Source organism: Staurois parvus, unplaced genomic scaffold (assembly GCF_062004578.1).
Source record: "Staurois parvus isolate SC_StPar_1 unplaced genomic scaffold, SC_StPar_1.0 ptg000455l, whole genome shotgun sequence".
Taxonomy (NCBI): domain Eukaryota; kingdom Metazoa; phylum Chordata; class Amphibia; order Anura; family Ranidae; genus Staurois; species Staurois parvus.
Window position 1 is genome coordinate 361,498 of NW_028318251.1, and position 144,179 is coordinate 505,676.

The window sequence follows — 144,179 nt, forward strand, 5'->3', positions numbered from 1 at the left end:
TGTCCCCCTGTGGATTAGGACAGGGGCCTCTTCCCCACAACCCTGGGGGGTCTGTGGGCTTATCAGAATCTGGAATCCCCTATGTGAATGAGTATTGGGTACATAGTACCAGGGGCGGACTGACCATTTGGAAACTTGGGCACTGCCCAAGGGCCCGGGGTCAGTAGGGGGCCCCATGAGATGCCCCTGGTACCTTTTTCATAGGCTTTTTTGAGTTTGGGCAAGGACACAGGGGCCCCATGATCCCTATTGCCCGGGGCCCCATGAGTTGTAAGGAAGACCACAACCCTTTGGGGGACTCCAAATCCACATGAATAACACACACATAACGGTCTGGTATGGATTAGGTTCTGGAATGGATTTTGGGGGAGACCCCATGCTATTGTTTTTAAACATTTTGTGGTTTCTGTTAAAATCCATACCAGACCTACAGGTCCACCTTTTTCATCGTCGCTGGTTCATATCCCAACCCCGGCACCACCTGCCTGGAGTTTGCATGTTCTCCCTGTGACTGCGTGGGGTTCCTCCGGGTACTCCGGTTTCCTCCCACACTCCAAAGACATGCTGGTATGTTAATTGGCTCCTGTCTAAATTGGCCCTAGTGTATGAATGTGAGTTAGGGACCTTAGATTGTACGCCCCTTGAGGGTTAGGGACTGATGTGAATGTACAATATATATGTAAAGCGCTGTGTAAATTGACAGCTCTATATAAATACCTGAAATAAATAATACATTTCTGTTAAACAACATTTTATACAATGCATACCAATGATTTTGCTGTTCACATAACTGTCCATAACCTGAAAAAAGGAAACAGGTGGAAATATCAGGAATGTGAATGGCAGGACCTGCAAACGTAGACCTTGTTCACATGGGCGTATGCCTGTGCAAGGATCATTTTTGCCCACACAGGATGCACAGGCTGCCAGGACCTGGCTCTGAGAACCTCTGACCTCTGTGGTGTCTGTCTTTGGCTCTTCTCGCTGTGCCACCAGGGATGCTGCTTCCTGCCTTGTCTCTTGTTTCTCTTGAACCTTGAATCCTTTGCTCCTCCCATGAACGTCCTATTGAACCCATGCCTTTGCACATCCTGTTCGTCAGATTATTGTGCTCTCTCCAGCCAATATCGTGCTCCTTGTGTACCTGTTGCTGTCCTTACCTTCCCTACCACTTGTTATTGACCCTTGGTTTGTTCATTGGCTACACTTTCATCTGATCCCATCCAGCTACTAATTCTTGGCTTGTATACTGACAACGCTGCTGCTTGATCCCTATCTGCTATATCTGCTGCTGGACTCCCATGCTGGAAAGGCCCCAGGCGAAGTGCAGTTGGTATCAGTCCACCGGGGACAGGAGCCAGCTCTACAGAGGAAGCATCAGCTTCTGTGGCTCCTTTTGTGGCTGCCTGCTTCCTCTGCTGCCGGCGCGATGCACTCTGATTCTCTAGGATGGTGGGTCAGCAAGTCCAGATCATGGTCAACGGGTTGCCAACCCCCCCTGGAGTGCACTTCCCTGGTTGGATCTCAAGGGCCATGAGCCACAGGTTGAGCACCCTTGAACTAGGGGGATCTGCTTGTGCATTTCTAGCTGACTACATGTGAACCTCTCTACTGCTACAGCCACTGGTCTCTGAGTCTGACCCCAGACCGTGGCACAGTTGGTCCATGCATCCAGTCTCCTTCATGTCTATTTGGATGCAGCGGCTGCATAGACACAGCAGCTGTTCCCAATTTGACATCCATGTGGGTGCTGGTGCGTGTCCCCAACTACACACCGTCTGCATTTGGGGACACTCATCCGCAGTCGCTCGGATGTTAACCCCTTCACACCTAAGAGTAAAACAGACCTTAATGCCTAAGCACAATTTTGCAACGTTGACATATGTTAGTAAAACCGTCCATATCATCACAACTACTTTGTACATCCAGGTGGATTATACCACGTTTTTTTTTCAGGACAAATTGGGCTTTCATTTGGTGGTAAAAGGTAATGGATATCTCCTGATTATTTTTATTATCAAAGGAAAACTGGCCCAAAACAGTAAAAAAAAAATATAATTTTTTTATTTAGCTGTGTGTTTCTTGTTACTACCATCACCTACCACCAAAGAACAGCCCAAAATACATTTTCCAGCTCTTGACGATCGCAGCGATACCATATATGTGTATGTTTTTGTTTGTACCCTCAGTACAGCCCAGAAACAATAGTGCGCATTTTTGTTTTTGGGGTTGTTTTTTTTTTACCTAAAACACACTCACAATGATACCAATTTAAAGAAAAAAATGACCTTTGACCCTGACCTTGAACCAAACAGTTGTCCTGGCACTAAGCTAGATCAAACTTCATCTAGGTATTTTTTCTTTATTTTTTCTTTTATTTTTTAATATTTCTATATCTTTTTTATTGCCCAGATTATGGACATTCAAATATTCACATATTCTTAGCCAACACTAAACTAACTTTAAAATGAGTGCAAAGAAGAAATCATTAACCCCCAACCTGACAGCATTCCTGCACTTGTTCCGCCAGAGAAGATTGTTCACATTTTTATGCTAAGTTGCTTGAAGCTTGAAAAAGTACAAGAAGTTTTTGGTCCCGCGGCCAAACACTAACCCTGGCACTGAACTTGGTCAAACCTTGATCTAGGCATTTTTTTCTTTATTTTTTCTTTTATTTTTTAATATTTATTTATCTTTTTTTTTTAACAAACATTTTTTTTCCTCTATGCATCTCTCTCCTCCATTCACAGAGAGAGGGAAACAAACAAGGGGGCCGGTCTGTACAGTGATTGATCATTGTGATAGCCAATCAGAGGCTATCACAGCAAACGTGACCAGGAATCGGGAGGCTCTCAGTGACACCCTGGTCTTTGTGCTGGGGGCGCGCTGTGCGGCACGCTCCCAGCACAACGACAGGTACGCAAATATGCGGCCCCATGGAAAAAAAGCCCCGTTCTGTGAGGTCGCATATTTGCGTGAAGGGGATACATTAGAAGATCGCATTGCATCCCAATAAACATGAATGGGACTGCTTGCCCATGGGATGCACAGAACACCCATTCATCCTGTGCAGCCAAAACGGCCCGTGCATGGGTGTACGCTTGAATCAGGTGTAAGGGCTGAAGGATTTTTTACCTTCTTGTATTTTTTGCATGAAGGTAAAACACCTTATGTGTGCAGCATCCCCCCCACCCTAGCCCCCCTAATACTCACCCAAGACCTGCCTCGATCCAGCAATGTGCACTGGAGTCTCGGCTATCCTGCGACTCCCTTTCCCTATTGGCTGAGACAGCAGTGGGAGCAATTGGCTCCTGTCGCTGTCAATCACAGCCAGTGAGCCAACGAGGAGAGAGAGTGGGCGAGGCCAATCCGTGGCTCTGTGTGTGAATGGACAAATGGAGCAGCGGGTGCCCCCATAGCTAGTAGCTTGCTATGGGGGCACCCGCTGGCTGTGATTGACAGCGACAGGAGCCAATTGCTCCCACTGCTGTCTCAGCCAATAGGGAAAGGGAGTCGCAGGATAGCCGAGACTCCAGTGCACATTGCTGGATCGAGGCAGGTCTTAGGTGAGTATTAGGGGGGCTGGGGTGGGGGGGATGCTGCACACATAAGGTGTTTTACCTTCATGCAAAAAATACAAGAAGGTAAAAAAACCTTCAACCGTTACACCTTCAAGCGTACACCCATGCACGGGCCGTTTTGGCTGCAACAGAAAGGTGGAGCTAGGAGAGTCTGCGGGGGACCCGAAAAGAGGAGGATCTGGGCTGCTCTGTGCAAAACCACCACACACAACAGGTAAGTATAGACATGTTTGTTATTTTACAAAAAAAAAGAACTTTTAGTATTGCTTTGTGTGTGAATGAGGCCTCCAAGTGCACCCATTCCCAGACTATGGACATTCAAATCTTTACATATTCTGAGCCAACACTAAACACTAAACTAACGTTAAAATGTGTACAAAGAAATCTATAACCCCCAACCTGACAGCATTCCTGCACTTGGTCTGGCAGAGCAGGTTGTTCACATTTTTATGTTCAGTTGCCGGAAGCTTGGACAAGAATGGTTTCTGTGTGGAGCTGCGTCATGCATTTCTATGGGGAGAGGCAAACTTCCGAGCCACACCACACTGCCTAGGGCTCATCTAATCATGTCAACAATCCCCCCCCCCCCCCCCAAATTCTCTCTCTACTTGGGCCACTCAGACATCACTTGCTGAGTTGTAGGGAGTGTAACGTGTTCAAAAAAGGGGGGCCGTGAAAAGAGATTCACAAAAGGTGGTTACATTATGGACAGAATGCGATACTCAAAATAGTTGCAAAAATGATGCTTTATTACACATTATGAATGTAGACAAATGGGGTAAATACCCTGGTTACCATCACCTCAGTATGAGATAATACAAAAAGACCTAAAATCACATAAAAGCAACATCAAGGCCGGTCTTCATTATTAGGTGCTGCATATGTAGTGACAGAGTAACTGTCTAATGCATTTGCAGCACTGACACATTGGTTACAACACCAGTAGGGGGTGTGTAAAAAAGTTGTACCATCAGCTATGAAATATACTATACAATGTTGAGCAATATAGACTAATCTTAAGCACCAAATAACATAATTACCCATAACCCCATGAGGCAATGTGGGTGCAAAATTGTAGATAAGTATAGGGATATGGATGCCCCTATGGTGACCAGATAGTGACAAAACCACATCATAGTGGAAGGCAGGGGCAGACTGACAACTCATGGGGCCCCCGGGCAATAGGGGATCATGGGGCCCCTGTGTCCTTGCCCAAACTCAAAAAAGCCTATGAAAAAGGTACCAGGGGCATCTCATGGGGCCCCCTACTCACCCCAGGCCCTTGGGCACTGCCCGAGTTTCCAAATGGTCAGTCCACCCCTGGTGGAAGGCGTGAGTAGATGGTGAACATATAATAATTCACAGTAAATATGTCCATTAGAATGGATGTAGAGTCAGTTATAGATAAATCACCGTTCATATCCTGAACGTAATAAAGATGGCAGGGCCTTGCTTCAGGGGGTTTCTTCACCGCACCATGCGGGCAGGGGCATATTTGCTGCGAGGCAAACAAGGCGTTTGCCTAGGGCGGCACTTTTTAGGGGGGCGGCACAGCGAAACGGACATTTAGTACAGGGGCGTCAGGGGGCTGCTGTGTCTTACCTGGCTCCGGTCCCAGTCCCACGACGATCCAGTCCAGGAAGTGCTGCTGGAGGAGGGGTAGAGAGGTCCACAGGTCCGGTGCCTGGGTGCGATGTGTGGGAGGGATGACCCCCTCTGCAAGCTCCGCCTCCTCACTGGTGATTGGGCACCAGAACTGTAGCTCAGGAAAGTAACACAGGCGGCCAATCACCGGCGAGGAAGCGGAGAGAGAGGCAGCACGAACATCGAGTGAGGGAGTGGCCGGCCCGGATTGAATGAAGGAGAGGAGGACAGCTGATCGCCAGGTAAGTGTGTCATGCAGATGGTGCTGCTGCAACTAGGTATGCTGGCTGCAGCAGCACCTAGGCTGGAGCAGGGGTCAGCAAGTTCACTGTCATTGGTGTCAGTGGGAGGAATAGTGCCCCATCATTAGTTTCACTCATACTAATGATGGGGCATTATTCCTCCCACTGACACCAATGATGGGGCACTATTTCCCCCCCACTGACACCAATGATGGGGCACTATTCCTCCCCCCACTGACACCAATGATGGGGCTCTATTCCTTCCCCCACTGACACCAACGATGGGGTACTATTCCTCCCACTGACACCAATGTTGGGACACTATTCCTCCCGCTGACACCAATGACGGGGCACTATTCCTCCCCCCACTGACACCAACGATGGGGCACTATTCCTCCCCCCACTGACACCAATGATGGGGCACTATTCCTCCCCCACTGACAACAATGATGGGGCACTCTTCCCCCCCACTGACACCAACGATGGAACACTATTCCTTCCCCTGACACCAATGATGGGGCACGATTCCTCCCACTGAAACCAATGATGGGGCACGTTTCCTCCCACTGACACCAATGATGGGGCACTATTCCTCCCACTGATACCAATGATGGGGCACTATTCCTCCCACTGACACCAATGATGGGGCACTATTCCTCCCACTGATACCAATGATGGGGCACTATTCCTCCCACTGATACCAATGATGGGGCACTATTCCTCCCACTGACACCAATGATGGGGCACTATTCCGCCCACTGACACCAATGATGGGGCACTATTCCTCCCACTGATAACAATGATGGGGCACTATTCCTCCCACTGATACCAATGATGGGGCACGATTACGCCCACTGACACCAATGATGGGGCACTATTCCTCCCACTGATACCAATGATGGGGCACGATTACGCCCACTGACACCAATGATGGGGCACTATTCCTCCCACTGACACCAATGATGGGGCACTATTCCTCCCACTGATACCAATGATGGGGCACTATTCCTCCCAATGACACTAATGATGGGACACCATCATTGGTGTCAGTGGGAGGAATAGTGCCCCATCATTAGTGTCAGTGGGAGGAATAGAACCCCATTGTTGTCAGTGGGCGGAGCTCTAATAGGAAGAGGTGGAGCCTAAAGAGGAAGGAGTGGAGTTTGCAGATAAAAGGGTGGGACAAATTTAGATGCAGGGCGTGCCCGATTTTAGTCTTGCCTAGGGCAGCACAAAACCAAAATACACCGCACCATGCGGGCTATTTAACCACCTTAAAATGGATGAAAATGTAAAGCCCACTGGGTCCTCCGTTTCTTGTAATATGTAAAGGGTGCCTCGCACCTGGACAGTAAATCATCCTGTAATGAATTGATGACAAATGGACAGTCAATCAATGTGTTCTGGCATCTAATTATGTGAAATGGCGAACAAACGTCTTGTTCCGTTTTGCTTTATAGCAGTCCACTCACCACCCAAGCCATAGGTGATACTCTCTCAGAGTTTCCTTCGTCTGGATTACCAGGCATAGTCCTGGAGGCAGCCGCCACCATCGGGACCGTATCCGGCGGGTTCCGTACTCCACCCTGGTGCTTGTGCAGCCTTGCACAACTCGTGGCCAGCAATGGCCGCTTCCCTTCTGGTCGGCGTGTGTGGCGCCAATGTGTATGACCGGAGATGACGTGACTGACGTATGACGTCAACGCGTTTCGCCGATGGGCGTATCTCACTCAGGCTTCGTCAGGACCAATGAGACATCTGCCTTTCACATTTCTACTTATACTAGGCTCAACACCTCCCCAATATGCAAATCAGTTATTGGCAATCGTTCTCAATGGGAAAAGAGCTAATTGCTTAGCAAAAACAACTGGTCATATAATACAATTAAACGAATAGACACCTGGGCACACCGAGAGGAGAATCATCTACTTTCTTAAATCTCTTAAAAGGATTCATGGTAGTCATCAACATTTCCACAAGGTGGCACTAATAATTTGTAGTTCTACACAGTGACCTATTTTTCCAAAAATACTTGAAGATCACATTCAATATTTAACCTTTTTGGAAATAGAGTATCAAGCTTATAAACCCAATATTTTTCACATTTTAAAAGTTCTCTATCAAAATCACTTCTCCTCTGTGGGAAATTTAATGCATAGATACCCTTAACCTTAGTGCCCTCTAATTTACCTCCATGATGTTCAGCATAATGCTGAGCTAAACTACTTTCAGGGTCATTGGACCTAATATCTCTAAAGTCTTCACCTATTCCTACCTTAAGCTGCCTTTTAGTCTTGCCAAGATATATTTTTTTACATGGACAAGTCAACATATAAAGTACTCTGGCTGTAGAACAATTAATAAGGCTTTGGATTTTAAAATGAGCTCTATTATTGGAACAGAAAAAACCATCTGTGCGGTCCACAAACTTACAGATCTGACATTTTCCACTTCTATACATCCCTTTTGTACGCGACTTCAGCCATGTTGATTGTTTTAATGGCTGATAGAGTGAATAAGTAAGTCACCTAAATTTGGTGCTCTCCTCGCTACCATTAAAGGATGTTCACCTACAATTATACCCAGATTAGGGCACTGTGTAAGGATCTTCCAATGTTTTTCCATGATATGTTTTACTTCCCCCCATTGTGCTCCAAACTGAGTAATCATCCTGACTGGTTGTACCACTTGTTTCTCTTTCTCCTCTTTTTTTGGGGACAGTAACGTCTTACGATCAGTTTGATATGCCCGTTTTCTAGCTTTTCTAATCTGAGAGTGGGAATATCCACGCTCCCTAAACCATTTATAAAGTTCTTGTGCCTCTATTTTAAAGTCATTAATGTTGGAACAGTTTCTACGACATCTCAGAAACTGTCCAACTGGAACCCCAGTAAGTAATGAACGTGGATGATAACTCCTAGCCTCTAACAAAGTATTAGCTGCAGTTGGTTTTCTAAACGTTTTGCTGAGGAGCCTGTTACCTTCAAGTCTAAAATCAAGGTCATATTGCTCAACATTGTATAGTATATTTCATACCTGATGGTACAATTTTTTGACACACCCCCCACTGGTGTTGTAACCAATGTGTTGGTGCTGAAAATGCATTAGACAGTTATTCTGTCACTACATATGCAGCACCTAATAATGAAGACCGGTCTTGATGTTGCTTTTATGTCATTTTAGGTCTTTTTGTATTATCTCATACTGAGGTGATGGTAACCAGGGTATTTACCCCATTTGTCTATATTCATAATGTGTAATAAAGCCTCATTTTTGGAACTATTTTGAGTATCGCATTCTGTCCATAATTTAACCACTTTTTTGTAAATCTCTTTTCACGACCCCCCTTTTTTGTATGCAGATTTTTGGTTACTGGGCAGAAACCATATGTTGGGTGATACAATATATTATGAAGCCTCTACTGCTTCTTCTTTCATTAGTACTTATATTCGGGTTCTTATGGACCTATTCTTATAGAGGCTCGACAATAAGATTGTTTATCCATCGCCACAGTTTTGAGTTTATTATTTATGATACCTGGTGCACACCGAGAGGGAGGATTTTTTCCATGGCGTTTATTCCTGGAGAGGATATTGAACTAAAAATGCATAGAGCCTTTGTATCTGAGAATTCTAAAATAACAACTGAAGATGAAGAGATTAAGGCAAGGCTTAAGGAACATAAAAAGCTAGTTATTAAACATCTCAATTGAAAATGGGACGTTTGCTTCTAGGAGGCTTATATTAAACAGAATATTATTCCACGCGGGTTGAGAAGTAAGGTGGTTCCGGCTGAACATCTACATAAGGAAAGATTCTTAGAGAAATGGAAGGCCCTATGCATTGAGCAAGGAATTAGTGGTATGAAACTTATTGTTGAGGAAGAGAGATTGCAATTGGAGGAATTGGATCTAGCTATCAAAAAAAGTGTGGAAGGATTAGATCCCTATAAAATCAGGATTGTTTTGAAAAACAAAATGAACAACTTAAGAAGACAGTTGAGAGAGTTCAAAAAAAATCTTAGAACTACAAAACAAATTAAATTTAGACGGGATCTTAGAGATTGGGAAACAGGAGAGATATTTGATCTCACCACAAAAAGAGGTAGAAGTCGATCTAAACAAAGATTTTTTCGCTCACATTCTAGATCAATGGGAGAAACTATGTCTAGTGAGAGTGACTCAGAGAGTCTAGGAAAATCAGTATCTTTTTTAGATCAACAAGATGGAGAACATTTCAGGATCGATCAATCCCAAATAGGAAGAGGAACCAAAAAGAAAACAGAGGAATCCTTAAAAAGCAAACAACAGGAGGACAAGGGCAGGACAAGGAGTCAAAAGAGGTAGTAGATAATAATCCCCAAGATGATAAAAAAGTAATTAATTTGGCAGATTTTCCACTGAGATGAACATATAACTCTGCTGGTAAAAAAGACATACCTTTATTCAGCAACCCCCATGGATGAATTTGAAGTCTTCAAGGATGTTAATATATTCTTGAGAAAAGTATTCCTGAGATTGTTACACATAATCCTGAAACTTTAAGGGATTTGGGTTCGGATCCATCCATGGAGGATAACAAAGTGTGGGAGATGCTGATGTCCCTCATGGAGGAAAGTGATGACCACAATGAGGATGATCTAGAGGTGAATTATCATTATGATGTGGTGAGAAGAGTCGATTTGAATATCAGATCGACAAAAATGCCTAAAATACGCTCCAACATGAGGATTTTGGCATTTCTTGACTTAGTTGCGACTGACCTTAAAAATCTCGAATAGAATATGCCAATAGGTGATAATCTTACTAGAAAAGAGAGAAGAGCTCTAAGAGAATTAAAAGAGGAAAAAAATATCATAATTAAAAGAAGTGATAAGGGTGGAAATGTGGTAATTTTAAATGGACAGAATTATGTAAAAGAGGTGAAGCTCCAATTAAGTGATTCATCTACATACCGTAAAATTAACTACTAATCCTTTCCCTATTGTAGTTAAAAAGTTAAACTCTATTTTGGTGTTGGGCAAAGAGGCTGGTCTTCTCACTAAAAAGGAGCTTGACTACCTTAGGATAGAAGAATTTAATTATCCTACCGTTTATATAATTCCAAAAATCCACAAACATTTGACAAATCCTCCAGGAAGGCCTATTGTCTCAACGTCCCCTTGAGAAAACGGGAAAATATGTTGACCTGTTCCTCAAGGATTTGGTTCCAAATGTATCTTCCTATGTTAGAGACACTAAGGATGCATTAGCTAAAATTGAGAATTTGAAAATAGTTGAGAATTCCATGTTAGTTGGAATAGATGTAGAGTCATTATATACATCTATTCCACATGAATCCCAAAATGGGAGGACAAAATGAGCTTATAAGTGAGCTACTGGAATTTGCCTTGCAATATAATTTTTTTCAATTTAATAATATTTTTTATCAACAGATTAGAGGCACGAGCATGGGGGCACCATGGCCCCCGGCCTATGCCTGTCTGCATTTTGGCTTTTGGGAGGAGTAGGTTGTCTATAGATCACCAATATTTCTCACGCATGTTCAGATTTGGTTGAGATACACTGATGATGTTTTCCTCTTTTGGAGGAACTAAAACTTTTCCTGGAAGAATTAAATCAAAAACTCCTTCAATATTAGATTTACATATGCCTTTGATAAATGGCGTATTTCCTTCCCTGACCTTGATTTTAGACTTGAAGGTGACAGGCTCCTCACCAAAACATTTAGAAAACCAATTGCAGCTAATACTTTGTTAGAGGCTAGGAGTTATCATCCACGTTCATTAATTACTGGGGTTCCAGTTGGACAGTTTCTGAGATGTTGTAGAAACTGTTCCAACATTAATGACTTTAAATAGAGGCACAAGAACTTTATAAACGGTTTAGGGAGCGTGGATATTCCCACTCTCAGATTAGAAAAGCTAGAAAACGGGCATATCAAACTGATCGTAAGACGTTACTGTCCCCAAAAAAAGAGGAGAAAGAGAAACAAGTGGTACAACCAGTCAGGATGATTACTCAGTTTGGAGCACAATGGGGGGAAGTAAAACATATCATGGAAAAACATTGGAAGATCCTTACACAGTGCCCTAATCTGGGTAAAATTGTAGGTGAACGTCCTTTAATGGTAGCGAGGAGAGTACCAAATTTAGGTGACTTACTTATTCACTCTATCAGCCATTAAAACAATCAACATGGCTGAAGTCACGTACAAAAGGGATGTATAGAAGTGGAAAATGTCAGATCTGTAAGTTTGTGGACCGCACAGATGGTTTTTTCTGTTCCAATAATAGAGCTCAATTTAAAATCCAAAGCCTTATTAATTGTTCTACAGCCAGAGTACTTTATATGTTGCTTGTCCATGTAAAAAAATATATATTGGCAAGACTAAAAGGCAGCTTAAGGTAGGAATAGGTGAAGACTTTAGAGATATTAGGTCCAATGACCCTGAAAGTAGTTTAGCTCAGCATTATGCTGAACATCATGGAGGTAAATTAGAGGGCACTAAGGTTAAGGGTATCTATGCATTAAATTTCCCACAGAGGAGAAGTGATTTTGATAGAAAACTTTTAAAACGTGAAAAATATTGGGTTTATAAGCTTGATACTCTATTTCCAAAAAGGTTAAATATTGAATGTGATCTTCAAGTATTTTTGGAAAAATAGGTCACTGTGTAGAACTACAAATTATTAGTGCCACCTTGTGGAAATGTTCATGACTACCATGAATCCTTTTAAAAGATTTAAGAAAGTAGATGATTCTCCTCTCGGTGTGCCCAGGTGTCTATTCGTTTAATTGTATTACATGACCAGTTGTTTTTGCTAAGCAATTAGCTCTTTTCCCATTGAGAACGATTGCCAATAACTGATTTGCATATTGGGGCGGTGTTGAGCCCACTATAAGTAGGAATGTGAAGGCAGATGTCTCATTGGTCCTGACGAAGCCGAGTGAGATACGCCCATCGGCAAAACGCGTTGACGTCATACGTCAGTCACGTCATCTCCGGGTTCATACACATTGACGCCACACACGCCGACTAGAAGGGAAGCGGCCATTGCTGGCCATGAGTTGTGCAAGGCTGCACAAGCACCAGGGGGGAGTGCGGAACCCGCCGGATACGGTCCCGATGGTGGCGGCTGCCTCCAGGACTATGCCTGGTAATCCAGATGAAGGAAACTCTGAGAGAGTCACCTATGGCTTGGGTGGTGAGTGGACTGCTATAAAGCAAAATGGAACAAGGCGTTTGTTCGCCATTTCACATAATTAGATGCCAGAACACATTGATTGCCTGTCCATTTGGCATCAATTCATTACAGGATGGGGACATAATGATTTACTGTCCAGGTGCGAGGCACCCTTTACATATTACAAGAAACGGAGGAGCCAGTGGGCTTTACATTTTCATCCATTTTAAGGTGGTTAAATAGCCCGCATGGTGCGGTGAAGAAACCCCCTGAAGCAAGGCCCTGCCATCTTTATTACGTTCAGGATATGAACGGTGATTTATCTATAACTGACTCTACATCCATTCTAATGGACATATTTACTGTGAATTATTATATGTTCACCACCTACTCACACCTTCCACTATGATGTGGTTTTGTCACTATCTGGTCACCATAGGGGCATCCATATCCCTATACTTATCTACAATTTTTCACCCACATTGCCTCATGGGGTTATGGGTAATTATGTTATTTGGTGCTTAACCCCTTCACGCTGGCTGCACGCAAATGTGCGGCCTCCCGGCGTCTGGGCCTAGACGCCAAGCGGCCGCACATTTGCATTCATGTAGCAAAAAACATATGTGCTGAGAGCGCGCGCCCTGCGCACTCCCAGCACATATGTGAGGTACTCACGGAAAGGTCCCGGTCCACTCTTTTGATCGGGACCTTTCCCGATCATGTGTCCGGCCGTGACGTGACGTCACGGCGGCCACATGACACTAAGCCCCGCCCCGTCCCGCCCACCTCCCGGCGCAGGAACTCTGCTTCACGTCGGGACAATCCGGCGTGAAGGAGTTAAGATTAGCCTATATTGCTCAACATTGTAAAGTATATTTCATACCTGATGGTACAATTTTTTGACACACACCCCCTACTGGTGTTGTAACCAATGTGTTGGTGCTGCAAATGCATTAGACAGTTATTCTGTCACTACATATGCAGCACCTAATAATGAAGACCGGTCTTGATGTTGCTTTTATGTGATTTTAGGTCTTCATTATTTGTATTATCTCATACTGAGGTGATGGTAACCAGGGTATTTACCCTATTTGTCTATATTCATAATGTGTAATAAAGCATAATGTTTGGAACTATTTTGAGTATCGCATTCTGTCCATAATGTAACCACTTTTTTGTGAATCTCTTTTCACGGCCCCCCTTTTTTGTATGCAGATTTTTGATTACTGGGAGAAACCATATATTGGGTGATACAATATATTATTAAGCCTCTACTGCTTCTTCTTTCATTAGTGTAACGTGTTCCCCTATAGCCAGCAGTACTGGCTAATGCTCAGATCTGTGGCATTTGGGGACTGCAGAGAAATTAAGTACAGGCACCTTAAGGTGGGCCTTGTACAGAGAAGCCTTTCTTTGTCTGGTGTATAGGCCCTTTTCAACCTGTTTTTGTCCTAACAAGCCCATGTGTGGATTGCACTAGACAAGAGGTGGACACCAAATGAGTCTGAGTCCACACTCAACTTCTGACATCACATTAACTCAAGTTGTGAGTTTTATCAGAAACAATGTGTTTAATGTCCAAAATCTAGGACCCAGAAAAAGGACACATGGGGGTAGATTTACTAAAACTGGAGCACTTAGAATCTGCTGTGCAACTGTGCATGGCAGCCAATCAGCTTCTAACTTCAGCTTGTTCAATTAAGCTTTAGAAATAAAACCTGGAAGCTGATTGGTTTCTATGCAGAGTTGCACCAGATTTTGCACTCTCCAGTTTTAGTAAATCAACCCCGTGGGGTCCTGACAAGGAAAAATTGAGTGCATCCCTTTTAACCCACATAAGGCAAAAGCAGCCTGTGAGCATGTTATGTAATTATCCACTGAAGTACGCTCCACCAACCTATAGCAAGAAGAAAATATAAAACTGGAACTGTAATGTCCGCCTTCATTTTGTACAGCGCTACACAAACTGTTGGCGCCATATAAATCCTGTATAATAATAATAATGCATTTATCGTCCCGTGGCCTTCAGTGGAAGCCCCTGTACACATGTGCATACAAGTACAAAAACACCTACAGTACAATGCCCTTCAAAACACATAAAACCGCAGGCACAAAAATACCTGTATATGTGCTTCTATAAGTAGAATGGAGGCTCATCGCTCAGCCTCAGAAGATTGCCACATTATTCTCCCTTTAGATCTATATATCTATATATTCAGTAGTATCCGACCCTTGGCGATTGCACGGACCGTCACTCGTAAGCGACTTTTTCCATGAATTCTCTTAGTAATTATTTTTACAGGGTAGGTTGCCAAGTCTTTCCCCCAACCCCCACCATGCAGGAGATCCCGTCCCCTTTAGATAGCAAGTAACAAAAAACGACTTCTAACAATACTTACTCCAAGGAATTTCCCGTCTTCACTCACCTGAGGTAGGTCTGTCAAGGTTTGGCACACACCCTCCTACTGTCAGTGTAACCAGTTCCATTCCAGGCCAATTCTGACATTTATCTCCTACAAGTAGAAAATCACCTTTCACCGCGTTTTTCTTTGGCACATTGTTTTACTTTGTACAATTTATACAACTTATATGTTTTGAATTTTTCTCAATAAACTTTGTGGAACAAAAAAAAAAAAAGAAAATCACCATTTTTTTATTTTTAGAAAATGACTTAGAACCCTTAAACATTATGGATTGTTTTTTAAGCAGTTACCTTGGAGAATAAAATAGTTGTTGCAATTTTTTTGTGGCACGATATTTTTTCAGCAGTTTATCAACTACACATTTTCAGGCCAAAATACACTTGAATGCCTTTTAGTGAACACAGTATAATACCCTTTTTTTTTGTAAAACATACAAAGATGGTGTTACGCCGAGTAACTAGATACCGAACATGGCACACTTTAAAATTGCGTTCGCCCGTGGAACAGCACCACACTACAATACCTAAAAATCTCCAAAGGCAACGCTTTAAAAGCCTTTATAGGTTAGCAGTTTAGAGTTACACATGAGGCCTGGTGCTATAATTACTGCTCTCGCTCTGGTGACACTTCACATGTGTGCTGCAATCACCATTTACAGTCAGGTCCATAAATATTGGGACATGGACACAATTCTAACATTTTTGGCTCTATACACCACCACAATGGATTTGAAATGAAACGAACAAGATGTGCTTTAACTGCAGACTGTCAGCTTTAATTTGAGGGTATTTACATCCAAATCAGGTGAACGGTGTAGGAATTACAACAGTTTGCATATGTGCCTCCCACTTGTTAAGGGACCAAAAGTAATGGGACAGAATAATAATCATAAATCAAACCTTCACTTTTTAATACTTGGTTGCAAATCCTTTGCAGTCAATGACAGCCTGAAGTGTGGAACGCATAGACATCACCAGACGCTGGGTTTCATCCCTGGAGATGCTCTGCCAGGCCTCTACTGCAACTGTCTTCAGTTCCTGCTTGTTCTTGGGGCTTTTTCCCTTCAGTTTTGTCTTCAGCAAGTGAAATGCTCAATCGGATTCAGGTCAGGTGATGGACTTGGCCATTGCAGAACATTCCACTTCTTTGGTTGCTTTTGCAGTCTGCTTTGGGTCATTGTCCATCTGCACTGTAAAGCGTCCAATGAGTTGTGAAGCATTTGGCTGAATATGAGCAGATAATATTCCCGAAACACTTCAGGATTCATCCGGCTGCTTCTGTCAGCCGTCACATCATCAATAAATACAAGAGAAGCAGTTCCATTGGCAGCCATACATGCCCACGCCATGACACTACCACCACCATGATCACTGATGAGGTGGTATGCTGAGGACCATGAGCAGTTCCTTCTCCATACTCTTCTCTTCCCATCACTCTGGTACAAGTTGATGTCGGTCTCATCTGTCCATAGGATGTTGTTCCAGAACTGTGAAGGCTTTTTTACATGTCGTTTGGCAAACTCTAATCTGGCCTTCCAAACAGTTGTTTTGGCCACGCCTAATGTTTTTGCTATCTCTCTGATGGGTTTGTTTTGTTTTTTCAGCCTAATGATGGCTTCACTGATAGTGACAGCTCTTTGGATCTCATCTTGAGAGTTGACAGCAACAGATTCCAAATGCAAATAGCACTCTTGAAATTAACTGTGGACCTTTTATCTGCTCATTGTAATTGGGATAATGAGAGAATAACACACACCTGGCCATGGAACAGCTGAGAAGCCAATTGTCCCATTACTTTTAGTCCCTTAACAAGTGGGAGGCACATATGCAAACTGTTGTAATTCCTACACCGTTCACCTGATTTGGATGTAAATACCCTCGTGAGGGATCTACATGTGCATTTGCATACATAGAAAATACACCAAATCATCCGCGATACCAACATGGATGAAAAATATATTTTAAATATATTTTAAAAATATTCTTCCCAAATATATTGACATATATTTGAAAAACTACAATTTTGACCATATTCTATATATATATATATATATATATATACTGTATGTTGAAATGCGTTTTTTTATATATTACAAAATATATGAAAGATAATTTAAAAAATACATTCTCAAATATACTGTATGTCTTTAAAAATGCATTCAATCTACATTTTTGGAATGCATTTACAAATACAGGCTTACCTCAATTTACGAATTTAATGCGTTCTCCGGGATGTTTCGTATTGTGAAAAATTCGTAAACCGAAATGCGGTTTCCCATTGCAATGCATTGAAAACCAATCAATCTGCTCCAGAGGTTATAAAAAAAGTTTTTAAAAAGTCGCTGTCTCTATAGGTCAGTGCCAGTTTTTAAATGTAATTACCGGCTTTTTTTTTTTTTCCATTACAGCTCAGAGAATCAGCTGTCACTTTCCCCCAGCTAAAAGAAAGTTTCCTTTTTAGTTTCTTTCCCGGAGTTAAAAGAAATAATGTTTCCTTTTAGTTTCTTTCCTGAGATAAAAGAAAAAAAGTTTCCTTTAGCTCCAGGAAAAGTAACAGCTAATTCTGGGAGCTACAGTGAAGAAAAAAAAAAGCCAGCAATTGCATTTAAAAATTGGCACCGACAGACACTTCGTATTGCGAAAACAATTCGTAAAAAAGTTGTAAACCGAGCCCTTATTTTCAATGAATTTTCATTCATAAATCAAAAATCACGTCAACAGAGGCGTTCTTAAATCGAGGTACACCTGTTGTCAGGGATCTCCTCGATCCCCGCCGCGATGGTCCCGGCGCAGGCGCAGTGTGCCGCCCTGTGCAGGGACTCGGGCACTAGGTCCGGGCCAGCCGCGGCGTTCGAGTTCGCGCATGCGCAGTAGAAGCCACGGCCGCCCGCTGGGCACCAATGGCAGCGCAGGGTGGGATATTTAAATGGCCCTGAGCTGTCATTCAGTGCCTTCTGGTCTTCCCTGTATCCTGTACCTGCGAACCTGTGAATTGTAAGTTGCTGACCCGGATTGTGCTCTGACCTTGTTGTATTCTCCTGCCCAGACCCTTGCTTTGCCTGACCTCTCTTTTGAATGCCCCCTATTGGATCTGACCTGCTGTTACTGACCTGGCGTGTGACCCGACTATTCTCTGCCCGCTGCCTTGTACCATACCGTCCTCCCTGTTACCGACCCGGCTTGTCTGACTTCGCACCTGCTCAGCCATCCATCCATCTCTCCCAGTGGGGTCTTCTGACCTCCTCATATCAGGCTCTTCCCCGTGGGAGCCCTCGGCGTATACCACTACCACTGACGGGTTTACCCAGTAGCCACGACCTGGTCTCGGGGAGCTCCAAGTCCATCCCCACCATCAGGGGCCCTGGTGAACAAGCACCCTGGGACTTAGACTCCGTGCTCTGGGAACGCCTATTTAGTGGAGTGCTAGTGGTACCGCCAGGTGGTCTCTTACACCTGTATGTATGTAAAAACTATATGTTAAAATGACTTTTTTATATGTTAAAAAAAATCTGAAGAATATATAAAAAAAAAAAATATTTTTAAAAATAGCTTTCAGAAATTTTGTAATATATATAAATACATATATTGAAATACATTTTGAAATTTATTGAATATGGCCAAAATTGAAGTATGTCAAATATATGTCAATATATTTTTAAAATGTATTTTTCTTCCATGTGGGTATTATGTGTAAAAACAAATATGTGAAAAGTTATATGTAGATCAAATTCTACTAAACAATGCTGCTGTGCAAAAACATCATCACATATAATTATGAATAAACACAGCGCAGAAAATATATAATTATAATAAAGTCCACAAAATAGTTTGTGCTTGAGTACTCCAGCAAAGAAATACATGTGAAAAAGAAAAGAAAGTCCAAAAAAATGTATATCCCGTTTGTAGCGGAACCGACCCAGACTGCGCTTGAGTACTTCCGTTATAATACCGCTTCCCCGAACACCGACCACGGACACCACCGCTGACCGTACAAGACTAGACAACACCAGTCCTGAAGTAAACCAGGAGGTAGACTACTTTATTTGAACACAGATACTAGATATATTTATATATTAAATATATTTAATTTATAAATATATATATTTATAATATATATATTATATTATTATGCAATCCCCCCCCCCTCCCTGCATAATGACACAGGGCGGGGCAATCTACAAGAGACACACAGGTATTCAAACTTCACACCAGCAGACAGTCCCATAGGGAGGGAGGGCTGCTGGAGACACCCCCCCCCCCCCCCACTAAGCTAATACACATAAACACATCCCATAATAGTTTGCTCCCAAGCCAAACAATAGAACAATTGGATGTAGCCACATAACATCAAACAATCAACAAACCCCCACCCCAATATTAGGACAGATCACCCTGTACCCTAACAGGCACAGGGTGACTTACACATAATAGGGATATGGGGAGCTGAGATACGGGGTCTCCCCACCTCTGCTAAGTGAGCTGTGTTCCATGGGGCCCCCCCACCCAAAGTAACTCCCGTCGCAACGTTCCTTTAGACCAAAAGATGATAACACCACGTAGTGTTCAGTGGACCCTTCCTTGTGTCTTCCACACTCACCAGATATGATGGACTCCTAGCTTTTTGGGCTTAAGAGTGAAAAACGCTCATTCCTGGTGGAATGTGCTCACAGAGATATCCAAGGTTCAATAGAGTGCCAGACATATGATAATGGAGTGCAGGTGCAATTCATCAATATGTTCCATCATTCACCATGCGGGCAATAGAGGGAAGCAGAAAGGACATTTATTATTGTTGGGCTATTTATTCCATTACACTCACATGGAATCAGCAATACATGAGCCGTTAGATAATTATTCTTGTTTGGCCTCCAAAGGTAATACAGTTCTAATAAAGATGGCTCCGGAGTGCGCACTCCACTCACTGGACGTGACGTCACACCAGACCACCAAAACCGGAAATTACATCAACGCGTTTCGCCCCTCCTCCAGGGCGTCCTCACAGACAGTCATCTCCAGTCCCTGCATGCTTAACCCCTTCCAGTCCGGACACTTTCACCCCCTTCCAGTCCGGACACTTCCCCCCCTTCCAGTCCGGACACTTTCCCCCCCTTCCAGTCCGGACACTTTCCCCCCCTTCCAGTCCGGACACTTTCACCCCCTTCCAGTCCGGACACTTTCACCCCCCTTCCAGTCCGGACACTTTCCCCCCCTTCCAGTCCGGACACTTTCCCCCACTTCCAGTCCGGACACTTTCACCCCCTTCCAGTCCGGACACTTTCACCCCCTTCCAGTCCGGACACTTTCACCCCCTTCCAGTCCGGACACTTTCACCCCCCTTCCAGTCCGGACACTTTCCCCCCCTTCCAGTCCGGACACTTTCCCCCCTTCCAGTCCAGACACTTTCACCCCCTTCCAGTCCGGACACTTTCCCCCCCTTCCAGTCCGGACACTTTCACTCCCTTCCAGTCCGGACACTTTCACCCCCTTCCAGTCCGGACACTTTCCCCCCTTCCAGTCCAGACACTTTCACCCCCTTCCAGTCCGGACACTTTCACCCCCTTCCAGTCCGGACACTTTCCCCCCCTTCCAGTCCGGACACTTTCCCCCCCTTCCAGTCCGGACACTTTCCCCCCTTCCAGTCCGGACACTTTCACCCCCTTCCAGTCCGGACACTTTCCCCCCCTTCCAGTCCGGACACTTTCACTCCCTTCCAGTCCGGACACTTTCACCCCCTTCCAGTCCGGACACTTTCCCCCCCTTCCTGTCCGGACACTTTCACCCCCTTCCAGTCCGGACACTTTCCCCCCTTTCCCCCCCAGGCCAATTTTCAGCTTTCAGCGCTATCACACTTTGAATGACAATTGCGCGGTCATGCAACACTGTATCCATATGAATTTTTTAGCATTTTTTTTGAGACAGATAAAACTTTATTTTGGTGGTATTTATTCACCGCTGGGATTTTTAGTTTTTTTGCTATACAAATGAAAAAGTCCAAAAATTTGGAAAAAAGTGTTTTTCTTATACAATTTTGCAAATAAATAATATTTCATCATAAATCTTGGCCAATATTTATTCAGTCATCTTTTTAGTAAAAAAAAAAACCCAAATCAGTTTATAACCAAAAATTATAATTTAACCATTAGCCGCCCGGCCTATAGCCGTTTGGCGGCCTCAAAAATGCTGTAGCTTTCCGGGGTATATGCCATTTGGCGTCCTCCCGCACATGCGCAGTTTGCACGGTTGCAGAGCCGTGCAGCAGCGCGATCTGTCACTGGCCGTGTACCTCGGACAGGGCCGATGACAGATCTGAGTACCGGCCCCCGTTGCCGGTACCATGTGACTGTTGTATACAATGGATGGCTTCATTCATGCCATCCATTGTATACTAGTGTCTAGCTGTGAATGGTCACAGCTAATCACATGCACATGTCATGTGATTAGCTGTGGCCAAATCACAGCTAAGCACAAAAAAAAACAAAAAACAAAAAAAACATGAATGAATCGATGTCATTCAGGTAAATGCTTGCTTATAGCAAAGTAATTCTTTGCTATAAGCAAATTGTGTAAAAAAGAAAAAAAAATACTGATCACTTCCCAAAAGTAGTACAATGTTAGTATGGTAACATTGTACTACTTTGGTCATAGTAAAATATGAAAAAAAAATTTTTAAAAATGCAATAAAAAATAATAAAAAAAATATATATATATTTTTTTTTTCATACTGTCACCAGTCAGTGTTCCTGTTCACCGCTATGCCAGTTATATGATGACGCTGTACTGCACTGGTGACAGTATGTAAAAAAAAAATAGTGAAAATAATTTTTTTAATTTTTTAATTTTCCGAAAAATTATGACAAAAAAAATACAACTTCAAAAAACTCGTCATTCCTCTTATGAAGTACGTTGGACTGTCTACTCTGCAAAAAGGGGTCATTTGAGGATATCTGTCCTGTTCTGACATTTGGGGGATATCTGTACTGTCCTGACATTTGGGGGATATCTGTACTGTCCTGACATTTGGGGGATATCTGTACCGTCCTGACATTTGGGGGATATCTGTCCTGTCCTGACATTTGGGGGATATCTGTACTGTCCTGACATTTGGGAGATATCTGTACCGTCCTGACATTTGGGGGATATCTGTCCTGTCCTGACATTTGGGGGATATCTGTCCTGTCCTGACATTTGGGGGGATATCTGTACCGTCCTGACATTTGGGGGATATCTGTCCTGTCCTGACATTTGGGGGGATATCTGTACTGTCCTGACATTTGGGGGATATCTGTCCTGTCCTGACATTTCGGGGATATCTGTACTGTCCTGACATTTGGGGGATATCTGTCCTGTCCTGACATTTCGGGGATATCTGTACTGTCCTGACATTTGAGGGGATATCTGTACTGTCCTGACATTTGAGGGGATATCTGTACCGTCCTGACATTTGGGGGATATCTGTACCGTCCTGACATTTGGGGGATATCTGTACCGTTCTGACATTTGGGGGATATCTGTACCGTCCTGACATTTGGGGGATATCTGTACCGTCCTGACATTTGGGGGATATCTGTACCGTCCTGACATTTGGGGGATATCTGTACTGTCCTGACATTTGGGGGATATCTGTACCGTCCTGACATTTGGGGGATATCTGTACCGTCCTGACATTTGGGGGATATCTGTACCGTCCTGACATTTGGGGGATATCTGTACCGTCCTGACATTTGGGGGATATCTGTACCGTCCTGACATTTGGGGGATATCTGTACCGTTCTGACATTTGGGGGATATCTGTACCGTTCTGACATTTGGGGGATATCTGTACCGTTCTGACATTTGGGGGATATCTGTACCGTTCTGACATTTGGGGGATATTTGTACCGTCCTGACATTTGGGGGATATCTGTACTGTCCTGACATTTGGGGGGATATCTGTACTGTCCTGACATTTGGGGGATATCTGTACTGTCCTGACATTTGGGGGATATCTGTACTATTCTGACTTTCTTGGACCTCAAGAAATTAGATTGGCTGTCAGTACTTCAGGATTGATCAATTTTCAGATCTATACCATAGTTTGTGAACTCTATAACTTTCCTATAAACTAAATAATAAACTCTAATTTGGGTTATTTTCACCAAAACATGTAGCAGAATACATCTCGGCCTAAATTTATGAAGAACAATTATTTATTTGTAAACTTTTATAACAGAAACAAAGAAAAATGTGTTTTTTCATTTTTTCAAAATTTTTGGTCTTTTTTTGTTCATTTAGCAAAAAATAAAAACCCCAGCGGTGATTAAATACCACCAAAAGAAAGCTCTAGTTGTGTGAAGAAAATTATAAAATTTTAGTTTGGGTACAATGTTGTATGACCGCGCAATTGTCATTCAAAGTGTGAGAGCGCTGAAACCTGAAAACTGGCCTGGGCAAGAAGGTGTAAAATTGCCCGGTATTGAAATGGTTAAAAAAAACATGTTTACATTTTTATTTAATTTTTTATATTATTATTTATGTCTTTTTTTGTTTTGTTTTTTTACATACTGTCACCCTAGCAGTGCGGTGTCACCATGGTGACACTGTACTACTTGTGGGGGGTGATGAAGATTTTTTTTTTTTTACACTGATTTCTTTACACCCATAAAGGCTGTAAAAGCAATAATTTCTCCTTCTCTCTGGCTGCATTCTTGCAGCCATTGAGAAATACTGTGTGAGCTGTGATTGGTCACAGCTTGTCTTATGGTACAAGGCTGTTGTGAATAGCCCTGTACCATGTGACCTCTGTGATCATTCACAGATTTCACACGTAGTAAGCAATGATGTCAGAAGTAACATCTTGCTTACTACTCTTCATGTGATCACTGATTGGCCAATCAGTGATCACATGATTGGGACTTCGCACAGATGTCCTGTACGATGATCAATGTTCCACTGTGTCCGGAGGACACATCGGGCACCGGATTGTGGTGCTGCACGCTCCCAGGGAGCGTGCACAGTCCAAAAAGGCGGATGCCTGGACTGCCATCATCTGGCCGTTTATATACAGCGGCCGGACGGGAAGTGGTTAATAAAATAATGAAATGCCTCTGCAATGCTCCGGTTGCACAGTAAGGCTGTCTATTATCCAGTCCTAAGACACCACCTGAGCAGCTGCTAAGGTCACCACCTCATCCCTTTAAAACCGAACACCAGGGGTGAACTGACAACTCATGGGGCCCTCAGGCAGTGCCCGAGTTTCCAAACGGTCAGTCCACCCCTGCCAATCACATATCATTTACACGGCTTTTGCAGCTAATTTAATGCCGATAAGTTACTAAGTGAGTCCAGTGACCACCTTCACCATCCACAGAGCCGGTGTCACTCATATGTGTTCGGTGGTAAAGGGATGAGATGCAGTCCTAGCCGGTGCACAGAGCACCATATTGTGGTAAGCAATGCACTTCAGAAAATTCCTTATGATACACAATTTTTAAAAAAGTGAAATAAAATCAGTGATAGCGCTGCCTGCCGTAATATGATGCCATTTGTGCCGGCTCAGTTGGCACATTTACACTGAATAAGAGCCGACCTTGCTGACCAGCTGCAACCAACACACAGCCATGCACAGTAAGGTGCTCAGATCCAGTCTTGGATTTCATTCATACCTCCTAAATGACCGGTGCTGCAAGTGTGCTGCAAATACCCCGAGGCGTCCCTAGGGTTGGTGTCACCCGGTGCGATAACAGTGACACCCCCTCCAACGATCCCCGCAGAATGGATGGGATCTGCGGATTGAGCAGAATGGATCAGACTCCGATCTATTATCCTCCCCAATCCACAGATCCGATCCATCCTGCGGGGATCGTCGGCTTTGTTTCCAACTTACCTTTTTGTGGAGCGGGTCCGGTGTCACCCCGTATAGGTTGCATGCCGACGATCCCTGCAGGATGAATTGGATCTGTGGATTGGGGAGGATAATAGATCGGAGTCTGATCCATTATGCTCAATCTGCAGATTCCATCCATCTTGCGGGGATCGTCGGCTTGCTTTACAACTTATTTTTTCGTGGAGTGGGAACGGTGTCACTCCATGATGCGGTCGGTGTCAGCAATGCGGCACGAACCCCCCGCACCTGCCTCGGGACGCCACTACAAATACCTCCATCTGGGTTCCCAGGTGCTCCATTCATTGGCAGCTGCTCAGCCTGTACACCTAGGTGATGGACTGAACAGAGCCAAGTCTGTGTGTTGCTGTAAACACGTATCCGCCTGTATCTGCACATCCATTGGTTACCTGCAGGTAGGGATGCATGTCTGCCATTGGACAAAATCTCACATATCACTGCACATATCAGTGCCTACCAGTGCATATCAATGCCACATATCAGTGCCTACCAGTGCATATCAATGCCACATATCAGTGCCTACCAGTGCATATCAATGCCACATATCAGTGCCTACCAGTGCATATCAATGCCACATATCAGTGCCTACCAGTGCATATCACTGCCACATATCAGTGCCTACCAGTGCATATCACTGCCACATATCAGTGCCCATCTGAGCTGCCTTTCCGTTCCAGTCAGTGCTGCCTTTCAGTGCCCATCAGTGATACCTGTCAATGCCCATCAGTGCTGCCTATCAGTGCCTCCTCATCAGTGCCCATCACTGCAGCCTCATTAGCGCACATCAGTGAAGGAAAAAAATTGCTTGTTTACAAAATTTTATAACAGAAACTTTTTTTTTTTAAATTTTCAGCTGTTTTCAGTTTGTTTATCACCCCCCCCCCCCCCAGAGGTGATTGAATACCACCAAAGAAAGCTCACTGTGTCCCACACAAAGGGGGTGAAAGTTCCGGGAAGGCAAGGGGTGATAAACCTCAGGATTTCAGCTACATAAACAGTCAGGGCCGGTTGTCACTCGTGTCGCCCTCTGAAGAGGATCTGTATTCAGGTTGCTGTTCAGAGAACAATTGGCAGGCAGCGAGGAGGGGATGTGTTGCTTCTTCATCACCGGCTTCAACCACATTAACCTCTTCATGCCGGCCGAACGCAAATGTGCGACGTCCCCCCCCTCCCGGAGTCTGGGCCGAGACGCTGAGCAGCCGCACATTTGCATTCTTTTAAAAAAGAACATACGTGCCGAGAGCGCGCACCCTGCCCCCTCCCAACACACGTGTCCGGTACTCACGGGAAGGTCCCGATCTCATATTTCCTGATCATGTGACCGGCGTGATGGCGTGCCACGGCAGTCACATGACCCTAAACCCCGCCCCGTATCCCAGCTTCTGAAACCCGTAAAGGGCCGGGAGGGGCCAAGGGGTTAAACCCTGAACCAGGGGCGGACTGACAACTCATGGGGCCCCCCGGCAATAGGGGATCATGGGGCCCCTGTGTCCTCACCCAAACTCAAAAAAGCCTATGAAAAATGTACCAGGGGCATCTCATGGGGCCCCCTACTGACCCCGGGCTCTCGGGCAGTTTTCAAATGGTTAGTTCGCCCCTGCCCTTAACTAGCGGGCCACAATCACTCCTGTAGGGGCCCCTATTCAGCTGAATGGTTTGCGCTCAGCAGGTGGTACGGCGCACTGAACTCTACAGGGGGATCATTTGTGCCGTGCTGCAGTGCAAAACTGAATGGCACCACTTTGCTGCCACACGGTTTTACCCCCCCCAACACAAGTGTAAACAATGCCTTAGAGTTGGAGAAGAGATGAACCCCCCCAGAAAAACAATAATCTGTGGCCCTGGAATCTCATGAAAGGAATCCTCTATGGATTAGAGCGGGGTGGGCAACTGTGGCCCTCCAGCCGTTGGTGAACTACAAGTCCCATCATGCCTCTGCCTTTGGGAGTCATGCTTGTAACTGTCAGTTTTGCAATGCCTCATGGGACTTGTAGTTCTACAACAGCTGGAGGGCCGCAGTTGCCCACCCCTGGATTAGAGCATTGTCAGCCCAACACATTGAGATGGATGGAACAGGCAGACATGTTCAGGAAGACACACGCACACGTATGTAGAGCTGTATCAGAGAAGACTTTACCTCACGTTTTCAGCACAAGGACTGAGGAAGGTGCTGAGCCGGTATTATTACTGCACCACAGGCTGACACTACAATGGAAGGAAGGGGGAGGCTGTTTTCAGGCCCCCCGCACTCATGGGTTGTGACATCTGAGGTAGGGGCAGTTTCAAGGCCCCCCTTCCCCTGCTTTCTCCTCAGGAGGTCAGATCACACCTGGTCCAGCTGTAGAAAATCTGCCCGGCAACATCCCCTGTCAGGTGACACAGGTGTGATCCGCCCGGAGACAAGAGAAGTCAGCTGACCCCTGGGAACATTCTGGAAGGTCACATGACCTTTATCCTGGGGTCAGCTGACCTTTTGGAACCTTCCAGAAGGGTGTTAACCCGTATAAAGAGGGGCTCTGTGATTGGCTCTGAGCTGGTCTGCAGACCCCTGGCTATAATAGAGGAGCTGTCAGCAGGGATCGGGGACATGAGGAGCCGGATGTGCCGCCTGACAGAGAGAGCCGGGGATGAAGATGGAGAAGAATGGATGCAGAGGTGCCGCTCCTCTCTCCACTCCCTCCACACAAGGATGGTGAGTCTACTCCAATACAATGACGGGAGCGGTGCAGGGGCGGGGGGGGGGCCATTTATAAACATCTTCCCCACTTCCCTGCCTGTGAGCGCCCCCTAGGTAGGAGGACACAGCAGAACACCAATCGCTGTACGGGACCTCTCTGTGAGGTCCTGATCATGTGAACACTGATTGGCCAATCAGTGATCACATACAGAGTAGTAAACAAGATGTCACTTCTGACATCATTGCTTACTACGTGTGAAATCTGTGACTGATCACCGAGATCACATGGTACAGGGCCATTCACAACAGCCTTGTACCATGTGACAAGCTGTGACCAATCACAGCTCACAAAGTATTTCTCAATGGGTGCAGGAATGCAGCCCAAGAGAAGGAGAAATGATTCCTCTTATAGCCTTTATGGGTGCAAAAGCAATCAGTGCAAAAAAAGAATTAAAAAAAAAATCTTCATCACCCCCCACAAGTAGTACAGTGTCACCATGGTGACACTCTACTGCTAGGGTGACGGTATGGAAAAAAAAACCCATAAATAATAATATAAAAAAATAAAATAAAAATGTAAAAAAAATGTTTAAAAATTATAATTTTAGGTTATAAACTAATTTGGTTTTTTTTTACTAAAAAGATAACTGAATACATTTTGGCCAAGATTTATGAAGAAAGATTATTTATTTGCAAAATTGTATAAGAAAAACACTTTTTTAAAAAAAATTGGACTTTTTAATTTATATAGCAAAAAAAAATAAAAATCCCAGCGGTGAATAAATACCACCAAAATTAAGCTTTATCTCAAAAAAATGCTAAAAAATTAATATGGGTACAGTGTTGCATGACTGCGCAATTGTCATTCAAAGTGTGATAGCACTAAAAGCTGAAAATTGGCCTGGACAGGAAGGGGGTAAAAGTGTCCGGACTGGAAGGGGGGGAAAGTGTCCGGACAGGAAGGGGGTGAAAGTGTCCGGACTGGAAGGGGGGAAAGTGTCCGGACAGGAAGGGGGTGAAAGTGTCCGGACTGGAAGGGGGGAAAGTGTCCAGACAGGAAGGGGGGGAAAGTGTCCGGACAGGAAGGGGGTGAAAGTGTCCGGACTGGAAGGGGGGGAAAGTGTCCGGACAGGAAGGGGGGGAAAGTGTCCGGACTGGAAGGGGGGAAAGTGTCCGGACTGGAAGGGGGGGAAAGTGTCCGGACTGGAAGGGGGGGAAAGTGTCCGGACTGGAAGGGGGGGAAAGTGTCCGGACTGGAAGGGGGGGAAAGTGTCCGGACTGGAAGGGGGGAAAGTGTCCGGACTGGAAGGGGGGGAAAGTGTCCGGACAGGAAGGGGGGGAAAGTGTCCGGACAGGAAGGGGGGGAAAGTGTCCGGACAGGAAGGGGGGGAAAGTGTCCGGACTGGAAGGGGGAAAGTGTCCGGACTGGAAGGGGGCGAAAGTGTCTGGACTGGAAGGGGGGAAAGTGTCCGGACTGGAAGGGGGTGAAAGTGTCCGGACTGGAAGGGGGTGAAAGTGTCCGGACTGGAAGGGGGTGAAAGTGTCCGGACAGGAAGGGGGGGAAAGTGTCCGGACTGGAAGGGAGTGAAAGTGTCCGGACTGGAAGGGGGGGGGGAAAGTGTCCGGACAGGAAGGGGGAAAGTGTCCGGACTGGAAGAGGGGGAAAGTGTCCGGACAGGAAGGGGGTGAAAGTGTCCGGACTGGAAGGGGGGGAAAGTGTCCGGACTGGAAGGGGGGGAAAGTGTCCGGACTGGAAGGGGGGGAAAGTGTCCGGACAGGAAGGGGGGGAAAGTGTCCGGACTGGAAGGGGGAAAGTGTCCGGACTGGAAGGGGGTGAAAGTGTCTGGACTGGAAGGGGGTGAAAGTGTCTGGACTGGAAGGGGGGAAAGTGTCCGGACTGGAAGGGGGTGAAAGTGTCCGGACTGGAAGGGGGTGAAAGTGTCCGGACTGGAAAGGGGGTGAAAGTGTCCGGACAGGAAGGGGGGGAAATTGTCCGGACTGGAAGGGGGGGAAAGTGTCCGGACTGGAAGGGGGGGAAAGTGTCCGGACAGGAAGGGGGGGAAAGTGTCCGGACAGGAAGGGGGGGAAAGTGTCCGGACTGGAAGGGGGAAAGTGTCCGGACTGGAAGGGGGTGAAAGTGTCCGGACTGGAAGGGGGGAAAGTGTCCGGACTGGAAGGGGGGGAAAGTGTCCGGACAGGAAGGGGGGGAAAGTGTCCGGACAGGAAGGGGGGGAAAGTGTCCGGACAGGAAGGGGGGGAAAGTGTCCGGACTGGAAGGGGGAAAGTGTCCGGACTGGAAGGGTTGGAAAGTGTCCGGACTGGAAGGGGGGAAAGTGTCCGGACTGGAAGGGGGTGAAAGTGTCCGGACTGGAAAGGGGGTGAAAGTGTCCGGACTGGAAAGGGGGTGAAAGTGTCCGGACAGGAAGGGGGGGAAAGTGTCCGGACTGGAAGGGAGTGAAAGTGTCCGGACTGGAAGGGGGGGGGGAAAGTGTCCGGACAGGAAGGGGGAAAGTGTCCGGACTGGAAGGGGGGGAAAGTGTCCGGACTGGAAGGGGGGGAAAGTGTCCGGACTGGAAGGGGGGGAAAGTGTCCGGACTGGAAGGGGGGGAAAGTGTCCGGACTGGTAGGGGGGAAAGTGTCCGGACTGGAAGGGGGGGAAAGTGTCCGGACTGGAAGGGGGGGAAAGTGTCCGGACTGGAAGGGGGGGAAAGTGTCCGGACTGGAAGGGGGAAAGTGTCCGGACAGGAAGGGGGTGAAAGTGTCCGGACAGGAAGGGGGGGGGAAGTGTCCGGACTGGAAGGGGGAAAGTGTCCGGACTGGAAGGGGGAAAGTGTCCGGACTGGAAGGGGGTGAAAGTGTCCGGACAGGAAGGGGGGGAAAGTGTCCGGACTGGAAGGGGGGGAAAGTGTCCGGACTGGAAGGGGGAAAGTGTCCGGACTGGAAGGGGGAAAGTGTCCGGAATGGAAGGGGGTGAAAGTGTCCGGAATGGAAGGGGGGGAAAGTGTCTGGACTGGAAGGGGGGGAAAGTGTCCGGACTGGAAGGGGGGGAAAGTGTCCGGACAGGAAGGGGGGGAAAGTGTCCGGACAGGAAGGGGGGGAAAGTGTCCGGACAGGAAGGGGGGGAAAGTGTCCGGACAGGAAGGGGGGGAAAGTGTCCGGACAGGAAGGGGGGGAATGTGTCCGGACAGGAAGGGGGGGAAAGTGTCCGGACTGGAAGGGGAAAGTGTCCGGACTGGAAGGGGGTGAAAGTGTCCGGACTGGAAGGGGGGAAAGTGTCCGGACTGGAAGGGGGTGAAAGTGTCCGGACTGGAAAGGGGGTGAAAGTGTCCGGACAGGAAGGGGGGGAAAGTGTCCGGACTGGAAGGGAGTGAAAGTGTCCGGACTGGAAGGGGGGGGGGGAAAGTGTCCGGACAGGAAGGGGGAAAGTGTCCGGACTGGAAGGGGGGGAAAGTGTCCGGACTGGAAGGGGGGAAAGTGTCCGGACTGGAAGGGGGAAAGTGTCCGGACTGGAAGGGGGTGAAAGTGTCCGGACAGGAAGGGGGTGAAAGTGTCCGGACAGGAAGGGGGTGAAAGTGTCCGGACAGGAAGGGGGGGAAAGTGTCCGGACTGGAAGGGGGAAAGTGTCCGGACTGGAAGGGGGTGAAAGTGTCCGGACAGGAAGGGGGTGAAAGTGTCCGGACAGGAAGGGGGTGAAAGTGTCCGGACAGGAAGGGGGGGAAAGTGTCCGGACTGGAAGGGGGAAAGTGTCCGGACTGGAAGGGGGTGAAAGTGTCCGGACAGGAAGGGGGGGAAAGTGTCCGGACTGGAAGGGGGGGAAAGTGTCCGGACTGGAAGGGGGGGAAAGTGTCCGGACTGGAAGGGGGAAAGTGTCCGGACTGGAAGGGGGGGAAAGTGTCCGGACTGGAAGGGAGTGAAAGTGTCCGGACTGGAAGGGGGGGGGAAAGTGTCCGGACAGGAAGGGGGAAAGTGTCCGGACTGGAAGGGGGGGAAAGTGTCCGGACTGGAAGGGGGGGAAAGTGTCCGGACAGGAAGGGGGAAAGTGTCCGGACTGGAAGGGGGTGAAAGTGTCCGGACAGGAAGGGGGTGAAAGTGTCCGGACAGGAAGGGGGGGAAAGTGTCCGGACTGGAAGGGGGAAAGTGTCCGGACTGGAAGGGGGTGAAAGTGTCCGGACTGGAAGGGGGTGAAAGTGTCCGGACTGGAAGGGGGGGAAAGTGTCCGGACTGGAAGGGGGGGAAAGTGTCCGGACTGGAAGGGGGGGAAAGTGTCCGGACTGGAAGGGGGGGAAAGTGTCCGGACTGGAAGGGGGAAAGTGTCCGGACTGGAAGGGGGGGAAAGTGTCCGGACTGGAAGGGGGGAAAGTGTCCGGACTGGAAGGGGGTGAAAGTGTCCGGACTGGAAGGGGGAAAGTGTCCAGACTGGAAGGGGGTGAAAGTGTCCGGAATGGAAGGGGGTGAAAGTGTCCGGAATGGAAGGGGGGGAAAGTGTCCGGACTGGAAGGGGGGGAAAGTGTCCGGACAGGAAGGGGGGGAAAGTGTCCGGAAAGTGTCCGGACAGGAAGGGGGGAAAGTGTCCGGACAGGAAGGGGGGGAAAGTGTCCGGACTGGAAGGGGGGAAAAGTGTCCGGACTGGAAGGGGGGAAAAGTGTCCGGACTGGAAGGGGGGAAAAGTGTCCGGACTGGAAGGGGGGAAAAGTGTCCGGACTGGAAGGGGGGAAAAGTGTCCGGACCGGAAGGGGGGTGAAAGTGTCCGGACCGGAAGGGGGGTGAAAGTGTCCGGACCGGAAGGGGGGTGAAAGTGTCCGGACCGGAAGGGGGGTGAAAGTGTCCGGACCGGAAGGGGGTGAAATTGTCCGGACAGGAAGGGGGGTGAAAGTGTCCGGACCAGAAGGGGGTGAAAGTGTCCGGACCGGAAGGGGGGTAAAAGTGTCCAGACTGGAAGGGGGGAAGTGTCCGGACTGGATGGGGGGGGAGTGTCCGGACCTGAAGTGGTTAAAGAAGCAATGCCTGGTGTCCTGTCATCATTGGGTTTCCATGTCAGTAATTAAGGAAAACATTTGCTAGTCACATTGTACTACTCTGGGGGAGGGATCAGGATATTTTTCCCCACACATTAGGATTGCTGATACCGATGTATTTCATTGATATTAGCAACCATTGTTACTGAATGAAACTGATTCATTCAGTCTTTTGTTGTGATTAGCTGTGGTTGGGCAAAGCTGATCACATGATACAAATGAGCTGTAATTGGCCTTGTCTGTACCATGTGACCGCGGTGACCAATCACAGCTAACAACACAATTGTATACAAGGATGGCATGATAGGAAGCCATCCATTGTATACAATTATCATGTGATCTGTTGTGATTGGTCACATGACACTGGCAGTGGGTTAGTTTAGTGATCTGTCATCGGCTTTGTCCCGTGGAAACAGCCGGTGACAAATCGCGCCACTTTCCTGCCCCCCCGGCCGTGTGAGCGGCACCTTCTAACAGGACACCATATGACACCCACTCAGAAGAAGGAGTGTCTCGCCCGCCCATCAATCTGCTCTAGACCGGGCCTGAAGGTGTTAAGTAATGAAGTAATGAGGAATATCTTTGTGTGTGGACTGATTGCTGATTCTCGTCTCACGGGATCTTCTCTTGAAGCAGTTGTATTGGGGTGACAATAGGATCTGTTGCTAGTGAGGCCGTAGTGGGTTGGATGGAGCACGGGGTTCAGGTCAGGTACGGCTGGATTACTCTGAGGGTCTCCCAAGGGGGTGAAATCTGAACAAAGCTTTAACTGGGATCCCTGGGGGCCCCATGCAAGAGAGGTTTTGTGGTTGGCTGCTCCAGCCCTGCAAGAACACTGTCCCCCCAGCTGAGGCCGAACCCTCCGCCATGTTGTGCCCTGCCATAGGCCTCCACACGACATTCCAGGCCATAGACCTTTATATCCAAAGGAAGGAATGTCCACACAAGAAATAGGTTTGCTGCACTTTATTAATGGCATTCAGGAAGCCGCATTACAGTCACATTACAGGACATACATTCCGGAATCACTTGACATTACACAGTCAGTCACATTTAGCAGACGGTCCGCAGTAGTCACAAATGAAAGCATGTGCAGCACTTCAGCAGTTATCTACCTAAAGTCTCTCCTCTGCCCAGGGTCATAGTACTCATAGTCAGGGCATTGGATAAGTGGGTACCACCAGTCCTTCTGTACGGGGCCCAGACCAGCAGGGGGGCCCAGGCAGGTAGCTGGGTGAATCAGTTGTGGGTAGGGAGGGTGATCTGCATGGAGGGGGAGGCAATAATTACTGGAACTGATCCCCTGTATGGCTCTTTCTGCAGCAGCTGAAAGCCAGCTCTTCTCCTCTCCCTCCTGCTGGCCCCATCTCCTCTGATTGGCTCCCTCATGAACCAGAGAACTTTGATTAATGGATATTTGGCCCCCGGGTGACATTTCCATATATGAGTGATGATCGCCCCATTTTTTTTCTAATCGAGGAGGGGATTTTTTAATAATTTTGAGGTCATTCTTGAAAAGAAACTTGGAATAATGTACCACCGCCTTGTACCGCTCTGCCTCATTCACTATATCCGCTCTCCCCGGACCCGGCATTCACTATATCCGCTCTCCCCAGACCCCGCATTCACTATATCCGCTGTCCCCGGACCCCGCATTCACTATATCTGCTCTCCCCGGACCCCGCATTCACTATATCCGCTCTCCCCGGACCCTGCATTCACTATATCCGCTCTCCCCGGACCCCGCATTCACTATATCCGCTCTCCCCGGACCCCGCATTCACTATATCCGCTCTCCCCGGACCCCGCATTCACTATATCCGCTCTCCCCGGACCCCGCATTCACTATATCCGCTCTCCCCGGACCCCGCATTCACTATATCCGCTCTCCCCGGACCCCGCATTCACTATATCCGCTCTCCCCGGACCCCGCATTCACTATATCCGCTCTCCCCGGACCCCGCATTCACTATATCCGCTCTCCCCGGACCCCGCATTCACTATATCCGCTCTCCCCGGACCCCACATTCACTATATCTGGTCTCCCCGGACCCCGCATTCACTATATCCGCTCTCCCCGGACCCCGCATTCACTATATCCGCTCTCCCCAGACGCCGCATTCACTATATCCGCTCTCCCCAGACCCCGCATTCACTATATCCGCTCTCCCCAGACCCCGCATTTGCTATATCCGCTCTCCCCGGACCCCGCATTCGCTATATCCGCTCACCCCGGACCCCGCATTCACTATATCCGCTCTCCCTGGACCCTGCATTCACTATATCCGGTCTCCCACAGTACACAGAACATGGAAAAATAATTATTTTAGTAATTATAAACTGCTAAATCCCTTTTCTCATCAGCAGTAAATAGAAGTCTTGTGACTTCTATCTGTGTCCAGCAGAGCACTGGTTAAAGCTTGTAGGAAGAGTTTTCATTCTCCTCTGACTGTCCTATGAGGCTGCATCACCCTTGACTCTCTGTTTGAACAGCACTGGTTGGCCCTCTGCTGATCACATGCACTCTCCCAAAGTAAAAAAAACTCCCTAGCCATGCACACTAAACTGAGCATGTGCAGAGTGTCTCCTAGGGCTCTGTACCGTCAGCAGATGGATTGGAGACAGTAGATGAAGGGGAGGATCAGAGAAGACAGAATCAAACAACCTTTTAACACAATGCAGAGGATTAACCCCTTAGGTTCCACAGTGAGTATAACAAGCACGCTTTGCTGCATCTACAGACTGATTGTACTGTTGGGGGTTTAGCGACACTTTAAGTGTACTTTGATGGGTGGTCCACTGCATTTCTTTCCCTTGTGCCTTCAATGCACCCCCTCAAACTATGAATGCATATCTTGGTGCCTCCTAACTACAATCTGTTCAGTCTGTTCAGTCTATACACCTTAAATGGCTGCCTCCTGTTCCAAAAGTTTGTGGCCAATTGTTCTAAGATGTGCTAAGTATGGGGGGTGGGTTGTGGGCGTGGTCCCCAACTGAAGATTTCCCCTCTACTCCTGTTCTAGTGGTCAAAATGGGGACATTAATTCTCCGGGACAAATAGAGATGGCGAATCATCCCAATGGGGGTACAGACAGACATAAAAACCCGACAGAGGGCCCAACCTTTTCCCACTCTATCCAAAACTAGGCCCATGGTAAATCCCATTAAACCATGCAGAAATATTTATTCCCCTGATTGATAAAGTGTATCTGTGGTGAAAATAAGATCGGAAGACCTTTATTGTAAAGTAAAATCTACAATTCTACAACGCTATCTCTCAGAAGATAAAACCTAACAAACCAAACACTCCCCGCCCACTTTATTGGGTCCTCCTGTTCAATGGATTGGTAACACAAATTGCTAATCGGCTAATCACATGGCGGCAACTCAATGCATTTAGGCATCTAGACGTGGTGAAGACAACTTGATGAAGTTCACACCGAGCATCAAAATGGGGAGGAAAGGGGATTTAAGTGACTTTGAATGTGGCATGGTTGTTGGTGCCAGACGGGCTGCTCTGAATATTTTAAAAAACTGCTGATCTACTGGGATTTTCACGCACAACCATCTCTAGGGTTTACAGAGAATGGTCCGAAAAAGAGAAAATATCCAGTGAGCGGCAGTTGTGTGGAGGAAAATGCTTTGTTGATGTCAGAGGAGAATGGGCAGACTGATTCCAGATGAAAGAAAAGCAACAGCAACTCCAATAACAACTCGTTACAACCAAGGTATGCAGAATACCATCTCTGAACACACAACACGTCCAACCTTGAAGCAGATGGGCTACAGCAGCAGAAGACCACACCAGGTGCCACTCCTGTCAGCTAAGAATAGGAAACGGAGACTACAATTCGCACAGGCTCACCAAAACTGGACAATAGAAGATTGGAGAAACGTTGCCTGGTCTGATGAGTCTGGATTTCAGCTGCGACATTCAGATGGTAGGGTTATAATTTTGTGTAAAAAACATGAAAGCATGGATCCATCCTGCCGTGTATCAACGGTTCAGGCTGGTGGTGGTGGTGTCATGGTGTGGTGGATCCATCCTGCCTTGTATCAATGGTTCAGGCTGGTGGTGGTGGTGTCATGGTGTGGTGGATCCATCCTGCCTTGTATCAATGGTTCAGGCTGGTGGTGGCCGTGTCATGGTGTGGGGGATCCATCCTGCCTTGTATCAGCGGTTCAGGCTGGTGGTGGTGGTGTCATGGTGTGGGGGAGATTTTCATGGCATTAGCAAGGTGGACCTAATAAGGTGGCCAGTGAGTGTAGAAGGGGAAGTAACACTTAAATCTGTAGAAAACAAACAAAGTAACAAATGACTGTTGTATAACTTATCTTTCAACTTGTTTTTTTGTTTTTTAATCTTTGCTTTGCTTGTACAATATGAACACAATTTGGAGTAGGCTGGACTTCTTATGTCTCTGTGCTCTTATAGTATCAAAAAGAATAATCAGATGGGACTTTTGAGGCACAACATATTTTATAGAACACATTTTTACTTCATCCATAGAGAAGGTATTTAACCAACATACTTCATCCATTAATGTAATTAATGTTAAATACCTTCTCTCTTTATATATGGATGAAATAAAAATGTGTTTTATAAAATATGTTGTGCCTCAAAAGTCCCATCTGATTATTCTTTTTGATACTACAATAGATTTAGGGATGTGACATATTGTTTTTAGATTGTAGATTTTGGTTGTCTCTGCTCTTATTTGTGGTGTGGTTTGGAGACGGAAATTAATCTGGAAACCCGTGATTGGAATTTTCGATTCCTAAAAAGTGAAAGTGGAACAAGGTTTAGAACATCTTGGTCATTTCCCAGAACTCGGACGTCTTTCACAGTTCTCTTGGACTGGATCCGATATGGATGGAACAATGAGGAGCGGACTGAAAATTGCACATGTGATCTGCTTTCTTCTCCTCCTGGGATCAGGTCAGTGTCACTCTTCTGTGTATAATGTCATTGTACCTGAGGATACATTACAGAGCCGGACAATGGAAGTTCTCTGGCCTGTGTCCTCCTAGGAGGGATTCTCACGGCCCTTCTCTCTATGACCAGCAATCCATACATTAAAAGTTAAAGCGGAACTCCAGGAAAAGTAAAAATCCTCTCTGCACCTGCTACCAGCTAGTTTTTGTATAGGGGGATGGGGGGAGGGGGAACAGTTTTGATCGTCCGCTCCCCCCCAGATTCCTCTGCACTGCTATACTGGTCTCTGCAGCCTCTGCTCCCCCAGCCCTGGTGGTCTGAGTCCCTCTGTAGTCATCAAGACCAATGCAGAGACCCCAACCCTAGCTGGATGTTAGGAAACCGAGAGCCAGTCCACAGTTGGAGCCAAGGGGAGTGCTGTTTGCTGGAGAATCGGGAAATGCTTTATACGTCCTCTAGACTAAAAGGAACAGTTAACTCTTGCAGTGCGGGTGCCGTCCCACTGCAAGGGAGAACCTCATCACTTTAAACCCAAACACATATTAATGACACAGATTCTGAGTCTAATTTAATACAGATAAGGCACTGAGTGAGTTTAATTACCACCTTAATCAGTCCCAGAACCTGTGTAATTAATATGTGTTCGGGTTTCAAGGGATGAGGTGGCCACCCTACCGGAGTTGGAGGCCGGAGGCTTTAACCACTTGAAGACCAGAATGCTAAACTGTCACACTTTGAATGACAATTACTCAGTCATACAACATTGTTCACACATTAATTTCATATCTGTTTTTAGAGAAAGATAGAGCTTTCTTTTGGTGGTATTTATTCCCCATTGAGTGTGGAGAAATTAAAGAGCAAACGCACTGCATTTGAGAACCACAAACCAATATAGTGTGTGTGTGTATATATATATTTAAAATTACAAAACGCTGTGTATATATATATATATATATATACACATTCCAAAGACATGCTGGTAGGTGAATTGGCTCCTATCTATATTGTCCCTAGTATGTGTATGTATGGATGTGAGTTAGGGACCGTAGATTATACGCCCCTTGAGGGTTAGGGACTGATGTGAATGTACAATATATACAGTCAGGTCCATAAATATTGGGACATGGACACAATTCTAACATTTTTGGCTCTATACACCACCACAATGGATTTGAAATGAAACAAACAAGATGTGCTTTAACTGCAGACTGTCAGCTTTAATTTGAGGGTATTTACATCCAAATCAGGTGAATGGTATATGAATTACAACAGTTTGCATATGTGCCTCCCACTTGTTAAGGGGCCAAAAGTAATGGGACAATTGGCTTCTCAGCTGTTCCATGGCCAGGTCTATGTTATTCCCTCATTATCCCAATTACAATGAGCAGATAAAAGGTCCAGAGTTCATTTCAAGTGTGCTATTTGCATTTGGAATCTGTTGCTGTCAACTCTCAAGATGAGATCCAAAGAGCTGTCACTATCAGTGAAGCCATCATTAGGCTGAAAAAACAAAACAAACCCATCAGAGAGATAGCAAAAACATTAGGCGTGGCCAAAACAACCGTTTGGAACATTCTTAAAAAGAAGGAACGCACCGGTGAGCTCAGCAACACCAAAAGACCCGGAAGACCACGGAAAACAACTGTGGTGGATGACCGAAGAATTCTTTCCCTGGTGAAGAAAACACCCTTCACAACAGTTGGCCAGATCAAGAACACTCTCCAGGAGGTAGGTGTATGTGTGTCAAAGTCACCAATCAAGAGAAGACTTCACCAGAGTGAATACAGAGGGTTCACCACAAGATGGAAACCATTGGTGATCCTCAAAAACAGGAAGGCCAGATTAGAGTTTGCCAAACGACATGTAAAAAAGCCTTCACAGTTCTGGAACAACATCCTATGGACAGATGAGACCGACATCAACTTGTACCCGAGTGATGGGAAGAGAAGAGGATGGAGAAGGAACTGCTCATGATCCTAAGCATACCACCCCATCAGTGAAGCATGGTGGTGGTAGTGTCATGGCGTGGGCATGTATGGCTGCCAATGGAACTGCTTATCTTGTATTTATGGATGATGTGACTGCTGACAGAAGCAGCCGGATGAATTCTGAAGTGTTTCGGGCAATATTATCTGCTCATATTAAGCCAAATGCTTCAGAACTCATTGGACGCTTCACAGTGCAGATGGACAATGACCCAAAGCAGACTGCAAAAGACACCAAAGAAGTGGAATGTTCTGCAATGGCCAAGTCAATCAGCTGACCTGAATCCGATTGAGCATTTCACTTGCTGAAGACAAAACTGAAGGGAAAATGCCCCAAGAACAAGCAGGAACTGAAGACAGTTGCAGTAGAGGCCTGGCAGAGCATCACCAGGGATGAAACCCAGCGTCTGAGGATGTCTATGCGTTCCACACTTCAGGCTGTCATTGACTGCAAAGGATTTGCAACCAAGTATTAAAAAGTGAAAGTTTGATTTATGATTATTATTCTGTCCCATTACTTTTGGTCCCTTAACAAGTAGGAGGCACATATGCAAACTGTTGTAATTCCTACACCGTTCACCTGATTTGGATGTAAATACCCTCAAATTAAAGCGGACAGTCTGCAGTTAAAGCACATCTTGTTTGTTTCATTTCAAATCCATTGTGGTGGTGTATAGAGCCAAAAATGTTAGAATTGTGTCCATGTCCCAATATTTATGGACCTGACTGTATGTAAAGCGCTGTGTAAATTGATGGCGCTATATAGGTACCTGAAATAAATAATAATATATAGATTTTTCATCAGGCTGTGACCATATAGATAGAAGTTCAGGTTACCTTGTAATAGCTGTGGTCTGTGCTGCATGTGAAGGTGCTGGAAGGCATTGCCCCGCCTGAGTTTTGTTTAAATAAACAATTGGCTGCACGACAGCGACAAAGAGAACTTCCAGTGATTTCCTTTCCAGATGATATCTCATGCCTAAAGTAGCTCTTTTTAGAAATGTGTATCCTGCTGATTTATTACAGAGGATGTAGGGGAGGAAAAAGCTACAATTTCTGGGGAAATTGTGTGAAGTGTTCTTGCCTCCACCAGTAGTCTACAACTGGAGTGGGCGGAGTAACTGGGTGGAGTGGCTTGTCACTCTGCTGCCTGCTCACACACCTGGGTTCCTATGGCAACTCACTCTACAGCAAGGGCAGAGAAGAACGGTTAAAAACAAACTGCTCCAACTTGCTCACTTCACTGGCGGTTGCCATTTTCAAATGGTTGTAGTTTAAAAATTATAAATCCTACACCGAAGAGCTTTATATTATGAGAATCACAATACCCAGACCTACATTTTGATGCATTGCATGTCTCTGAAATATTAAATGAAGGCACAGTCGCAGTTTAGATATTGCCCTTCAAATTTGAGGTGGTTATTGTGGAGTTTCAATGTCAATGGGCGGCGTGAGTTGCAAAAAAATGATCATATTGTGAAAACTATCAGGACTATGGCTTAGCCGTGGACATTTTTAGTGGCAGCAGGTATAGATGAACGTTTTGATATAAGCTTTGTGTAGGTGGACTTGCAAATGAGAGAGTGATGGCAGTTTAGAAATCATGTCCTGATTTTTCAGCTCCCACTCTAGTTTTGAACATTCTGACATTCATTCCTATGGGACCAATTTCACCACAAAAACGCCGATATTTCTTGAACCATTCGGCGAAACGTTCCACAAAGTAATAGCCCACCAATCGGGAACAATCTGCACGTTTCGGTTTATTACTGTCTATGTAGTGTAAAAACTGTGGGAGGAGTTAGGGGGGTAAATTTGGCTATAATAATAAGAATATATATGTGAGATAACAGGAAGTGGTCGCCATGCAACAACACTTAATAACAGGTGAAGGTATTTTCCACCTTAGTGGAAGAGCATGTGCAGAGTGACTCCTAGGGCTCTGTACTATCAGCAGATGGATTGGGGACAGTAGATGAAGGGGAAGATCAGAGAAGACAGAATCAAACAGCCTTTTAACACAATGCAGAGGATTAACCCCTTAGATTCCACAGTGAGTATAACAAGCACGCTTTCCTGCATCTACAGACCGATTGTACTGTTGGGGGTTTTACGTGTACTTCTATGGGTGGTCCACTGCATTTCTTTCCCTTGTGCCTTCAATGCACCCCCTCAAACTATGAATGCATATCTTGGTGCCTCCTAACTAAAATCTGTTCAGTCTATACACCTTAAATGGCTGCCTCCTGTTTCAAAAGCCAATTGTTCGAAGATGTGGTAAGTATAAGGGGGGGGGGGAGTGTTTGTGGGCGTGGTCCCCAGATTTCATTTTGAAAATCTGACCCCCTTACTCTCGGGGGCAGTAGTCACTAGAAAGGTTTTCCCCAACTGAAGATTTCCCCTCTACTCCTGTTCTAGTGGTCAAAATGGGGACATTAATTCTCCAGGACAAATAGAGAGGGCGAATCATCCCAATGGGGGTACAGACAGAAATAAAAACCCGACAGGAAGCCCAACCCTTGCCCACTCCATCCAAAACTAGGCCCATGGTAAATCCCATTAAACCATGCAGAAATATTTATTCCCCTGATATATAAAGTGTATCTGTGGTGAAAATAAGATCGGAAGACCTTTATTGTAAAGTAAAATCTACAATTCTACAACGCTATCTCTCAGAAGATAAAACCTAACAAACCGTACACTCCCCGCCCACTTTATTGGGTCTACCTGTTCAATGGATTGGTAACACAAATTGCTAATCAGCCAATCACATGGCGGCAACTCAATGCATTTAGACATCTAGACGTAGTGAAGACAACTTCATGAAGTTCAGACCGAGCATCGGAATGGGGAAGAAAGAGGATTTAAGTGACTTTGAACGTGGCACGGTTGTTGGTGCCAGGCGGGCTGGTCTGAATATTTAAAAAACTGCTGATCTACTGGGATTTTCACGCACAAGAATCTCTAGGGTTTAAAGAGAATGGTCAGAAACAGAGAAAATATCCAGTGAGCGGCAGTTGTGTGGAGGAAAATGCCTTGTTGATGTCAGAGGTCAGAGGATAATGGGCAGACTGATTCCAGATGATAGAAAGACAACAGTAACTCCAATAACCACTCGTTACAACCAAGGTGTGCAGAATACCATCTCTCAACACACAACACGTCCAACCTTGAAGCAGATGGGCTACAGCAGCAGAAGACCACACCGGGTGCCACTCCTGTCAGTAAAGAACAGGATGCGGGGGCTACAATTCGCACAGGCTCACCAAAACTGAACAATAGAAGATTGGAGAAACGTTGCCTGGTCTGATGAGTCTGGATTTTAGCTGCAACATTCAGATGGTAAGGTTAGAATTTGGTGTAAATAACATGAAAGCATGGATCCATCCTGCCTTGTATCAATAGTTCAGGCTGGTGGTGTCATGGTGTGGTGTATCAATGGTTCAGGCTGGTGGTGGTGGTGTCATGGTGTGGGGGATCCATCCTGCCTTGTATCAATAGTTCAGGCTGGTGGTGGTGGTGTCATGGTGTGGGGGATCCATCCTGCCTTGTATCAACGGTTCAGGCTGGTGGTGTTATGGTGTGGGGGGTCCATCCTGCCTTGTTTCAACGGTTCAGGCTGGTGGTGATGGTGTCATGGTGTGGTGTATCAATGGTTCAGGCTAGTGGTGGTGGTGTCATGGTGTGGGGGATCCATACTGCCTTTTTTATTTCATCCATAGAGAAAGTATTTAAAACAACACACTTCATCCATTAATGTAATTAATGTTCAATACCTTCTCTCTTTATATAAGGATGATATACAAATGTGTTTTATAAAATATGTTGTGCCTCAAAAGTCCCATCTGATTGTTCTTTTTGATACTACAATAGATTTAGGGATGTGACTTATCGTTTTTGGATTTTAGATTTTGGTTGTCTCTGTGCTCTTATTTGTGGTGTATGTGTGGTTTGGAGACGGAAATTAATCTGGAATCCTGTAATTGGAATTTTCGATTTCTAAAAAGTGAAAGTGGAACAAGGTTCAGAACATCTTGGTCATTTCCCAGAACTCGGACGTCTTTCACAGTTCTCTTGGAGTGGATCTGGGATGGATGGAGCAATGAGGAGCGGACTGAAAATTGCACATGTGATCTGCTTTCTTCTCCTCCTGGGATCAGGTCAGTGTCACTCTTCTGTGTATAATGTCATTGTAGCTGAGGATACATTACAGAGCCGGACAATGGAGGTTCCCTGGCCTGTGTCCTCCTAGGAGGGATTCTCACGGCCCTTCCCTCTATGACCAGCAATCCATACATAAAAAGTTAAAGCAGAACTCCAGGAAAAGTAAAAATCCTCCCTGCACCTGCTACCAGCTAGTTTATGTCTAGGGGGATGGGGGGAGGGGGAACAGTTTTGATCGTCCACTACCCCTAGATTCCTCTGCACTGCTATACTGGTCTCTGCAGCCTCTGCTCCCCCATGGCCTGGTGGTCTGAGGCCCTCTGTAGTCATCAAGACTAATGCAGAGACCCCAACCCTAGCTGGATGTTAGGAAACCGAGAGCCAGTCCACAGTTGGAGCCAAGGGGAGGGCTGTTTGCTGGAGAATCGGGAAATGCTTTATACGTCCTCTAGACTAAAAGGAACCGTTAACTCTTGCAGTGCGGGTGCCGTCCCACTGCAAGGGAGAACCTCATCACTTTAAACCCAAACACATATTAATGACACAGATTCTGAGTCTAATTTAATACAGATAAGGCACTGAGTGAGTTTAATTACCACCTTAATCAGTCCCAGAACCTGTGTAATTAATGTGTGTTCAGCTTTAAAGGGATGAGGTGGCCACCCTACCGGAGTTGGAGGCCGGAGGCTTTAACCACTTGATGACCGGAATGCTAAACTGTCATATTTTGAATGACAATTACTCAGTCATACAACACTGTTCACACATTAATTTCATATCTGTTTTTAGAGAAAGATAGAGCTTTCTTTTGGTGGTGTTTATTCCCCATTGAGTGTGGAGAAATTAAAGGGGAAACGCACTGCATCTGAGAACCACAAACCAAAAAGGCTATATAATTCATTTTTAAAACTCAAAACAAACTCCCCCCATCCATCCATCCATCCATGCCTCCAGGATTTATTTTGCAAATAAATAATTTTGAGGCATTTCTGGCAGTGGCCATCTTGAGTAAAGGCAGATGATTGATGTAGCAGTTACTTCCTGGAATCCATCTGTCCTTAGCTCAGGCATTGGCTGAGCTGAGAACTCTCCCTCCCCTCCTGAAGACTTTTGGGATGTATGGCATCATTTGCCTAGGCATGGAAAACAGGAATTAAATGAAGGAATGCAAAAAAAAAGTTCAAACAAATAAATTTAATATACTTTCTTATCTATTTATTAATGCCAGCAGCAGAAATAGTTCATAGTTGACTGAGAGAGGGAGGTTGCACTTTAAGAGTCTTTACGGGATTAGAAGTATAGAGTCCCATCTAGTAACACAATGGAAGGGTATCCCATCCCACATTACATGCAGAGACAGAACTGACACACTTGGAGTTTATTGGCACCCCAATAAGGCACATAATACTATATATATATATATATATATATATATATATATATATATATACACACACACTATATTGCCAAAAGTATTGGGACACCTGGCTTTCCACGTACATGAACTTTAATGGCCCTCCAGTCTTAGTCCGTAGGGTTCAATATTGAATTGGCCCCGCCCTTTGCAGCTATAACACCTTCAACTCTTCAGGGAAAGCCGTCCACAAGGTTTAGGAGGGTGTCTATGGGAAGGTTGGACCATTCTTCCAGAAGCACATTTGTCAGGTCAGGAACTGATGTCGGGGGAGGAGGCCTGGCTCGCAATCTCCGCTCTAATTCATCCCAAAGGTGTTCTATGGGGTTGAGGTCAGGACTCTGTGCAGGACAGTCAAGTTCCTCCACCCCAAACTGGCTCCTCCATGTCTTTATGGAGCTTCCTTGGTGCACTGGTGGACAGTCATGTTGGAACAGGAAGAGGCCATCCCCAAACTCTTCCGACAAAGATGGGAGCATGAAATTGTCCAAACTGTCGTCTTAAGATTTCTCTTCACTGGAACTAGGGGGCCAAGCCCAACCCCTGAAAAACAACCCCACACCATAATCCCCCCTCCACCAAACTTTACACTAAGCACAATGCAGTCAGGCAAGTACCGTTCTTCTGGCCACCGCCAAACCTAGACACGTTCATTGGATTGCCAGACAGGGAAGTGTGATTGGTCATTCAAGAGAACACGTCTCCTCTGCTCTAGAGTCCAGTGGCGGTGTTAGGGATCCGGGTATGACCAGAAATGTGTGGACTGACACAGGGAAGTAGCAGGCTTCAGGAACACAGGCGTAGTCAGGCTGGAGAGGTGGAATGGTCAGGCAGGCCGTAAGGTACTGTCAGGTGCCACCTGGCAGTGTCTCTAGCAGCCCACAGCACAGATTTCCTCAGGGCGCGGGGTCTAAGTCCCAGCCTGCTATTCACCAGGGCCCCTGATGGTGGGGATGGACTTGGTGCAGACTGGAACCAGGTCGTGACCCGAGTGCATCCGGCTGTGGTAGAGAGTACTGGCATGGGAGTGCAGGAACGGAGTCTGATGGGAAGAGGCAGGCAGACTTACTAAAGGTGATCCGTGCGGGATGGATGGATCGTCGGGTGAAGTAAGCGTAGTCAGACAGGCTGGGTCGGTATCGTGTGGGCAGCGTGGTACAGGAGGAGCAAGCAGAGAATGGTCGGGGTCACAAGCCAGGTTAAGCAGGTAGCGGGCAGCGCGGTACCGAGGATCAGGCAGAAGGATGGTCAGGCAAGCCAGGGGTTCAACAGGAGACAGTCAGCAGAGGTCAGGATCAAAGCAGGGTCAGCAACGAGGCAGGAACACAGGATACTAGGTACAGGGGCTCATGGGAAACATACACCAAGACCCTGATCACAGGCCTGGTCATTCCTTAAATACACCTCCTGCAATCAGCTTCAGGTGTTGGCTGACTGCAGGAGTGAGCTTTTGGCTGCTGAGAGCACCCGCTGGTCAGCCCTGGTACTGCAGCCCACATGGCAGGTGAGTCCCACCACCAGTACTGAGTCCATTCCTGACAGGCGGCGTGCTTTACACCACGGCATCCGGCGCTTTGCATTGCACTTGGTGATGGAAGGCTTGGATGCAGCTGCTCGGCCATGGAAACCCATTCCATGAAGCTCTCTACGCACTGTTGTTGGGCTCATCTGAAGGCCACACCAAGTTTGGAGGTCTTTAGCTATTGACTCTGCAGACAGTTGGCGACTTCTGCACACTGTGCGCCTCAGCATGCGCTGACCCCGCCCTGTCATGTGACGTGGCCTACCACTTGGTGGCTGAGTGGCTGTTGTTCCCAGTTGCTTCCATTTTGTTATAATCCCACTAACAGTTGAGCGTGGAATATTTAGTAGCCAGGAAATGTCACGGATGGACTTATTGCCCAGGTGGCCACCTATCACGGGACCACGCTTGGAGTCACTGAGCTCCTGAGAGTGACCCTTGAGGGTTAGGGACTGATGTGAATGTACAATATATATGTAAAGCATTGTGTAAATTGATGGCGCTATATAGGTACCTGAAATAAATAATAATATATAGATTTTTCCTCAGGCTGTGACCATATAGAAAGAAGTTCAGGTTACCTTGTAATAGCTGTGGTCTGTGCTGCATGTGAAGGTGCTGGAAGGCGTTGCCCTGCCTGAGTTTTGTTTAAATAAACAATTGGCTGCACGACAGCGACAAAGAGAACTTCCAGTGATTTCCTTTACAGCTGATATCTCATGCCTAAAGTAGCTCTCTTTAGAAATGTGTACCTTGCTGATTTATTACAGAGGGTGTAGGGGAGGAAAAAGAACACAAGAGAAAAAGAAGAAGGGAATAACAGGTGAAGGTATTTTCCACCTTAGTGGGGTAGCACTCACAGAGGAAGAGATACAGGTCCTAGATAAGGGATTAAAATTTGCTCCGACCAAAAGCCTCAATAAGTTTGAATCCTATGTTGGTATTCAAAAATTAGTGAGGAATCTTAACATTAAAAAATATTACACTCAATATCCACAACCCAGCCCTATTCCAAATGATGTAAGAAAGGGAGAATATCATACACATCTTAGTAACAAGTCTACTTTCAACCCAGTGGCTACAGACAACAGATACATAGATATGCTCAATAAATTAGTTATAGCGGATTTAGATAGATTACCCATAAAAAAACCTATAGAAACTATAGAAATCAGGAGGGGCGTTGAGACATTAGGAAAAAGGAAAGACAGTCATCCGCCCTGCGGATAAAGGGGGAGGAATAGTTATATTGTCTAAAGAATATTACGAACAGGAAATTGAGTAATATGTTGAGTAATAGTAATACAGAACGCTATCTTCTAAGAAAATCCTGCTAAACAATATAAAAAAAGAACTGGAAAAAAATAGTGAAATATGGACGTAGGAAGGGCATACTTAATTAAAAGGAAGAAGAAAAAATCTAATTCTATCTTTATGTAAACTACCAGTTCCAAAAATTCATAAACATAGCAGACAACCCCCCAGAAGGCCAGTTATTAATTGATAGATTCTCTATCAGCTAGAATGGGGGAGTATGTGGATTGTTTCTTACAACCACTAGAAGCGCAGACACCAGCGTATACGAAGGATACCAAACACATCATACAATTAATTCAGAATATAGAGGTAACACAACAAACTGTCCTTAGTACAGATGATGTATCAGTACTAAACACGAATATAATATGAAGGGGCAATTAAGGCAGCTAAATAGGCACTAAAAAATACTCCACATTAACACGAGTTTATCATAAAATGTCTAACATTTTGTCTTAAACATAATTATTTTTGGTACCAGGGAGTATATTGTCTACAAACAGCGGGAGCGGCTATGGGAGCTGAGTTTGTTCCCAGCATTGCAAACGTATATATGGCTGAATGGGAAGAGGAAACTATTTTTGAAAATGTAAAGAAAGATGTAACCCTGTACAGATTTATTGATGATCTTATCATAGTGTGGCAGGGAGAACAAAACTCCTTACATGAATTCCTGGTCAACCTGAATAATAATGATAAAAATATTAAATTAAGTTGGGAGATTAATCCTTACAACATACATTTTCTGGACTTAGAAATGATTAGAGATGAGAATGTAATCTACACTAAAACAGATTTTAAAAAGTACTGATAGAAATGCCTACATCCCTACCCCAATCCATCAGACTGTCACCTACCCTCCTCACCTTCAGGCGCACCCTGAAAACCCTCCTCTTCAGGGAAGCCTACTCCAACCTCACCTAACACCCGACCTCACCTAACAGCTAACCTCCTTCACTCCTCCCACCAATCCACCCCCCACAGCCATCTCCTCCTGTGCCACCTTCCCCTCCCTCCTAGACTGTAAGCTCGAAAGAGCAGGGCCCTCGAACCCCTCGTGTATTGTATTGTTACTGTCTTGTCTCATGTTATGTCCCCCTTGCTACTGTACAGAGCTGAGCAAATCCTTTGGCGCTATATAAATACTGTATAATAATAATAATAGTTGCCATGTCAAACCATGGCTCACAAACATCCCAAGGGGACAATTTATGCGTAATAAGAAAAATTGTAGTACATCTCAAGATTATGAAATACAAAGTCAAATTATAGCAGAAAGATTTATACAAAAAGGTTACCAGGAAAAAGAGATTGAGAAGAGAAGAAATAAAATAAGGGAGCAGAAATTGTAATTTTTTTTCAGACAAATAAAGAATTCTTTTGATCACCACTTTTTATTTTTTATTATATAAACAATATCATCGCAGATCATCGCCATTAGTAGTATATAAATAAAAATTATAAATAAACATTCCACTATAGTCTATAGACGGGGTACCTTTCACACAAACCAACTAATATACACTTATTGGGATTTTTGTATTTTTTACCAAAGGCATGTAGAAGAATACATTTTAACCAAAATTTATGAAGAAATTAGATTTTTTTAAAAAAATTTTATAGAAGTAACAAAAATCATGTTTTTTTTTTAATTTTCCGTTTATATCACAAAAATAAAAAAAAAACCCAGAAGTGATTGAATATCACCAAGATAAATCTATATTTGTGTGATGATAATATAAATTTTGTTTGGGTACAGTGTTGCATGACCGAGTAATTACCAGTTAAAGTAGCACAGTGTGGTATAGCAAAAAATGGCCTGGTCATGAAGGGGGTAAAATCTTCCGGAGCTGAAGTGGTTAAAAACGCTGTGCAAACCAGACCGCACATCACTATGGTATCATGTGATCCAGTTCAGGCAAACGCAAAGCACTTACAGCCTGTATTTAGTGTGTCTTTGGGAAACATTGACCCCCCTGAAGCAGATCGCTAATGGAGGTGTCTGACTCCTCAACCTGAACACTACAGGTACAAAGTTCCAAATTGGAAGCTGCCAGGTTGGTGATTGCCTCCCTCCTTCGGGGGGGATTTTATGACCTCAATAGACATCCAGGTGACTTTCTTCCAGATTACAAACTTTCCACCTCATCAGCGGTATCTGTGTTTTCCAGAACCTTTTCCAATTTTTCACCCTCCCCTTTTGCTTCTCCACTGCTCCCCATGGTTTCACCAAGGCGCTCATCTCTGCTTTGTGCTCAGGGGATTCATGATATACACTCCTCAAAAAATGAAAGGAAGACTTTTTAATCCAAGTATAGCATCAAGTCAATGAAACTTCTAGGATATTGATCTGGTCAGGGAAGTCGCAGAGGGGGGTGTTAATCACTTTCAGCTGCTTTGGTGTTAATTAAATTAGCAACAGGTACACTAAATGGACAACAATGAGTCGACCCCCCAAAACAGGAATGGCTTTACAGGTGGAGGCCACTGACATTTTTTTCCCTCCTCATCTTTTCTGTTTTTCACTAGTTTTGCATTTGGCTTGGGTCAGTGTCACTACTAGTAGTATGAGGCCATATCTGGACCCTACAGAGGTTGCACAGGCAGTCCAACTCCTCCAGGATGGCACATCAATACGTACCATTGCCAGAAGGTTTGCGGTCTCTCCCAGCACAGTCTCAAGATCATGGAGGAGATTCAAGGAGACAGGCAGTTACTCTAGAAAAGCAGAACAGGGCCGCAGAAGGTCCTTAACCCATCAGCAGGACCGGTATCTGCTCCTTTGTGCAAGGAGGAACAGGATGAGCACTGCCAGAGCCCTACAAAATTGCCTCCAGCAGGCCACTGGTGTGAATGTCTCTGACCAAACAATCAGAAACAGACTTCATGATGGTGGTCTGAGGGCCCGACGTCCTCAAGTGGGCCCTGTGCTCACTGTTCGGCACCATAGAACTCAATTGGCATTTGCCATTGAACACCAGAATTGGCAGGTCCACCACTGGTGCCCTGTGCTTTTCACAGATGAGAGCAGGTTAACCCTGAGCACATGTGACAGACGTGAAAGGGTCTGGAGAAGCCATGGAGAACATTCTGCTGCCTGTAACACCGTTCAGCATGACTGTTTTGGTGGTGGGTCAGTGATGGTCTGGGGAGGCATATCTACAGGCTAGACAATGGCACCCTGACTGCCATTAGGTATCGGGGTCAAATCCTTGGACCCCTTGTCAGACCCTACGCTGGTGCAGTGGGTCCTGGGTTCCTCCTGCCCAGCCTCCTGTGGAGAGAGTATGCAGGCAGTTCCTGGAGGATGAAGGAATTAATACCATTGAATGGCCCCCACTCTCACCTGACCTAAATCCAATAGAACACCTCTGGGATGTCATGTTTTGGTCCATCCGACACCGCCAGGTTGCACCTCAGACTGTCCAGGAGCCCAGTGAGGCCCTGGTCCAGATCTGGGAGGAAACCCCCCCCAGGACACCATCCGTCATCTCATTAGGAGCCTCCCCCGACATTATCAGGCATGCATACAAGCACGTGGGGGCCACACAGACTACTGAGGACCATTTTGAGTTGCTGCAATGAAATGGACTAGCCTGCTGCATTATTTTTTCACTTTGATTTTCGGGGTGTCTTTGAATTCATTCCTTTGTAGGTTGATAAATTTAATTTCTGTCAAATGATGGGGCATCCTTACGTTCTAACACATTACCCCGTCCATATCAGTATCTGATGGGTTTTTAAAGTCTTCCTTTCATTTTTTAAGCTGAAATTAGTTTTATCTAAATAAAATATGCCTCGTCTATTCTACTGACGTAATGTCCAAGTAGAGATGCTTGCTTAATGGCCAATATTTAAGGATACTTTGTAATATTTTACACTGATCGGTTTTTTCTAGAGGAAAAAAAATAATTTCTATCTCTTACATCGCTGCCTTGGGCCCCATTCCAATTGTTTGCATGCTCTCCAGCCGTGTTTTAAAACTTTTGCTTTTGCCTCTGAAACATGGCATTGGTTTTTTCTTGATCTTGCCTAATTTTTTTTAACTGCGTCATCTCTGCAATGTGGGTTTGAGGATTATGATTTGTACACAATACAGTGTGCTACTGACTAGAAGATCCCAACAAGCTATGTGCTGTGACTTTCTTTGCCCCGGTTTGGCAGTGTATATGATGTTAATAGCTTTCTTGTTTTAAAGTGTATACTTTTAGTTTTTGGCTGTATTGCCTCTACTGCTTCCAACACATCAATTATTGCTGCTACACAAAACAATGTTTTTTTTGGCAAAAACGACCTACTTCAAAGTTGTCTTTTTAATAAGATGTTTTTTACGTACAGCATGGACCCCTCCCCAAAAATAGGAAGTGCTCCCAAGTGATTATACCTCATATCAACAATACATAAAGCCTGTTATTTTTTTATAACAAGTAACATGTATAATCAGTGTCAGTCATAATGGAAGTCATTTTAATCTTGCGTCACCACCACTCGTATTCAAAAATACATCTGTGCATTCCAACCCACCACCGATGGAAAGCAGATTATGTGTCTGATATGAACCCTAGATCTTGGAAGGTCAATGAAACTCTTGTAATTCCACGTAATGTGACCCAGGATGTCAGGATTTTCCCTGTGAATGGTAAGTAGGAACTCATCTGCCATCTGATGGACGCAGCGGATCACAGAGCTCAATACCCAGCTGCTGTGAGCCGGGATATCATGTGAGCGTTATGGCCAATCATAGCAATCACATGATTAAATACCTAAGACTGTCTAGTTTCCAAAAAGGGGTCATTTGGGGGGGTATTTGTCCTGTCCTGACATTTGAGGGTATTTGTACTCTCCTGACATTTTGGGGTTATTTGTACTCTCCTGACATTTGGGGGTATTTGTACTATCCTGTCATTTGGGGGTATTTGTACTGTCCTGTCATTTGGGGGTATTTGTACTGTACTGTCATTTGGGGGTATTTGTCCTGTCCTGACATTTGAGGGTATTTGTACTCTCCTGACATTTGGGGTTATTTGTACTCTCCTGACATTTGGGGGTATTTGTACTATCCTGTCATTTGGGGGTATTTGTACTGTCCTGTCATTTGGGGGTATTTGTACTGTACTGTCATTTGGGGGTATTTGTACCGTCCTGACATTTGGGGGTATTGTACTGTCCTGACATTTGGGGTTATTTGTACTGTACTGACATTTGGGGGTATTTGTACTATCCTGTCATTTGGGGGTATTTGTACTGTCCTGTCATTTGGGGGTATTTGTACTGTCCTGTCATTTGGGGGTATTTGTACTGTCCTGACATTTGGGGGTATTTGTACTGTCCTGACATTTGGGGGTATTTGTACTGTCATTTGGGGGTATTTGTACTGTCCTGCCATTTGGGGGGGATTTGTACTGTCCTGACATTTGGGGGAGGATTTGTACTGTCATTTGGGGGTATTTGTACTGTCCTGCCATTTGGGGGGGATTTGTACTGTCCTGACATTTGGGGGGGATTTGTACTGTCCTGACATTTGGGGGGGATTTGTACTGTCCTGACATTTGGGGGGTATTTGTACTGTCCTGACATTTTAGGGCCTCAAGATTTGAAACCCGACGTCAGTAAAGCAGGATAGATCAATTTTCAAATATATTGTATATCTAATAGTTTGTAGATTCTGTAACTTTGCTACAGACTAAATAATAAACACTGATTTGGGGTATCTTTACCAAAGAGCTGTAACAGAATACATTTTGGTTTAAATTTAAGAGGAAAGATGTTTTGCTTGCAAAATTTTATAACATAAATTAGGAATAATGGATTTTTGTTTTCAAAATTTTGAGTATTGTTTTGTTTATATAGCAGAAAATAAAAACAAACCCCAGTGGTGATTAAATACCACCAAAAGAAAGCTCTAAAAGATGGCTGATCCCACAGTGCCCATATCTGAGAGGATGTCTCCAGTCTATCCCAAATGTTATCCATCAGATGTTCTATCCTCCTAATTTCTATAACTGTATCCAGTAGGTCTGTCTGAGACAGGAGAACAGTTTCCTCCAGTGGAGAGGGATTGATCTCGTACCTGCTGTTAGAATATGGGTGGTCAATTTTTTAGAGGTTTTGGGTATATCTGTGAAAAGGAAGCCAAGAAGGTTGAGGACACGGTCCAAATGAAGTAACCCTCCTTAGACTTGACACAGTAAATCTTCTACCTTCCCTCAGGCTGAATCATGGGGCATAGCCAGAATATATGCAAGAGAACGCCAACTGATTGTCTGCATCTGCACCACATCTTGGATTCAGAGGGGTTATAGGAGTGTAGAACCTCAGGTTGAAGCATACTGGAGGCAGTGGCATCCCTAGGGGGTGCAGGCCGCACCGGGCGACACCATCACAGGGGGTGCAGGATGCCAGTAGTGACAGCTGCCACCGGTGTAGCAGTAAAATTAGAATCCCATGAAGATATGTATCCCCTGAAGCAACTGCGCATGTGCTGGTTTCAGGCCGAAGAAGCCGGTCACCGATCTCTGACTTTAGCACAGAGCTGCCACAGTTAACCCCTTACAGGCTACAAAATGCTGAAGCTGTTCAACCTATGCGGGGTTAACTGATCTTGCAACCCATAAGGATCAGCTTCAGCGGTTTGCAGCCTGTAAGAGGGTAACTGTGGCAGCTCTGTGCTAAAGTCGGAGATCGGCTTCTTCGGCCTGAAACCAACACATGTGCAGTTGCTTCAGGGGATACATGTCTTCATGGGATACTAATTTTACTGCTACACCGGCACCGCTCCTTCCTCTCAGGAGGGGTGACACCACATGGTACCGTACCGGGTGACACCAACCCCAGGGATGCCTCTGACTGGAGGGTTACCATTACTGATTCCATTGTCAAAGCACCTTGCTGGATCCCGGTTTAACCACTTGATCTCTGGAAGGTTTTACCCCCTTCATGTCCAGGGCATTTCTTGCTATTCGCCACTACGCTATTCTAACTGGTAATTTCACAGTCATGCAACACTGTAACCAAATTAAATTTATATAATTGTTTCACACATATAGCAATTTCTTTTGGTGGTATCTGATCACTACTGGGGTTTTTTATTTTTTGCGATACAAAAAAGACCAAAATTGGGAAGGGGTTAACATTTAGGGGTGATCAAGGGAATAAATATGTACCCAACAATGTGTAATGTGTGTATTATGTGCTGCTTTTACTAACAGATCTCTTTGTTTCTCATCCCTGCTTTGCAGGAATAAGAACCACAGATCATTCTCTGTGTACAGATTGTTCAACACAGAGCTCTGGGCTGTGATTGGACACAGCTGATCAGCAGGTCCCAGTCCTGAATCGTGTTGTGGAACCAGTCGGACTTGCTAACAGACTCCCGCTGTGTACAATCACAGCAGGTGTTGGTGGTGGGGGAGCGCATGCGTGTCCGCTAAACCCAAAAGCAGGCAGTGACAGACCAGTATGTCGCTTTGCTTGCACAGCCCGCCTGTCCACAGTACATTGCAGGCGGGGGGTCCATAAGTGGTTTTGGTACTGTTGCAGTGTTATTCTGGATTACGTTAGCAGTTTAGTTTCCTCTGTCACAAGTGATCCTGTACAATTGTCATCACTCTCTATTGCTCTACTTTTTAGGTGATTTTCAGGTTCGGGGGCTGAGAGTTACTGGGAAAGATGGTCCTACTGAAGCCCTTAGAGGAGAAGATGTCACCATCCCTTGTCTGCTGTCTGGTGTCCCAATACCGCTGAATCTAGAGAAACTATCAGTTGTCTGGACTCTCAGATTACAAAATGGAACTGAACGTGAGGTTTATGTATTTAGTAGTTACCACCATACACCATTGAGGATTGGATCTCACATGAATGACAAAGACCTCCAACAAGGCAATGCCAGTCTTTCCATACCCAACATTCAGATCACAGATGAAGGGGACTATCGCTGCTTTGTTATCTTCACTCCAGATTCCAGCTCTGCGACATCTACTCTGCAAGTATCAGGTACACAGTGAGATCCGCAAGAAAAGAGAAAAATTAGGTGCACTAGACAGTGCTGATAATGCATTTATTGATAATGAAAGGAATAAAAATAATTATACTCACACATTGGGGTTGACTTATTAAAGGCAAATAGGCTGTGCACCATACAAGGTGTAGTTGCACACTACAAGTGCAGTTACTCCAGAGCTTTGTAAATGAGATAAAGATTCACTTTGCAAATACCCAATCATGTGCAAGGAAAATTGAAAAAAATGCACTATTGCTTGCACATGATTGGACGATGGAAGTCAGCAGAGCTTTTGCTCATTTATTAAGCTCTAGACAACTGCTCTTGCAAAGTGCACAGTCTATTTGCCTTTAGTAAATCAACCCAACAGTGCATGGGTCATTCACAACGAGCTGTCTTCACCAGGTGTAAAATTGTAAAAAAAATCTGGACTCCCTCACTACTATATAGTATGTGGGGATGAAGAGTCCAGACTGCAACCCGAGCAGCCATATAATCCAGCCAAGACCTCAAAAGTAACAGCCATCCTATGACCATGTACAGGCTCCACATCTACTCTAGGCACATGCGATTTGTTTTGTCTCGAATCAAAATTATATCCGCTCTCCCCGGACCCCGCATTCACTATATCCGCTCTCCCCGGACCCTGTATTCACTATATCCGCTCTCCCCGGACCCCGCATTCACTATATTCGCTCTCCCCGGACCCCGCAGTCACTATATCTGCTCTCCTCGGACCCCGCATTCACTATATCCCCTCTCCCCGGACCCCGCATTCACTATATCCGCTCTCCCCGGACCCCGCATTCACTATATCCGCTCTCCCCGGACCCCGCATTCACTATATCCGCTCTCCCTGGACCCCGTATATTCACTGTGTCTGCTCTCCCTGGACCCCGCATTCACTATACTACAGTTCTAGGAACTGTCACGTGTCCCAGAAGACTATGGGGATGGATAGGGGAGGACAACTTCCACTTCAAATAGCCTAGGCAATCGCAGCAGACGTGGGAGTGGGTACCTGGCAATACCCGCTCCCCCATTCCAATCCCCAAAGGTGCCAATCCTTAATGGGGAGCAGGGGACCAGTCTTTAAAGTCGAACTTCCCCTTTTGGGTGGAGCTCCGCTTTAAGTATTATTATATCTCCTTTATCTATATCTGTCATTACTTTTAATGTTATCAGTATTTGTGTGATCTCTCTTTGCACATATCGAATACAACCCCAAAACTGGAACAACACAAACAGCAACAAATTTCAATGAATCTGAAATAGATGACAACATTGATAAAATTCAAATTCAAAAATAAAATCGAATTCAAATTCAAAAATGAAATGGCAACATATTGCAATAAATACAGTAAGGTATAAAAGTGAAATGAGATGATGATTCCTACTTGGGCTGCTTTATAGGATAGAAATAAAGGAAAGGTCCGGCTTACATCAACCAGAAGTGGTTACATACCAATATCCACAATGAACCCAAATCATATATTCAGTAAATCACTTGTGTGAAAGAGACATCATGCAGAGAGCAGATAAAATCTCGTAGTGCTTAGCAATAGGGATGGGCTTCATGTTGGAGCCGTTTGTGTGTTTGGTGAACACATGACCAGTATGGGTGCTCAGCGGGCTATTCACTCACCCCGCACACCCACAATGCACTGCGCCTTGACAATGCATTGTGATTGGTCAAGGCAATGCACCTTGTTGCAGGTTTTGGTTCATTGTGACCGCAGGTCAGGTGCAATGCTTTGACCAATCACAGCGTGTGATGACATTTACCCCGCCCCCTTGTGACGTCATGACAGTATATAAAAACTGTCATATCGGGCACAGCTGTCAGATGGTGGGAGCCAGTGTCGCAAGTTTTTTTTTCTTTCTTTTTCGGGTGGTGGTGGCGGCGGCGGACATCGTGATTGACGTTGGATCTACATTAATTTTTTTTATTTTTGTTTTTAATAAAGGACTTGTCAAAGTCTGTCCCCTGTTTTTTTTTACACTACACTTTTTTTTTGTGAATGGGTAGCAGTACCATCTACCACTTACTCATTCACATGGTGGGGGGGCCGGGATCTGGGGTCCCCCTTGTTAAAGGGGGCTTCCAGATTCTGATAAGCCCCTCGCCCGCAGACCCCCACAACCACCAGCCACGGTTGTGGAAAGAGGCTCTTGTCCCCATCAAGCACCCCCCCCATGTTGAGGGCATATGGCCTGGTATGGTTCTTGAGGGGGGGCGCTCGCTCGTCCCCCACAGCATTATCAGTGCCTCCTCATCAATGCCCACCAGTGCTGCCTCATCAGTGCAGCCTATCAGTGCCCATCAGTACTGCCTATCGGTGCAGCCTCATCAGTATGCATGATGAAGCTGAATTCAAGAAAGCCGTTCAGTTTGCGGTAGAACATTTGAACAGACCAAAAATTTGCCGTGAACGTCGAACCTAATCCAAGTCTATGGGGCTCGAACTTGCAAATTCAAAAGTGTCCAGGCTTACATGCAAGGTTTTGGCCATAAAAGTGGTATGGGGTAAGGGGCAGTCATTTTTCAGTGCTTAACCACTTGCCAACCACGCTATAGCCGAAAGACAGCTACAGTGCTGTTGTCCAGTTCTGGAAGGGCGTCCATGGACGTCCTCCCAGAACGCGAAAGTGCCTGGTAGGCAAGTGGGTAAAGTAAAAAAACAAATTAGAAAAATTCCTTTAAATATCATGCCTGGGGGTCCCCTTAAACTACCTGAGAAGTTGCACATCCGTACAATGTATAGAACCTGCTGCAGCAGGACTCACACCGTAACCCTTCTATTCATGACGAGTGCAGGATTGGACCCGGCTCTAAAAATTCTAATTATATGCACTTGTCATACAGGTGCAGAAAAACTGGGCCTTGGGTGTTGGTGGTGCTTGAAAAATGTAACCCCTCACAGTTACTCTTGCTGGGCACAGGCATGAGCCCTGCAGTTAAAAATTGTTAACAATTGCAGAAAAATGGTAAAAAAATTTTGAAATGACATGCACCTGTGAAACAAGTGCCAAAAAATTGGGCTTTGGGTGTTGGTGGTGCTCTAATCCAAAGAAATTGTTGGAATCTAGAAAAATCAGGATTCAGGAATAGGATAGGCAGCATAGGCAGTCTTCAAGGGATCCCAGATCCCTAACAAATGTAATCAGTTACATCAGCATCAGGGCCAAGATAGTTGCTGTTGATCCAGGACTGATTCATTTTGATAACTGTCAGCTGTTCAATGGAGTCTGTGGACAGACGCACTCTTTTATCCATTACAAAACCTCCAGCAGCACTGAATGTCCATTCTGAAAGCACGCTGGATGCAGGACAGGCCAGTAGCTCGATGGCATATTGAGCAAGTTCTGGCCAGTGATCCATCCTCAAGACCCAGTAACCCAGTGGATGCTCAGTTGGAAAGGTCTTCAAGTCTGCTCTTGCCCCTAGATAATCCTCCACCATATGATGCAGATTCTGCTGATGGGTGCTTAAACCTAACAGTCCTGGGCGCTGAGGACTAAACAACTGTTTAACCACTTGCCCTCCAGAGGATTTACCCCCCTTAATGACCACGCCTCTTTTTGCTACTCGGCGTTGCACTAATTCAACTGATAATTGCGCGGTCATTCAATGCTGTACCCAAACGAAATTTACGTCCTTTTTTTCACATAAATAGAGATTTCTTTCGGTGGTATTTGATCACCTGTGCGCTTTTTATTTTACATGCTATAAACAGAAAAAGACCAAAAATTTTGAAGAAAAACTATATTTTTTAATTTCAGCTATAAAAAATATATAGTAAACTCAAAGTTAGTTATAAATTTAAGCCAAAATGTATTCTGCTCCATGTTTTTGGTAAAAAAAATCCCAATAAGTGTATATTGATTGCTTTGTGTGGAAGTTATAGCGTCTACAAACTATGGGAGAGATACTGTAATTTACGCCATTTTTTTGCTATACAGCGCTGTGCTAGTTTAACGGACAATTGCGCGGTCATGCAATATGGTACATAAATTAAATTTATGTTGTTTTTTTCACACAAATAGAGCTTTCTTTCGGTGGTATTTGATTGTCTGTGCATTTTTTATTTTTTGCGCTATAAAAAAAAAAGGCTGACAATTTTGAGAAAAAAAAACAATATTTTGGACTTTTTGCTATAAAACATGCCCAGTAAAAAAATTTAAAAATCAAATTTTGTCATAAATTTCGGCCAAAATGCATTCTGCGACATGTCTTTGCTACAAAAAACCCCCAATAATGTAAATTAATTGGTTTACGTGAAAGTTATAGCGTTTACAAATGGCGGGAAAGATACTGGGATTTTAAAATTTTTTTTTTTATACTAATAATTAGAGATGAGCGAATCGAAGTATCCGAAGTGGAATTCGAGTCGAATATCGGAAAAATTTCGATTCGTGCCGAATCCGAAAAATAGCCTAATTCGGACGCGCGAATCGAAATTTTTCAGAAAATGGCGGCTGACATGTGCGGCGACGGAGCGGGGATGTCGGGGAAGGCGCGCAGACAAGGCGCGCTGCCCCATAATGCATTCCTCAACGACATGTGATCGCATCAGCCAATCAGCAGCCAGCCAGCCAGCACTGTGTAATGGTCGAGGTATATATAGCGGCCATTTTGGAAATCTTCATTTGCCTGCAGTCATTGAACAGAGGCAGACCGCTCTGTACTAGGGACAGGGACAGAGTTAGGGCCACAGAAACGAGAATTGGGGGCAGAGAAAAGTTACTTAGGGACAGAGAACCATTACTCAGGGACACAGACTTGTTAATGAGGGCCACAGAATCGTTATTTAGGGACAAAGAAACGCTAGTTAGGGCCACAGAATTCATACTCAGGGACAGACAGAATTGTTACTCAGTGCCAGAGAATTGTTACTTAGGGCCACAGAAACGTTATTAGGGCCACAGAATTTTTACTCAGGGACAGACAGAATTGTTACTGAGTGCCAGAGAATTGTTACTCAGGGACAGACAGAATTGTTACTGAGTGCCAGAGAATTGTTACTCAGGGCCACAGAATTCATACTCAGGGACAGACAGAATTGTTACTCAGGGACAGACAGAATTGTTACTGAGTGCCAGAGAATTGTTACTCAGGGACAGACAGAATTGTTACTGAGTGCCAGAGAATTGTTACTCGCACAGACACCAAATTGTTACTCGCACAGACACAGAATTGTTACTCGCACAGACACAGAATTGTTACTCGCACAGACACAGAATTGTTACTCGCACAGACACAGAATTGTTACTCAGGGCCACAGAATTCATACTCAGGGACAGACAGAATTGTTACTCAGGGACAGACAGAATTGTTACTGAGTGCCAGAGAATTGTTACTCAGGGACAGACAGAATTGTTACTGAGTGCCAGAGAATTGTTACTCAGGGACAGACAGAATTGTTACTGAGTGCCAGAGAATTGTTACTCGCACAGACACAAAATTGTTACTCGCACAGACACAGAATTGTTACTCGCACAGACACAGAATTGTTACTCGCACAGACACAGAATTGTTACTCAGGGCCACAGAATTCATACTCAGGGACAGACAGAATTGTTACTCAGGGACAGACAGAATTGTTACTGAGTGCCAGAGAATTGTTACTCAGGGACAGACAGAATTGTTACTGAGTGCCAGAGAATTGTTACTCAGGGACAGACAGAATTGTTACTGAGTGCCAGAGAATTGTTACTCGCACAGACACAAAATTGTTACTCGCACAGACACAGAATTGTTACTCGCACAGACACAGAATTGTTACTCGCACAGACACAGAATTGTTACTCAGGGCCACAGAATTCATACTCAGGGACAGACAGAATTGTTACTCAGGGACAGACAGAATTGTTACTGAGTGCCAGAGAATTGTTACTCAGGGCCACAGAATTCATACTCAGGGACAGACAGAATTGTTACTCAGGGACAGACAGAATTGTTACTGAGTGCCAGAGAATTGTTACTCAGGGACAGACAGAATTGTTACTGAGTGCCAGAGAATTGTTACTCAGGGCCACAGAATTCATACTCAGGGACAGACAGAATTGTTACTCAGGGACAGACAGAATTGTTACTGAGTGCCAGAGAATTGTTACTCAGGGACAGACAGAATTGTTACTGAGTGCCAGAGAATTGTTACTCAGGGACAGACAGAATTGTTACTGAGTGCCAGAAAATTGTTACTCGCACAGACACAGAATTGTTACTCGCACAGACACAGAATTGTTACTCGCACAGACACAGAATTGTTACTCAGGGCCACAGAATTCATACTCAGGGACAGACAGAATTGTTACTCAGGGACAGACAGAATTGTTACTGAGTGCCAGAGAATTGTTACTCAGGGACAGACAGAATTGTTACTGAGTGCCAGAGAATTGTTACTCAGGGACAGACAGAATTGTTACTGAGTGCCAGAGAATTGTTACTCGCACAGACACAAAATTGTTACTCGCACAGACACAGAATTGTTACTCGCACAGACACAGAATTGTTACTCGCACAGACACAGAATTGTTACTCAGGGCCACAGAATTCATACTCAGGGACAGACAGAATTGTTACTCAGGGACAGACAGAATTGTTACTGAGTGCCAGAGAATTGTTACTCAGGGACAGACAGAATTGTTACTGAGTGCCAGAGAATTGTTACTCAGGGACAGACAGAATTGTTACTGAGTGCCAGAGAATTGTTACTCAGGGACAGACAGAATTGTTACTGAGTGCCAGAGAATTGTTACTCGCACAGACACAGAATTGTTACTCGCACAGACACAGAATTGTTACTCGCACAGACACAGAATTGTTACTCAGGGCCACAGAATTCATACTCAGGGACAGACAGAATTGTTACTCAGGGACAGACAGAATTGTTACTGAGTGCCAGAGAATTGTTACTCAGGGACAGACAGAATTGTTAATGAGTGCCAGAGAATTGTTACTCAGGGACAGACAGAATTGTTACTGAGTGCCAGAGAATTGTTACTCGCACAGACACAGAATTGTTACTCGCACAGACACAGAATTGTTACTCGCACAGACACAGAATTGTTACTCAGGGCCACAGAATTCATACTCAGGGACAGACAGAATTGTTACTCAGGGACAGACAGAATTGTTACTGAGTGCCAGAGAATTGTTACTCAGGGACAGACAGAATTGTTACTGAGTGCCAGAGAATTGTTACTCAGGGACAGACAGAATTGTTACTGAGTGCCAGAGAATTGTTACTCGCACAGACACAAAATTGTTACTCGCACAGACACAGAATTGTTACTCGCACAGACACAGAATTGTTACTCGCACAGACACAGAATTGTTACTCGCACAGACACAGAATTGTTACTCAGGGCCACAGAATTCATACTCAGGGACAGACAGAATTGTTACTCAGGGACAGACAGAATTGTTACTGAGTGCCAGAGAATTGTTACTCAGGGACAGACAGAATTGTTACTGAGTGCCAGAGAATTGTTACTCAGGGACAGACAGAATTGTTACTGAGTGCCAGAGAATTGTTACTCAGGGACAGACAGAATTGTTACTGAGTGCCAGAGAATTGTTACTCGCACAGACACAGAATTGTTACTCGCACAGACACAGAATTGTTACTCGCACAGACACAGAATTGTTACTCAGGGCCACAGAATTCATACTCAGGGACAGACAGAATTGTTACTCAGGGACAGACAGAATTGTTACTGAGTGCCAGAGAATTGTTACTCAGGGACAGACAGAATTGTTACTGAGTGCCAGAGAATTGTTACTCAGGGACAGACAGAATTGTTACTGAGTGCCAGAGAATTGTTACTCAGGGACAGACAGAATTGTTACTGAGTGCCAGAGAATTGTTACTCGCACAGACACAGAATTGTTACTCGCACAGACACAGAATTGTTACTCAGGGCCACAGAATTCATACTCAGGGACAGACAGAATTGTTACTCAGGGACAGACAGAATTGTTACTGAGTGCCAGAGAATTGTTACTCAGGGACAGACAGAATTGTTACTGAGTGCCAGAGAATTGTTACTCAGGGACAGACAGAATTGTTACTGAGTGCCAGAGAATTGTTACTCGCACAGACACAAAATTGTTACTCGCACAGACACAGAATTGTTACTCGCACAGACACAGAATTGTTACTCGCACAGACACAGAATTGTTACTCAGGGCCACAGAATTCATACTCAGGGACAGACAGAATTGTTACTCAGGGACAGACAGAATTGTTACTGAGTGCCAGAGAATTGTTACTCAGGGCCACAGAATTCATACTCAGGGACAGACAGAATTGTTACTCAGGGACAGACAGAATTGTTACTGAGTGCCAGAGAATTGTTACTCAGGGACAGACAGAATTGTTACTGAGTGCCAGAGAATTGTTACTCAGGGCCACAGAATTCATACTCAGGGACAGACAGAATTGTTACTCAGGGACAGACAGAATTGTTACTGAGTGCCAGAGAATTGTTACTCAGGGACAGACAGAATTGTTACTGAGTGCCAGAGAATTGTTACTCAGGGACAGACAGAATTGTTACTGAGTGCCAGAGAATTGTTACTCGCACAGACACAAAATTGTTACTCGCACAGACACAGAATTGTTACTCGCACAGACACAGAATTGTTACTCGCACAGACACAGAATTGTTACTCAGGGCCACAGAATTCATACTCAGGGACAGACAGAATTGTTACTCAGGGACAGACAGAATTGTTACTGAGTGCCAGAGAATTGTTACTCAGGGACAGACAGAATTGTTACTGAGTGCCAGAGAATTGTTACTCAGGGACAGACAGAATTGTTACTGAGTGCCAGAGAATTGTTACTCAGGGACAGACAGAATTGTTACTGAGTGCCAGAGAATTGTTACTCGCACAGACACAGAATTGTTACTCGCACAGACACAGAATTGTTACTCGCACAGACACAGAATTGTTACTCAGGGCCACAGAATTCATACTCAGGGACAGACAGAATTGTTACTCAGGGACAGACAGAATTGTTACTGAGTGCCAGAGAATTGTTACTCAGGGACAGACAGAATTGTTACTGAGTGCCAGAGAATTGTTACTCAGGGACAGACAGAATTGTTACTGAGTGCCAGAGAATTGTTACTCGCACAGACACAGAATTGTTACTCGCACAGACACAGAATTGTTACTCGCACAGACACAGAATTGTTACTCAGGGCCACAGAATTCATACTCAGGGACAGACAGAATTGTTACTCAGGGACAGACAGAATTGTTACTGAGTGCCAGAGAATTGTTACTCAGGGACAGACAGAATTGTTACTGAGTGCCAGAGAATTGTTACTCAGGGACAGACAGAATTGTTACTGAGTGCCAGAGAATTGTTACTCGCACAGACACAAAATTGTTACTCGCACAGACACAGAATTGTTACTCGCACAGACACAGAATTGTTACTCGCACAGACACAGAATTGTTACTCGCACAGACACAGAATTGTTACTCAGGGCCACAGAATTCATACTCAGGGACAGACAGAATTGTTACTCAGGGACAGACAGAATTGTTACTGAGTGCCAGAGAATTGTTACTCAGGGACAGACAGAATTGTTACTGAGTGCCAGAGAATTGTTACTCAGGGACAGACAGAATTGTTACTGAGTGCCAGAGAATTGTTACTCAGGGACAGACAGAATTGTTACTGAGTGCCAGAGAATTGTTACTCGCACAGACACAGAATTGTTACTCGCACAGACACAGAATTGTTACTCGCACAGACACAGAATTGTTACTCAGGGCCACAGAATTCATACTCAGGGACAGACAGAATTGTTACTCAGGGACAGACAGAATTGTTACTGAGTGCCAGAGAATTGTTACTCAGGGACAGACAGAATTGTTACTGAGTGCCAGAGAATTGTTACTCAGGGACAGACAGAATTGTTACTGAGTGCCAGAGAATTGTTACTCGCACAGACACAAAATTGTTACTCGCACAGACACAGAATTGTTACTCGCACAGACACAGAATTGTTACTCGCACAGACACAGAATTGTTACTCGCACAGACACAGAATTGTTACTCAGGGCCACAGAATTCATACTCAGGGACAGACAGAATTGTTACTCAGGGACAGACAGAATTGTTACTGAGTGCCAGAGAATTGTTACTCAGGGACAGACAGAATTGTTACTGAGTGCCAGAGAATTGTTACTCAGGGACAGACAGAATTGTTACTGAGTGCCAGAGAATTGTTACTCGCACAGACACAGAATTGTTACTCGCACAGACACAGAATTGTTACTCGCACAGACACAGAATTGTTACTCAGGGCCACAGAATTCATACTCAGGGACAGACAGAATTGTTACTCAGGGACAGACAGAATTGTTACTGAGTGCCAGAGAATTGTTACTCAGGGACAGACAGAATTGTTACTGAGTGCCAGAGAATTGTTACTCGCACAGACACAAAATTGTTACTCGCACAGACACAGAATTGTTACTGAAGGCCACAGAACTGTTACTTAGGGCCACAGAATTGTTACTCGCACAGACACAGAATTGTTACTCGCACAGACACAGAACTGTTACTGAGGGCCACAGAACTGTTACTTAGGGCCACAGAATTGTTACTCGCACAGACACAGAATTGTTACTCGCACAGACACAGAATTGTTACTCAGGGACACAGAATTGTTACTCAGGGACACCTAATCGTTGAATTAAAGAGTATGTCAGACAACATGCAGAGGAGTGGCAGAGGAGGCAATGTTTTAGGAGCGAGCAGACGTGGCAGCAGAGGAAGGGGTCGAGGCAGCAGTATTCGCAGCCAGAGGCCAGTGCTCCCGGTGTCATCCAGCGGTCGTGTCTCCACCGACAACCCTGCCGTCATTGATTGGTTGGCTCGGTCGTCTTCCTCTTCCCAGGTCACCTCTGACACCTACAGCCAACGGTCGGTGGGTACGTCAGACACAACCGTTAGTTGGCATGGCCCGGGAGCAAGCCCACTGAAATCACGTGTCCTCTACCTGCCCCTGTCCTTTGCTGTTCCCTCACCAAGCGAAGTATCGCATGCTGTGGGCTCAGCCCCACTGTACAGTGAGGAAGAGCTAACAGAGGGCGGTCAGGAACGGGGGGAGACATCGGCCTTTTCAGCAGCCAGGCGAACAAGTACTGGCGAGGAGAGTGGCTCGGTAGCCGGTCTAGAGACAGGTCTGTCTCCTGACCCAGACGCAGCCGAGGGGGCTAGTAGTGAGGCGGAGACCGTACTTGATGATGAGGAGGTTGATCGCACTTGGCTGCCTCGTCGTCATCAGGCAATTTCTTCCGCATCATCAGGAGAAGAGGGTGCCAGCTTGGCAGCGAGCGAAACAGTCGGTGGGTTGCCCAGGAGGCAGCAGGGTCGCATCAGTGTCAGTGGAGCCAAACGTCCACGGAGTAGAGCACCAGCTCCACTGCAGCCTACCACCACGGCCAGTAGTGGTGCCGGTGCGCACGGAGGAAGTAGCAGTCAGCCAGTGAAGAGTAGCGGGGGCAAAGTTTCCTACTCGGTGGTGTGGCAATTTTTCGTCAAGCCGCCCGAGGAAGTAAACGTAGCCGTATGTCGACTATGTGGCCAGAAATGCAAGCGTGGCCAGGGGGCCCATGTTGGGACTACAGCGTTGCGTCAGCATATGCAGCGTCACCATTCGGTGGCCTGGGAAAACCGTGATAAAGATACGGCGGTTCTGCCTGCCCCAGCCCCCGCTCCATCACCCGCTCCGTTACTTGCTCCGTCACCCGACGTCGTCAATCACCCTCTATCAGCCAGTCAAGGCTCCAACACCTCTGCTGAGGGGAGTTGTCGCTCGTTGGCATCTTCCGCTCGTTCAGATGCTCCTTCTCCTGCTACTCCTCTTCTCGGATTCCGTCAACAGTCTTTCTTGGAATCCGTATCCAAGAGACAACAGTTTGCGAGCACGCACCCGACGGTGCAAAAGCTGAACGTCCTCCTGTCCAAGTTGCTGGTGCTGCAGTCCCTCCCTTTCCAACTGGTGGACTCAGCACCTTTCCGAGAAATGATGGCTTGTGCCGCGCCGCGGTGGAGAGTGCCAAGCCGTCATTTCTTTGCCCAAAAGGCAGTGCCAGCCCTGCATTCACATGTAGAAGAGATGGTGGGCCAGTCTTTGAGCATGTCGGTCTCTGCCAAAGTGCACGGCAGCGCCGACGTGTGGAGCTGTAACTACGGTCAGGGACAGTACATGTCATTTACGGCCCACTGGGTGAACGTGGTGCCGGCACAGCCGCACCAGCAACTTGGACAGGTCACGACGCTTTTGCCTCCACGTTTGCACGTCCTTGGTCCAGCAAGCATGTCCGCCTCTACCACCTCTTTTTCCGCCGTGTCCTCAGCCGCCACCCCCGTGCCAAGTCCCATTAACCGACCGGCATATCACATGTGCAGGGCGCAACGGTGTCACGCTGTGCTGCACCTGGTATGCCTTGGCGAACGTAGTCACACAGGGGAGGAACTTCTGAGTGTAATGAACAGAGAAATCGACAGATGGCTGTCTCCGCGCAAACTGAAAATCGGAACCATGTTGACCGACAACGGAAAGAACATGGTGTCTGCTCTGCGTCAAGGAAGGTTGTGCCATGCGCCATGCATGGCTCACGTGTTCAATCTGGTTGTCAAGCGGTTCCTAAAATCCACCATCCCACTGCAAGACATCCTTAAAATGTCACGTAAACTGTGCATGCATTTCAGCCATTCCTACACCGCAAAGAACACCCTCATTGAGCTGCAGCGGCAGAACGGAATTCCACAGCATCGCCTGATCTGCGACGTTGCAACAAGGTGGAATTCAACCCTACACATGTTAGACCGCCTTTACGAGCAGCGAAAGGCCATCACCGATTTCCTGATGTTACAAGCGGATAAAGGTACTCCCCTGTGTAACTTAGATGTCAGCCATTGGCAGCTCATGCGTGACACCTGCCGCTTGCTCAGGCCCTTTGAGGAGGCCACGCTATTCGTGAGTCGGCAGGACTATGGGATGAACGACGTCATTCCTCTGTTGCACGTCCTGGAACAAATGCTGTTAACAATGGCTGGTCAGGGTGCGGTAGACGTGGCGCACAGATCTCAACGCCACATGACCCCTGTGGGGGCAGGACAGGAAGAAGAGGAGGAGGTAGAGGAGGACATTTGTGCTCAGGAATTATTGAGTGAAATGGGTGTTTTTTCCACTCAGCGGACAGGAGTGGAGGAGCAGGAGCATCTGGTAGAGGAGGAGGAGGAGGAGACAGAGGACCCAGACGCACCGTGGCAGTATGCTGTGGAGATGGAGGCAGGGAGTCCCTCGCATTCCTTGGCACAAATGGCCCATAGCATGCTCGGTTGCTTGCGTAGCGACAGCCGAATAATAACCATCAGACAGAGGGATGACTTTTGGCTGTCCACCTTGTTGGACCCTCGCTACCGGTCCAAAATGGTGGCCTTTTTCACACCTGCTGAGAGGGAGGCCAAAATTACGTACTATAAAAACCACCTATGTAGTCAGTTGGTCTCTGCCTTTGTGCGCCAACGTCCATCCTCAGACACTGTGGGCCCTGTGCGCTCGCGTTCCGCTGGCATGGCAGCAGGGGAGGGGTGGGGTGGTAGGAGCAGTGGCAGCTCCACCAGCAGCGGCTGCCTCAGTCTGCAGTCGATGATGAGTAGCTTTCTTCACCAGCGCAGTGAGGAAACTACTAACCAGCCGCAGCAGCAGCAGCAGCATCAGGTGGACCTGGAGCAGGAGCTCAAACAACAGGCTTGGGCCTACTTGGACAGCACCCTGCCAACCGAGGTAGACAATCCCCTTGACTACTGGGCAACGAAACTTGACCTTTGGCCCCAACTAGCTGAATTTGCCCTTGAAAGGCTGTCATGCCCGGCCAGTAGCGTGGCATCGGAGCGCGTGTTTAGTGCGGCAGGAGGTATTGTAACTCCGCGGAGGACACGACTGTCCACCCAAAGTGTGGAGAGACTCACGTTTGTGAAAATGAATCAGGCGTGGATTAGTCTGGATTTCAAACCACCAGTTCCTGACACAACTGACTAAATCCGCCATGAATCATGCCTCAAACATGTGCCACTTTCAGGTCTCCTCACACTGCTGGTGTGTTGAATTTTTGGACATAGGGTGCTGGCAGATTACGGGCCTCCTATAGCTGCTGCCAGGCCCCTAATCTGCCATAGGCCCCTATATACCACCTCCTCATGCTGCTGCCAGGTCCAGAGTCTCTCATGGGTCCCTGTACGGCCTCCCATTGCTGCTGTCTCCATCGCCACACTCTGCCATGTGCCACTTTCAGGTCTCCTCACACTGCTGTTGTGTTTAATTTTTTTAAAATAGGGTGCTGCAAGATAACGGGCCTCCTATAGCTGCTGCCAGGCCCCTTATCTGCCATGGGCCCCTATATACCGCCTCCTCATGCTGCTGCTAGGTCCAGAGTCTCTCATGGGTCCCTGTACGGCCTCCCATTGCTGCTGTCTCCATCGCCACACTCTGCTGCCATGTGCCACTTTCAGGTCTCTTCACACTGTTGGTGTGTTTAATTTTTTGACATAGGGTGCAGGCAGATTACGGGCCTCCTATAGCTGCTGCCAGGCCCCTAATCTGCCATAGGCCCCTATATACCGCCTCCTCATGCTGCTGCCAAGTCTAGAGTCCCTCATGGGTCCCTGTACGGCCTCCCATTGCTGCTGTCTCCATCGCCACACTCTGCTGCCATGTGCCACTTTCAGGTCTCTTCACACTGTTGGTGTGTTTAATTTTTTGACATAGGGTGCATGGGCCCCCCTACCTCCTGGTCACGCTGCTGCTGAGCCCACAGTGTGACCTGGGTCCCTGTACGGCCTCCCATTGCTTACACTCTGCCATGTGCCACTTTGAGGTCTCCTCACACTACTGCGCTTGTCCATTTTGACATAGGTTGCTGGCAGATTAGAGGACTTCCATAGGTTCCGCCAGGCCCCATATCGGCCATGGGCCCCCCTACCTCCTGGTCACGCTGCTGCTGAGCCCACAGTGTGACCTGGGTCCCTGTACGGCCTCCCATTGCTTACACTCTGCCATGTGCCACTTTGAGGTCTCCTCACACTACTGCGCTTGTCCATTTTGACATAGGTTGCTGGCAGATTCCAGGACTTCCATAGGTTCCGCCAGGCCCCATATCGGCCATGGGCCCCCCTACCTCCTGGTCATGCTGCTGCTGAGCCCACAGTGTGACCTGGGTCCCTGTACGGCCTCCCATTGCTTACACTCTGCCATGTGCCACTTTGAGGTCTCCTCACACTACTGCGCTTGTCCATTTTGACATAGGTTGCTGGCAGATTCCAGGACTTCCATAGGTTCCGCCATGCCCCATATCGGCCATGGGCCCCCCTACCTCCTGGTCACGCTGCTGCTGAGCCCACAGTGTGACCTGGGTCCCTGTACGGCCTCCCATTGCTTACACTCTGCCATGTGCCACTTTGAGGTCTCCTCACACTACTGCGCTTGTCCATTTTGACATAGGTTGCTGGCAGATTCCAGGACTTCCATAGGTTCCGCCAGGCCCCATATCGGCCATGGGCCCCCCTACCTCCTGGTCACGCTGCTGCTGAGCCCACAGTGTGACCTGGGTCCCTGTACGGCCTCCCATTGCTTACACTCTGCCATGTGCCACTTTGAGGTCTCCTCACACTACTGCGCTTGTCCATTTTGACATAGGTTGCTGGCAGATTCCAGGACTTCCATAGGTTCCGCCAGGCCCCATATCGGCCATGGGCCCCCCTACCTCCTGGTCACGCTGCTGCTGAGCCCACAGTGTGACCTGGGTCCCTGTACGGCCTCCCATTGCTTACACTCTGCCATGTGCCACTTTGAGGTCTCCTCACACTACTGCGCTTGTCCATTTTGACATAGGTTGCTGGCAGATTAGAGGACTTCCATAGGTTCCGCCAGGCCCCATATCGGCCATGGGCCCCCCTACCTCCTGGTCACGCTGCTGCTGAGCCCACAGTGTGACCTGGGTCCCTGTACGGCCTCCCATTGCTTACACTCTGCCATGTGCCACTTTGAGGTCTCCTCACACTACTGCGCTTGTCCATTTTGACATAGGTTGCTGGCAGATTAGAGGACTTCCATAGGTTCCGCCAGGCCCCATATCGGCCATGGGCCCCCCTACCTCCTGGTCACGCTGCTGCTGAGCCCACAGTGTGACCTGGGTCCCTGTACGGCCTCCCATTGCTTACACTCTGCCATGTGCCACTTTGAGGTCTCCTCACACTACTGCGCTTGTCCATTTTGACATAGGTTGCTGGCAGATTAGAGGACTTCCATAGGTTCCGCCAGGCCCCATATCGGCCATGGGCCCCCCTACCTCCTGGTCACGCTGCTGCTGAGCCCACAGTGTGACCTGGGTCCCTGTACGGCCTCCCATTGCTTACACTCTGCCATGTGCCACTTTGAGGTCTCCTCACACTACTGCGCTTGTCCATTTTGACATAGGTTGCTGGCAGATTCCAGGACTTCCATAGGTTCCGCCAGGCCCCATATCGGCCATGGGCCCCCCTACCTCCTGGTCACGCTGCTGCTGAGCCCACAGTGTGACCTGGGTCCCTGTACGGCCTCCCATTGCTTACACTCTGCCATGTGCCACTTTGAGGTCTCCTCACACTACTGCGCTTGTCCATTTTGACATAGGTTGCTGGCAGATTCCAGGACTTCCATAGGTTCCGCCAGGCCCCATATCGGCCATGGGCCCCCCTACCTCCTGGTCACGCTGCTGCTGAGCCCACAGTGTGACCTGGGTCCCTGTACGGCCTCCCATTGCTTACACTCTGCCATGTGCCACTTTGAGGTCTCCTCACACTACTGCGCTTGTCCATTTTGACATAGGTTGCTGGCAGATTCCAGGACTTCCATAGGTTCCGCCAGGCCCCATATCGGCCATGGGCCCCCCTACCTCCTGGTCACGCTGCTGCTGAGCCCACAGTGTGACCTGGGTCCCTGTACGGCCTCCCATTGCTTACACTCTGCCATGTGCCACTTTGAGGTCTCCTCACACTACTGCGCTTGTCCATTTTGACATAGGTTGCTGGCAGATTAGAGGACTTCCATAGGTTCCGCCAGGCCCCATATCGGCCATGGGCCCCCCTACCTCCTGGTCACGCTGCTGCTGAGCCCACAGTGTGACCTGGGTCCCTGTACGGCCTCCCATTGCTTACACTCTGCCATGTGCCACTTTGAGGTCTCCTCACACTACTGCGCTTGTCCATTTTGACATAGGTTGCTGGCAGATTAGAGGACTTCCATAGGTTCCGCCAGGCCCCATATCGGCCATGGGCCCCCCTACCTCCTGGTCATGCTGCTGCTGAGCCCACAGTGTGACCTGGGTCCCTGTACGGCCTCCCATTGCTTACACTCTGCCATGTGCCACTTTGAGGTCTCCTCACACTACTGCGCTTGTCCATTTTGACATAGGTTGCTGGCAGATTAGAGGACTTCCATAGGTTCAGCCAGGCCCCATATCGGCCATGGGCCCCCCTACCTCCTGGTCACGCTGCTGCTGAGCCCACAGTGTGACCTGGGTCCCTGTACGGCCTCCCATTGCTTACACTCTGCCATGTGCCACTTTGAGGTCTCCTCACACTACTGCGCTTGTCCATTTTGACATAGGTTGCTGGCAGATTCCAGGACTTCCATAGGTTCCGCCAGGCCCCATATCGGCCATGGGCCCCCCTACCTCCTGGTCACGCTGCTGCTGAGCCCACAGTGTGACCTGGGTCCCTGTACGGCCTCCCATTGCTTACACTCTGCCATGTGCCACTTTGAGGTCTCCTCACACTACTGCGCTTGTCCATTTTGACATAGGTTGCTGGCAGATTAGAGGACTTCCATAGGTTCCGCCAGGCCCCATATCGGCCATGGGCCCCCCTACCTCCTGGTCACGCTGCTGCTGAGCCCACAGTGTGACCTGGGTCCCTGTACGGCCTCCCATTGCTTACACTCTGCCATGTGCCACTTTGAGGTCTCCTCACACTACTGCGCTTGTCCATTTTGACATAGGTTGCTGGCAGATTAGAGGACTTCCATAGGTTCCGCCAGGCCCCATATCGGCCATGGGCCCCCCTACCTCCTGGTCACGCTGCTGCTGAGCCCACAGTGTGACCTGGGTCCCTGTACGGCCTCCCATTGCTTACACTCTGCCATGTGCCACTTTGAGGTCTCCTTACACTACTGCGCTTGTCCATTTTGACATAGGTTGCTGGCAGATTCCAGGACTTCCATAGGTTCCGCCAGGCCCCATATCGGCCATGGGCCCCCGTACCGCCTGGTCACGCTGCTGCTGAGCCCACAGTGTGACCTGGGTCCCTGTACGGCCTCCCATTGCTGCTGCCAGGAGGCAGCAGGGTCGCAGCTTTGTCAGTGGAGGCAAACGGCCACGGAGTAGAGCAGCAGCTCCACTTCAGCCTACCACCACAGCCAGTAGTGGTGCCGGTGTGCACGGAGGAAGTAGCAGTCAGCCAGTGAGGAGTAGCGGGTGCAAAGTTTCCTACTCGGCGGTGTGGCAAGTTTTCGTCAAGCCGCCCGAGGAAGTAAACGTAGCCTAATGTCGACTATGTGGCCAGAAAGTCAAGCGTGGCCAGGGGGCCCATGTTGGGACTACAGCGTTGCGTCAGCATATGCAGCGTCGCCATTCGGTGGCCTGTGAAAAACGTGATAAAGATACGGCGGTTCTGCCTGCCCCAGCCCAGGGTTCCATTTTGTCATAGGTTGCTGGCAGATTAGCGGCCTCCCATAGGTGCCGCCAGGCCCCATATCGGCCATGGGCCCCCGTACCTCCTGGTCACGCTGCTGCTGAGCCCACAGTGTGACCTGGGTCCCTGTACGTCCTCCCATTGCTTCCACTCTGCCATGTGCCACTTTGAAATCTCCTCACACTCCTGCGTTGTCCATTTTGTCATAGGTTGCTGGCAGATTACAGGCCTTCCATAGGTGCCACCAAGCCCCATATCGGCCATGGGCCCCCGTACCTCCTGGTCACGCTGCTGCTGGTCCCACAGTGTGACCTGGGTCTCTGTACCGCCTCCCATTGCTCCCACTCTGCCATGTGCCACTTTCAGGTCTCCTCACACTCCTGCTGGTTTCCATTTTGTCATAGGTTGCTGGCAGATTACAGGCCTTCTATTGATGCCGCCAGGCCCCATATCGGCCATGGGCCCCCGTACCTCCTGGTCACGCTGCTGCTGAGCCCACAGTGTGACCTGGGTCCCTGTACGGCCTCCCATTGCTTACACTCTGCCATGTGCCACTTTGAGGTCTCCTCACACTACTGCGCTTGTCCATTTTGACATAGGTTGCTGGCAGATTCCAGGACTTCCATAGGTTCCGCCAGGCCCCATATCGGCCATGGGCCCCCCTACCTCCTGGTCACGCTGCTGCTGAGCCCACAGTGTGACCTGGGTCCCTGTACGGCCTCCCATTGCTTACACTCTGCCATGTGCCACTTTGAGGTCTCCTCACACTACTGCGCTTGTCCATTTTGACATAGGTTGCTGGCAGATTAGAGGACTTCCATAGGTTCCGCCAGGCCCCATATCGGCCATGGGCCCCCCTACCTCCTGGTCACGCTGCTGCTGAGCCCACAGTGTGACCTGGGTCCCTGTACGGCCTCCCATTGCTTACACTCTGCCATGTGCCACTTTGAGGTCTCCTCACACTACTGCGCTTGTCCATTTTGACATAGGTTGCTGGCAGATTAGAGGACTTCCATAGGTTCTGCCAGGCCCCATATCGGCCATGGGCCCCCCTACCTCCTGGTCACGCTGCTGCTGAGCCCACAGTGTGACCTGGGTCCCTGTACGGCCTCCCATTGCTTACACTCTGCCATGTGCCACTTTGAGGTCTCCTCACACTACTGCGCTTGTCCATTTTGACATAGGTTGCTGGCAGATTAGAGGACTTCCATAGGTTCAGCCAGGCCCCATATCGGCCATGGGCCCCCCTACCTCCTGGTCACGCTGCTGCTGAGCCCACAGTGTGACCTGGGTCCCTGTACGGCCTCCCATTGCTTACACTCTGCCATGTGCCACTTTGAGGTCTCCTCACACTACTGCGCTTGTCCATTTTGACATAGGTTGCTGGCAGATTCCAGGACTTCCATAGGTTCCGCCAGGCCCCATATCGGCCATGGGCCCCCCTACCTCCTGGTCACGCTGCTGCTGAGCCCACAGTGTGACCTGGGTCCCTGTACGGCCTCCCATTGCTTACACTCTGCCATGTGCCACTTTGAGGTCTCCTCACACTACTGCGCTTGTCCATTTTGACATAGGTTGCTGGCAGATTAGAGGACTTCCATAGGTTCCGCCAGGCCCCATATCGGCCATGGGCCCCCCTACCTCCTGGTCACGCTGCTGCTGAGCCCACAGTGTGACCTGGGTCCCTGTACGGCCTCCCATTGCTTACACTCTGCCATGTGCCACTTTGAGGTCTCCTCACACTACTGCGCTTGTCCATTTTGACATAGGTTGCTGGCAGATTCCAGGACTTCCATAGGTTCCGCCAGGCCCCATATCGGCCATGGGCCCCCCTACCTCCTGGTCACGCTGCTGCTGAGCCCACAGTGTGACCTGGGTCCCTGTACGGCCTCCCATTGCTTACACTCTGCCATGTGCCACTTTGAGGTCTCCTCACACTACTGCGCTTGTCCATTTTGACATAGGTTGCTGGCAGATTAGAGGACTTCCATAGGTTCCGCCAGGCCCCATATCGGCCATGGGCCCCCCTACCTCCTGGTCACGCTGCTGCTGAGCCCACAGTGTGACCTGGGTCCCTGTACGGCCTCCCATTGCTTACACTCTGCCATGTGCCACTTTGAGGTCTCCTTACACTACTGCGCTTGTCCATTTTGACATAGGTTGCTGGCAGATTCCAGGACTTCCATAGGTTCCGCCAGGCCCCATATCGGCCATGGGCCCCCCTACCGCCTGGTCACGCTGCTGCTGAGCCCACAGTGTGACCTGGGTCCCTGTACGGCCTCCCATTGCTGCTGCCAGGAGGCAGCAGGGTCGCAGCTTTGTCAGTGGAGGCAAACGGCCACGGAGTAGAGCAGCAGCTCCACTTCAGCCTACCACCACAGCCAGTAGTGGTGCCGGTGTGCACGGAGGAAGTAGCAGTCAGCCAGTGAGGAGTAGCGGGTGCAAAGTTTCCTACTCGGCGGTGTGGCAAGTTTTCGTCAAGCCGCCCGAGGAAGTAAACGTAGCCTAATGTCGACTATGTGGCCAGAAAGTCAAGCGTGGCCAGGGGGCCCATGTTGGGACTACAGCGTTGCGTCAGCATATGCAGCGTCGCCATTCGGTGGCCTGTGAAAAACGTGATAAAGATACGGCGGTTCTGCCTGCCCCAGCCCAGGGTTCCATTTTGTCATAGGTTGCTGGCAGATTAGCGGCCTCCCATAGGTGCCGCCAGGCCCCATATCGGCCATGGGCCCCCGTACCTCCTGGTCACGCTGCTGCTGAGCCCACAGTGTGACCTGGGTCCCTGTACGTCCTCCCATTGCTTCCACTCTGCCATGTGCCACTTTGAAATCTCCTCACACTCCTGCGGTTGTCCATTTTGTCATAGGTTGCTGGCAGATTACAGGCCTTCCATAGGTGCCACCAAGCCCCATATCGGCCATGGGCCCCCGTACCTCCTGGTCACGCTGCTGCTGGTCCCACAGTGTGACCTGGGTCTCTGTACCGCCTCCCATTGCTCCCACTCTGCCATGTGCCACTTTCAGGTCTCCTCACACTCCTGCTGGTTTCCATTTTGTCATAGGTTGCTGGCAGATTACAGGCCTTCTATTGATGCCGCCAGGCCCCATATCGGCCATGGGCCCCCGTACCTCCTGGTCACGCTGCTGCTGAGCCCACAGTGTGACCTGGGTCCCTGTACGGCCTCCCATTGCTTCCACTCTGCCATGTGCCACTTTGAGGTCTCCTTACACTCCTGCAGTTTTCCATTTTGTCATAGGTTGCTGGCAGATTAGCGGCCTCCCATAGGTGCCGCCAGGCCCCATATCGGCCATGGGCCCCCGTACCGCCTGGTCACGCTGCTGCTGGGCCCACAGTGTGACCTGGGTCCCTGTACGGCCTCCCATTGCTTCCACTCTGCCATGTGCCACTTTGAAATCTCTTCACACTCCTGCGGTTGTCCATTTTGTCATAGGTTGCTGGCAGATTAGCGGCCTCCCATAGGTGCCGCCAGGCCCCATATCGGCCATGGGCTCCCGTACCTCCTGGTCACGCTGCTGCTGAGCCCACAGTGTGACCTGGGTCCCTGTACGTCCTCCCATTGCTTCCACTCTGCCATGTGCCACTTTGAAATCTCCTCACACTCCTGCGGTTGTCCATTTTGTCATAGGTTGCTGGCAGATTACAGGCCTTCCATAGGTGCCACCAAGCCCCATATCGGCCATGGGCCCCCGTACCTCCTGGTCACGCTGCTGCTGGGCCCACAGTGTGACCTGGGTTCCTGTACGGCCTCCCATTGCTTCCACTTTGCCATGTGCCACTTTGAAATCTCCTCACACTCCTGCGGTTGTCCATTTTGTCATAGGTTGCTGGCAGATTAGCGGCCTCCCATAGGTGCCGCCAGGCCCCATATTGGTCATGGGCCCCCGTACCTCCTGGTCACGCTGCTGCTGGTCCCACAGTGTGACCTGGGTCTCTGTACCGCCTCCCATTGCTCCCACTCTGCCATGTGCCACTTTCAGGTCTCCTCACACTCCTGCTGGTTTCCATTTTGTCATAGGTTGCTGGCAGATTACAGGCCTTCTATTGATGCCGCCAGGCCCCATATCGGCCATGGGCCCCCGTACCTCCTGGTCACGCTGCTGCTGAGCCCACAGTGTGACCTGGGTCCCTGTACGGCCTCCCATTGCTTCCATTCTGCCTTGTGCCACTTTGAGGTCTCCTTACACTCCTGCGGTTTTCCATTTTGTCATAGGTTGCTGGCAGATTAGCGGCCTCCCATAGGTGCCGCCAGGCCCCATATCGGCCATGGGCCCCCGTACCGCCTGGTCACGCTGCTGCTGGGCCCACAGTGTGACCTGGGTCCCTGTACGGCCTCCCATTGCTTCCACTCTGCCATGTGCCACTTTGAAATCTCTTCACACTCCTGCGGTTGTCCATTTTGTCATAGGTTGCTGGCAGATTAGCGGCCTCCCATAGGTGCCGCCAGGCCCCATATCGGCCATGGGCCCCCGTACCTCCTGGTCACGCTGCTGCTGAGCCCACAGTGTGACCTGGGTCCCTGTACGTCCTCCCATTGCTTCCACTCTGCCATGTGCCACTTTGAAATCTCCTCACACTCCTGCGGTTGTCCATTTTGTCATAGGTTGCTGGCAGATTACAGGCCTTCCATAGGTGCCACCAAGCCCCATATCGGCCATGGGCCCCCGTACCGCCTGGTCACGCTGCTGCTGGGCCCACAGTGTGACCTGGGTCCCTGTACCGCCTCCCATTGCTCCCACTCTGCCATGTGCCACTTTCAGGTCTCCTCACGCTCCTGCTGGTTTCCATTTTGTCATAGGTTGCTGTATGGCCTCCCATTGCTGCTGGCTCCACCGCCACACTGTGGCTCCAAACACTGGTTTTGGCCCCGTGACTGGCCAAAGGAGTGAAGTGTGCAGTGATTCTAAGATCGACGGCACTCATCTGCATGTCATACTGTCTGACAGTATTATTTCTCTTCCCCAGCAGACTCCAAGGGCATTTAAATTAAAGGTACAGTGTTCTGCACTAATATTAAGTCTCTCTGAAGCCTAGAAACACCCTTTTTTAAGTTAAATTCACAGCGAATTTATTCGACTCGAATCGAATATTGTCCACGAATTCGCCGAATCAGTCGAATCGAATTTTTCATTTCTTCGCTCATCTCTACTAATAATGGCAGCGATCAGCGACTTATGGAAGGACTGCGGGACTGTGGCGGACATTCTGACACTGGGGGGGGAACTGACTTTGGGTCACTGACATCCCCAGTGACACCAATACAGTGATCAGTGCAAAAAAAAAACACTGACACTGTACTAGTGGCACTGGGGAGGAAGGGGTTAACTTTTTTATTTACTGAAAGGGTTAACTGTGTGAGGGGAGTGTTTTACTAGGGTGTGGGGGTGTGTACTGCACAGGGGGGGGGGGGACATGCTGATCGGGAGAGATAAACTATTCTCTCTGGCTCAGCATGTCAGGAGCTGACAGGGAACTGACAGAGAGCAGAGCTACTGCAGCCCTGCTCTCTGTCAGTGATTGCCGCTAATCGGCGGGACACAGTCGGTAACGACTGGCTGTGACCTGGCGACTGACATCCGCGGCCATGATCGGCAGGATAGGTAGGGCGGCGGCACGCCTCACGCGCGCCCCCTACCTGTTTTGCAAACACACATTTTAAAATGTGGTTTTGCCCAGCTGTGCCGCCCTGCCGCCGTATTTCTACAGTGGCTGGGCGGCATGTGGTTAAAGGCATCGGTCAGCTGGCCGCCTTCTCCACAGCTCTTCCTTTGACAGAACAAAGCCTCAGAAACACATTGTCCAGGAAATGGTAACCTCCCATTGTCTGGAAAGGTGCTACGCAAATTTTTTTAAGGGGTCCTCAAGATGTTTCATCCTCTGCTCCCTCTGCGAAGACTGGATAAGCTCTTGTAACGTGAATCAAGAAAGATTGCCAAACAGTATTAATCCCTCTCTTTGATAACTCAAATCCCCGGGTCCTTACGCAGGCTTTGCAGATCAGGGAGCCGATGCAGTGTAAGTTTGAGGAGGCAGGAAATTCTGAGTCCTCCGGATACTGAGGATGACATTGTCAGGAACTACCTCCTCTCAGCCATGTATTACTCCTGTCTGAGTTTCTGGAGACTGAAAACCGCCTCTTGAAGACTGCTGTATGTGATCCTCTAATTTCATGCTGCTGCAATCCTCCTCCTCATCTTCCTCCTACTCCTCCTACTGTGTGTTCTGTGGCCCCACAGGAATGGTTTCTGCATACAGGGGGCCTTGAGAGGACAGGAAATCCTCCTCTTCCTCCCTCTGTTCTGCCTCAAGTGCCCTATCTATGATTCTATGCAGCGTGTGCTCCAGCGGGAAGACTAGAGGGATAATGTCACTGATGCATACAGTGTCGCAGCTCACCATCCTTGTGGCCTCCTCAAATGGTGACAGGACAGTGCATGCATCCATTGTCAGCAGCCACTGGTGTGGCAAAAAGAATCCAAGTTCCCCTGAGCCTGTCCTTGTGCCATATTCACACAGGTGCTCTGCTACGGGTGCAGCCGCTGCAGCATTGCCAAAGTTGAGTTCCATCGAGTGGGCATGTTACAAATGAGTTGGTTGGTGGGCAGGTTGAATTCCCGTTGAATTTCGGCCAGCCAAACACTGGCCGTGTATGACGGAAATGGCCTCAAACTTTTCTGGCCTGCCTCAGAAGATCTTGACAGCCTGGGTACCTGTTCAAGAAACGCTGCACCACCAAATTCAGGACATGTGCCAAGCATGGACTATGTGTCAAGTGTCCCTGTCTGAGGGCGGAGAGAAGGTTGGTGCCATTGTCACATACAACCATTCCTGGCTCAAGCTGCCGTGGAGTCAACCACCTCTGAGCCTGCCCCTGCAGAGCTGACAAAATCTGTGGCTCCTGTTCCCTAGACAGACAAGCTGAAGCACCTTTTAGCCTGACTACTTGCGTAGCCTCTTGAACGCTTACAGGGCACTGCTAGTTCAGATGACAATTCAGCAGAAGAGGCCATAGAGGCAGAGGAAGAGGAGGGGGTGGAGCAAACAGATGTGGCAGAATCACCACTAGGTTTTTGGAGGCGTGGTGGCAGAACAAGCTCCAGGACTGAACCCTGTCCTTCATCCTTCCCAGCTGCTTGCAGAGTTTAGAGATGAGCGAATCGAAGTAGGCGAAGTGGAATTCGTTTCGAATATTAGAAAAATTTCGATTCGCGCCGAATCCGAAAATTAGCAGACTTCGGATGCGCGAATCGAAATTTTTCCTAAAATGGCGGCGACATGTGCGGCGAAGGAGCGGGGATGTCTGGGAAGGCGCGCAGACAAGGCGCGCTGACCCATAATGCATTCATTCATGACATGTGATCGCATTAGCCAATCAGCAGCCAGCCAGCACTGTGTAATGGTCGAGCTATAAATGGCGGCCATTTTAAAATTCTCCATTTGCCTCCAGTCATTCAAGAGAGGCAGACCTCTCTGTATTAGGGAGAGAGTTAGGGCCACAGAAACGTTACTTAGGGACACAGAAACGTTACTTAGGGACACAGAAACGTTACTTAGGGACACAGAAACGTTACTTAGGGCCACAGAAACGTTACTTAGGGACACAGAAACGTTACTTAGGGCCACAGAAACGTTACTTAGGGCCACCGAAACGTTACTTAGGGCCAGAGAATCGTTACTTAGGGCCACCGAAACGTTACTTAGGGCCACAGAATCGTTACTTAGGGCCACAGAAACATTACTTAGGGCCACAGAAACGTTACTTAGGGCCACAGAAACGTTACTTAGGGCCACAGAATCGTTACTTAGGGAAACAGAACCGTTACTTAGGGCCACAGAAACGTTACTTAGGGACACAGAATTGTTACTCAGGGACAGACACTGAATTGTTACTCAGGGACAGACACAGAATTGTTACTCAGGGACAGACACAGAATTGTTACTGAGGGACACAGAATTGTTACTCAGGGACAGACACAGAATTGTTACTCAGGGACAGACTAAGAATTGTTACTGAGGGACACAGAATTGTTACTGAGGGACACAGAATTGTTACTGAGGGACACAGAATTGTTACTGAGGGACACAGAATTGTTACTCAGGGACACAGAACTGTTACTCGGGGACAGACACAGAATTGTTACTGAGGGACACAGAATTGTTACTGAGGGACACAGAATTGTTACTCAGGGACACAGAATTGTTACTCAGGGACAGACACATAATTGTTACTGAGGGACACAGAACTGTTACTCAGGGACACAGAACTGTTACTCAGGGACACAGAACTGTTACTCAGGGACAGACACAGAATTGTTACTGAGGGACACAGAATTGTTACTGAGGGACACAGAATTGTTACTCAGGGACAGACACAGAATTGTTACTCAGGGACAGACACAGAATTGTTACTGAGGGACACAGAATTGTTACTGAGGGACACAGAATTGTTACTGAGGGACACAGAATTGTTACTCAGGGACACAGAACTGTTACTCAGGGACACAGAACTGTTACTCAGGGAAAGACACAGAATTGTTACTGAGGGACACAGAATTGTTACTGAGGGACACAGAATTGTTACTGAGGGACACAGAATTGTTACTCAGGGACAGACACAGAATTGTTACTGAGGGACACAGAACTGTTACTCAGGGACACAGAACTGTTACTCAGGGACACAGAACTGTTACTCAGGGACAGACACAGAATTGTTACTGAGGGACACAGAATTGTTACTGAGGGACACAGAATTGTTACTCAGGGACACAGAATTGTTACTCAGGGACAGACACAGAATTGTTACTGAGGGACACAGAACTGTTACTCAGGGACACAGAACTGTTACTCAGGGACACAGAACTGTTACTCAGGGACACAGAACTGTTACTCAGGGACACAGAACTGTTACTCAGGGACAGACACAGAATTGTTACTGAGGGACACAGAATTGTTACTGAGGGACACAGAATTGTTACTCAGGGACACAGAATTGTTACTCAGGGACAGACACAGAATTGTTACTCAGGGACAGACACTGAATTGTTACTCAGGGACAGACACTGAATTGTTACTCAGGGACAGACACAGAATTGTTACTCAGGGACAGACACAGAATTGTTACTGAGGGACACAGAATTGTTACTGAGGGACACAGAATTGTTACTCAGGGACAGACACAGAATTGTTACTCAGGGACAGACACAGAATTGTTACTGAGGGACACAGAATTGTTACTGAGGGACACAGAATTGTTACTCAGGGACACAGAACTGTTACTCAGGGTAACAGAACTGTTACTCAGGGACACAGAACTGTTACTCAGGGACAAACACAGAATTGTTACTGAGGGACACAGAATTGTTACTGAGGGACACAGAATTGTTACTGAGGGACACAAAATTGTTACTCAGGGACAGACACAGAATTGTTACTGAGGGACACAGAACTGTTACTCAGGGACACAGAACTGTTACTCAGGGACACAGAACTGTTACTCAGGGACACAGAACTGTTACTCAGGGACACAGAACTGTTACTCAGGGACAGACACAGAATTGTTACTGAGGGACACAGAATTGTTACTGAGGGACACAGAATTGTTACTCAGGGACACAGAATTGTTACTCAGGGACAGACACAGAATTGTTACTCAGGGACAGACACTGAATTGTTACTCAGGGACAGACACAGAATTGTTACTCAGGGACAGACACAGAATTGTTACTGAGGGACACAGAATTGTTACTGAGGGACACAGAATTGTTACTCAGGGACAGACACAGAATTGTTACTCAGGGACAGACACAGAATTGTTACTGAGGGACACAGAATTGTTACTGAGGGACACAGAATTGTTACTCAGGGACACAGAACTGTTACTCAGGGTAACAGAACTGTTACTCAGGGACACAGAACTGTTACTCAGGGACAAACACAGAATTGTTACTGAGGGACACAGAATTGTTACTGAGGGACACAGAATTGTTACTGAGGGACACAAAATTGTTACTCAGGGACAGACACAGAATTGTTACTGAGGGACACAGAACTGTTACTCAGGGACACAGAACTGTTACTCAGGGACAGACACAGAATTGTTACTGAGGGACACAGAATTGTTACTGAGGGACACAGAATTGTTACTCAGGGACAGACACAGAATTGTTACTCAGGGACAGACACAGAATTGTTACTCAGGGACAGACACATAATTGTTACTGAGGGACACAGAATTGTTACTGAGGGACACAGAATTGTTACTGAGGGACACAGAATTGTTACTGAGGGACACAGAATTGTTACTCAGGGACACAGAATTACTGAGGGACACAGAATTGTTACTCAGTGACACAGAATTGTTACTCAGGGACACAGAATTGTTACTCAGGGACAGACACAGAATTGTTACTGAGGGACACAGAATTGTTACTCAGGGACACAGAATTGTTACTGAGGGACACAGAATTGTTACTCAGGGACACAGAATTGTTACTCAGGGACACAGAATTGTTACTCAGGGACAGACACAGAATTGTTACTGAGGGACACAGAATTGTTACTGAGGGACACAGAATTGTTACTGAGGGACACAGAATTGTTACTCAGGGACACAGAATTGTTACTCAGGGACACAGAATTGTTACTCAGGGAGAGACACAGAATTGTTACTGAGGGACACAGAATTGTTACTCAGGGACACAGAATTGTTACTGAGGGACACAGAATTGTTACTCAGGGACACAGAATGTTACTGAGGGACACAGAATTGTTACTCAGGGACACAGAATTGTTACTGAGGGACACAGAATTGTTACTCAGGGACAGACACAGAATTGTTACTCAGGGACAGACACAGAATTGTTACTGAGGGACACAGAATTGTTACTGAGGGACACAGAAGTGTTACTGAGGGACACAGAATTGTTACTCAGGGACACAGAATTGTTACTCAGGGACAGACACAGAATTGTTACTCAGGGACACAGAATTGTTACTCAGGGACACATAATCGTTGAATTAAAGAGTATGTCAGACAACATGCAGAGGAGTGGCAGAGGAGGCAATGTTTTAGGAGCGAGCAGACGTGGCAGCAGAGGAAGGGGTCGAGGCAGCACTAGTCGCAGCCAGAGGCCAGTGCTCCCGGTGTCATCCAGCGGTCGTGTCTCCACCGACAACCCTGCCGTCATCGATTGGTTGGCTCGGTCGTCTTCCTCTTCCCAGGTCACCTCTGACACCTACAGCCAACGGTCGGTGTGTACGTCAGACACAACCGTTAGTTGGCATGGGCCGGGAGCAAGCCCACTGAAATCACGTGTCCTCTACCTGCCCCTGTCCTTTTCTGTTCCCTCACCAAGCGAAGTATCACATGCTGTGGGCTCAGCCCCACTGTACAGTGAGGAAGAGCTAACAGAGGGCGGTCAGGAACGGGGGGAGACATCCGCCTCTTCAGCAGCCAGGCGAAGAAGTACTGGCGAGGAGAGTGGCTCGGTAGCCGGTCTAGAGACAGGTCTGTCTCCTGACCCAGACGCAGCCGAGGGGGCTAGTAGTGAGGCGGAGACCCTAATTGATGATGAGGAGGTTGATCGCACTTGGCAGCCTCGTCATCATCAGGCAATTTCTTCCGCATCATCAGGAGAAGAGGGTGCCAGCTTGGCAGCGAGCAAAACAGTCGGTGGGTTGCCCAGGAGGCAGCAGGGTCGCAGCAGTGTCAGTGGAGGCAAACGGCCACGGAGTAGAGCACCAGCTCTACTGCAGCCTACCACCACGGCCAGTAGTGGTGCCGGTGTGCACGGAGGAAGTAGCAGTCAGCCAGTGAGGAGTAGCGGGGGCAAAGTTTCCTACTCGGCGGTGTGGCAATTTTTCCTCAAGCCGCCCGAGGAAGTAAACGTAGCCGTATGTCGACTATGTGGCCAGAAAGTCAAGCGTGGCCAGGGGGCCCATGTTGGGACTACAGCGTTGCGTCAGCATATGCAGCGTCGCCATTTGGTGGCCTGGGAAAACCGTGATAAAGATACGGCGGTTCTGCCTGCCCCAGCCCCCGCTCCATCACCCGCTCCGTTACTTGCTCCATCACCCGACGTCAATCGCCCTCTATCAGCCAGTCAAGGCTCCAACACCTCTGCTGAGGGGAGTTGTTCCGCTCGTTCAGATGCTCCTTCTCCTGCTACTCCTCTTCACGGATTCCGTCAGCAGTCTTTTTTGGAATCCGTTTCCAAGAGACAACAGTTTGCGAGCACGCACCCGATGGTGCAAAAGCTGAACGTCCTCCTGTCCAAGTTGCTGGTGCTGCAGTCCCTCCCTTTCCAAGTGGTGGACTCAGCACCTTTCCGAGAAATGATGGCTTGTGCCGCGCCGCGGTGGAGAGTGCCAAGCCGGCATTTCTTCGCCAAAAAGGCAGTGCCAGCCCTGCATTCACATGTAGAAGAGATGGTGGGCCAGTCTTTGAGCATGTCGGTCTCTGCCAAAGTGCACGGCAGCGCCGACGTGTGGAGCTGTAACTACGGTCAGGGACAGTACATGTCATTTACGGCCCACTGGGTGAACGTGGTGCCGGCACAGCCGCACCAGCAACTTGGACAGGTCACGACGCTTTTGCCTCCACATTTGCACGTCCTTGGTCCAGCAAACATGTCCGCCTCTACCACCTCTTCTTCCGCCGTGTCCTCAGCCGCCACCCCCGTGCCAAGTCCCATTACCCGACCGGCATATCACATGTGCAGGGCGCAACGGTGTCACGCTGTGCTGCACCTGGTATGCCTTGGCGAACGTAGTCACACAGGGGAGGAACTTCTGAGTGTAATGAACAGAGAAATTGACAGATGGCTGTCTCCGCGCAAACTGAAAATCGGAACCATGTTGACCGACAACGGAAAGAACATGGTGTCTGCTGTGCGTCAAGGAAGGTTGTGCCATGCGCCATGCATGGCTCACGTGTTCAATCTGGTTGTCAAGCGGTTCCTAAAATCCACCATCCCACTGCAAGACATCCTTAAAATGTCACGTAAACTTTGCATGCATTTCAGCCATTCCTACACCGCAAAGCACACCCTCCTTGAGCTGCAGCGGCAGAACGGAATTCCACAGCATCGCCTGATCTGCGACATTGCAACAAGGTGAAATTCAACCCTACACATGTTAGACCGCCTTTACGAACAGCGAAAGGCCATCACCGATTTCCTGATGTTAAAAGCGGATAAAGGTACTCCCCTGTGTAACTTAGATGTCAGCCATTGGCAGCTCATGCGTGACACCTGCCGCTTGCTCAGGCCCTTTGAGGAGGCCACGCTATTCGTGAGTCGGCAGGACTATGGGATGAACGACGTCATTCCTCTGTTGCACGTCCTGGAACAAATGCTGTTAACAATGGCTGGTCAGGGTGCGGTAGACGTGGCGCACAGATCTCAACGCCACATGACCCCTGTGGGGGCAGGACAGGAAGAAGAGGAGGAGGTAGAGGAGGACATTTGTGCTCAGGAATTATTGAGTGAAATGGGTGGTTTTTCCACTCAGCGGACAGGAGTGGAGGAGCAGGAGCATCTGGTAGAGGAGGAGGAGGAGACAGAGGACCCAGACGCACCGTGGCAGTATGCTGTGGAGATGGAGGCAGGGAGTCCCTCGCATTCCTTGGCACAAATGGCCCATAGCATGCTCGGTTGCTTGCGTAGCGACAGCCGAATAATAACCATCAGACAGAGGGATGACTTTTGGCTGTCCACCTTGTTGGACCCTCGCTACCGTTCCAAAATGGTGGCCTTTTTCACACCTGCTGAGAGGGAGGCCAAAATTACGTACTATAAAAACCACCTATGTAGTCAGTTGGTCTCTGCCTTTCTGCGCCAACATCCATCATCAGACACTGTGGGCCCTGTGCGCTCGCGTTCCGCTGGCATGGCAGCAGGGGAGGGGTGGGGTGGTAGGAGCAGTGGCAGCTCCACCAGCAGCGGCTGCCTCAGTCTGCAGTCGATGATGAGTAGCTTTCTTCACCAGCGCAGTGAGGAAACTACTAACCAGCCGCAGCAGCAGCAGCAGCATCAGGTGGACCTGGAGCAGGAGCTCAAACAACAGGCTTGGGCCTACTTGGACAGCACCCTGCCAACCGAGGTAGACAATCCCCTTGACTACTGGGCAACGAAACTTGACCTTTGGCCCCAACTAGCTGAATTTGCCCTTGAAAGGCTGTCATGCCCGGCCAGTAGCGTGGCATCGGAGCGCGTGTTTAGTGCGGCAGGAGGTATTGTAACTCCGCGGAGGACACGACTGTCCACCCAAAGTGTGGAGAGACTCACGTTTGTGAAAATGAATCAGGCGTGGATTAGTCTGGATTTCAAACCACCAGTTCCTGACACAACTGACTAAATCCGCCATGAATCATGCCCCTGCCATGTGCCACTTTCAGGTCTCCTCACACTCCTGCTGGGTTCCATTTTGTCATAGGATGCTGGCAGATTACAGGCCTCCCATAGCTGCTGCCAGGCCCCTAATCTGCCATGGGCCCCCGTACCGCCTCCTCATGCTGCTGCCAGGTCCACAGTGTGTCATGGGTCCCTGTACCGCCTCCCATTGCTGCTGTCTCCATCGCCACACTCTGCCATGTGCCACTTTCAGGTGTCCTCACACTGCTGGTGTGTTCCATTTTGTCATAGGGTGCTGGCAGATTACGGGCCTCACATTGCTGCGGCCAGGCCCCTAATCTCCCATGGGCCCCTGTACCGCCTCCTCATGCTGCTGCCAGGTCCACAGTGTGTCATGCCATGTGCCACTTTCATTTCTCCTCACACTGCTGGTGTGTTCCATTTTGTCATAGGGTGCTGGCAGATTACGGGCCTCACATTGCTGCGGCCAGGCCCCTAATCTGCCATGGGCCCCCGTACCGCCCCCTCATGCTGCTGCCAGGTCCACAGTGTGTCATGGGTCCCTGTACCGCCTCCCATTGCTGCTGTCTCCATCGCCACACTCTGCCATGTGCCACTTTCAGGTGTCCTCACACTGCTGGTGTGTTCCATTTTGTCATAGGGTGCTGGCAGATTACGGGCCTCACATTGCTGCGGCCAGGCCCCTAATCTCCCATGGGCCCCTGTACCGCCTCCTCATGCTGCTGCCAGGTCCACAGTGTGTCATGCCATGTGCCACTTTCATTTCTCCTCACACTGCTGGTGTGTTCCATTTTGTCATAGGGTGCTGGCAGATTACGGGCCTCACATTGCTGCGGCCAGGCCCCTAATCTGCCATGGGCCCCCGTACCGCCCCCTCATGCTGCTGCCAGGTCCACAGTGTGTCATGGGTCCCTGTACCGCCTCCCATTGCTGCTGTCTCCATCGCCACACTCTGCCATGTGCCACTTTCAGGTCTCCTCACACTGCTGGTGTGTTCCATTTTGTCATAGGGTGCTGGCAGATTACGGGCCTCCCATAGCTGCTGCCAGGCCCCTAATCTGCCATGGGCCCCTGTACCGCCTCCTCATGCTGCTACCAGGTCCACAGTGTGTCATGCCATGTGCCACTTTCAGGTCTCCTCACACTGCTGCTGTGTTACATTTTGTCATAGAGTGCTGGCAGATTACAGGCCTCCCATTGCTGCTGCCAGGCCCCTAATCTGCCATGGGCCCCCGTACCACCTCCTCATGCTGCTGCCAGGTCCACAGTGTGTCATGGGTCCCTGTACCGCCTCCCATTGCTGCTGTCTCCATCGCCACACTCTGCCATGTGCCACTTTCAGGTCTCCTCACACTGCTGCTGGGTTCCATTTTGTCATAGGATGCTGGCAGATTACGTGCCTCACATTGCAGTGGCCAGGCCCCTAATCTGCCATGGGCCCCTGTACCGCCTCCTCACGCTGCTGCCAGGTCCACAGTGTCTCATGGGTCCCTGTACGGCCTCCCATTGCTGCTGTCTCCATCGCCACACTCTGCCATGTGCCACTTTCAGGTCTCCTCACACTGCTGCTGGGTTCCATTTTGTCATAGGATGCTGGCAGATTACGGGCCTCACATTGCTGCGGCCAGGCCCCTAATCTGCCATGGGCCCCTGTACCGCCTCCTCACGCTGCTGCCAGGTCCACAGTGTCTCATGGGTCCCTGTACGGCCTCCCATTGCTGCTGTCTCCATCGCCACACTCTGCCATGTGCCACTTTCAGGTCTCCTCACACTCCTGCTGGGTTCCATTTTGTCATAGGTTGCTGGCAGATTAAGGGCGTCTCCCATTGCTGCTGCCAGGCCCCTAATCTGCCATGGGCCCCCGTACCGCCTCCTCATACTGCTGCCAGGTCCACAGTGTCTCATGGGTCCCTGTACGGCCTCCCATTGCTGCTGTCTCCATCGCCACACTCTGCCATGTGCCACTTTCAGGTCTCCTCACACTCCTGCTGGGTTCCATTTTGTCATAGGTTGCTGGCAGATTACGGGCGTCTCCCATTGCTGCTGCCAGGCCCCTAATCTGCCATGGGCCCCCGTACCGCCTCCTCATGCTGCTGCCAGGTCCACAGTGTCTCATGGGTCCCTGTACCGCCTCCCATTGCTGCTGTCTCCATCGCCACACTCTGCCATGTGCCACTTTCAGGTCTCCTCACACTCCTGCTGGGTTCCATTTTGTCATAGGTTGCTGGCAGATTACGGGCGTCTCCCATTGCTGCTGCCAGGAATCTAATCTGCCATGGGCCCCTGTACCGCCTCCTCATGCTGCTGCCAGGTCCACAGTGTCTCATGGGTCCCTTTACGGCCTCCCATTGCTGCTGTCTCCATCGCCACACTCTGCCATGTGCCACTTTCAGGTCTCCTCACATTGCTTCATGGTTCCATTTTGTCATAGGTTGCTGGCAGATTACGGGCGTCTCCCATAGCTGCTGCCAGGCCCCTAATCTGCCATGGGCCCCTGTACCGCCTCCTCATGCTGCTGCCAGGTCCACAGTGTCTCATGGGTCCCTGTACGGCCTCCCATTGCTGCTGTCTCCATCGCCACACTCTGCCATGTGCCACTTTCAGGTCTCCTCACACTCCTGCTGGGTTCCATTTTGTCAAAGGATGCTGGCAGATTACAGGCCTCCCATAGCTGCTGCCAGGCCCCTAATCTGCCATTGGCCCCCGTACCGCCTCCTCATGCTGCTGCCAGGTCCACAGTGTCTCATGGGTCCCTGTACCGCCTCCCATTGCTGCTGTCTCCATCTCCACACTCTGCCATGTGCCACTTTCAGGTCTCCTCACACTGCTTCTGGGTTCCATTTTGTCATAGGTTGCTGGCAGATTACGGGCATCTCCCATAGCTGCTGCCAGGCCCCTAATCTGCCATGGGCCCCTGTACCGCCTCCTCATGCTGCTGCCAGGTCCACAGTGTCTCATGGGTCCCTGTACGGCCTCCCATTGCTGCTGTCTCCATCGCCACACTCTGCCATGTGCCACTTTCAGGTCTCCTCACACTGCTTCTGGGTTCCATTTTGTCATAGGTTGCTGGCAGATTACGGGCGTCTCCCATTGCTGCTGCCAGGCCCCTAATCTGCCATGGGCCCCTGTACCGCCTCCTCATGCTGCTGCCAGGTCCACAGTGTCTCATGGGTCCCTGTACCGCCTCCCATTGCTGCTGTCTCCATCGCCACACTCTGCCATGTGCCACTTTCAGGTCTCCTCACACTCCTGCTGGGTTCCATTTTGTCATAGGATGCTGGCAGATTACAGGCCTCCCATAGCTGCTGCCAGGCCCCTAATCTGCCATGGGCCCCTGTACCGCCTCCTCATGCTGCTGCCAGGTCCACAGTGTGTCATGGGTCCCTGTACGGCCTCCCATTGCTGCTTTCTCCATCGCCACACTCTGCCATGTGCCACTCTCAGGTCTCCTCACACTCCTGCTGGGTTCCATTTTGTCATAGGTTGCTGGCAGATTACGGGCGTCTCCCATAGCTGCTGCCAGGCCCCTAATCTGCCATGGGCCCCTGTACCGCCTCCTCATGCTGCTGCCAGGTCCACAGTGTCTCATGTGTCCCTGTACGGCCTCCCATTGCTGCTGTCTCCATCGCCACACTCTGCCATGTGCCACTTTCAGGTCTCCTCACACTGCTTCTGGGTTCCATTTTGTCATAGGTTGCTGGCAGATTACGGGCGTCTCCCATTGCTGCTGCCAGGCCCCTAATCTGCCATGGGCCCCCGTACTGCCTCCTCATGCTGCTGCCAGGTCCACAGTGTCTCATGGGTCCCTGTACCGCCTCCCATTGCTGCTGTCTCCATCGCCACACTCTGCCATGTGCCACTTTCAGGTCTCCTCACACTCCTGCTGGGTTCAATTTTGTCATAGGATGCTGGCAGATTACAGGCCTCCCATAGCTGCTGCCAGGCCCCTAATCTGCCATGGGCCCCCGTACCGCCTCCTCATGCTGCTGCCAGGTCCACAGTGTGTCATGGGTCCCTGTACGGCCTCCCATTGCTGCTGTCTCCATCGCCACACTCTGCCATGTGCCACTTTCAGGTCTCCTCACACTCCTGCTGGGTTCCATTTTGTCATAGGTTTCTGGCAGATTACGGGCGTCTCCCATTGCTGCTGCCAGGCCCCTAATCTGCCATGGGCCCCTGTACCGCCTCCTCATGCTGCTGCCAGGTCCACAGTGTCTCATGGGTCCCTGTACCGCCTCCCATTGCTGCTGTCTCCATCGCCACACTCTGCCATGTGCCACTTTCAGGTCTCCTCACACTCCTGCTGGGTTCCATTTTGTCATAGGATGCTGGCAGATTACAGGCCTCCCATAGCTGCTGCCAGGCCCCTAATCTGCCATGGGCCCCTGTACCGCCTCCTCATGCTGCTGCCAGGTCCACAGTGTGTCATGGGTCCCTGTACGGCCTCCCATTGCTGCTGTCTCCATCGCCACACTCTGCCATGTGCCACTCTCAGGTCTCCTCACACTCCTGCTGGGTTCCATTTTGTCATAGGTTGCTGGCAGATTACGGGCGTCTCCCATAGCTGCTGCCAGGCCCCTAATCTGCCATGGGCCCCCGTACCGCCTCCTCATGCTGCTGCCAGGTCCACAGTGTGTCATGGGTCCCTGTACGGCCTCCCATTGCTGCTGTCTCCATCGCCACACTCTGCCATGTGCCACTTTCAGGTCTCCTCACACTCCTGCTGGGTTCCATTTTGTCATAGGTTGCTGGCAGATTATGGGCGTCTCCCATTGCTGCTGCCAGGCCCCTAATCTGCCATGGGCCCCTGTACCGCCTCCTCATGCTGCTGCCAGGTCCACAGTGTCTCATGGGTCCCTGTACCGCCTCCCATTGCTGCTGTCTCCATCGCCACACTCTGCCATGTGCCACTTTCAGGTCTCCTCACACTCCTGCTGGGTTCCATTTTGTCATAGGATGCTGGCAGATTACAGGCCTCCCATAGCTGCTGCCAGGCCCCTAATCTGCCATGGGCCCCTGTACCGCCTCCTCATGCTGCTGCCAGGTCCACAGTGTGTCATGGGTCCCTGTACGGCCTCCCATTGCTGCTGTCTCCATCGCCACACTCTGCCATGTGCCACTCTCAGGTCTCCTCACACTCCTGCTGGGTTCCATTTTGTCATAGGTTGCTGGCAGATTACGGGCGTCTCCCATAGCTGCTGCCAGGCCCCTAATCTGCCATGGGCCCCTGTACCGCCTCCTCATGCTGCTGCCAGGTCCACAGTGTCTCATGTGTCCCTGTACGGCCTCCCATTGCTGCTGTCTCCATCGCCACACTCTGCCATGTGCCACTTTCAGGTCTCCTCACACTGCTTCTGGGTTCCATTTTGTCATAGGTTGCTGGCAGATTACGGGCGTCTCCCATTGCTGCTGCCAGGCCCCTAATCTGCCATGGGCCCCCGTACTGCCTCCTCATGCTGCTGCCAGGTCCACAGTGTCTCATGGGTCCCTGTACTGCCTCCCATTGCTGCTGTCTCCATCGCCACACTCTGCCATGTGCCACTTTCAGGTCTCCTCACACTCCTGCTGGGTTCAATTTTGTCATAGGATGCTGGCAGATTACAGGCCTCCCATAGCTGCTGCCAGGCCCCTAATCTGCCATGGGCCCCCGTACCGCCTCCTCATGCTGCTGCCAGGTCCACAGTGTCTCATGGGTCCCTGTACGGCCTCCCATTGCTGCTGTCTCCATCGCCACACTCTGCCATGTGCCACTTTCAGGTCTCCTCACACTCCTGCTGGGTTCCATTTTGTCATAGGTTGCTGGCAGATTACGGGCGTCTCCCATTGCTGCTGCCAGGCCCCTAATCTGCCATGGGCCCCTGTACCGCCTCCTCATGCTGCTGCCAGGTCCACAGTGTCTCATGGGTCCCTGTACCGCCTCCCATTGCTGCTGTCTCCATCGCCACACTCTGCCATGTGCCACTTTCAGGTCTCCTCACACTCCTGCTGGGTTCCATTTTGTCATAGGATGCTGGCAGATTACAGGCCTCCCATAGCTGCTGCCAGGCCCCTAATCTGCCATGGGCCCCTGTACCGCCTCCTCATGCTGCTGCCAGGTCCACAGTGTGTCATGGGTCCCTGTACGGCCTCCCATTGCTGCTGTCTCCATCGCCACACTCTGCCATGTGCCACTCTCAGGTCTCCTCACACTCCTGCTGGGTTCCATTTTGTCATAGGTTGCTGGCAGATTACGGGCGTCTCCCATAGCTGCTGCCAGGCCCCTAATCTGCCATGGGCCCCTGTACCGCCTCCTCATGCTGCTGCCAGGTCCACAGTGTCTCATGTGTCCCTGTACGGCCTCCCATTGCTGCTGTCTCCATCGCCACACTCTGCCATGTGCCACTTTCAGGTCTCCTCACACTGCTTCTGGGTTCCATTTTGTCATAGGTTGCTGGCAGATTACGGGCGTCTCCCATTGCTGCTGCCAGGCCCCTAATCTGCCATGGGCCCCCGTACTGCCTCCTCATGCTGCTGCCAGGTCCACAGTGTCTCATGGGTCCTTGTACCGCCTCCCATTGCTGCTGTCTCCATCGCCACACTCTGCCATGTGCCACTTTCAGGTCTCCTCACACTCCTGCTGGGTTCAATTTTGTCATAGGATGCTGGCAGATTACAGGCCTCCCATAGCTGCTGCCAGGCCCCTAATCTGCCATGGGCCCCCGTACCGCCTCCTCATGCTGCTGCCAGGTCCACAGTGTGTCATGGGTCCCTGTACGGCCTCCCATTGCTGCTGTCTCCATCGCCACACTCTGCCATGTGCCACTTTCAGGTCTCCTCACACTCCTGCTGGGTTCCATTTTGTCATAGGTTGCTGGCAGATTACAGGCGTCTCCCATTGCTGCTGCCAGGCCCCTAATCTGCCATGGGCCCCTGTACCGCCTCCTCATGCTGCTGCCAGGTCCACAGTGTCTCATGGGTCCCTGTACCGCCTCCCATTGCTGCTGTCTCCATCGCCACACTCTGCCATGTGCCACTTTCAGGTCTCCTCACACTCCTGCTTGGTTCCATTTTGTCATAGGATGCTGGCAGATTACAGGCCTCCCATAGCTGCTGCCAGGCCCCTAATCTGCCATGGGCCCCCGTACCGCCTCCTCATGCTGCTGCCAGGTCCACAGTGTCTCATGGGTCCCTGTACGGCCTCCCATTGCTGCTGTCTCCATCGCCACACTCTGCCATGTGCCACTTTCAGGTCTCCTCACACTCCTGCTGGGTTCCATTTTGTCATAGGATGCTGGCAGATTACAGGCCTCCCATAGCTGCTTCCAGGCCCCTAATCTGCCATGGGCCCCCGTACCGCCTCCTCATGCTGCTGCCAGGTCCACAGTGTCTCATGGGTCCCTGTACCGCCTCCCATTGCTGCTGTCTCCATCTCCACACTCTGCCATGTGCCACTTTCAGGTCTCCTCACACTGCTTCTGGGTTCCATTTTGTCATAGGTTGCTGGCAGATTACGGGCGTCTCCCATAGCTGCTGCCAGGCCCCTAATCTGCCATGGGCCCCTGTACCGCCTCCTCATGCTGCTGCCAGGTCCACAGTGTCTCATGGGTCCCTGTACGGCCTCCCATTGCTGCTGTCTCCATCGCCACACTCTGCCATGTGCCACTTTCAGGTCTCCTCACACTCCTGCTGGGTTCCATTTTGTCATAGGTTGCTGGCAGATTACGGGCGTCTCACATAGCTGCTGCCAGGCCTCTAATCTGCCATGGGCCCCCGTACCGCCTCCTCATGCTGCTGCCAGGTCCACAGTGTCTCATGGGTCCCTGTACGGCCTCCCATTGCTGCTGTCTCCATCGCCACACTCTGCCATGTGCCACTTTCAGGTCTCCTCACACTCCTGCTGGGTTCCATTTTGTCATAGGTTGCTGGCAGATTACGGGCGTCTCCCATTGCTGCTGCCAGGCCCGTAATCTGTCATGGGCCCCCGTACCGCCTCCTCATGCTGCTGCCAGGTCCACAGTGTCTCATGGGTCCCTGTACGGCCTCCCATTGCTGCTGTCTCCATCGCCACACTCTGCCATGTGCCACTTTCAGGTCTCCTCACACTGCTGGTGGGTTCCATTTTGTCATAGGGTGCTGTATGGCCTCCCATTGCTGCTGCCTCCACCGCCACACTGTGGCTCCACACTCTGGTTTTGGCCCCGTGACTGCCCAAATGAGTGAAGTGTGCGGTGATTCTAAGATCAACGGCACTCATCTGCATGTCATACTGACTGGCAGTATTATTTCTCTTCCCCAGCAGACTCCAAGGGCATTTAAATTAAAGGTACAGTGTTCTGCACTAATATAAAGGCTCTCTGAAGCCTAGAAACACCCTTTTATAAGTTAAATTCGCAGCGAATATATTCGACTCGAATCGATTTTTTTTCACGAATTCGCCGAATCAGTCGAATCGAATTTTTGAATACTTCGCTCATCTCTAGCAGAGTTACCCAGCGAACCTTAAAGGATATGTAATGTCCCTGACCGTGCCTGCTGGACCACGTGGCAGCAGTAATTTGGACCTTGCTGCTGACCGCCCTGTCCTATGAGGCCAAAACATTGCCTTCCACATGATGGTACAGAGCAGGAATGGCCTTACGTGACAAGAATTGTCTTTTCCAAACCTGCCACTGTGGTACAGCACATTCTGCAAATTCATGGAGGGGGCAGAGTCCACCAGATGGAAAGGCAGCAGTTGTGATGATAGCAATTTGGCCAGGCTAGCATTTAGACACTGAGCATGTGGATGGGTGGGACAGAATTTTTTTTTTATGGTTCAGCAACTGGGATAGCGAAATTTGCCTGCTGAAATTAATAGGTGGTGTACTGCCATTCGATGGGGTGCCAGGACCTGTGGCACTGACTGCTGTACCATCGCTCCTCTCAGTGGAGGCTGTTGAGAAGATCTGACATTATACAGTAGAGGTAGAGACCCCAGATGAGGAGCAAGAAGAAGTCTGCACTTTTTTCGGATGTAGGTCTTTCAGGTGCTGTTGCCAATGGGCTGCATGGCAGCTCGTCATATGTCTTGTCAAGCATGTGGTGCCCAAGCGGCTGGTGTTTTGGCAACGTTTGAGCTGCTTCAGACAGAGACTGCAAACAGCAATGCTGCGGTCTGCTGCACATGTGTTGAAGGAAGCCCACACCAGAGAACTTTTGGAAGTCTGCCAGGAGTCAGCAGCACCCTGCACCTGTGGAGTACTGTTGTGTGATGTCATTGGATGGCTGCCCTTACGCCTGCCCCTGGAGGACATCCTGCCTCATTGGAATTCTGCCTCCTCCTCACTTTCCTCCTCTGTTCTCTCAGGCACCCAAGTATGGTTAGTGAACTCAACATCCCCTTCCTCCTCGTCACTGGAGCCAACTTGGCAGTGTGCTGCAACTGGGGGAACATGACTGCCAATTTTTTTTCCCTCACTGGCACCCCCTCTCTCTAGGCTCATGTCACTCCTTTCCTCAACCTGGGAACCAACATCGGAGCATTAAAATTGCTGTGCATTCTCCAGCAGCATGTAACTGACACTATGAGCAAATAATTCTGGTGACTCCTCCATGCATGATGGTGGGGCTACGAAAGGAGCAGCTGTGGTGGACAAGGAGCCTGTGGAATAGGCCGCTTTGGCAACTGCATTGGAAGATAAAATAGTATGAGCCTGGGTGACGGAGGATGAGGATGGATTAGTTATCCACTTCACCACCTCTTCTGCATTGTTGTGGCTCAATAATAAATACGGCCAGCATCGGAAAAAAAGGACAAGCATGCCCAGCCTGCAGAGGATACACCATGTCCATGACCACCACTTTTCACTGTGGACACAGAGGCTACTTGCCCTCTCTTCGCTGCCTGTGAGCACCTGCCTCTCCTTCTTGGCCTTTTGGACATGATGGGGATTTTTTAGGTGGATTTATATCACTTTATTTTTCTGTGTAGGATGGGATTTTTGGTGCTTGGGTGCGCTATAAACTGCTTTATTATTTTTTTTTTTGTTCTTATAACAGGGCACAAGGCTGCTGAATAAGCAGCCTTATATAGTGTGGGGCGTGGACTTAGCCCCTGAGCCATAATTGGCCAAAGTCACCAAGACTTTGGCCAATCATGGTTCTTCCTGTGAACTAGAGCTGTGATTGGCCTGTGGTCAGGTGCAATGCTTTGTCCAGTCACAATGCGCTGCCAGAGTGCATTGCTTTGTGGGGCGTGAACATCCCACCGAACGCCCCATATGTTCATGTGTTTGGTGAACACACGAACAGCCAATATTCAGTCTCTTCTCGCATTACTAACCTAGTAAGCGACATATCGGCATAGATGTCACTCCACTTCCTCAAACTTGCTGTCCAAATCTTGTAGACTTCACCTCCGCAACATCTCCAAGATACGGCCTTTCCTAACCTCGGAAACCACTAAGCAACTTATTCACTCCCTTGTTATCTCTCACCTTGAGTATTGTAACTCCCTCCTCATTGGCTGACCTCATCGCAGGCTATCCTATCTTCAGTCTATCATGAATGCTGCTGCCAGACTCATCCACCTTACTAACTGTTCTGTATCTGCCACCCCTCTCTGCCAAATCCTCCACTGGCCTCCACTCAGTGTCCTCCACCCCTCTCTGCCAATCCCTCCACTGGCCTCCACTCAGTGTCCTCCACCCCTCTCTGCCAATCCCTCCACTGGCTTCCACTCAGTGTCCTCCACCCCTCTCTGCCAATCCCTCCACTGACCTACACTCAGTGTCATCCACCCCTCTCTGCCAATCCCTCCACTGACCTACACTCAGTGTCCTCCACCCCTCTCTGCCATCCCTCCACTGACCTCCACTCAGTGTCCTCCACCCCTCTCTGCCAATCCCTCCACTGACCTACACTCAGTGTCCTCCACCCCTCTCTGCCATCCCTCCACTGACCTCCACTCAGTGTCCTCCACCCCTCTCTGCCAATCCCTCCATTGACTTCCCATCGCCCAACGGTTAAAATTCAAAATATTAACAATAACATATAAAGCCATTTATAACTCCGCCCCAAAATACATCACCAATCTTTTCTCCAAATATCACCCAAACTGTCATCTCCGCTCTTCGCACGACCTCCTGCTCTCTAGCTCCCTTGTCTCCTCCTCCCATGCTCATCTCCAGGACTTCTCCAGAGCTTCCCCCATGCTCTGGAACTCCCTACCCCAGTTTAAAAGACTATCGCCTACTCTGCTCACTTTTAGGCAATCTCTGAAAACCTCTCTTTAGGGAAGTCTATCCTGCCCTCAGCTAATAATGGAATCTTCTACTCCTCCTACCAGTCCATCCCCCAGAGATACTACCTTTTGTACCACTAGCCCCTCCCTCCTAGATTGTAAGCTCCCAGGATCAGGCCCTCCCTCCTAGATTGTAAGCTCCCAGGATCAGGCCCTCCTATCCCTCTTGTATTGATCTGTATCGTTGCTGTATTGTCTCCCGTTATATTGTAAATCGCTGAGCAAACAGTTGGCGCCATAAATCCTGTATAATAATAATAATAACCTCTGTCTGGACAGTGCTGATTGGCCCTTTGCTGATCACATGCACCCTCCCGAAAAAAAAAAACTTCTTTAGCAATACACACCAAGCTGAGCATGTGCAGAGTGTCTCCACATGATATGTCTTATCAGGCGAATTCAGGATCTATCAGCATTTTTACACAATGGAGAGGATTAACCCCTTAGGTTCCACAGTGAGTATAACAAGCACGCTTTACTGCATCTACAGACTGATTGTACTGTTGGGGGTTTAGTAACACTTTAAGTGAAATTAGCCTTTAGTATAGAAATAATGAATAACTGTCTTTCCTTGTACAGTTAAGCCGCAGACGGCGCTGAGCCATGATCAACAGATTGAAGATGGAATCAAGGGATCTGTCCGTTGTGAAGTCAGCAATTGTTACCCAGAAGCTGTGAAGATCCGATGGGTTAAATACACTAAAAGTAACAGCAGGAACTCACCTTGGGACAAGGACGTTTATTTCACAGCACTATTGGGGAACAGTGATGGGACATTTAGTGTGACCAGTGTGCTGACTGTGGAGCCGACTACAGACGCTGAACCCGGAGATGTATTCTTCTGTATTGTCAGCCACAGATCCCTGGAGGAGGAAATGACTCTCAGCTTTACCATGACAAGTAAGTAGCCTTAGAATAGGATATCAGCAGAATTCGGCTCCAACTGCCTTCCACAAATCCCAGATCTTTCAGATTAGATCCAGAGATTTCTCAGTGTGATGTTTCCAAAACACCAAATACTTGGGCTGCATTCACTCCCCAGGAAAAGCGTTTACAGGCAATTTTGGAATGGTTTTTTTCTGCATTTTTTTTTTTTCAGAAGTGTTCAGGCTTGGGCAATTTTATTTCAGCCAATGGAAAGCTAGTTACTAGGAGGAGGAGAAGGTTATTTATGTTTTAAAAATATATATTCAGGCACTCCCACTGAAGTCTAGACATGTGCAGAACAAAATCATTAGTTTTGTTTCATTTCTGATCAAATCATTAAGTTACTCATTTCATTTTGTTGCATTAATAACGAAATTCGTTTAGTTTATTCGTTTTCGACCAGATTCAAGTTTTTCCAATGGATTCAAACTGAATTCAAATTGGAATCAAATTTATAATCGAAAATATTTAATTGACCCAAATTCATTGTGAAGAATAGCTGATTCTATGCTATTCATAATTCAAATTTCAAAAGATTGCTATATGTTTCTATTCTATTCTTTTATTTTCTATTTTTTTCTAATCTATTTTGTACTATTATATTCTTTATGAAATTTGGAAGACATCTATATTCTATTCTAATTTATACTTGATAAAGCGCATGTGCGCGAAACATGTTGTCCCTGCAACCGGCCTCTTTCTTCTAAAGCTGCGGCTCCAGCAAGAATTCCCCCCCTCCGTCTCTCCACATCGTGGTGACATCATCCAGGATCCTGGGACGTCGGGTACACATGGTCCCTGCACTGACAGGTATTCTACTCCACTGCTTCCCTCTGAGCGGACGGGCCGTCCATCTTGGAACTTGGCTTCTTAAAGCCACGCTGGTTATTTATTTTTTACCATATGAATTATTAAAGGCATACCTCCATATAAGGTGTATTACTTTTATCACAAAACTACACAGCGCCTGGCTCCTGTTCATACTTCCCACAAACCGATGTGTTTTTACCATGGCAGCAGTGAGTTTTTTCCCCACCAATCACAGTTGACATATACCATTCACTTATTTCCTTTGGGACACATCTGTGCGCTTTTATCCAGACTGTTCTAATTTATTCTATTCTATTTTATTATCTTCTTTTCTATTCTATTTTTTAAATTTGAATTTTAGAAGACAGCTATATTCTTTTTTTATTCTATTCTTTTTCAAATTTGAATTTCAGAAGATGGCTATATTCTATTCTTTTTTATTCTTTTATTCTCTCTTCTAGTCTATACTCTTCCTTTATTTTCTATTCTATTCTGTTTGAGTCTATTCTTTTCGTTGGATGCAGTGGTGTAAAGCATGCCGCCACTGATCCATAAAGACATAGATGAGCGAGTTTGGGGTGGAGAAACTTGACTGGCCTGCACAGAGTCCTGACCTCAACCCCATAGAACACCTTTGGGATGAATTAGAGAGGAGACTGTGAGCCAGGCCTCCTCCCCCGACATCAGTGCCTGACCTGACAAATGTGCTTCTGGAAGAATGGTCCAACCTTCCCATAGACACTCCTAAACCTTGTGGACGGCCTTCCCAGAAGACTTGAAGCTGTTATAGCTGCAAAGGGCGGGGCCAACTCAATATTGAACCTTAGGGACTAAGACTGGGAGGCCATTAAAGGTCATGTGTGTGGAAAGGACGGGGCCAACTCAATATTGAACCCTATGGACTAAGACTGGGAGGCCATTACAGGTCATGTGTGTGGAAAGGGTGGGGCCAACTCAATATTGAAACCTAAGGACTAGGACTGGGAGGACATTAAAGTTCATGTGTGTGGGAAGGCCGGCAGACCAATACGTGGGGAAATATAGTATATCTTCTCAGATGCTTAAATTCAAAATTACTTCTTGGAACACCCCATGCTTCTATACACTGCAAACCAATAAGCGTCTCTGTACACCTTCACCGGATGTGCTCTCACCTGATGTATGTTCAAGATAATAGCAGTCAGACCTCACTAACCGGATCAATCACTGTTTTTGGTGGAAATGATATCTCTACATGGCAAATAATTTCCTAGCAGGTGTAGTAGAGTCATAGAAATCCAACAGACCCAACAGTCATGACATGCATGCTGCTGATTCTGTGTCATTGAATCACTCATTGAGAGGGGCGTGTTCACAATAATCGCAGTGTGGAGTTCTATTAGTGAGGTCATTCGTGCTTTGAAAAACAGGTGGCAATTATTGCCCTTATTTAAGGAAGGAAGGCAGCAAATGTTGGACATGCTGGTTACAGTGCATTTCTCTCTGAAATTCTGAGGAAAATGGGTCGTTCCAGACATTGTTCAGAAGAACAGCGTACCTTAATTAAAAAGTTGATTGGAGGGGAAAACATATAAAGAAGTGCAGAAAATGATCGGCTGCTCAGCTAAAATGATGGCAAATGCTTTAAAATGGCAACCAAACCCTGAAAGACGTGGAAGAAAGCGAAAAACTACCATTGGAATGGATAGAAGAATAGCCAAAATGGCGCAGACTCAGCCAACAATCAGCTCCAGGAAGATGAAAGAAGGTGTGACGTTCCCTGTGAGGACTGTTACAATTAGAAGACGCCGATGTGAAGCCAAGCTATCTGCAAGAAGTCCCCGCAAAGTCCCACTGTTGGAGAAAAGACATGTGCTGAAGAGGTTACAATCTGCCAAAGAGCACATTGACTGGCCTAAAGAGAAATGGCGCAACATTTTGTGGACTGATGAAAGTAAGATTGTTCTTTTTGGGTCTAGTGGGCGGAGACAGTTTGTCAGACGACCCCCAAACACTGAATTCAAGCCACAGTACACTGTGAAGACCGTGAAGCATGGTGGTGCAAGCATCATGATATGGGGATATTTCTCATACTACGGTGTTGGGCCTATTTATCGCATACCAGGGATCATGGATCAGTTTGAATCCATCAGAATACTTGAAGAGGTCATGCTGCCTTATGCTGAGGAGGAAATGCCCTTGAAATGGGTGTTCCAACAAGACAACGACCCCAAACACACCAGTAAACGTGCAACATCTTGGTTCCAGACCAACAAGATGGACGTTATGGAGTGGCCAGCCCAATCCCCGGATCTTCATCCAATAGAAAACTTGTGGGGTGACATCAAAAATGCCATTTCTGAGGCAAAACCAATAAATAGAGAAGAACTGTGGAATGTGGTCCAATCATCCTGGGCTGGAATACCTGATCACAGGGGCCAGAAGTTGGGGGACTCCATGCAACACAGATGTACAGCAGTTCTCAGAAACAGTGCGACTACAACCAAATATTCATGAAGTCATTCAAAGGAAAGCAAAATCTTCAAACATTTCTCAGTTTATATAGTGAATGTTTGACTTTGTAAAGAAGAATACAAACACAGAGATTTTTTTTTGAACCGTCTAATATTCACTTTTCTTTAATTTTTTTTAGAGGAACAACACAAATTTGATGTATTTGTCTTCATGTTTTGATTTGGAATAGAATGTGTCGTGTTCCCAATGCATTTGTGTGGATGGAAATAAAAGCTATTAGAAGGAATTTGAGCTTTATTCACTTTTTTCAACACACTGCTATTATTTTGAACACAACTGTATATGACTGTATACCACTAGGTGAGGTCATCAATGGCACGTGTCCCTTCTATGGACTGATGTCTTGTGTCCAATGGGCATGAATCTCCTCCACTCTCTTAGCTCTCCCCCTCCATCAAATATGCACCGAAAAGACATAGAGCTTTATCCTTACAAGACATTTATTGATAAAACAATATCCAGTATTCCCATCACATGTGTGTTGTATTAAAGTGCGTCTTGTAAAGTAACTCTAGTGACACCCCACCACAATGACAATGCTGCCCCACCACAATGGCAGCCTGCTAAATGTCAACTAACTGACGTGGATGCCGGGTGATGTCACTCACCAAATATGGCCATGGCCAGTTTTGATCAATGACATCATGCAGGACCCCTGCCATTGTGTTTACAATTTGAAACACCTGTACCTGGTGATAGAACCTCAAGTGCAGAGGAAGGCTTCCCTTGCAGCTCTGTATCCAGGGCCCTGGCAGAGTAACAGGGAGTGCCGGAGCACAGAGGTGCACGAGTGACTGGTAGGACTTCTGTGGATGGATGTTGACGTGCGTCAGGAATGCAGGAGCAGCTGGTGGATGGCACACTGGCAGAAGTGCAGGAGCAGGATACTGGCAAGGATAAGACGGTTCAGGTGCAGGAGCAGAGTAAGGCAAGGTCAGGCAGTCCGGGTCGGCAACTAACAGGCAGAGTAAGCAGAAACGGCAGGCAGGAGAATAGTCAGAGGGCAGGCCAGGGGTCAGTGCAGGCAGTGTTCAAGCAGGATCAATTATAACAGGTCAGATCAGCAATGGAATCACAGGTCACAGGACGCAGGGGTGATCAAAAGTAATAGACCAAACCGCACTAATGCAAAGTTCAAGCCCAGCTTAAATAGGGGTGTTCTATGGGGTTGAGGTCAGGACTCTGTGCAGGCCAGTCAAGTTCCTCCACCCCAAACTGGCTCCTCCATGTCTTTATGGACCTTGCTTTGTGCACTGGTGCGCAGTCATGTTGGAACACTAAGGGGCCATCCCCAAACTCTTCCCACAAAGTTGGGAGCATGAAATTGTCCAAAATGTCGCCTTAAGAGTTCCTTTCACTGGAACTAGGGGGCCAAGCCCAACCCCTACACTATAATCCCCCCTCCACCAAACTTACACCAAACTTTACACTTGGCACAATGCAGTCAGGCAAGTACCATTCTTCTGGAAACCACCAAACCGAGACACATCCATCGGATTGCCAGACAGAGAATTATGATTGGTCAGTCCAGAGAACAAGCCTCCACTGCTCTAGAGTCCAGTGGCGGCGTGCTTTACACCACGGCATCCGACGCTTTGCATTGCACTTGGTGATGGAAGGCTTGGATGCAGCTGCTCAGCCATGGAAACCCATTCCATGAAGCTCTCTACGCACTGTTGTTGGGCTCATCTGAAGGCCACACCAAGTTTGGAGGTCTTTAGCTATTGACTCTGCAGACAGTTGGCGACTTCTGCGCACTGTGCGCTTCAGCATGCGCTGACCCCGCCCTGTCATGTGACATGGCCTACCACTTGGTGGCTGAGTGGCTGGTGTTCCCAGTTGCTTCCACTTTGTTATAATCCCACTAACAGTTGAGCGTGGAATATTTAGTAGCCAGGAAATGTCACGGATGGACTTATTGCCCAGGTGGCCACCTATCACGGGACCACGCTTGGAGTCACTGAGCTCCTGAGAGCGGCCCATTATTTCACCAATGTTTGTAGAAGCAGTCTGCATGCCTAGGGGCTTGATTGTATACACTTGTGACCATGGAGGGGATTGGAACACCTGAATCACATGATATGGAGGGGATTGGAGCACCTGAATCACATGATATGGAGGGGATTGGAGCACCTGAATCACATATTATGGAGGGGATTGGAGCACCTGAATCACATGATATGGAGGGGATTGGAGCACCTGAATCACATGATTGGGAGGGCGGGGCCAATACTTCATGCAGTATAGTGTATATTTAGTGAGCGGATACCTTGAACACTAGTAGCCTCCTATTCTACCTATTCTAATCCAGTAATATAAATGCTTCACCTGCAATGATAAATGTACAGTCAGTATATATAGAAGTGTTGGGTTCTCCAGACATGCAGGACTGAGATAATATCTGTTGTGTTTTTCTTTTATAGGATGGAATCCAGTGATAAATATTTATATTGCTTCAGTTGCTGCATTCATCATCTCAGTTTTCACATACTGTTTGAGGATCTCTTTTAATCACAGTAAGTTTTTGCTATTTTATCTGGAAGTAAATAAATGCCTCAAGGTGTGTATATGTCATTAGAACCTCAGATTAGACGTGCAGAACAAAAACATTCATTTAGTTTCAAATTCTATTTTAGGTTACTAAATTTGTTTTGTTGTATTTGTAACGAAATTCATTTCATTTAGTTTTTTTTGTTTTTGACCAGATTACATTATTTTACAATGGATTCAAATTGAGTCAAATTTGAAATGAACTGGAAATTAATTTGAATCAAAAACAAACATTTGAATTTTGGAAGATGGCTATATTTATTCTATTCTTTTATTTTGTAGTTTATTCTATTTGTTTCTATTTTATTATGTTTTATTCTATTCTTTTCTATTCTTTTTGAAATGTGAATTTTGTTTCAGAAGACAGCTACAGTGGGGCAAAAAAGTATTTAGTCACCACCAATTGTACAAGTTCTCCCACTTACAAAGATGAGAGAGGCCTGTAATTGGCATCATAGGGAGACCTCAACTAGGAGAGACAAAATGAGAAAACAAATCCAGACAATCACATTGGATGATTTGGAAAGAATTTATTTGCAAATTATGGTGGAAAATAAGTATTTATTTGGTGAATATGAAAAGTTCATGTCAATACTTTGTTATATATCCTTTGTTGGCAATGACAGAGGTCAGACATTTCCTGGAAGTCTTCACAAGGTTGGCACACACTGTTGCTGGTATGTTGGCCCATCCTCCATGCAGATCTCCTCCTCCATGCAGATCTCCTCCTCCATGCAGATCTCCTCTAGAGCAGTGATGTTTTGGGGCTGTCGCTGGCCAACGCGGACTTTCAACTCCCTCCAAAGGTTTTCTATGGGGTTGAGATCTGGAGACTGGCTAGGCCACTCCAGGACCTTGAAATGCTTCTTACGAAGCCCCTCCTTCGTTGCCCGGGCGGTATGTTTGGGATCATTGTCATGTTGGAAGACCCAGCCACGTTTCATCTTCAATGCCCTTGCTGATGGATGGAGGTTTGCACTCAAAATCTCACGATACGTGGCCCCATTCATTCTGTCCTGTACATGGATCAGTCGTCCTGGTCCCTTTGCGGAGAAACAGCCCCAAAGCATGATGTTGCCACCCCCCATGCTTCACAGTAGGTATGGTGTTCTTTGGTGCAACTCAGCATTCTCTCTCCTCCAAACACGACTAGTTGTGTTTCTACCAAACAGTTCTATTTTGGTTTCATCTGACCATATGACATTCTCCCAATCCTCTTTTGGATCATCCAAATGCTCTCTAGCAAACTTCAGACGGGCCCCGACATGTACCGGCTTAAGCAGGGGGACACGTCTGGCACTGCAGGATCTGAGTCCCTGGCGGCGTAGTGTGTTACTGATGGTAGCCTTTGTTACGTTGGTCCCAGCTCTCTGCAGGTCATTCACTAGGTCCCCCCGTGTGGTCCTGGGATTTTTGCTCACTGTTCTTGTGATCATTTTGACCCCACGGGGTGAGATCTTCGTGGAGCCCCAGATCGAGGGAGATTATCAGTGGTCTTGTATGTCTTCCATTTTCTAATTATTGCTCCCACAGTTGATTTGTTCACACCAAGCTGCTTGCCTTTTGCAGATTCAGTCTTCCCAGCCTGGTGCAGGTCTACGATTTTGTTTTTGGTGTCCTTCGACAGCTCTTTGGTCTTCACCATAGTGGAGTTTGGAGTGTGACTGTTTGAGGTTGTGGACAGGTGTCTTTTATACTGATAACAAGTTCAAACAGGTGCCATTGATACAGGTAATGAGTGCAGGACAGAGGTCAAAGAAGAAGGTCCAGGTCTGTGAGAGCCAGAAATCTTGCTTGTTTGTAGGTGACCAAATACTTATTTTCCACCATAATTTGCAAATAAATTCTTTCCAGATCAGCCAATGTGATTGTCTGGATTTGTTTTCTCATTTTGTCTCTCATAGTTGAGGTCTCCCTATGATGCCAATTACAGGCCTCTCTCATCTTTGTAAGTGGGAGAACTTGCACCATTGGTGGCTGACTGAATACTTTTTTGTCCCACTGTATATTCTATTTTCTTCTATTCTATTCAAAATTCAAATTTCAAAAGATGGCAATATTTTTTTGTCTATTTTATTCTTTTCTATTATTTTCTATTCTATTCCTTCTTCTATTATATTCTTTTATTTTTTATTCTATTTGTTTCTATTTTAGTCTGCTTTATTGTATTGTTTTCTATTCTATTCTTTTTTAAATGTGAATTTCAGAAGACAGCTATATTCTATTTTCTTCCATCGAAATTCAAATTTCAAAAGATATCAATATTCTTTCTTTTCTATCATTTTTCCTTTATTTTCTATTCTATTATTTTATTTTCTATTCTGTTTCTATTTTATTCTGATTTATTCTATTTTATTCTTTTTTAAAATGTGAATATAAGAGACATTGATGACGTCACAAATTATCATGAGGAATAATGTATGCGTATTATAGTCACAGTGAAAGTGATAATTTTCAGTACCTAAATGTGATGAACAAAATGATTTTCTCAAACCAAGAGGGTGAGAAGAGCAGTTTGTTGCATTGGAAGGAGAAATCCAGAAAAGTTTTCTATTCCCACTAGGCTCATAGCAGCAACCAATCAGAGGTGGCCAGGTGGTTCTGCACACCCCAATATAAAAGAATAGGATGTAGCTGTAGATTCATCATGTTTTAGGGGAAAGGAGAGGGGAGAGGAGGAAAGGAAAGGAAAAGGAAAGGAGAGGAAAATGAGAGGAAAAGGAAAGGAGAGGAAAATGAGAGGAAAAGGAAAGGAGAGGAAAAGGAAAGGAGAGGAAAAGGAAAGGAAAGAAGAGGGAAAAAAAGGAGAGGAAAAGGAAAGGAGAGGGAAAAAAGGAGAGGGAAATGAAAGGAAAGGAAAAGGAAAGGAGAGGAAAAGGAAAGGAGAGGGAAAGGAAAGGAGAGGAGAGAGAAAGGAAAGTAGAGAAAAGGGAAATGAAAGGAAAGGAGAGGAAAAGAAAAGAAGAGGAAAAGGAAAGGAGAGGAAAATGAAAGGAGAGGAAAAGGAAAGAAGAGGAGAGGAGAGGGAAAGGAAAATAAAATGAAAGGAGAGGAGAGGAGAGGAAAATGAAAGGAGAGAAAAATGAAAGGAGAGGAAAAGGAAATGAAAGGAAAGGAGAGGGAAAAGAAAGGAGAGGAAAAGGAAAGGAAAGGAAAGGAAAGGAGAGGAAAAGGAAAGGAAAGGAGAGGAAAGGAACATGAGAGGAAAAGAAAAGAAGAAGAGAGGGAAAGGAAAGGAAAGGGAAAGGAGAGGAAAAAGAAAGGAGAGGGAAAGGAGAGGAAAGAAGAGGAAAAGGTGGGGAAAGGAAAGGAAAAGGAAAGGAACGGAAAGGAAAAGAAAAGTAAAGGAGAGGAAAAGAAAAGGAAAGGAAAGGAGAGGGAAAGGAAAGGAGAGGGAAAGGAAAGGCGAGGGAAAGGAAAGGAGAGGGAAAGGAAAGGAGAGGGAAAGGAAAGGAGAAGGAGAGGGGAGGGAAGGAGAGTGGAGGAGAGGAAAGGAAAGGAGAGGAATTGAATTTGGTTGTAAACAAATCAACAAATCAATTTGAAACAAAATTTATTACAAATGCAACAAAACAAAATTAGTAACTAAGGAAAGGAGAGGAAAAGGAAAGGACCGGAGAGGAAAAGGAAAGGAGAGGAAAGGGAAAAGGAAAGGAAAAGAGAGGGAAAGGAAAGGAGAGGAGAGGGAAAGAAAAGAGGAGAGGAAAAAGGAAAGGGAAAAAAGGAGAGGGAAAGGAAAGGAAACAAAGAGAGGGAAAAAAAAGGAGAGGTAAAGGAGAGGAAAAGGAAATGAAAGGAGAGGAGAGGAAAAGGAAAGGAGAGCAATAGGAGAGGGAAACGAAAGGAGAGGGAAAGGAAAGGAGAGGAACGGAAAGGAAAGGAACGGAGAGGAAAATGAAAGGAGAGAAAAAGGAAAGAAGAGGAGAGGAGGGGGATAGGAAATGAAAAGGAGAGGAAAATGATAGGAAAGGAGAGGAAATGATAGGAAAAGAGAGGAAAATGAAAGGAGAGGAAAAGGAAATGAAAAGAAAGGAGAGGGAAAAGAAAGGAAAGGAGAGGACAAGGAAAGGAAAGGAGAGGACAAGGAAAGGAAAGGAGAGGACAAGGAAAGGAAAGGAGAGGAAAAACAAAGGAGAGGGAAAGGAAAGGAGAGGAAAAGGAGGGGAAAGGAAAGGAAAGGAAAGGAAAGGAGAGGAAAAGGAAAGGAAAAGGAATGGAAAATGAAAGGAAAAGAAAGGAGAGGGAAAGGAAAGGAGAGGAAAAGGAAAGGAGAGGGGACAAAAGGAGAGGGGAGGAGAGGAAAGGAGAGGGAAAGTAAAGGAAAGGAAAGGGAAAGGAAAGGAGAGGAATTGAATTTGGTTTAAAACAAATCAGCAAATCAAATTGAAACAAAATTTGTTACAAATGCAACAAAACAAAATTAGTAACTAAGGAAAGGAGAGGAAAAGGAAAGGACCGAAAAGGAAAGGAGAGGAAAGGGAAAAGGAAAGAAAAGAGAGGGAAGGGAAAGGAGAGGGAAATGAAAGGAAAGGAGAGGGAAAGGGAAGGAGAGGAAAAGGAAAAGGAAAGGAGAGAGGAAAGGAAAGGAGAGGAAAAGGAACAGAAAGGAAAGGAGAGAAAAGGAAAAAGAAGGGAAAAGGAAAGGAGAGGAAAAGGAAAGGGAAGGAGAGGAAAAGGAAAGGACTGGAAAGGAAAGGAAAGGAGAGGAAATGGAAAGGAGAGGAAAGGGAAAAGGAAAGGGAAATGAAATGAAAGGAAAGGAGAGGGAAAGGAAAGAGAAGGAGAGAAAAAAGGAAAGGGAAAAAAGGAGAGGGAAAGGAAAGGAAAAAAAAGAGGGAAAAAAAAGGAGAGGGAAAGGAGAGGAAAAGGAAAGGAAAAGAGAGGAAAAGAAAATGAAAGGAGAGGGAAAGGAGAGGAGAGGAAAGGAAAATGAAAGGAGAGGAGAGGAGGGGGAAAGGAAAAGAAAAGGAGAGGAAAATGATAGGAAAAGAGAGGAAAATGATAGGAGAGGAAAAGGAAATGAAAGGAGAGGACAAGTAAAGGAAAGGAGAGGAAATTGAAATGAAAGGAGAGGAAAAGGAAATGAAAGGAAAGGAGAGGAAAGGGAAAGAAGAGGGAAAGGAAAGTAAAGGAGAGGGAAAGGAAAGGAGAGGAAAAAGAAAGGAGAGGGAAAGGAAAGGAGAGGAAAAGGAGGGGAAAGGAGAGGAAAAGGAGGGGAAAGGAAAGGAAAGGAGAGGGAAAGGAACGGAAAGAAAAGGAAAGGAGAGGAAAAGGAAAGGAAAGGAAAAGGAATGGAAAATGAAAGGAAAGGAGAGAGAAAGGAAAGGAGAGGGGAGGAGAGGAAAGGAGAGGGAAAGTAAAGTAAAGGAAAGGGAAAAAAAAGGAGAGGAATTGAATTTTGTTGAAAACAAATCTGCAAATCAAATTGAAACACAATTTGTTACAAATGCAACAAAACAAAATTAGTAACTAAGGAAAGGAGAGGGAAAGGAAAGGAAAGGAAAGGAAAAGAGAGGGAAAGGAAAGGAGAGGGATAAGAAAGGGAAGGAGAGGAAAGGAAAGGAGAGAGAAAGGAAAGGAAAGGAGAGGAAAAGGAATGGAAAGGAAAGGAGAGAAAAAGGAAAAAGAAGGAAAAGGAAAGGAGAGGAAAAGGAAAGGAGAGGAGAGGAAAAGGAAAGGGAAGGAAAGGAAAGGAAAGAGAAAAGAAAGGAGAGGAAAAAGAAAGGAGAGGGAAAGGAAAGGAGAGGAAAAGGAAAGGAGAGTGAAAGGAAAGGGAAGGAGAGGAAAAGGAAAGGAGAGGAAAAAGGAAAGGAGAGGGGAGGAAAGGAAAGGAGAGGAAAAAGGAAAGGAGAGGGGAGGAAAGGAATTGAATTCGGTTGAAAAACAAATCAACAAATCAAATTAAAATGAAATTTGGTACAAATGCAACAAAATGAAATTAGTAACTTAACAAATCCACACAAAACAAATGTTTTCATTCTGCAGATGTCTAATCTGAACCCAGATCAGTTCATTCATCACCAGTCAGGAAGCATCCTGGGGCAGAAAGTGAAAAATAAGCCTCTTGCTTGAGGAGAATATAGAGAGTTGTACAATCCAATCCTCACATTTGGGGAGGTTAAGATGCGGAGCTGTTAAAGTGAAGGAAACATCGTAGACATCGGTTTATAGTCGGGAAAAGCAGAAATGTTGGGAATTGTTTTCCAGACATTCAGAAATACAATTACACTTATTGTGCTTTTCTTTTATAGAGTCGTGTCCAAGGATGAAAGTTGTTTTGGGGGTAATCTTTACGGTATCATCCATCACAGTATTGGTCTCATCTGGTTTATTATTACACTTCCGGAATTTTGGTGGTAAGTTTGTGAAAGTCCAGATATGTCCACAATCTGGTATACAATGTAAGCCATGCATCAGCCAACAGGCCTCTTGTACAGCCCCAGGTAGTAGAGTTGGGTGTAACACCAGAATGTTGGTGGACCAGAGGAGCCTTCTGCAGGAAGTCCTAAAGGCATGTAGGGGGCGGGTGTTTAGTGATGTCACATGAGATTGGTATTTTGTTCATTTCTTTTCAAACTGATTGTTTTTTACAAAGAAATATCAGTTACTTCACCAACGATCATAGAAATGATAACATGCATGCTTATGATGATCTCAGACCAAAGGCAACACATTTTGAGTTGGTAAACTCCATGCTCAACAGTAGCTCATCAAGTAAACCTAAAGCATCCTGGGTACCTTTAAATGTTTCTGTTTAATGGATTTCTTGATTCAACAGGTCTGGCAGTAATCAGGCCTGGGCGTGGCAAGTGAAATTTAACTCAACTTTCCAATAAATGCGGTTAATCACAGTTCATTCATGATTTAGCAAGGGAGGGGAGGGGCAATTACTTTTTCACATAGGGCAGAACAAATAAAATGTGTTTCATTTGGGAGTGTTAATAATTTTTGTTTTGTAGCATTTGTAACTAAATTTGTTTAGTTTGTTTGTTTTCAAACGGAATTCTAATTTTTTTCCAATGGATTTGAACCGAATTTGAATAAAAATTCATTGTGAAGAATAGCTGGTTCTATTCTATTTGAAATTCAAATTTTGGAAGGCGGTTATATTCTTTCTGTTCTATTTTTATTTAATTGTTTTTTATTTTCTATTCTTTCCTATGGTATTTTATTCTATTTTAATCTATTCTATTCTTTTCAAAAACACTATTTACACAGTCTTTGGAAGGAAATCAGTAATATGTTTACAGTTTGAATTTGTTTTCAAATTCAATTCAAATTTTGTTTCCTTATTTTGTATTCGTTGAAATTTCTATTGTAATTTCTATTGTAATTCGGAAATATCCGAAACTCTGTATAATGAAAATTTAGTCCCAGTTTTGATGTGGAGCAAAGCTAATAGCACGTCTACCAAATGCTAACAAGCGTGTACCAGGTTTTTTTTTCTCTTCCTTTCCTTGTCTTCCTTCAGTCTGCTAATTAAGGGGCGGAGTTAATTGGTCTCAGGTGATACAGGTCCTATATAACTTGCTGTAGAGCACACATCTGTGTCTGGCATTTTTTGCTGGCTGATCACTAAAAAAGTGGGAAATTTGAAAGTTTTACTTTTGACTGCTGGTGCTTGTTAGTTGTTTTTATTTTCTTCTTTGGGTCTTGCTAAAAGCTCTTACTTTTTTAAATCCCATTTTCTGTCACTTTTTAAATAGTTTTTTTCTCTTCCTTTTCCTTGTCTTCCTTTACTCTGCTAATTAAGGGGCGGGGATAATTGGTCCCAGGTGAAACAGGTCCTATATAACTTGCTGTAAGAGCTCACTCTGAGCATGCTCATTTTTGAGCCTTGCCTGTATTTTGCTTGCCGGACCTTTGACCAAGTGGACATTTGCTAAGTGGAGTTAAAAACCGGAGTAGAAAACAGGAGATTATAACAGGAGTCTACTAACCTGTAAGTGACAACTTGATCTTTCCTGTTAATATTGTAACTGGGATATGAGTGCTATTCAGGGTGGAAGGGTTTGCGCCACGCACAGTGTGCCGCACGTATGTAGAAGGGTTGGGCCGTGCACAGTGTGCCGCACATATGTAGAAGGGTTTGGGCCGTGCACAGTGTGCCGCACATATGTAGAAGGGTTTGTCCGTGCACAGAGTGCCGCACGTATGTAGAAGGGTTTGTGCCGTGCAGTGTGCCGCACGTATGTAGAAGGGTTTGGGCCGTGCACAGTGTCCAACATATATGTAAAGGGTTTGTCCGTGCACAGTGTGCCGCACGTATGTAGAAGGGTTTGTCCGTGCACAGTGTGCCGCACGTATGTAGAAGGGTTTGTGCCGTGCAGTGTGCCGCACGTATGTAGAAGGGTTTGGGCCGTGCACAGTGTGCCGCACGTATGTAGAAGGGTTTGTGCCGTGCAGTGTGCCGCACGTATGTAGAAGGTTTTGGGCCGTGCACAGTGTGCCGCACATATGTAGAAGGGTTTGGGCCGTGCACAGTGTGCCGCACATATGTAGAAGGGTTTGTCCGTGCACAGAGTGCCGCACGTATGTAGAAGGGTTTGTGCCGTGCAGTGTGCCGCACGTATGTAGAATGGGTTTTGTGCCGTGCAGTGTGCCGCATGTATGTAGAAGGGTTTGGGCCGTGCACAGTGTGCCGCACATATGTAGAAGGGTTTGTCCGTGCACAGAGTGCCGCACGTATGTAGAAGGGTTTGTGCCGTGCAGTGTGCCGCACATATGTAGAAGGGTTTGGGCCGTGCACAGTGTGCCGCACATATGTAGAAGGGTTTGTCCGTGCACAGAGAGCCGCACGTATGTAGAAGGGTTTGTGCCGTGCAGTGTGCCGCACGTATGTAGAAGGGTTTGCGCCGTGCACAGTGTGCCGCACGTATGTAGATGGGGTTTGCGCCGTGCACAGTGTGCCGCACGTATGTAGAAGGGTTGCGCCGTGCACAGTGTGCCACAAGTATGTAGAAGGGTTTGTGCCGTGCACAGTGTGCCACAAGTATGTAGAAGGGCTTGCGCGGTGCACAGTGTGCCGCACGTATGTGGAAGGGTTTGTGCCGTGCCAGTGTGCCGCACGTATGCAGCAATGGAGCAACAGCTCCAGGATGGATACCGCTGCGACAGGTGGGAGCTGGTTGCCCTTCTGGAATCTGCGTTAGAGATCTGGAGGAACAAGTTGCAACACCGGGCAGAACTGACAACCTTGAAAGGGATCTTCTGCTCCCTGAGCAAGTAGCTAATGGGATTGATGTGGAGGGCGGACGGGCTAATCAGGATTCAGGTAGGAAGATGGGTTGCTGTAACGAGAGGGAGTGGTAGGGGCTCACAGAACAGGAAGGCTGGCCTGGGTTTGAGCACCCAAACAGATTTGCCAATTTGGGTAAGGGTTTGTCCGTGCACAGAGTGCCGCACGTATGTAGAAGGGTTTGTGCCGTGCAGTGTGCCGCACGTATGTAGAAGGGTTTGGGCTGTGCACAGTGTCCAACATATATGTAGAAGGGTGTGTCCGTGCACAGTGTGCCGCACGTATGTAGAAGGGTTTGTACCGTGCAGTGTGCCACACGTATGTAGAAGGGTTTGGGCCGTGCACAGTGTGCCGCACGTATGTAGAAGGGTTTGTGCCGTGCAGTGTGCCGCACGTATGTAGAAGGGTTTGGGCCGTGCACAGTGTGCCGCACATATGTAGAAGGGTTTGGGCCGTGCACAGTGTGCCGCACATATGTAGAAGGGTTTGTCCGTGCACAGAGTGCCGCACATATGTAGAAGGGTTTGTCCGTGCACAGAGTGCCGCACGTATGTAGAAGGGTTGTGCCGTGCAGTGTGCCGCACGTATGTAGAAGGGTTTGTGCCGTGCACAGTGTGCCGCACGTATGTAGAAGGGTGTGTGCCGCATGTATGTAGAAGGGTTTGTGCCGTGCACAGTGTGCCGCATGTATGTAGAAGGGTTTGTGCCGTGCACAGTGTGCCACAAGTATGTAGAAGGGTTTGTGCCGTGCACAGTGTGCCGCACGTATGTGGAAGGGTTGTGCCGTGCACAGTGTGCCGCACGTATGTGGAAGGGTTTGTTGCCGTGCGCAGTGTGCTGCACGTATGCAGCAATGGAGCAACAGCTCCAGGATGGATACCGCTGCGACAGGTGGGAGCTGGTTGCCCTTCTGGAATCTCGCGTTAGAGATCTGGAGGAACACAGTTGCAACACTGGGCAGAACTGACAACCTTGAAAGGGATCTTCTGCTCCCTGAGCAGGTAGCTAATGGGATTGATGTGGAGGGCGGACGGGCTAATCAGGATTCAGGTAGGAAGATGGGTTGCTGTAACGAGAGGGAGTGGTAGGGGCTCACAGAACAGGAAGGCGGCCTGGGTTTGAGCACCCCAAACAGATTTGCCAATTTGGTGAAGATGTTGGGGTGGCAAGCTCAGGGGTGGCAGCCCTGGATGTCACTGCTATCCCTAACAGCCGGGAGGGCAGACCATCTGGGAGGGGTGGTGAGGGTAGTGCAGGAAGGCCTAGACAGCTGGTGGTAGTAGGGGATTCTATATCAGAAGGACTGATAGAATAATTTGTCGCCTGGATCACCTCAACCGAATGGTTTGCTGTCTCCCTGGTGCCAGGGTCGGCATGTGGTGGACCGGGTTAATAAATTACTGGGGGGGGCTGGGCAATGACCCAGCTGTCTAGGTTCATGTTGAAACCAATGACAGAATTACATGGAAGGTGGAGGCTCCTTAAGAATCAATTAAAAGAAACTAGGCTACAAGTTGAAGGGAAGGACCTCCAAGAAATGGGAGTTCTTCATAAAGACTGTATGTGACCACACTGCAAAATATATTCCCATGGGCAACAAGTATAAAAGAGCTTATGTGGCTTACGGCCAAAGTTAAAAAAGCTATAGATAATAAGAAAAGAGCTTTTATTAAATAAAAAATGAAGGAACGCGATCATCGTTTACACATTACAAAAAACAGAATATGCAAAAAGGAAATAAAGGCGCAAAAATTGAAACCGAATGACAGATTGCAAAAGATAGCAGAACCAACCCCAAAAATTCTTCAAATATATGAATAGTAGAAAGGTCCGGCCGAGCATGTAGGCCCTTTACAGAATCATCTAGACGGGGTGACTGGGGACAAGAGAAGGCAAATTTATTTAATCCTTTCTTCAGCTCTGTGTATAGAAAGGAGCATAGGGGGGCTCTTGTCCATAATGGGGGGTGGTACTGACACACCCCAGATGATCCACATTGGCTCACAATTGGCATGATCCAGAAATATTAAGACAGAATAAAGGTGAATAAAGCCCCTGGATCGGATGGCAAACACCCACGGGGCCTTAAAGAATTGAGCTCTGTCATTTCACAGCCATTGTTTCTAATTTTTAGGGGCTCTTTAATGACTGGCATAGTACCACGGATTGGTGTAAGGCCAATGTGGGGCCAATATTTATAAAGGGGTCAAAATCGTTCCCAAGTAATTATAGACCTGTTAGTGTAACTTCTATAGTTGGGAAGATATTGGAGAGTTTAATAAAAGACACAGAGAGGAGTTCTTGCTAAAAACAAATATTTTAAGCAACAGACAGCATGGATTCATGAAAGAAGAAGTTGTCAAACAAATCTGATTACTTTTTATGAGGGGGTGAGCAAGACCTTGGACAGAGGGGTGGCGGTGGACATGGTATACTTGGACAGAGGGGTGGCGGTGGACGTGGTATACTTGGACAGAGGGGTGGCAGTGGACGTGGTATACTTGGACAGAGGGTGGCGGTGGACGTGGTATACTTGGACAGAGGGGTGGGCAGTGGACGTGGTATACTTGGACAGGAGGGGTGGGCGGTAGCGTGGCGGTATACTAGGACAGAGGGGTGGCGGTGACGTGGTATACTTGGACAGAGGGGTGGCGGTGGACGTGGTATACTTGGACAGAGGGGTGGCGGTGGACGTGGTATACTTGGACAGAGGGGTGGCGGTGGACGTGGTATACTTGGACAGAGGGGTGGCTGTGGACGTGGTATACTTGACAGAGGAGTGGCTGTGACGTGGTATACTTGGACAGAGGGGTGCGGTGGACGTGGTATACTTGGACAGAGGTGTGGCAGTGGACGTGGTTATACCTTGGATTTTGCAAAAGCATTTGACACAGTGCCCCACACACGGCTAATGTGTAAGGTAAAGTCTACAGGCTTGGAAAAATTTGCATGTAAATCGATAGAAAACTGGCTAAAAGATCGTATTCAGAGAGTAGTGGTTAATGTTTCATACTCTGAATAGTCTGGGGTCATCAGTGGGGTACCCCAAGGATCAGAGTTATTGGTGGGGTACCCCAAGGTTCAGTGTTGGGACCCTTACATTTTAACATATTTATAAACAATATGGGGTGTGAGATTATAAATCCCATTTCAGTCTTTGCAGATGACACCAAGCTGTGCCGGGGAATAACGTCCTTACAGGATGTCTCCAACTTACAAGCCGACCTCAATGTTCTGTGTAATTGGGGGACTATGTGGCAAATGAGGTTCAATGTTGATAAATGTAAGGTTCTGCACTTGGAGGTTAAGAATATGCATGCATCATACATACTAGGGGGGTACAACTGGGGGGGGTGGGTACAACTGGGGGGATCAATGGTGGAGAAGGATCTCGGGGTGGTCAATGGTGGAGAAGGATCTCGGGGTGGTCAATGGTGGAGAAGGATCTCGGGGTGGTCAATGGTGGAGAAGGATCTGGGGGAATCAATGGTGGAGAAGGATCTCGGGGTGGTCAATGGTGGAGAAGGATCTGGGGGGATCAATGGTGAAGGATCTGGGGGTTCTGGTAGATCACAAGCTTAATAATGGCAGCAATGCCAAGCTGCGGGTTCTAAAGCAAGCAAAACCCTCTCTTGTATTAAGAGAGGTATAGACTCCAGAGAGAGAGATATCACACCCTCCCCCCCCCCCCGGGTACAAATCATTTGTAAAACCTCATCTGGAATATGCAGTTCAGTTTTGGGCACCAATTCACAAAAAGAACATTGGGGAACTGGAGAAAGTACAGAGAAGGGCAACTAAACTGATATGAGGCATGGAGGAGAGCAGCTATGAGGAAAGATTAGAGGAACTGAATGTATTCTCTACTGAGAAGAGGAGATTAAGGGGGGATATGATCTCCATGTATAATACATAAGGGGGGATATGATCTCCATGTATAATACATAAGGGGGGATATGATCTCCATGTATAATACATAAGGGGGGATATGATCTCCATGTATAATACATAAGGGGGGATATGATCTCCATGTATAATACATAAGGGGGGATATGATCTCCATGTATAATACATAAGGGGGATATGATCTCCATGTATAATACATAAGGGGGGGATATGATCTCCATGTATAATACATAAGGGGGGATATGATCTCCATGTATAATACATAAGTGGGATATGATCTCCATGTATAATACATAAGGGGGGATATGATCTCCATGTATAATACATAAGGGGGGATATGATCTCCATGTATAATACATAAGGGGGGATATGATCTCCATGTATAATACATAAGGGGGATATGATCTCCATGTATAATACATAAGGGGGGGATATGATCTCCATGTATAATACATAAGGGGGGATATGATCTCCATGTATAATACATAAGGGGGGGGATATGATCTCCATGTATAATACATAAGGGGGGGTATGATCACCATGTATAATACATAAGGGGGGATATGATCACCATGTATAATACATAAGGGGGGATATGATCTCCATGTATAATACATAAGGGGGGGATATGATCTCCATGTATAATACATAAGGGGGATATGATTTCCATGTATAATACATAAGGGGGGATATGATCTCCATGTATAATACATAAGGGGGTATATGATCACCATGTATAATACATAAGGGGGTATATGATCTCCATGTATAATACATAATGGGGGATATGATCTCCATGTATAATACATAAGGGGGGGGGGGATATGATCTCCATGTATAATACATAAGGGGGGGGGATATGATCTCCATGTATAATACATAAGGGGGGGGATATGATCTCCATGTATAATACATAAGGGGGGGGGATATGATCTCCATGTATAATACATAAGGGGGGGGGATATGATCTCCATGTATAATACATAAGGGGGGATATGATCTCCATGTATAATACATAAGGGGGGATATGATCTCCATGTATAATACATAAGGGGGGATATGATCTCCATGTATAATACATAAGGGGGATATGATCTCCATGTATAATACATAAGGGGGGATATGATCTCCATGTATAATACATAAGGGGGGGATATTATCTCCATGTATAATACATAAGGGGGGGATATGATCTCCATGTATAATACATAAGGGGGGATATGATCTCAATGTATAATACATAAGGGGGGGATATTATCTCCATGTATAATACATAAGGGGGATATGATCTCCATGTATAATACATAAGGGGGGATATGATCTCCATGTATAATACATAAGGGGGGATATGATCTCCATATATAATACATAAGGGGGATATGATCTCCATGTATAATACATAAGGGGGGGATATGATCTCCATGTATAATACATAAGGGGGGGATATGATCTCCATGTATAATACATAAGGGGGGGATATTATCTCCATGTATAATACATAAGGGGGGGATATGATCTCCATGTATAATACATAAGGGGGGATATGATCTCCATGTATAATACATAAGGGGGGGATATGATCTACATGTATAATACATAAGGGGGGATATGATCTCCATGTATAATACATAAGGGGGATATGATCTCCATGTATAATACATAAGGGGGGGGGGGTATGATCTCCATGTATAATACATAAGGGGGGGGGGGGTATGATCTCCATGTATAATACATCAGTGGTTCATATAGTGAACTATAAAGGAAGTGTATAGGAATGCTTCTTATCTATGCTGATGCGACTTCTGTGAGATAACATGAAAGTCTATGGGACTGAATTCTCACCAGGAACCTTTTCCAAAATCGCACTGCGCCAGGTTGATTAGAAGGGCACCATTGAATATAATGTGAATTCCCTTGTCATGCGATTATGTAAATGGCGGCTTGTGAACCTCCCACAGGTGTGTTGCATTTTTTATGCATTTTTTCAATTGGATCGTAACCTGTGACTGGTTGGCTGTTAGGCTTCTTGCACACTGATCCCCCACAAAAACACCGCGAAAGTGCATATGTGTTTTTGACATGCTTTCTGAGCGTTTTTTAAAGGACATGTGACTTAACCTCTTGCCTTCCTGAGCATCCCCCTCCTGACCCGGCCATTTTTTTGCAATATGGTGCTGTGTTATTTTAACTGACAATTGTGCAGTCATGCAACGCTGCACCCAAATTAAATTTATGTCCTTTTGTTCTCATAAATAGAGTTTTCTTTTGGTGGTATTTGATCGCCTGTGCGTTTTTTAAATTTTGTTTGTGCTATAAACAAATAAAAGACTGACAATTTTGAGGAAAAAAAAACAGTCTGACACTGGGGGGGGGAGGGGGGAACTGACTTGGTGTCACTGACATCCCAGTGACACCAATACAGTGATCAGTGCAAATAAAAAGTACCAACACTGTACTAATGGCACTGGCAGGAAGGGGTTAACATAAGGGGTGATCAAAGGGTTAACTGTGGCGCGGAATTGGTTAAAAACTGCACCAAAAACGCTTCTCGGAGGCATTTTTCAGGCGTTTTCCATTGATTTTTGGGGATTTTTTTTAACTTAACAAACATGCCCTAAAGATGCTACAAGCAGGAGTATTTACACCACAGCGGAAACGCAATGCCCAGCGTGAAAACACACACAGACACACACAGACATACACAGACACACACAGACAGACAGACACACACACAGACACACACACAGACACACACACAGACACACACACAGACACACACACAGACATACACACAGACATACACACAGACATACACACAGACATACACACAGACATACACACAGACATACACACAGACATACACACAGACATACACACAGACATACACACAGACATACACACAGACATACACACAGACATACACACAGACATACACACAGACATACACACAGACATACACACAGACACACACACAGACATACACACAGACATACAAGGACACACACAGACATACACACAGACATACACACAGACACACACACAGACACACACACAGACACACACACAGACACACACGGACACACACAGACACACACGGACACACACAGACACACACAGACACACACACAGACACACACACAGACACACACACAGACACACACACAGACACACACACAGACACACACACAGACACACACACAGACACACACACAGACACACACACAGACACACACACAGACACACACACAGACACACACACAGACATACAAGGACACACACACACACAGACATACACAGACACACAGACACACACAGACACACACAGACACACACACACACAGACACACACACACAGACACACACACACAGACACACACACACACACACAGACACACACACACAGACACACACACACACACAGACATACACACACAGACATACACACACACAGACACAGACATACACAAACATACACACACACACAGACATACACAGACACACACAGACATACACGGACACAGACATACACGGACACAGACATACACGGACACAGACATACACGGACACAGACATACACGGACACAGACATACACGGACACAGACATACACGGACACAGACATACACGGACACAGACATACACACACACAGACATACACACACACAGACATACACACACACACAGACATAGACAGACACACACAGACATAGACAGACACACACACACAGACACACACACACAGACATACACACACACAGACAGACACACACAGACACACACACACAGACATACACACACACACACACAGACATACACACACACACAGACACACACACACACACAGACATACACGGACACACACAGACATACACACACACACAGACATACACGGACACACACAGACATACACGGACACACACACAGACATACACGGACACACACACAGACATACACGGACACACACACAGACATACACGGACACACACACAGACATACACACAGACATACACACAGACATACACACAGACACACACACAGACACACACACAGACACACACACAGACACACACACAGACACACACACACACACAGACACACACACAGACACAGACACACACACAGACACACACAGACATGACACAGACACACACAGACACACACACAGACATACACAGACATGACACAGACACACACAGACACACATAGAGAAGCATTTTTCTTGAGCTCTTTCAAGCGCTTTTTTTTAATGCAAAGATGCTTCAAAAACTCCTCAGTGTGAACGTCGTCTTGCAGTAATATAAATGCTGTGTGATTGCAGCAATAGGTTTATTATAGTCAGTATGTTGGGGAGTGACTAATATTACATCTCTTCTGCTTTTCTCTTGTAGGAACGATGAATGTGATATTTTTTCTTCTATTCATCATTTCAGTTTTATTAATGTTACTTTTATATTGGATACTTTTCTGGAGAGATTTCAGAAGAGGTAAGTGTCTGACAGTTTATACAAACAATATTGAGTGTAAAAAACAAACTGTAGTGAGCGCTCTAATATAACTGAAGCAGCTAGAACACCTAAGGCGACCACAATGCCTATGGAATATAAGTATAAAGATAAATAAAATAGTGCAGCGCTTGTAAATAGATCCAATGCAGAAAATAGCAAGAAAGCAGCAAGAAAGTAGCAAGAAAAACAACAAACTGAAAGTCAATCAAGTATCCTTGGTACTCGCAGGGGTAGTGAGGATATCCAGAGCTATACTGCCTCAAATAATAGCAATGCGCACTCACCAGAAACGTATGGATTATGCGCATGTAACAACGATCATCCTAGATCAGCGGTTCTCAACCTGGGGGTCGCGACTGTTGGTTATGTGTTATAGAAGACACTGGTAGTGATAGCAGAATTCAGGCTTTACTTGTGTGGCTTAAGTTACAAACATACAGAGCACATTTCAGCTGACATATTACAGACTCATTACTTCCTGAAGAGATGATAGAGAAGAGGAAAGAACCATATGTACAACTAGTGACCTTAGTGTACAGTGCCATCTACTGGTCAAGTGATATTAACACACAGAATACTATATATAGTACATTATAGTATATGCTGTTGCATTCCCAACAGCGACCCCTTTGGGGGTCGAACGACACTTTCCCAGGGGTCGCCTAAGACCATCGGAAAACACATATTTCCGATGGCCTTAGGAACCGAGACACCGCTCCTTTCTCCGACTCCAGGTGTGGGCGGGATGACATGCCATCCCTGTCATCTGGACACACCCCTGGGATCAATCCTCGTCGGTGATTGGCCGCCGGAACTGTAGCTCAGGAGATGCACACAGGCGGCCAATCACCGGCGAGGAGGTGGAGCTTGGAAAGGAGGAGCCGAGTGGAACCGCGAAGATCGAGCGAGTGAAGAGGAAGAGAGCGGCCGGAGAAGGAAGACATCTGACCGGTAAGTGTGTACCATGGGAGAGGGAGGGAGCGAGCGAGCCCAGGCTGGAGCAGGGGTCAGCAAGGTAAGTATCATTGGTGTCAGTGGGAGGAATAGTGCCCAATCATTGGTGTCACTAATACCAATGATGGGGCACTATTCCTCCCACTGACACCAACGATGGGGCACTATTCCTCCCCTCCACTTACACCAACGATGGGGCACTATTCCTCCCACTGACACCAACGATGGGGCACTATTCCTCCCACTGACACCAACGATGGGGCACTATTCCTCCCACTGACACCTATGATGGGGCACTATTCCTCCCACTGATACCAATGTTGGGGCACTATTCCTCCCACTGACACCAATGATGGGGCACTATTCCTCCCACTGACACCAATGATGGGGGCACTATTCCTCCCACTGAAACCAATGATGGGGCACTATTCCTCCCACTGATACCAATGATGGGGCACTATTCCTCCCACTGACACCAGTGTTGAGGCACTTTTCCTCCCACTGACACCAATGATGGGGGCACTATTCCTCCCACTGACACCAATGATGGGGCACTATTCCTCCCACTGATACCAATGATGGGGCACTATTCCTCCCACTGACACCAGTGTTGGGGCACTATTCCTCCCACTGACACCAGTGTTGGGGCACTATTCCTCCCACTGACACCAGTGTTGGGGCACTATTCCTCCCACTGACACCAATGATGGGGCACTATTCCTCCCACTGATGCCAATGATGGGACACTTTTCCTCCCACTGACATCAGTGATGGGACACTTTTCCTCCCACTGACATCAGTGATGGGACACTATTCCTCCCACTGACACCAACGATGGGGCACTATTCCTCCCACTGACACCAACGATGGGGCACTATTCCTCCCACTGACACCAACGATGGGGCACTATTCCTCCCACTGACACCAACGATGGGGCACTATTCCTCCCACTGACACCAACGATGGGGCACTATTCCTCCCACTGACACCAACGATGGGGGCACTATTCCTCCCACTGACACCAACGATGGGGGCACTATTCCTCCCACTGACACCAACGATGGGGGCACTATTCCTCCCACTGACACCAACGATGGGGGCACTATTCCTCCCACTGACACCAATGATGGGGGCACTATTCCTCCCACTGACACCAATGATGGGGGCACTATTCCTCCCACTGACACCAATGATGGGGGCACTATTCCTCCCACCGACACCAACGATGGGGGCACTATTCCTCCCACTGATACCAGTGATGGGGCACTATTCCTCCCACTGACACCAATGATGGGGCACTATTCCTATCACCGACACCAGTGTTGGGGCACTATTCCTCCCACTGACACCAGTGATGGGACACTTTTCCTCCCACTGACACCAGTGATGGGGCACTATTCCTCCCACTGACACCAGTGATGGGGCACTATTCCTCCCACTGACACCAATGATGGGGCACTATTCCCCCCACTGACACCAATGATGGGGCACTATTCCCCCCACTGACACCAATGATGGGGCACTATTCCCCCCACTGACACCAATGATGGGGCACTTTTCCCCCCACTGACACCTATGATGGGGCACTATTCCTCCCACTGACACCAATGATGGGGCACTATTCCTCCCACTGACACCTATGATGGGGCACTATTCCTCCTACTGACACCAATGATGGGGCACTATTCCTCCTACTGACACCAATGATGGGGCACTATTCCTCCCACTGACACCAATGATGGGGCACTATTCCTCCCACTGACACCAATGATGGGGCACTATTCCTCCCACTGACACCAATGATGGGGCACTATTCCTACCACTGACACCAATGATGGGGCACTATTCCTCCCACTGACACCAATGATGGGGCACTATTCCTACCACTGACACCAATGATGGGGCACTATTCCTACCACTGATACCAATGATGGGGCACTATTCCTCCCACTGACATCAGTGATGGGACACTATTCCTCTCACTGACACCAATGACGTGGCACTACTCCTCCCACTGCAAAATTACAGTTATGAAGTAGCAACAAAAATAATTTTATGGTTGGGGTCACCACAACATGAGGAACTGTATTAAGGGGTCGCGGCATTAGAAAGGTTGAGAACCACTGTCCTAGATGATGGATCCGTCATAGAGCAGGTGGTGGGCATCCCTCTCATGGTGGGTCATCCAGGGCTCCAACTCAGGTCCAGAGATCCCCTTAAGGTCAGCCAAGTAATCCTCTATGGTGGTGGTGATCCCTCCTCTAGATGGCATAGGCACCCTCTCTGTGGGAGTGACAGCTCCACATAGGAGCCCCAAAAACAAGTGCCAGAAATAGTGTAGTATGTTCAAAAATATATAGTATTTATTGAAGAGCTAAACACAGGGTAGTATGCATGTCACAAAAACGATTAAAAGTGCAAACAGCAGTACTGACCCTTTCAAAGATGGCCGCCCCTCTGATGATGTGCTTATAGCACGAAAGGCCTAAGGAGGAGCTGTGCAGAGCGTGACGTCATTTCACCGCCGGAGCCACGAGGAGGCCCGGCGGCTATCTTTGAATGGGTCAGTACTGCTGTTTGCACTTTTAATCGTTTTTGTGACATGCATACTCTGGACCTGAGTTGGAGCCCTGGATGACCCACCATGAGAGGGATGCCCACCACCTGCTCTATGACGGATCCATCATCTAGGATGATCGTTGTTACATGCGCATAATCCATGCGTTTCTGGTGAGTGCGCATTGCTATTATTTGAGGCAGTATAGCTCTGGATATCCTCACTACCCCTGCGAGTACCAAGGATACTTGATTGACTTTCAGTTTGTTGTTTTTCTTGCTGTTTTCTGCATTGGATCTATTTACAAGCGCTGCGCTATTTTATTTATCTTTATACCAATATGGAGTGTAAGGGTATCAATAGGGAGAGATTTATTAGATTAATGGGGATCCAGCCATCCTAAGGAAACAAAACATTTACCATCTTCTGTATATATCATATATAAACTATTGCAGAAATTGTGGGAGGTTTCCGATATGTTTGCCGACATCCTTATTACAGAATTCAGCCACAAACCCCCCTATATAAGTGTGCGATTTGTGAGGAAATGGGATTATTTATTATTTTATTGAGTTGCACCTCTTTATAGATTTCTGTGGGGGCCGTATGGTGAGGAAGACTTACCCAGCTGAGGACTGTACAATATTTCATCCTTTCCCCTCTATTGGGGTGTTTTGCGTTTTCTGTCATCCAATCCGGTGGGATCAATACATTAGGTTGTGGTTTATATATATAATAGACATAGACAAGCCACACCTCCTGTCTCTCTCCACTTTGCTGGTTTCTAGGAGGTGCCAGTGCTTACCTGCAGAGATTCCCGGGGGGGGGGGGGCTTGGGGACATGGAGACCCCTTCTCTTTCCTACCCCTTTATTTTCAGGAAGCGGGGGGGGGGGGGATTCTAATGTGGTGTTATTTGGTCATATTTAGAGATGAGCGAATTATTCAAAAATTCGATTCGACTGATTCGGCGAATTCGTGAAAAAAAATCGATTCGAGTCGAATATATTCGCTGCGAATTTAACTTATAAAAGGGTGTTTCTAGGCTTCAGAGAGCCTTTATATTAGTGCAGAACACTGTACCTTTAATTTAAATGCCCTTGGAGTCTGCTGGGGAAGAGAAATAATACTGTCAGTCAGTATGACATGCAGATGAGTGCCGTCGATCTTAGAATCACCGCACACTTCACTCATTTGGGCAGTCACGGGGCCAAAACCAGAGTGTGGAGCCACAGTGTGGCGGTGGAGGCAGCAGCAATGGGAGGCCATACAGCACCCTATGACAAAATGGAACCCACCAGCAGTGTGAGGAGACCTGAAAGTGGCACATGGCAGAGTGTGGCGATGGAGACAGCAGCAATGGGAGGCCGTACAGGGACCCATGAGACACTGTGGACCTGGTAGCAGCATGAGGAGGCGGTACAGGGGCCCATGGCAGATTACAGGCCTGGCAGCAGCAATGGGAGGCCCGTAATCTGCCAGCAACCTATGACAAAATGGAACCCAGCAGCAGTGTGAGGAGACCTGAAAGTGGCACATGGCAGAGTGTGGCGATGGAGACAGCAGCAATGGGAGGCCGTACAGGGACCCATGAGACACTGTGGACCTGGCAGCAGCATGAGGAGGCGGTACAGGGGCCCATGGCAGATTAGGGGCCTGGCAGCAGCAATGGGAGACGCCCGTAATCTGCCAGCAACCTATGACAAAATGGAACCCAGCAGCAGTGTGAGGAGACCTGAAAGTGGCACATGGCAGAGTGTGGCGATGGAGACAGCAGCAATGGGAGGCGGTACAGGGACCCATGAGACACTGTGGACCTGGCAGCAGCATGAGGAGGCGGTACAGGGGCCCATGGCAGATTAGGGGCCTGGCAGCAGCAATGGGAGACGCCCATAATCTGCCAGCAACCTATGACAAAATGGAACCCAGCAGCAGTGTGAGGAGACCTGAAAGTGGCACATGGCAGAGTGTGGCGATGGAGACAGCAGCAATGGGAGGCCGTACAGGGACCCATGAGACACTGTGGACCTGGCAGCAGCATGAGGAGGCGGTACAGGGGCCCATGGCAGATTAGGGGCCTGGCAGCAGCAATGGGAGACGCCCGTAATCTGCCAGCACTCTATGACAAAATGGAACCCAGCAGCAGTGTGAGGAGACCTGAAAGTGGCACATGGCAGAGTGTGACGATGGAGACAGCAGCAATGGGAGGCCGTACAGGGACCCATGAGACACTGTGGACCTGGCAGCAGCATGAGGAGGCGGTACAGGGGCCCATGGCAGATTACAGGCCTGGCAGCAGCAATGGGGGACGCCCGTAATCTGCCAGCACTCTATGACAAAATGGAACCCAGCAGCAGTGTGAGGAGACCTGAAAGTGGCACATGGCAGAGTGTGGCGATGGAGACAGCAGCAATGGGAGGCCGTACAGGGACCCATGAGACACTCTGGACCTGGCAGCAGCATGAGGAGGCGGTACAGGGGCCCATGGCAGATTACAGGCCTGGCAGCAGCAATGGGAGACGCCCGTAATCTGCCAGCAACCTATGACAAAATGGAACCCAGAAGCAGTGTGAGGAGACCTGAAAGTGGCACATGGCAGAGTGTGGCGATGGAGACAGCAGCAATGGGAGGCGGTACAGGGACCCATGAGACACTGGACCTGGCAGCAGCATGAGGAGGCGGTACAGGGGCCCATGGCAGATTAGGGGCCTGGCAGCAGCTATGGGAGGCCCGTAATCTGCCAGCAACCTATGACAAAATGGAACCCAGCAGCAGTGTGAGGAGACCTGAAAGTGGCACATGGCAGAGTGTGGCGATGGAGACAGCAGCAATGGGAGGCCGTACAGGGACCCATGAGACACTGTGGACCTGGCAGCAGCATGAGGAGGCGGTACAGGGGCCCATGGCAGATTACAGGCCTGGCAGCAGCAATGGGAGGCCCGTAATCTGCCAGCACCCTATGACAAAATGGAACCCACCAGCAGTGTGAGGAGACCTGAAAGTGGCACATGGCAGGGGCATGATTCATGGCGGATTTAGTCAGTTGTGTCAGGAACTGGTGGTTTGAAATCCAGACTAATCCACGCCTGATTCATTTTCACAAACGTGAGTCTCTCCACACTTTGGGTGGACAGTCGTGTCCTCCGCGGAGTTACAATACCTCCTGCCGCACTAAACACGCGCTCCGATGCCACGCTACTGGCCGGGCATGACAGCCTTTCAAGGGCAAATTCAGCTAGTTGGGGCCAAAGGTCAAGTTTCGTTGCCCAGTAGTCAAGGGGATTGTCTACCTCGGTTGGCAGGGTGCTGTCCAAGTAGGCCCAAGCCTGTTGTTTGAGCTCCTGCTCCAGGTCCACCTGATGCTGCTGCTGCTGCTGCGGCTGGTTAGTAGTTTCCTCACTGCGCTGGTGAAGAAAGTTACTCATCATCGACTGCAGACTGAGGCAGCCGCTGCTGGTAGAGCTGCCACTGCTCCTACCACCCCACCCCTCCCCTGCTGCCATGGCAGCGGAACGCGAGCGCAGTGTCTGAGGATGGACGTTGGCGCAGAAAGGCAGAGACCAACTGACTACATAGGTGGTTTTTATAGTACGTTATTTTGGCCTCCCTCTCAGCAGGTGTGAAAAAGGCCACCATTTTTGAACGGTAGCGAGGGTCCAACAAGGTGGACAGCCAAAAGTCATCCCTCTGTCTGATGGTTATTATTCTGCTGTCGCTACGCAAGCAACCGAGCATGCTATGGGCCATTTGTGCCAAGGAATGCGAGGGACTCCCTGCCTCCATCTCCACAGCATACTGCCACGGTGCGTCTGGGTCCTCTGTCTCCTCCTCCTCCTCCTCTACCAGATGCTCCTGCTCCTCCACTCCTGTCCGCTGAGTGGAAAAACCACCCATTTCACTCAATAATTCCTGAGCACCAATGTCCTCCTCTACCTCCTCCTCTTCTTCCTGTCCTGGCCCCACAGGGGTCATGTGGCGTTGAGATCTGTGCGCCACGTCTACCGCACCCTGACCAGCCATTGTTAACAGCATTTGTTCCAGGACGTGCAACAGAGGAATGACGTCGTTCATCCCATAGTCCTGCCGACTCACGAATAGCGTGGCCTCCTCAAAGGGCCTGAGCAAGCGGCAGGTGTCACGCATGAGCTGCCAATGGCTGACATCGAAGTTACACAGGGGAGTACCTTTATCCGCTTGTAACATCAGGAAATCGGTGATGGCCTTTCGCTGTTCGTAAAGGCGGTCTAACATGTGTAGGGTTGAATTCCACCTTGTTGCAACGTCGCAGATCAGGCGATGCTGTGGAATTCCGTTCTGCCGCTGCAGCTCAAGGAGGGTGTGCTTTGCGGTGTAGGAATGGCTGAAATGCATGCAAAGTTTACGTGACATTTTAAGGATGTCTTGCAGTGGGATGGTGGATTTTAGGAACCGCTTGACAACCAGATTGAACACGTGAGCCATGCATGGCGCATGGCACAACCTTCCTTGACGCAGAGCAGACACCATGTTCTTTCCGTTGTCGGTCAGCATGGTTCCGATTTTCAGTTTGCGCGGAGACAGCCATCTGTCGATTTCTCTGTTCATTACACTCAGAAGTTCCTCCCCTGTGTGACTACGTTCGCCAAGGCATACCAGGTGCAGCACAGCGTGACACCGTTGCGCCCTGCACATGTGATATGCCGGTCGGGTAATGGGACTTGGCACGGGGGTGGCGGCTGAGGACACGGCGGAAGAAGAGGTGGTAGAGGCGGACATCTTTGCTGGACCAAGGACATGCAAACGTGGAGGCAAAAGCGTCGTGACCTGTCCAAGTTGCTGGTGCGGCTGTGCCGGCACCACATTCACCCAGTGTGCCGTAAATGACATGTACTGTCCCTGACCGTAGTTACAGCTCCACACGTCGGCGCTGCCGTGCACTTTGGCAGAGACCGACATGCTCAAAGACTGGCCCACCATCTCTTCTACATGTGAATGCAGGGCTGGCAGTGCCTTTTTGGCGAAGAAATGCTGGCTTGGCACTCTCCACCGCGGCGCGGCACAAGCCATCATTTCTCGGAAAGGTGCTGAGTCCACCACTTGGAAAGAGAGGGACTGCAGCACCAGCAACTTGGACAGGAGGACGTTCAGCTTTTGCACCGTCGGGTGCGTGCTCGCAAATTGTTGTCTCTTGGAAACGGATTCCAAGAAAGACTGCTGACGGAATCCGTGAAGAGGAGTAGCAGTAGAAGGAGCATCTGAATGAGCGGAAGATGCCAACGAGCGACAACTCCCCTCAGCAGAGGTGTTGGAGCCTTGACTGGCTGATAGAGGGCGATTGACGTCGGGTGACGGAGCAAGTAACGGAGCGGGTGATGGAGCGGGGGCTGGGGCAGGCAGAACCGCCGTATCTTTATCACGGTTTTCCCAGGCCACCAAATGGCGACGCTGCATATGCTGACGCAACGCTGTAGTCCCAACATGGGCCCCCTGGCCACGCTTGACTTTCTGGCCACATAGTCGACATACGGCTACGTTTACTTCCTCGGGCGGCTTGACGAAAAATTGCCACACCGCCGAGTAGGAAACTTTGCCCCCGCTACTCCTCACTGGCTGACTGCTACTTCCTCCGTGCACACCGGCACCACTACTGGCCGTGGTGGTAGGCTGCAGTGGAGCTGGTGCTCTACTCCGTGGCCGTTTGCCTCCACTGACACTGATGCGACCCTGCTGCCTCCTGGGCAACCCACCGACTGTTTTGCTCGCTGCCAAGCTGGCACCCTCTTCTCCTGATGATGCGGAAGAAATTGCCTGATGACGACGAGGCTGCCAAGTGCGATCAGCCTCCTCATCATCAATTAGGGTCTCCGCCTCACTACTAGCCCCCTCGGCTGCGTGTGGGTCAGGAGACAGACCTGTCTCTAGACCGGCTACCGAGCCACTCTCCTCGCCAGTACTTCTTCACCTGGCTGCTGAAGAGGCGGATGTCTCCCCCCGTTCCTGACCGCCCTCTGTTAGCTCTTCCTCACTGTACAGTGGGGCTGAGCCCACAGCATGCGATACTTCGCTTGGTGAGGGAACAGCAAAGGACAGGGGCAGGTAGAGGACACGTGATTTCAGTGGGCTTGCTCCCGGGCCATGCCAACTAACGGTTGTGTCTGACGTACACACCGACCGTTGGCTGTAGGTGTCAGAGGTGACCTGGGAAGAGGAAGACGACCGAGCCAACCAATCGATGACGGCAGGGTTGTCGGTGGAGACACGACCGCTGGATGACACCGGGAGCACTCTGGCTGCGACTAGTGCTGCCTCGACCCCTTCCTCTGCTGCCACGTCTGCTCGCTCCTAAAACATTGCCTCCTCTGCCACTCCTCTGCGTGTTGTCTGACATACTCTTTAATTCAACGATTCTGTGTCCCTGAGTAACAATTATGTGTCCCTGAGTAACAATTATGTGTCCCTCAGTAACAATTCTGTGTCCCTCAGTAACAATTATGTGTCTGTCCCTGAGTAACAATTCTGTGTCCCTCAGTAACAATTCTGTGTCCCTCAGTAACAATTCTGTGTCCCTCAGTAACAATTCTGTGTCTGTCCCTGAGTAACAATTCTGTGTACCTCAGTAACAATTCTGTGTCCCTCAGTAACAATTCTGTGTCCCTCAGTAACAATTCTGTGTCTGTCCCTGAGTAACAATTCTGTGTCTGTCCCTGAGTAACAATTCTGTGTCCCTGAGTAACAATTCTGTGTCCCTCAGTAACAATTCTGTGTCCCTCAGTAACAATTCTGTGTCCCTCAGTAACAATTCTGTGTCCCTCAGTAACAATTATGTGTCTGTCCCTGAGTAACAATTCTGTGTCCCTCAGTAACAATTCTGTGTCCCTCAGTAACAATTCTGTGTCTGTCCCTGAGTAACAATTCTGTGTCTGTCCCTGAGTAACAATTCTGTGTCCCTCAGTAACAATTCTGTCTGTCCCTCAGTAACAATTCTGTCTGTCCCTCAGTAACAATTCTGTCTGTCCCTCAGTAACAATTCTGTGTCCCTCAGTAACAATTCTGTGTCCCTCAGTAACAATTATGTGTCTGTCCCTGAGTAACAATTCTGTGTCTGTCCCTGAGTAACAATTCTGTGTCTGTCCCTGAGTAACAATTCTGTGTCCCTCAGTAACAATTCTGTGTCCCTCAGTAACAATTCTGTGTCTGTCCCTGAGTAACAATTCTGTGTCCCTCAGTAACAATTATGTGTCCGTCATTAAAAATTATGTGTCCCTCAGTAACAATTATGTGTGTGTCCCTCAGTAACAATTCTGTGTCCCTCAGTAACAATTCTGTGTCTGTCCCTCAGTAACAATTCTGTGTCTGTCCCTGAGTAACAATTCTGTGTCTGTCCCTCAGTAACAATTCTGTGTCCCTCAGTAACAATTCTGTGTCTGTCCCTGAGTAACAATTCTATGTCCCTGAGTAACAATTCTGTGTCCCTGAGTAACAATTCTGTGTCCCTCAGTAACTATTCTGTGTCCCTCAGTAACAATTCTGTGTCCCTCAGTAACTATTCTGTGTCCCTCAGTAACAATTCTGTGTCCCTCAGTAACAATTCTGTGTCTGTCCCTGAGTAACAATTCTGTGTCCCTCAGTAACAATTATGTGTGTGTCCCTGAGTAACAATTCTGTGTCTGTCCCTCAGTAACAATTCTGTGTCCCTCAGTAACAATTCTGTGTCTGTCCCTGAGTAACAATTCTATGTCCCTGAGTAACAATTCTGTGTCCCTGAGTAACAATTCTGTGTCCCTGAGTAACAATTCTGTGTCCCTGAGTAACAATTCTGTGTCCCTCAGTAACAATTCTGTGTCTGTCCCTGAGTAACAATTCTGTGTCTGTCCCTGAGTAACAATTCTGTGTCCCTGAGTAACAATTCTGTGTCCCTGAGTAACAATTCTGTGTCCCTGAGTAACAATTCTGTGTCTGTCCCTGAGTAACAATTCTGTGTCTGTCCCTGAGTAACAATTCTGTGTCTGTCCCTGAGTAACAATTCTGTGTCTGTCCCTGAGTAACAATTCTGTGTCCCTCAGTAACAATTCTGTGTCTGTCCCTGAGTAACAATTCTGTGTCCCTCAGTAACAATTCTGTGTCCCTCAGTAACAATTCTGTGTCCCTCAGTAACAATTCTGTGTCCCTCAGTAACAATTCTGTGCCCCTCAGTAACAATTCTGTGCCCCTCAGTAACAATTCTGTGCCCCTCAGTAACAATTATGTGTCTGTCCCTGAGTAACAATTCTGTGTCCCTGAGTAACAATTCTGTGCCTGTCCCTGAGTAACAATTCTGTGTCCCTCAGTAACAATTCTGTGTCTGTCCCTGAGTAACAATTCTGTGTCCCTGAGTAACAATTCTGTGTCTGTCCCTGAGTAACGGTTCTGTGTCCCTAAGTAACGATTCTGTTACACAGACAGGTCTGCCTCTCTTGAATGACTGGAGGCTAATGGAGAATTCTAAAATGGCCGCAATTTATAGCTCGACCATTACACAGTGCTGGCTGGCTGGCTGCTGATTGGCTAATGCGATCACATGTCATGAATGAATGCATTATGGGTCAGCGCGCCTTGTCTGCGCGCCTTCCCAGAGATCCCCGCTCCGTCGCCGCACATGTCGCCGCCATTTTAGGAAAAATTTCCTAATATTCGAAACGAATTCCACTTCGCCTACTTCGATTCGCTCATCTCTAGTCATATTGCTCTCAGCAATTCCTTATCTTGATTGAGCTGTGAGTATTATTAACCCCTCGCCCTCCAGAGGATTTCCCCCCTTCCTGACCAGACCATCTTTTGCTATACAGCGCTGCGTTACTTTAACTGACAATTGCGCGGTCATGCAACACTGCACCCAAATGAAATTTATGTTCTTTTTTCCCACAAATAGAGCGTTCTTTTGGTGATATTTGATCACCTCTGTGTTTTTAATTTTTTTGCTGTAAACAAAAGACCTACAATTTTGAGAAAAAAAACAATATTTTTGACTTTTTGCTATTAAATGTGTTCAGTAAAAAAAAAATTTAAAATTAAATTTCATCACAAATTTAGGCCAAAATGTGTAAATTAATTGGTTTACGTGAAAGTTATAGCATTTACAAATGGCGGTATATATACTGAAATTTCTTTTTATAATAGTAATGGCAGCAATCGGCAACTTATAGAGGGACTGCGGCGGGCATTCTGACACTGGGGGGGGGAACTGACTAACTGCCACTGACATCCCCAGTGACACCAATACAGTGATCCGTGCTAATAAAAAGCACTGACACTGTACTAATGGCACTGGGCAGGAAGGGGTTAACATCTGGGGTGATCAAAGGGTTAACTGTGTGCTGTGTTACTAGGGAGACATCATACAAAGCAGCATGTCCATGCTGACAGGAGAGAGACCTGTATTGTGTACATACAGACCTCTCCCCTGTCACTGTTATTCAGTGATCGCCGTGTATCGGCCGGGAATCTCCAGCTGGGCCCAACAGCCATAGCTGCCAATGGCAGTGCGGGTAGGATGGCACATGCGTGCGCATCCCCTACCCAGAAATGTGCCATCACTTGTATATACACGTGTTTTTGCGCAGCCCTGCCTCCCTGTAGCAGTATTTGTTCTATAGGGTGGCATGGAAGTGGTTAAACTTCAGCTGTATTGTTCATATGTAAATAAATATTTTTGTATAAAAAAACTACACTTTCAATCTTGCTACAGATCTGATTGTATTGAATGCAGAGACTTCCCTGAAGAAGGAGCTGTGTCTCCGAAATGTGTCTGGGTACCCAATATAGGGTCTCTGCATACATGACACATTGTTGTATACTATTTCTGTAACAATACTGTATGGAAGATGGAACATATCATGTTTTATATTTTTTAGATATTATATAATAAAGACTTTTTAATGTTGTTTTTTACATTTGCCGAAACAATCCCATACTTATATAAGGGGCATTTGTGAATGAAAATTTACACTATGAACATTATATCTAAATATATAAAAGAAATCCCTCAATAGTCAATGCAGTTGTGTTTGACTGTCATGTTGCCAAAGTCATGTCATCTCAGTGGCATAACTAGAAGCTTCAGGGCCCAAGCAACCATGAAAGGCCCCCCTGACCCTCAGTCGGGACCCTTCCCTCCAAGCCTGGTGGCGGTACGCTAAGGCCTGGTTGCAAGTGCAACCTTTGTGACCCTGGTAGTTCCACCACTGTCAGTAGGTTTTTTTTAATTTTGTTATTTTATTTATGTCTTTTTATTTATTTATTACCATTTCTTAAATTTGTTTATTTTTGTTATTACATTTTTAAAAAATTATTTATTACTTTTTTTTAGGAGCCCCATTGGGGGGTTTTGGTGAAATGGACCCCTGATGTTCCACCTTTGGGACTGAGAAAGGAGATTCAGGACACGGTCCTCAATCTATATCTCCGCAGCTTCAGCTGCATAGAATGAATGAACAGGAATAGCTCTGTACAGAGTCAGAGATCGGTACCAATCATTGGCTCTGCATTCAGAAAAGGAAGGGGCCAGTAAATGACACATTTACCGGCCTCTTCGCCGACTCCAACCTGACAGATTCCCCGCCACAGCAGCAGGTAGGAGAGGGAAGGGGGGAACCCGCAGAGCTGCAGGAGCAGAGGGGGGAGTGTAGAGCATGAAGGGTGGAGAGAACGGGGGGGGGGGGGCTAAGAGCACTGGGAAGGAGAGCAGAGGGTTCGGGGAGCACGGGGGGCCAAAGAGGGCAGAGAGCCACAGACATATGCAAGAGAGACATGTGCAAGAAAAGCATAAAGTCATGTGACCAAGTGCCAGTGAAAACTCAATGGTGTGCAAATATCTAAAGTGTATTTTTGCCACCCCTGGGGCACCACTCCTAAGGGGTACATCACCGAGAAAACCTTGTGCCTCCTAACCCCTGGCCAGACAAATACAGCCTATCCCTACTTGTCACCATCAGAGCTTAATACCTTTCTGGTATGCTGCATGTCCAAGTGAAACACTCGTGTGTGCACCTGCCGCACCCCACAATGCACTGCACCCTGACAAAGCATTGTGATTGGCCAAAGCAATGCACCTGACCACAGGTCAGGTGCCATGCTTTGGTTAATCACAGTGCATGATGACGTCACAAGGGGGCAAGTGTGACCCCACCCCTTTGTGACGTCATGACAGTAATTAGGAACTGTCATCAGGGGTGCAGCTGTCAGACGTCCGGTAGCCAACGTTGAGAGTGGAGCGGGTTTTTTTCCCCTTTTTTTCGGTCGGCGGTGGCGGCGGGCATCGTGAATAACGTTGGATCTACTTCGGGGGACATTTTGCTGATTTTTGTTTTTAATAAAGGACTTGTCAAAGACTGTCTGCTGTCACTTTTTACACTACACTTTTTTTAATAATGAATAGCTGTACATTGCTTTGGTCAATCACAGCGCATGATGATGTCACAAGGTGCGGGGGACCCGGGGGAACCAGATCCTGGTCACATGATCACTGTGATAGCCTGACATTAACTATCACAGTGAATATTCACCTTATTATTATACAGTATTTATAAAGCGCCAAAAGGTATGCTCAGTGCTGTACATTATAGTGGGGGACAGAACATGAGACAATACAGTAACAAAACAGCACACGAGGGGTTTGAGGGCCCTGCTCTTTCGAGCTTACAATCTAGGAGGGAGGGGGTAGTGGTACAAGAGGAAGTGGCAGTGGGGGATGGAGTGGTGGGAGGAGTGGAGGAGATTGGCAATTAGGTGAGGGCGGGGTAGGCTTCCCTGAAGAGATGGGTTTTCAGGGTGCGCCTGAAGGTGAGGAGGGTAGGTGACAGTCTGATGGATTGGGGTAGTGAGTTCCAGAGGATGGGGGAAGTCCTGGATGGGAGGAGGAGACCAGGGAGCTAGAGAGTAGGAGGTCTTGTGAGGAGCGAAGATTACGGGTTGGGTGGTATTTGGGTATCAGGTCGGTGAGGTAGTTTGGGGCAGCGTAATGAATGGCTTTGTATGTCTGTGTTAGTAGTTTGAATTTAATGCGTTGGGCAATCGGGAGCCAGTGGAGGGATTGGCAGAGAGGGGTGGAGGACACTGAGTGGAGGCCAGTGGAGGGATTGGCAGAGAGGGGTGGAGGACACTGAATGGAGGCCAGTGGAGGGATTGGCAGAGGGGGGTGGAGGACACTGAGTGGAGGCCAGTGGAGGGAATGACAGAGGGGGGTGGAGGACACTGAGTGGAGGCCAGTGGAGGGAATGACAGAGGGGGGTGGAGGACACTGAGTGGAGGCCAGTGGAGGGAATGACAGAGGGGGGGTGGAGGACACTGAGTGGAGGCCAGTGGAGGGAATGACAGAGGGGGTGGCAGATGCAGAGCGGTTGGTAAGGTGGATGAGTCTGGCCGCTGAGTTCAGGATAGACTGAAGCAGGGATAGCCTGTGATGAGGTAGGCCGGTGAGGAGGGAGTTGCAGTAGCCCAGACGTGAGATAATAAGGGAGTGAATGAGTTGTTTAGTAGTGTCTGGGGTGAGGAACGAACGTATCTTGGAGATGTTGCGGAGGTGGAGCCTGCTTGAATTTGCCAGCGATTGGACATGGGGTTGGAAGGACAGATTGGAGTGTAGAGTGACATCTAGTGACCCTATAGACTGTCCTTGTGGTGTTTCTCCTCTGGGAAGAGGTATGGTAACACTGTATTGCCCTGCTAACAGTCTGTTAAAAAAAAATTGTAAAAAAAAAAATGTAATAAAATTATTACTATTTTTTAACCTACTGTCACCAGTCATGTCTTGACATTTGGGGGGATTTGTATTGTCCATCAGTGATGATCCCAGGATTGGTGCTTCCCAGCCCACAGCAGTCATTCCTGTGTACATTCAGCACGTGGAACGCCTGGTCCTGGATCATCGATCTTGAAATTGCACAAGACGAATCTTTCTGTGTGAACGGTGAACATAATGATGAGGAATGAAGCCGGCTGTCCTAGGATGGGTCAGGCTGACAAATCTTTCTATGCCGAAGATGTCAAGGCATTAGTTACACGCTGGGATAAATGTAGCAGGGGAGTATTTAAAAAAATTGTTCTTTTATTATATAAACTCAAAATACTGGTTTGACTTGAACGCCCCTCGTTAGGTGAACAATATTGTACTATTGACAAGCAGAGGATGGCAGGCACCTTTAGCCCAATACAGACAAGAAATGGCGCAGTATTAAAAACACAAACGCCTCCATCCAGATTACCAGATCTATTTGTACCCTGTTCTGTTACAAGAGACTTTAACAAATAACACGTGTGTTCATTTTCAGGAGATAAACCCAGTTTATAGAGAAGATGGAACAAGCGAGTTATAAATGAATCTGTAATATTTATGGAACAAACCTGATCGGGATCTTCAATGTACAACAAATCCCGTGCTGGAGTCCTGGACACATCATAGACTCTAAAGTTGGATTGTGAAAAACATTTTGTTATTTTGTGGTTTGGCGTTACTACCCATTAGCTGACACTCGGATTGCTACACACGGCCAAAAACACTTCTGCACTCTGTCCTTCTGCCCCATTGTTGGTCCTCATTATAACTCGCTGGCATTTGTAGCTATAATTGCTGCTGCTGTAACAAAACAAAAATAACAATCTGTCCGACAACGCCACCCTCTCTGTCCAAGTATACCACGTCCTCTGCCACCCTCCAACACACACACACACACAGACATACATAGAGAAGCATTTTTGTATTTTTGATGCAAAATGAGAATTATTATTTTATTGAGTTGCACCTCTTTATAGATTTCTGTGGGGGCCGTATGGTGAGGAAGACTTACCCAGCTGAGGACTGTACAATATTTCATCCTTTCCCTCTATTGGGGTGTTTTGCGTTTTCTGTCATCCAATCCGTTGGATCAATACGTTAGTTTGTGGTTCGTATATATATACATATATAATAGACAAGCCACGCCTTCTGTCTCTCTCCACTTTGCTGGTTTCTAGGCGGTGCCAGTGCTTACCTGCGGTGATTCCCGGGGGGGGGGGGGGGCTTGGGGACATGGAGACCCCTTCTTTCCTACCCCTTTATTTTCAGGAAGCAGGGGGGAATTCTAATGTGGTGTTATTTGGTCATACCCTCCAGAGGATTTCCCCCCTTCCTGACCAGACCATCTTTTGCTATACAGTGCTGCTATTACTTTAACTGACAATTGCGCGGTCATGCAACACTGCACCCAAATTAAATTTATGTCCTTTTTTCCCACAAATAGAGCTTTCTTTTGGTGATATTTGATCACCTCTGTGTTTTTAATTTTTTTGCTGTAAACAAAAGACCTACAATTTTGAGAAAAAAAAACAATATTTTTGACTTTTTGCTATTAAATGTGTTCAGTAAAAAAAAAATTTTAAATTAAATTTCATCACAAATTTAGGCCAAAATGTGTAAATTAATTGGTTTACGTGAAAGTTATAGCATTTACAAATGGCGGTATATATACTGAAATTTCTTTTTATAATAGTAATGGCAGCGATCAGCGACTTATAGAGGGAATGCGGCGGGCATTCTGACACTGGGGGAAGAACTGACTAACTGCCACTGACATCCCCAGTGACACCAATACAGTGATCCGTGCTAATAAAAAGCACCGACACTGTACTAATGGCGCTGGGCAGGAAGGGGTTAACATCTGGGGCGATCAAAGGGTTAACTGTGTGCTGTGTTACTAGGGAGACATCATACAAAGCAGCATGTCCATGCTGACAGGAGAGAGACCTGTTTTGTTTACATACAGACCTCTCCCCTGTTATTCAGTGATCGCCCGTGTATCGGCGAGGAATCTCCAGCTGGGCCCAACAGCCATAGCCGCCAATGGCAGTGCAGGTCGGGTGGCACATGCGTGCGCATCCCCTACCCAGAAATGTGCCATCACTTGTATATCTATGTGATTTTGTGCAGCCCTGCCTCCCTGTAGCAGTATTTGTTCTATAGGGTGGCGGGGAAGCGGTTAAACTTCAGCTGTATTGTTCACATGTGAATAAATATTTTTATATAAAAAACTACACTTTAATCTTGCTACAGATCTGATTGTATTGAATGCAGAGACTTCCCTGAAGAAGGAGCTGTGTCTCCGAAACGTGTCTGGGTACCCAATATAGGGTCTCTGCTTACATGACACATTGTTGTATACTATTTCTGTAACAATACTGTATGGAAGATGGAACATATCATGTTTTATATTTTTTAGATATTATATAATAAAGAATTTTTAATGTTGTTTTTTACATTTGCCAAAACAATCCCATACTTATATAGGGGGAGTTTGTGATTGAAAATTTACACTATGAACATTATATCTAAATATATAAAAGAAATCCCTCAATATTCAATACAGTTGTGTTTGACTGTCATGTTGCCAAAGTCATGTCATCTCAGTGGCGTAACTAGAAGCTTCAGGGCCCAAGCAAACTTGAAAGGCCCCCCTGACCCTCAGCCGGGGCCCTTCCCCCCAAGCCTGGTGGCGGTACGCTAAGGCCTGGTTGCAAGTGCAACCTTTGTGACCCTGGTAGTTCCACCACTGTCAGTAGGTTTTTTTTAATTTTGTTATTTTATTTATTTATTTATTTTTTCCAAAAAAGTTTTTATTTTGAAATAAGAAAGGCATAACAAGTCATATACGGATACGGAACACAGTCCGCGCATAAACATTAGAGATGAGCGAATCGAAGTAGGCGAAGTGGAATTCGAGCCGAATCCGAAAAATAGCCTACTTCGGACGCGCGAATCGAAATTTTTCCTAAAATGGCGGCGGACATGTGCGGCGACGGAGCGGGGATGTCTGGGAAGGCGCGCAGACAA

General features: G+C 47.7%; 1 protein-coding gene across 1 annotated transcript; it reads left to right on the plus strand.

Moving 5' to 3' along the window:
* The first annotated feature begins 12,594 nt into the window (after nucleotides 1–12,594).
* Nucleotides 12,595–101,311, plus strand: LOC149452915 (natural cytotoxicity triggering receptor 3 ligand 1-like). Its single transcript, XM_089688815.1, has 4 exons — nucleotides 12,595–12,673; nucleotides 43,575–43,727; nucleotides 55,614–55,976; nucleotides 100,983–101,311. Exons 1-4 carry the CDS (start codon nucleotides 12,595–12,597, stop codon nucleotides 101,309–101,311), a joined length of 924 nt encoding a protein of 307 aa, XP_089544941.1.
* The last annotated feature ends 42,868 nt before the right edge of the window (nucleotides 101,312–144,179 follow it).

Bases quoted from the DNA above. Each gene is read 5' to 3' on its own strand.
- LOC149452915 (XM_089688815.1), top strand. From the start codon at position 12,595: ATGGTGGCGGCTGCCTCCAGGACTATGCCTGGTAATCCAGATGAAGGA. The intron at 12,674-43,574 runs GTGAGTGGACTG...ATTTCTAAAAAG, and splicing joins AGTCACCTATGGCTTGGGTG to TGAAAGTGGAACAAGGTTCA. The intron at 43,728-55,613 runs GTCAGTGTCACT...TCTACTTTTTAG, and splicing joins TCTTCTCCTCCTGGGATCAG to GTGATTTTCAGGTTCGGGGG.